At 39.5% G+C, this 121,896-nt stretch overlaps 1 protein-coding gene and 1 long non-coding RNA gene across 5 annotated transcripts; one reads left to right on the top strand and one right to left on the bottom strand.

Annotated features, from left to right (window-relative positions):
* Positions 1 to 850: 850 nt before the first annotated feature.
* On the bottom strand, positions 851 to 105,341 carry HYCC1 (hyccin PI4KA lipid kinase complex subunit 1). Of its 3 annotated transcripts, XM_067562079.1 has the most exons (12): positions 105,274 to 105,341; positions 51,960 to 52,047; positions 49,259 to 49,360; positions 36,943 to 37,122; positions 32,267 to 32,347; positions 31,706 to 31,821; positions 29,262 to 29,357; positions 18,026 to 18,142; positions 17,095 to 17,182; positions 16,353 to 16,512; positions 6,650 to 6,945; positions 5,591 to 5,722 (listed from the first exon to the last, which is right to left on the bottom strand). In XM_067562079.1, the coding sequence occupies exons 2-11, from the start codon at positions 52,008 to 52,010 to the stop codon at positions 6,677 to 6,679; spliced, it is 1,260 nt and encodes a 419-aa protein (XP_067418180.1). In that variant the 5' UTR covers positions 52,011 to 52,047; positions 105,274 to 105,341; the 3' UTR covers positions 5,591 to 5,722; positions 6,650 to 6,676. The 3 variants fall into 3 exon arrangements, with proteins under 3 accessions (XP_067418178.1, XP_067418179.1, XP_067418180.1); XM_067562077.1 differs by lacking the exon at positions 6,650 to 6,945 and having other exon boundaries at positions 851 to 5,722; XM_067562078.1 differs by lacking the exons at positions 6,650 to 6,945; positions 105,274 to 105,341 and adding an exon at positions 53,022 to 53,149 and having other exon boundaries at positions 851 to 5,722.
* A 2,264-nt stretch (positions 105,342 to 107,605) lies between these two features.
* Positions 107,606 to 109,088, top strand: LOC137162094 (uncharacterized). 2 transcript variants are annotated; one of them, XR_010922275.1, is made up of 3 exons: positions 107,606 to 107,695; positions 108,083 to 108,166; positions 108,666 to 109,088. It is a non-coding gene; the product is annotated as an uncharacterized lncRNA (long non-coding RNA). The 2 variants fall into 2 exon arrangements; XR_010922274.1 differs by lacking the exon at positions 107,606 to 107,695 and adding an exon at positions 107,801 to 107,882.
* The last annotated feature ends 12,808 nt before the right edge of the window (positions 109,089 to 121,896 follow it).

The raw sequence follows: 121,896 nt of genomic DNA, 5'->3' as shown, positions 1-121,896 counted from the left end.
CCTGAACACAAAATTTTCTTCCTAAAGATGCTTTTTACATCTTGCTTCCTATTCCCAGAAGGAAGGAGAGAGGAGTTCAGGTATTTATTTAAAAGTTTAATAATGGACATCATTAAATGGCATTAGTTTGATATTAGCTCACTGCCACCTTAAGTCCTACTGCATACCTTCTTTTCCATGCAGCATAACCATCTGGTAGGAGAGAACATGAATGTTACCTGTCTACTCATGCTGCCAACTCAACTTCTCCAGCTTCATCAGAAAGAGAAGTGGGTAAGGAAAGTACACCCAGTACTAAGTCCCATTTACTCTTACCTGCCTGCTTGCTTCTTTACTGCAGCAGTACAGACACTATAGGACTGGAGAGCTAGTGAAGGCACCCTGTATATTATAGCTGTCAGCTCTGGCAAAGTAAGCACCTGAAATTCAGCAGAGTTTCAGCTCTATCAGTTGTGACTGTACTGTAGACATGTAGTGGAGCTGTATTGCTAGTGAAAATAAAATCTAATTTTCCTAGCATAGGCTAGGCTTACAAATCTTTGTCACTGTTGACATGCTTAAAGACGTCTGTTGTCTAGCAAGTGTTTATTTGCAGGGTAGATAGGACAACATGGCCAGTCAGTACCGTATCTAGAGCCTACAGCATGCATGTGTATACCCCAAGCTACCTCATTGTAATAGTTTGATCAGCCTATTGCAATTTTAGGTTTTTTGTTTACATAAAAACATGAGCATGTGTTTTGAGAAGTATATTCTCATCACTTAAGATTTATTTCAACAAAACCTGTCACTAAGGCAAAACTCTGCTATGCAAAGTGCTGAGTACTGAAGTATTATAAATGTATACAACTTGAAAAACAAAACTCCAGTTTGTTTATTCCAATGGCCAAAAATATTAAACACAAAACAACGCAAATTCATGGTTTATACTTTAGGAATATAAACTCTAGAGTACAATGAAAAACATATTTTACTATATAAAAAGTGAAACACTGCATTATCAAACAGAAAACAGAAAAATCATCACACAAACTATGCAAAACATGAAAAATGTGAGAAAGCGTGGCACTTTCATTTAGACTTCGGCTTTCAAGTTAAGACAGATAACATCTGTGAACTGATGCAGTTATTCCATAGACTTGTGTTACTAAAAATACACATCTAGTCCACTGTTGCAGTCTTTTAGAAATGGAGTTACCCAGATACAAAATCCACTATGCTACACATCTATGTACAGCATTTTAAACCTTAAAAATTAAACTTTGACAAAATATTTGACAAAATTACTAAACTATAAACTTGTAAAATCCTTATAGTAATCAAAAGGAGCCTGGTTACCTCTAGAAATTTTTTTTTTTTTTTAAAGTATTACTTTTTCCAGCAGCATGAACTCCAATAACCTTTCATGAATGTCAATAATTCCTCCCCCAAAAAATTGCTACAGAACATATCTACACAAAGTGGTTAGAATGTATACAATCTTTGCACAAAAGTGTCCTAGTTCTAGACAACAGGGAAGTTGTTCACTGTTAATCTTTAGATAATCAAATACTTCGATGTTAGATTTTGTTGTGTTAATGAAGCACTGGAAACATCTCCCTTTGATATAATGAAATGGAGTTCAAACCTAAGTGTGTGCATTAGCTACTTTTTTCCTTAGTACCACTTATTTGGATTTGTTGTTTGTAAGTAAGATCTCTCTCTTTTCTTCTGCAGAATGTTATACTAAATGGTGGTAACATCCGAAACATATTCAGTCAAAATTAACTTACTATTGTACAATGTAAAATGTAATTTCTTAAGAACACAATAACGCTTACTTAAAAAAAAAAAAAAAAAAGAAAGAAAGAAAGAAAAACCTTTATGTTCTCAATGCAAACTTGGTTAGTATAAAATTAAAAAGTTCAAAAATTCTCAAGACTCACTAAGTAACACTGTCTCCAAATACCCACCAAGACTTCCCTTGTATGACAGTCTGAGACATGAAGTTAGACATTGCTTATTTCTAAAACTTTTCTGGAATTGTTTAAATAATACAGTTATAAGTTTAAATACTTATGGTTATAAAAAGGTTGTTCGGATCAGATTTCAGTACTGCCAGGACCTAGGTTGTGGCAGTTACACAAAATGTGCTTAGCCATATAGATAGGCTTATAAAGACTTATGTACATAAAGCTGCATGTGTAAGAAGAAGCACTAGCCCTTTAGTATTAAGAAATCTTCCCTTTAAATCATATTTGCTTGAAAAGCATATAAATTCTATTGTACAAGAGGAATGTGGGATTTATTTTGTTTTAACATTTATTTAAACCCAGGAAGGAAAAATAAAATTTATTTACCCTTTTAACTAAATACCATCTGATCTGTAGTTTGGAGAACTGTCAAGTGACAGCTTTGTAAACATTAAAAGTTACTCATTTGTATCCATGGCATTTAATCACACTTCTAAAAGACAGTTAATTCTGTTAATCTGTAGCTTCAAACTTAAATGGCTGGATCTTCCAGTACAGTACAATCTTTTCTACCAATACTGAAACAAAAAGTTTTTAAGTACTATGGAAACATTTTTTTAAAAAATCAATTTCTCTATAAAAGTTAAGAAACTACTTAAAAATACTAATTTGTTCTGAAAGCTAATCCATGGTTAATACTGTCATGATAAAAAGTTTACTGGAATTATTTATCTAAAATTATTTGAAATGTAAGTTATAAGTCAACTTAAAGGTATAGTTCAAGTAAAAGACTTTTAAAATCATATTACCCTACAGCTAGGAGATCAGAGGAAGGCTGTATGTTCTGTTTAGTGAGAGCTAGGATAGGGTCTTGTGTGAAACTCTAGTGGAATCCCTTCTTGGCCTCCCAGGAGGAATTTTAAGTTATGTTAAATGCAGAATGTCTATTATGTAGACTTTACCTAGTAATATCTTTTACCAGGTCCCCAATGCTCTTCCACTGCCTGTGGTTCAGATGCTATAAATATACAATGTCTGGAAATCAACAAAATTTAACACAACACTGTTACCCACTGTAAGTCTGCCCCCACTCTAAAAGGTGTTCAAGAGGCTACAGACTTGAGTACAGTGAGAGCTTGTTTAAATGTATTTGTACTTTAGTTTTCAGTCAAACCAAGAGCAGATCTCAGGGCAATACTCAACTAAAGAAAGTCTAAAAAAGCTTTAGCCCTTGCTCTCTGTTATGAGGCCCTTTGACATTCTTGGCCTACAAAGGAACCTCACCACAGAGATCTGAATACCCATGAATGGATATGCATTAGACCTCCGTTTTACTTTCTCCTCTTCCCTTAAGAAAAGACCACATGGTTATACTATGTGAAACACACCCTCATTTTCAGGAAGTGGTTATTGCCAGCTTCTCTTCTCCCATTTGTGTGTAGCTTGCAATCAATAAGCATTGTTACAGTTATAATCTCAGCTAATAAGATTTTTTTTTAAACACTACAACCATACCCTTTAAAGCCTGTTGATATTTTGTAGTTTCAAACTAGCAAAATAATGGTGACATGACTTACATGTTACAATATAAATGAACATTACAACATTAAGTTATAACAAATGAAATTAGTTATAAATCGATTATAGTATAATTTCCCTTTGTGCTTGCAAGATTCTTAATTTGTACATCCTTTTGTAATATTCTCCTAGTCTCATTCAAGAACAAACCTAGTCTTTAAAACACATTATTCCATTAAAATGATGTGCTTGATTCAATGCAACAGGTGTCAAAATCAGCATAAACACACTGATATTGTAATTATGAACTCATTCTCCCCAAAGTGATGAAAAATGTTGGAAAGTCATTATCAACAAGTAGCTTTGTTCCTACTCCTGATGATAGATAAGAAACCAAAGTCATTGCATGCTCTGACAGAACACACTGGCTTGGAGTGGGCAGGAGAGCAGTTAGGGAGGAAGACCTGCGCCTTTGTAATTCTGCATCCCACCACACCAAGGAAGAAATGGAAATAAAAATCTATTTATAGTCAGGCTATCAATGATCTTCAAGCCTAGTTATGGGTAAAAAGTGTGACTAAAAAGACTTACACTGCAGTCAATGCAGGAAGGGGTAACAGCTGGAATCTTCTCTAGCTAACTCATCAGAATTGATCACAGATTTCCAATTGCAGAATATTTGTTTTAGTTAAAGTGTGAGCCAGAAAAATGTATTTAAAAATCTCACTTTCTAGACTCCACTTGGGACTGATGGACTTTTTTTTTTTCCTTTTGAACTAAGCACATTTGATAACTCTCAGTCTCAAATATGGAACCCAACTAATGCCATTTTTAGTCATTTTTCAGAGTATTATGACATTTTCATCAGAAAACGCCTGTCCTGAGCAGAAGTTTGCACTGCCATCGTATGTTTTTGGAGCTAAGTTCTCAAACAAATGTTTACGGAGACGTATCAGACACAAAACTCAGTTTGCAAATGCCCATACATTTATAGGAATATGCAACTCAAGCAGTGTTCAAACACACCGACTTTGTGCATTAAGTCAGGCACATGCAAAGATCTGGCCCATTATTAGGAAAGTTTCCATTTAACATGCAACACTGAACTGGTGATTCTAGCTGTAGTCCTATAGCAAAGTACATCACTTATGTTAACACATTTTCTCTGGCATGGTCTGTGATGATGTGATTTTATTCTATGGACCTATTGCAATGTCATCCAGAATTTCATTCCTGAGTTACAAACCCCTGCTAATAGAAAACTTCAGTCACTGATGCAAACTAGTTACTGAAGAGTTACATCCTGAGAAAGAGGATCCCTTTGCTCTGAAGTCTGTATTTTATAACACAGACACACACAATGTCAGCATGGCTAAACAGAGCCTGCTAACATTGGTTAACAATTGCTTTCATAGGGGATGTAAACAATAGGAAGTGTAAGTGTAAAATCAACCATCAAAGAAAAAAACCCTATAGACTATTAACAACAATTTAAACTCAATGCAAAATAGTTAAAAATTGTAATCTAGACAAACTGTCAAATGCAAGCCAAGCCCTAACAATAACACGAATTGGGGGTGGAGGGCTTAGATTTCAAAAAGGGAAGATAGGGAGCACAATGTATAACACCCACATCAACAGAATCTTTAGATTCTTTTCTCAGACTGGGCAATTTGTCAGACATCAATCTGATGACAGTGTTATGCTGATGCTAGGAGGTCGCTGCTGATTTGATTGTTTGTTTGAAATGGGAAGATCTATTCTTTCTGCTCCATATATCAATTTTTCCTCCTGAAGACTACATACTGAAAATCTGTTTGCTTCAGTACCATTTCCACCACTACCACTACGGTTATTTGGAACTGTGATACCACTGACCTGCTCAAAGGATTTACTAAAAACGGTAGTGGTAGTTCTAGCCAAACTATGACTGCCAGGCTTAGGCAGGGATTGGCTAGTAGTTAATGTCAGTCTCTTTAAAGACAGAAGATCTAAATTTTCACTCATGGCTCTCTGTGTTTGTTTTCGAGAGAAGTCTTCTCTGCAGGATTCCCCAGAAGCTTCTTTTTCTTTCCCCCCAGCTTTGCTTCCTCCAGATCTTCGTTGGCTCTTCCCTAAAAGGATCTTGCTGCTGGTATTGTTACTGTTTGATAAGGCAGACTGGCTTGTGCTAGAAGTAGCTCTAGAGTAAAACCCTTCATCAACTTCAGATACTTCTATCAGTTCTTCTGGAATTGCTAGATCAGGATTATCTGTATAAAGGAACAAGAAAAAAGTTAATTAAAAGGTGTTATTCATATTGTGATTAATTCAGAAATATACAGTTAGACTGACATTTTCGAGCATGAAGCCATAAAACAATAGAGTATGGAGCACAATAGAAAAATGTGGAACACTTACCTATTACATTAAATTGTAGAAAATGATTCATTATGATTTAAATTGCATCAAGTAAAGTTGCATTTACTAAATCAAGAGGCATGCCTACAATCTCATTTTGTAGTGATTTAAAAAAAAAAAAAAAAAAAAAAAAAAAAAATTACTGTTATTCATGCAAAAGATTAGGAACAGATCAGAAAGATACCACATAGGATTTATACCTTCTTAGTTTTCTATTATGTGCAAGTGCTTCTACATACTATTTGCAAAGCAAATTAATCATGAAGGTAGATCATCAATGACCCAAAATACCCAATCTGGCCCCTGCAAGTTTAGAAAACCCAACAGTGTTTCAGTTTTACGACTGAAAGGTCACCTTCTGCATTATCTGTTTGCTAATATAACTAGGTTGGAAATCTAACCCTGGATTATGGAAGTCTCAGGATCATGAAGGTATTTTGAATGGTATATTGGGGGAAAAAAACTGTAAAGTGTACTGAAATGCTTTTTTGCATAAATTTGAAATAGTCCACTGTTTCCTTGATAACTGAATTTGTAAATCCAACTAATAATCAAAATAAAATCAAAGTAAAAGAATAGGAAAGTATTTTCTGTCAGTGTTGAGCCTTACAGTGTAGTTTCCCCAAGTTACATCATCATTGTATGTGGCACAGACTCAACAAGAAATTGTGTGTGGAGTGCATGCATTTATGTTTTTATTAAATGACAACATGCAAATACAGTAACTGCATTCTGCAACTCTCCAAACATGCAGCAGTGACCCTTTCAATTAATGGTACCTTAGAGTGCAGCTACAAAGTGCTCTGCTAAAACTGCACTCTGCCAGATGAGTTTATTCCATCCTCCATCATTTTTCTTAGAGATTTTTGTCTCCTGATTTCTGGCAGGCCTTTGCTGTCAGTTCTAGGATCTGTAGCTGTTTCCTGCACACCCTGTATATGCTGAGAATCATTCTCTGCTAGTGCTCTGCTTTTTTCCCCATTCCCGGTTCTCTCTCCAGTCACATTTGTGACACTAATTTCAGGTATGACAAAGTTTCCCAATTCAGAAGCATCATTACCATTCTCTGGTTGTTCTAGAATTGAAGATGGATAAGAAAGAAAGAAAAAAAAAAAGATGTCTGAAACAAAAACATGAAACAACAAAAACACAGAACTGGATGGCTGAAGTGTTATGAATCAAAACAGATGTATGCATATTAACTTTTTGTTAATTAGCAGTATTAGTGAAGATTAAGTAATTCTACCCTTTTTTCAAAAATGAACTTTCTCCCATGCTCTGTGCCATGTCCCCCTCCGATCTCCTTTGTCTTTAAGTATTAAAGTCCTGAAAGATGCTTATGAAACATGTGTTTTTAAAAATTCAAAAGTTACATGTTATTTTAGACATCAAAACTGAGTTCAGCTCCCCCCCACAATTCACTTCTATGGACAGGTCTACACTACAGACCTATATCAGTATAACTACATCACACAGGGGTGTGAAAAATCCACACCTTGAGCAACATAGTTATACTGACCTAACTCTCCATGTAGACAGCGCTAGGTTGATGGGAGAGGCTCTCCTGTCGACATAGCTACTGCCTCTTGGGGAGATAGATTAACTATGCAGACGGGAGAGACACTCCACATCAGCGTATGTCAGCATAGTAGTGTTTTCAAAGAAGTGTTCTAGCGGCTACATGTGAAGACAAGCCCTATGACAATACTGTATCAGCTGTACTAAGGTATAAAGAAAACCTTTGTTTTTAAAGTTACCTTTACAACAATCTCTATGTTAACTTGAAATACTACCACAAAGGAGCAGAGATTATGCCTTCAGTATGCACTGATATAGCACTATCACTGAATGTGGTTGAACTGAAAATCCTACATCTTGAGAGCCAGATCAACTCAGGTACATTGCCACTTTATCTCTGCATTCTTTTAAAAGTTATTTTCAACTGGAATAAATTTGCATACTTAGGAAAACTTTCAAGTACATCAACTGAAAATTCACTTAACCTTTATATAAAATCTGCAAAAAGTAACATCTACCAAAAAGCTATGTAGCTGTAACATGGAATGTTTATTCTATAGAAGTCCTTATATCACACCCATCACCATAGCATTTAGCACCTTCTAGTAGCACAATAAACATGTTGACCTCAGCCCATTTTCTGCTCTTATTTGAGCTTTTAGTGAAGCTTGATTTGTAGTATCCTTATCACTTCTGTGTCAGATTGATCTCAAGTACTAGACTTCCCTACAGGATCAAAACAGGAGAAGATAGGCTACAAGGGAGAAACAGGTCATTGCAATGCTGGAGAAGGATGGAAACAGGTTGAGGCAAAAGTGATGATCTTAGCTTCAAGGTGTACTGTAATTTGACTGCTAGATATAGAGGGAAAGACAGAAAATTCCAGCAAACAGAAGACAGCATTAAACCCACAGCAAAAGAAGAGTGGGCCATCATTTAAAAAGTAGTATGAGCATACTCTGATATTCCTGGATATTTTAAATAATGGTGACAAATAGTGTTTGCTGCAGTTCTTGATACTATAGATAGATGAATATAAGTAGTACCATTTAATTGGAAAAGTGGTATTTTTATATAGTAAAAAGGGATAGGAAGATCTTCAAAACGTAAAGGTAGAGTCGGTCAAGAATTTTGACAGAACAATTTATTCCATGCAGGGCCCAAGCATAATTTTTTTGGGCCCAGTATAAACTTGTAACACAGGCCCCCACCCACCCACATACCACAATCCTTCATCCCAGACAGTCTCATGAGCCATGAAAATGTTTTTTCTCATGATAATGGGGGTTGCAGCCTGGGCTGGTAAAGTGTACCCTTCCTCTCTCCCCCCCCCCGGCAAACATCTACTAAAGAGATGGTCTACTAGATGGTCTACTAGATCACCAGAATCACGCTATCTGCTGGAACGAATGGATTTGGGGAGGTAAGTTAAGTACCTGACAGTTTACTATAAATGGTGAAATGTTTCCAAGGACAGCTTAACAGAAAAGAGTCTCCCCATGCTTTGCATAACCAAATATCCAGTGGCCCTTTCTATAGGTTTAGGGGTTCGCCTATATATCAATGACCAAAACAACAATTTTTCCCTTACTGTTTAACATGATTTTCACCAGCTGGCAGGCTGCCACTCTCCAAGTGAAGTGGCTACTGTAGTTTGTGAAGCTGAAAGATGTATGTTTGTGATTTATATTTTTTAGTATTTATATAGATGTATACGCACGGCTGTTGTCAAAATTTCAGCAGAGAAGACAAGTCTGATTTCAACATTTGTGGAAGGGATTAAGTAGGAAAATTTACTGTTAGGTTTCTTAGGAGTATGAGTGGATGCACAAATATGACATCCAAAGGGTGTCTATTGTATTGTGTCTATTTCAGTTAACAGGAACTTTTTTGGTAGAACTCCACTAGAGCTAGTAGTAAGAGCAGGAAAGAAAGATAACAAATGAACACTACATGATACTAACTAATAACATGACCAACTGCATTTCAGCATGGCCACACGTCTATCTACAGTACTTACCTAAGACAGCAGTCAGTTTTTGCAGTGGCAATACCTATTTTGACCATATAGCTCTTTCACGTTCTTCTTTTATAGCTACAAAACAACTGGCACCTTTAACCCTAATGTACCTAAGGTACCTTAAAACTCTGTTTAAAATTAGCTGAATGCGCATGCCTAAGTGTGTAGCCATTCGGACAATGTATTGAAACTTTCAATCTTAAAAGCTTTACTCAATTACATTTAAACACACAGTTAGAAGCCACTGATAGGCAAGAAATGAAAATACCACATTTTTCAGATTTCAATGTGATTTAAGAACTTGTTTCCTTTCCCTGTCCCATCCCCGCCACCAAAAGCCAATTTTTCACAGCTTGGGTTCAAATCATGCTATTTCGATCTACTCATTTGACGCCAAAGGAATTAATACATCTAATTGCCAAGAACATTGGATGATAGAGAAAACTCTGAAGGGTCACTGTAGTTTTTGGCGTGTTAGATAAACATATTAATTGCTAAGAGTTATAAAACAAAACTATTTAAAGCTACTATAAATTTGTTATTCTGCATCTAACATATACTAGGCAAGTGGTGCCAGGGCTTTTATCCCATTTGCTTTCAATTTTCTTTTCTTTCCTTCCTTAAATAATACATCTCAGTTTAAGCAACTTTTAAATCTTGCATGAGACATGCAATTTTCCTACAGTTTCTCCATTTATAGATGGAGACAGAACAGCCCCTACATACCTGTTTTTAAATAGGAGAACAATGAGAACTGATGATGCAAGAAATTCTTTTGCCATAAGGCTGATTATTTATAGGAAAACTAAGTCAATAGTAACAACAACAGCCTCAATTTGATGAACAGATGGTAGCCTATGTCAGACAAAGATCATGATACCTGTCTCTGAGGGGACAGACTGATTGAAAGAGCCTTAAACTAGGTATTATGGGAAGATGGCTGGGAGACAGAATCAGGCATGGAGGTTACCATATTGAGTGGGAGGAAAGTCAAATAAAAGAAGATAGCAATGGAAAAAAGGAACAGAGAAGAAGAATGGACAACAAGAGGAAATATAATGCCAATACCACTGACAATAAAAGTCAGGCAATACTGGCAGTAAAATGACTACCTAATCAGGCGAGGAATCTGGGTGAAGGCAAACAGGAACAACTGAGGTGACTACATCACTGCAAGGAGCCTACATAAAAAATGGAGGAACTAGACCTACTGGTGTAGGAAGTGGGACCAGCTATTATAGGGATAACAAAAATATGGTGGAATAGTAGTCATGACTGGAATAAAGGTATTGAGAGGCATGTGCTATTCAGGAAGGACATCTAAGAACAATGACTTTTCTTCAAAAGTAGTTACAAAAAATGTGACAATTTTAATGAAAACTATTCACTAGTTTCTCTGTGTCAATACAGAGATGAGAATGTATTTCCAATTCTCAAACAATACATAGATCTTCCTCACAATATAGATTTTATTTACAGCATAGCAGTAAGTTATATTTTATACTGAGATTGGTGTAAACAGGCTTACTTCTTCAATGCAAATCTTCCACATTAGGCAACAATGCATTTTATCAAGAGACTGATTGCTCCTGAAAAGCATATTTTAAAATTAGATTAAAAGATTATAAATTTTAAGATTCCAGGCCATTAAGAAATGATAAAAATATAAAATTAAATAAATTCTTCTCTTTTCTATACATACTCTATACAATTACCATTTACACATCCTGATTTTTTTCAAATATTGGAAAAACTGATTTAAAAAAAATTTAAAAAATGCTACTGAAATGTCAGTGATAAACAGTCAATTATTTTCCCACATGTAAACATACTAAACATGGTGTTTGAATGCATTTTTCTTTTAAATCTACAGCTGTTGCTCTAGGATGTCTCACTCACTCTCCTGCTTTATAGTCTTCCATTTTGTGCATGTATGATGACGAAGAGTGGACGATGGGTGGGCATAGAAGTCACGGTATTAGGAAGTAAGCCAAATTTCAATACTCAGGTTAGTGGCCCATAAATTTAACCATTCCCCATGTGAGATCAAAGTATCAACCTAATAAAAGGCAGTAGCTACCTGTTGTCAGGAGTAAGCAAAGTACTTTCCAGTCCTTTCTGCCATGAAATCAGAATTTACACAGCAGTATCACCAGACCCATAGGGAGCAAATCTATTCCTGAGCCAGTTCATGGATTTTAACTTCAGGCTTTGTGCTGTCAATAGTCTCTCCAATTGCAAATACTTTCTACAATTATAGAAGATCCTTTTTGAAATGTCATCCTGAGCTAGCTGATTTATGTGGCATAATTATTTTAAACTACACAGTTTTTCAGATGTCCTTGTATATCTCCATATGGATTTCCCAGTTTTAGGGATTAAGTGGTTTAACACATTTTTCCCCACTACTTTCCTCTTGTCTTAGCTTTGCAGTTGAGTCTAATTCCAATAAGACTGATTATTATTTTTTTATGTAATGACTTCTGTTTTTTTTGTTTTTTTGTGTGTCAAAAGTCCACAATTATCCAACTAAATTACTGTACTTGGATGCTCACATAAGTTTGTGAAGACTAGTCTGTACTGGAATACATCACAATACTTTACTTCTGTTCTAAAAGTTCAAATTATTCCAAAATGTCTCCAGAGAACAGATCCTTCAGATTTTAGTGCATTTTCTTTTCAGCTTGTATGATGGCAAGTTTTCCCTATAACTATTCCAAAAACTGAAAGTTCTCATAAAAGGGTCTCCTATCCCCACTACTTAACTATTAGTATTAGGAAGTTTGAGAGGTCAGAAGTCAGCGAAATTCACCCCATTTTCACAGAATCAGGGTCTGTGCTTTTCAGTGTAAAGTGTTCTTTGTGTAATGTAATGGACATCAGCAGCGAATAGTTGTAAACATCAATAAATCCCAGGCCTCTTGGATTTTTGCACAGAGGAAATTTTGCATATTAGTCAAAGCCATTTTCCTCAAACAAAGATAATTGTAATTCACCGAAGTTCTTAGAACTATTTATCAGCTTGTATATGATGCAGCCACCAGGAAGAACAAGATTTTGGGTAATAAGCACATTTTGATTAACTTATTCCTGTCCTCCACTCCTCTACACCCACATAGAGCAACAAGCCCATAAACTCATCTAATGATCGATAGCAAAGGAATTTTCTTGAAATAGCTTGTTGGAGCGTGTCATTTGTACTCCAAATACTTTTATACCATGCAGCCCACTGAAATTCCTATTTTCTGCACCAATACAGCTAATTTGCCAATGTTTCTACTAAACAAACTAGTCCCAAAACTCTTAATTTTTAAAAACTGATATCAAGTTTCAGCTGAGACTAACTGTATTCATGTCATGAACATTGATTCTCTGCATATTCTAGAAAGAGCCCTCAGACTAAGATGAACAAAACAAGAGATGATGAATTTTAATAGCAGTAGTCAGATCAGTAGCCTTCTTCACAAGCCTTCCCCCTTCTTGCCATCAACTCTGATGTCCACCCTAGTTCAGATCATCCTCTCCCCACAATACACATGTCCCTAAAGGCCATTCCCATCTTCTCTCCCAACCTCCAATGTCTGGCCCTCTTGTCATTCGCACCTTCAGGATCTCTGCTGACTTACCACATCTGCAGGTGGTTCATAAAATGGCAACCTGCTACTCCCATGGAAGGTCAGGTGGCTGCCTCCTCACACATTGCTTCAATGGATGATCATCATTGACAGATAGATGGATAGGTGGTTTCAAAGCAGCTGCTAGCCATTCTCCCCACCCTCCATCTCCTCTGAACACAACATACACACATTTCATGATAGTAAAGGGAGTGTCCTGTAGCAAGGTAGATCTGGCACATCCAACCCCTGCTGATGTTCTTGTTTTTATCTTCTACCCACAGGCCAGAAAAAAAATGAGGCAGCCCTTTGGAGCCCAACTATTCCAAGTGTGATAACTATCTTTTTCAGGATTCTCTGGACTATGAGCTCCTAATCACTGCAGGAGCTGTTGGCTCAAGATTTATGTCCAAGACCCAAACCTTCTTTAGCTCATCAGAAGGAATTCCTCAGGAGTAATAAATCAATTCCCAGTGGAACACTAGAGTTATTTCACAGTATTTTGATCGATATCATGAGTTTGTCTATGTCAAATTTGGAGAATGGTTCACCCTCCTAAATACAGTCCCCAACTCCTCAGAAAAAGCAGCAGTTGTAACCTTGAGGATATTTTCCACTCTATAGATTACATTTAACGGCCAGTTAAGAAACCTTATCTGGTCTGGATTTATGATTCAGGATTTATGAGTCAGGGTTTTTGCTAGAATTTTTATAAATAAAATTTTGGAAGCGAGGCTTATTGGAAATGGTATAATGCACAGAGTCTTTCATTTATAAACCCTCAAAAGCCCTTGTTAGTCATTGAGCAGATATTGCAGATTCATTTTTGGTATACTGGAATGAGAGATGTCTCTAACAGGATATTAGGGACATTTTTGGCTGAAACAAATTTTGACTACACAAATTTTTTCCTGGAGTGCAATTTTTCCTATTAAACCATTTAGTGCCACCATCCAAGGTCTTAGATTGTAGTTCCTTTCCTGAATCAAATGGAATCTTGACAAGAACTTATTTTTGTAAAAGAGCCCTTATTTTTCTCCCAAAGATTATCATCATTCCTTGCTTAGGTCACACTAATTGCTTAGAATGAGATTGGCATTAGGCGTCTCTCTAACTGTCAAACCATCTCTCTTCATAAGTGAATAGTTATTTCAATGTTTTATGGGAGTCTGTTTCTCTACTAACACTAATAAACCTCTTGCCTTACTGTTATCTGCTGCAGCAAACACTTGTCCCACCCAATGTCTCCTGAACTTCGCCATCTGCATCAAGTATGATCCCTGCAAGAAGGCAATATCAAAGCATGATTTTTGTAAAGACTGCAAGACTTTGTATTTTTGCTGTATAACCAGCACCTTTAAAAAAAAAAAAGCATGAAATAAGACTCATTAGGATTGGCCCCATTATAATCCTTTCCCCCCTCCGTATTATCAAAAGTGATAAAGTAGAAGACAATCCGAGAGAGTTAAATTTGCTTTCAATTTCTCTCAGAAAGAAGCAACAGATCCACTGGCTTTGATCTATGCTTCCCTGTATTAGTGAGTTTCAATTACCAACACCAAAGCCATGCAAAAGAGAAAGATTAAAGACAGAGTGACAACTGGCATAATTGTATTCAGAGATAGTTTCTTGATTAAAAAAGATGAGCCACCATTTGCTCAACGAAGCTCAACTCCTTGACAAAGCTCAAAGAAGCTCAACTCAAGGACCTCAACAGTTACTGGCTCCTTTCTAATTTCAAGGAGATTCTGATAAGTCTTAACCAGCAACAAATCCTATCTTATTTTCTTCTGATAATTAGGAGGGGCAAGTATCTATTTTGCACACTATAGACTGAAATGCTCCCTTGCACTCCCTAATAATTTCAGTTAGAAATACTATTGAAATTTATGCAGGCACTTGTACCCTGCAGCACTGGCTCTGACCCATAAACAGCCATCACTTAGGACCACTGCACTCAACCTGCTTTCATTGATACTTTTATACTTTTCATGAAGAGTTTGCTGTAAATATTACCACACTGGGCATTACTGTACATCAAGGCAAATAAGCAAGAGTTTTGTAGATTTTATCTTGCTTTAAAAATTTTAAGACACCTATACATTTGGATATTATAATTTAAAAAAAAAAAAAAAATCAGCACTTATCCAAGATTTGTAGGTCCTTTACAATTTTTTAAATAGTCTTGTAGTAATTTTGTTGCTAAATATACTGCCTATATAATAATGATGCCTCTCATAGTAATACCCACTCTGAGCCCAACCCAAAACAGTCAAAATACCAATTAAAGATGAAGAGTGACCACATTATATAATAGCCTGTATTAATGATCTTCACTGCTCTCAACCCAAGCTGGGAGCCACCAGGCCTTAGGCACAGCAAGTGGTCAAGGGCGCCAATCTGTGCTCAATTTGCTCTTCCTTCTCAGACATGAAGTGCAGATTATTGACTACTGCAAAAACAGAAGACAATGTGCCGTTTTCTGGCAGCCCAGTCTGGGCCTGATTAAAGACTTCTGATGAAGTTTTTTTAGTCTCTATTGTTTAATAATGATAATTACTCGTACAATTGTATATGACAGTCTTCTCCCACGCCACACCCTGTCTAGTGTTCATTGAATATTTTGTGTAAGGTCCCATGAGGAGAACATTACCTGCCTTAACTTACTTTGGTTATTGCAACTAATAATTGTTTCCATTTGGACACAAATCTGGGACATAACAGATATTTAATATATTAATGCTTCCTGTTAAACATAATGTGTATATGTAACTTCTCTAGCCACAGATTCAAGAATTTTGTACAATCCTACATTTTAAAACAAAAAAGAATTTTAAAGAGCTGAACAGCTGAGGAGAGAAACTGAAAATGTTCACTCAGAGCTACAGCAAGGAGATATTCATTCCCCAGTTAGGAAAAAAGATTCAACAATTGAATCTGTTACTGGAAGTTGTCTCAGTATATAATAGCTAGGCATAAATGAAATCAAAAGCACAATGGCTCAGACATCCAACTGTGCAATCCTTGGTACCTAGTCAAATTCACAGCACAAACCCAAATGAGCTACTAAGACTGCTCTATTCATACTCTTCAGAGAAAGATTAAACACCCATGATATTGGGGTTTTTTGTTTTTTTTTTTTAAAAGAGACTAGTGTGTAGCAGCTTTCACCTCCCTAACCAGATGCATTTTGGTTAACATTACAATTAAATTGAAGATATGTGGTGGCTAAATCCCCTAGACTGCTCTAAAAACATCAACCTTTTAAAAAAATTAAACATAGCTCTAATAAAAAAAGCAAATATTTAATGTTTACAGTGTGTTTCTTACCATGTCTCTTCCATCTATGCCCCCGGATGGACATGCTAGTCACAGCATTTCTTGATATTCTAGATGAAGTAGGTGTAATTTCAACCTGAATGCATCTTGTACCTTCTTTGCTAGATTTCATGGCACCTTGAGGCAGTGAGGCCTTTATTGCATTAGCAACCTAGAAAGGAAAAATGTGGGTCAAGTTCTTATCAAGATTTGAATTCCAACAGAAATATTATTTACAGTAATTAGAATATTTTTACTATTCTGGGAAAAATATAATACCTCATGCAATTTAAGATCAGATATGATCATATGGTTCAAAGTAAGTATCAAAGATTAGACTACAATTTGTTTTCAATTTAGACTTCAAGAAATAAAGGCATATTAAATTCAAGCAACCAGCAAAATACTTTAAACAGCTGCTTTGATGGTAGTCCCCATTTAAAATCATGGTTACTTACCACATCCTTCATGAAGCTCTTGTGCTTCCACCAAGGCTTTAAATTCTATTTTTCCACTGTTTGAGTGCCCAAAGAAACACTACTTTTGGGAGGGGGGGGATGGAGGGTGAAGGAGGAGGAGAGCAGAGAGGGAGTGTTAAAAAATGCATGCTTCCAAACATCTTTAGCATAGGTAGGAGAGTCAGATGATTCCTTATGGGCCTATGGTCCATTAAAAAGCTGCATCATCAGCATGAATTTACAGTTTAGTAACTCTATCTAGATTTTTATAGAAAAATCCCAGACATAATACCTACCAGCAGTGGTTCTGGATATAATTCCAGCTGAGCTCTATACAAAATGTCATCCATTGCTTTACGAGCTAGATCCCATTCTCCATTGTAACTAGAAAATTATAATAAGTATTATTACCAAGTTTTAGAAACTGAACCCTCATTTTTATCTCAAGTAATAGCTGAGTTTCTCTCCTTGGTCTCATTATCTTCAAGCATTAATAATAACCTTATTCAGAAATTAATTCAGCTGAGTCACTGAACTTACTGTTAATAAGAACAAAAAGTATAGGGAGACAATTTTGACTTTTTAATCAAAGAAAAAAATGCAAGTTTAAAAGCAGTTTGTTTATAACCAATAACTTACATTCCTGAGTGGTTTAATTTTAGGTAAACATTCAACAAGTTGCTGCATTTTAGTTATGGAATTGCAACAAAAGTTGCACAGTAGTATGCTGTTCCACATCTTGAATATCTACTTATGTTGTGAACAAGACTACAGGAGCAGTCATTTCAGTTAATACAACAATATCAAAATTCAATTAGTTTATCTGTGACCATCAGTGGATGATAAGAGCATTGAAGACAAGAGAAGCAATAACATAGATGCGGCAAGAAAAATTTAAGACTGAAATAAGTTTTCCAAAACTGAATCCACATTTGTCACTTCTAAGCACAAACACACGTGAGTAAGAATCGATGTAGGATGAGTAGATACACTAGTTGTAAATCATTATTCTAAAATATTCTGATATTGGTTAAATATATCAAATGATATTTTCCCCAAGTTGCATGCTTCATTGCAGCTAATAGGATATAGAATTATACACATGTATCAAGAAGGGAATATACTCCTAATTTATGATTGGCAGAATTATGTTTAACAGATATGAAAGGACATATGCAGTAAAAAGAATATACAAATTAAGCTGTCATATGTGTATGGTAAACTTACAAGGCATAATAAATCCCAGTTAGCATTTGCACCATGAATTCAGAAGAAACTGGAATCCTGCTATTTACTCCTTTGTATTTTCTTACTTGTTGTCGAGGATATCCACAGACACAGATTCTAGAGAAACCATGCATTTGGCATTAGGACAACTAGTAATTCAGATTAATCCATATCTAACACATTACAAAGTTAAGAAGAGTTTACTATATGCCACAGCCAGAAGTGACAATCACAAAGCGAATCCATCCATCAGCCACTTTTTCTGAACCAGATGACTCTTATTTATCCATTTTGAAAAATACGTGCAAGAGTGTTCAAAATGCCCTCTATTGGGAGAGCACGAGTCCTTCATACTTCATTACACACTAAAGAAACTTAAGTCACTCATGTTACAAGCACATGGCAGGTGGATGGAGGAATAAACCCAGTTTGTCAATGCTAATCAATCTGAATTAAAAAAATTTTGCTGTCCAATGGAAAAAGTAACAGTGCATGAAATACACTATGTGATCTCAACATTAACAAAATACATAAGTATCAGATTACTCATGATGCTACTTCTCAGACACTAGTGAATCTGCTAGGGTTGGAGATTCCCAAGGCAGGAGTGTATATGTTGCTCCATAAAATGAGATTACCTTTGCCAATATTGAAGTATATTATCTGCACATGCTCCAAATTCACAAAGTTATTCTAAAAATGATAAAAATCTTTTCTGTTTTGGTGCTAGTTTTCAATCGTATTCCATCAGGGATTGTAATTTGTGTGGCTTTTGTAAATCAAAAATGGCAAAAAAAACTTGACACCTACAATAAATCACTGAATATACATTAATAGACTTTTCAAAGGGAAGTCTTTTTTCAAAGTCTAAAGGAATTTAATGTAATTTAATTGTAGTATTTTAATCAAGTTTTTTTATGTCGTCTTCCTCAAGGTGGAGCCTGGAAGATATTGATGATCAGAAATTAATTTTGAATTGTCATAATGAAATACTCTATTAGCAGATACTTTATCCCTGTAACACTCCCCTTGTTTCTGTTTGCAGTTTACAGTAACTAGTATATGCATCTGACCTTTTCTGCCACAAACATTAAAGTGAATATGAGACTGAGTCCCAAGATCTTTTATTGAACAATGTCTTCAGGTGCCAATAGTTCTCCATAGTTAGAAGATCCTATGCTTTAATTCTGGCTCTGCTATTAACTTTCTGTGCATTCTTGGACATATCACTTCACTCTCTGTGCCTCATTCTGCCACCCAGCCTTTGTCATGCCTATTTGAAATAGTAAATTCTTTGGACGAAGGATTTCTCCCCCTCTGTATGTGATTGGGTTTTTAGGCACTACGGTCATACAACTATTAACTGAATGTTTCCCCTCAATCCTTTGGATCTTTTTACTATCTTTTTCTTGTAATGTCACACCACCTTTACAAATCCCTGTTTTTCAATCAATATTTTCCTCATGTTAAGAGTTTTTTCGATGTTTACATAAAAAGAAACCTGACATCATGCTCCCAAACATTTTCAAAGAAATTTTTTTTAACCATTTTATAATGGACTACATGTTCCCTCAGCAGATGAAGTCCATTAGGCTTGATTTTCCTCCCAACTATGCGTATCTACAGTATGCAAGCTCTAGTACTACAAAGGTTAAATTCATTAACTCCAGTCCCACTACCTGCATATAGAGCCAGAAAGCAATTCTGTGCACTTTCAATATTCTCTCTCATTCCTAAAGATAAAATTTCAATCTTTGCACCCCCGATAGTCAGCATTGTATGGCTAGTAAGTGTGAAACTGATTAAGAATGGAAAGATTATCAGGGGTTTGGAAGCAGGATTTCAGAGCACTATGAAACTATGTGTTTTTGATTAAGTCAATACTTATTCTTCCATTGCATTCTTCCATTGCTGTAGTAAATCCACTTCCCTGAGAGGGAGTAGCTGGATTGACGGAAGAATTCTTTTATTGACTTAGCACTGTCTACACTGGAGATTAGGTCAGCAGAGTTATGTTTCTTGGTGGTGTGGATTTTTCACACTCTTAAGAGAAGTAGCTATGCCGATGTAAGTTTTCAGTGTACACCAGCCCTGAGTTAATTTACCAACCAATAAATAAAGCAGCAAAATAGATCCCATTCAAATCCACTCACAAGCCCATAACTTTAGTCCTCCCCATAAACTCTAACAAATGCATTTTGCAGCATTCCCTGAATGAAAGTCAACAGATTTGGGCTACCACACAGAAGAGTAATTTCCAGAGCCAAGGAGTCAAAGTCAGATGCTCTACCAGCAGCATCCTCTATAATAGGACTCCAGCTTGAGCATCTTTGCTGACTTCGTATGTGGCCGTATGGACAGAGAGAGAGGCAGTCTTAGGTCAGCCACCCGCTAAAGGTTAAAACCAACACACAATCTATGTGGAGATCAACAAGCAGCAAGTACAATATCTCAGATCTGTTATGTGCTCATTCAAACACCCCCTTGGAAAGCAAATTCTATGCCAAATTCTGTGCCAGCTTCAGACTCTGAATGGATTTAACATGTGCTCTGTTCAGGTTACATTCCAATAGTCTAACTGAGACAACAAAGCTCTGAGTGGCAGTATCAAGATTTGCATCTGAAAGTAAGGTTGAAACCTTCCAGAGAGATGTAGATGAAAAAAGCATCCTTCATAACCACTGAAGTCAATATATGTGTTTGCACAACTGGGGCCTAACTTGCAAACTTGACTAACCAATGGCAGAGAAACTCCCTCCCCCTTTGAGGTGTAGACATTAGGGATCTGCAGGAAAACAGCGTGATTTTGTTAGGTACTATATTTATTGCTACTTGGCTGTGTAGCCACCCTAGGAGTCTCATTTTTTAATCCTCCACCCCTATCTTTATACTCCATCTTGGACCTTTATGTAGTATTCTAATAATTTGGATTCCAGTAAGACAACTTCTAGTCTGGCTGTTTCCAACATTTTTACATTTTGTGGAGCTTGGGGTACTAAGTATTTTGCTCCAGTTCTAGTAAATCAGTGATTCAGATGTCAAAGATAAAGGGTAACTCTACTCTTCAAGAGATGTGTTTTTAGCTTGGATTAACTTTAGGTAACTCAGGTAAAAATAGCAGTGAAGACATGGCAACTCTGCTTTTAACTTAGGTTAGCAACTCAAGTTCAACCCCAGGTTCCTTACACTTGAGCTGCCAAGCAGAATTGGTGAGTCTTCACTGCTATTTTAACCCAAGTTAACGAACCTAGGTGAGCTAACCTGCGTTAAAAACATACTTCTTTCCAGTGTAGACATACCCAAAGTTTTTTTGATTATGTGGTGGGAGTAATGACATGCTACATGAATTCTTATAGGCCTTCTACCTGATGTTTGAATAGGTTTTTTTGGATGATTTTGTTGAAATCATGATTTAGTTGGAGAATGAAGCTAGTTATACATTTAGTTATCCTTATGTGGTCTTATGCCCCAAGTCTGCCTTAAGAGTGGTGATTATGAACATTCATTTTGATCTATAAGTGATCTGAGCAGTCTCTGTATCCACAGAGTTTATATTTGGATTTTGAGGTTTAATAAATAGTCAATGAAGAGAAACACTCAGAATGTGAACCCATAAATTAAACTGCATTTCTGAGTTCAGCAAACATCTGAGGTTTATTTCATGCTTCATAAAATAAAAGATAGAGTCTTCTCATTTGAAGGGCATTGTAAAGAAGGTTAGATCCACAGGCTATGTTTTCCTGCATGTGTTCATTACTAGTAAACTTGACCCAACCAAGGTCTACAATCCAATCGCAATTAAACTAGTACACTGTAATACACATAAATTGAATCAACATTACTGGTAATGACGCATAAGTAGCAAAGCACACAACTTAGCCTTTAGATCCAGAGTGAATTAGCAAATAGAAAAAAAAAAAATCAAATGTTTAAGGAAAAAAGTGCTCAGCCATGGTGAAAAAACAGTGCCAGGTTTAGTTGTTTACTCCTAGACATTCTACTTTTGGACAACTGCTGACTGGAAGAATTCCAAGAGGCAGAAATATAAGTGTTGTTAAAAGGTGTTAATGGATCCTGTAAAAAATTATGTCTTTACAGTTATTTCTATTTCCATCTTTGCAGGGCATAACCTAGAGTATTTTTCTGGTAACCTAAAAGTTTTCTTAACCAAGAAATTCTTGCCTCTTGCTGAACATCTAGACAGATGGCAATCATGATAAGAGATGCAAAATTAGGAAAAATGAACTTATTGTATATTTAAGGAAGTTTTCCTGGTTTCTATAGTTTATTAAATGAAAGAAGTTGAAAGCTATAAGATAACCAGGGATTGGAGAAAAGATTTGTGAAGTTGTTTTGTGGACTCAGTCATAGGCACATGCTAGCCAGATTTTGCACATTAGCACAGTCGGTCACTATACCAGAGACATTTGTCATTTCTTCTGGCCCATTTTCCACATCCTTTTTTCCCCCAGAAACTGAGTTTCCTTGGTAACTATGCCTTGGTAACTATGTTCTGTATCTGCCAGGCACTTCTCCGCTTCTCACTCTGGCTTTCCACGTTCTTTTAAGGTTGCAAAAATCAAGCACTCAAGTTAGGAAATGACAGAATTTAGGCTGCCCTGAAACTTAAATTTGACCTCTTTGTATGTATACATTCAAAACAGTCTAATTACACAACCCTGCTTCATTCTGTGCACAGGGAATGAAGCAGTTGTTCAACATTCCTATCCTCATTATCCAGTTAATAGTTCCTCTCCTCCTTACTGCATACTATCCAAAGCCTGCAAAGAATGGTAAATACATAAAGAAAAAAATGTGCTATTGTAAGAATATTGCTGCACCATGCATCAGTATGGTTTGAACCCTGAACCTTCAGCAGAGCTTGAGCTACAGGACTAAACCATCTACATTAACTATCAGCAGGAGAAGGCTGTTATCCCAGGAGGGATGGGAATGAACCACTGGGATCAGGTGCTAGCTCCAGGTGTGGTCTGGGGAAGCCTGTCCTAGCTTGGCACTCTCTCACTGCTTGTGCCCCAGAGGGTGGGGGAAGATGGGCTACTGAGATTATGATGGGCCTGGGAGAGGGGTTTGTCAGGAGAGCCTGATCCAGCTTCTCTCCCCTTCTGCTCCTGGAGTTCTATATGCAGTGTGTTTTGCAGCTGCCCAGGAGAAACATGGGCCTGGCCTTAGCTGAGAACACATTCAGTTATTTTGGCATAGTGCCAAAATTTTGTAACCACCGCCAGTGACAGAAGGGGAAAATGATTTTCAAAAGTTAGTCTCAGCTAAACCTGAAAGGAATTAAATAGGACAAAGTAGCAGCACTTTTCTGGTCTTGGTTTATCCCTGCCAAAATTTATAAGGCTTGCTGCAAACAATGCTATTTGAGCTTCTCAAACAAATGTTGCAATCATTTATTATAGAATATGTTAGGCACCCCCAGGGGAGGCACTACCAACTCCCCCTATAATTAAGAGTTATGATTAAAGCAGCCTTTAGCCATCAACTCTTGTTTGTTAAACCTTGTATAAATTTTAGTTTCCAGAGAACTAGATTCTGGTGATGGGTTAAAAAATAACTTCACCAGAGCATTGAAATAGCTGTGAAATGTGCTTTAATTAAACAAGACTCAAACCCAAAGCCATCAATTCCAAAATGTCTGTAACTCTAGATTCAGAGAGGTCTATTTTCACTCTCCTGCATAAGGATGAGTAAGATCTCTAACTTACTCCAGGGTATCGAGAGGTACAGTAAGTTGTTTTCAGTAGAGTATCCATAACCTGCCTGACAGTTTCCTCTTTCTTAAAATTTGATTGCCTCATGCCCAGAGAAAAGCCTGAAGCAAGAGGGACTCGGAGGATGACTGTAAATCCTGTGATGTATAGTTTGTTCAGTCCATGGTCTAATCATGAACAGCTTTATTAGATATGGACACAATGGCCTTAGATCAGTCTGTAGCTAGAAGGATTTACTTCCATGAAAATATGGGAATGTTTTGCCAGACTGCCTAGAAAAAACCTATATCAAGTCAGAACATCTGTTTGCCCCAGACTTCTTAAACCTTCCTGAATTACTGCCTTGCTTTTGTATTTGTCTTGGAGGTCCATACAGTCTTGAAGTCAGATGCACAGAAAATGAGACTCCTTGTTGACCACAACAATTTCACATTTCCCCAGGCACACCAGCAGCCTACTTTAATCAAATCACTGTACTTTTGATGCTTCCTGCTCTCCGATCTTTCAGTAAATGACTTAAGTTGTTTATTGCTGCCCCCTTTATCAAAACCCACAAAGGCTTCACACTTGAATAGGTTGGAGCAGTGCAACAAATAAAGTTCGTTAAAAATTAATTCCTCTGTCAGATTCTTGACTGCCACAGCATACAATCACCAGTGGATTGCTGTTGAAGCTCATGCATGGAATAGGTTTTAAATGTTCTGCTTTTGACTGCATTCTGTGAATGGTCTGTATCTTCATGTCAACGTTCCTTTGAACAAAAACAAACAGTTATTCCAGTCAAGTCTGCTTCTCTTGAGCTCCAATTTTGATACTGATGCCTTATCAACAAACTAGTATTTTTGGATGTTCCTATGTATTGGAACTTAAGACATACTGAATATCTCACCAACGAGGAGGATCTTTTTAATCAATGACTAAAACTTTTTAAATTCCACACCAAATATTTTTTCTTGAAATGAGAGAGCTGACAGCTTGGTTTTGAAAGTTCTGTGGAATTTTGATTTGGTTGGTAGGCAGGAACACTCCCCTCCACGGGTACCATGCTCATTAGTATAGCATCTCCATGCTTAATTCACATCTTCTCCTCGTAGCAAAGGCTTATGAAGTTATAGAACATTAAGACATACTGGTAATATTTTATGTGGCATCACAGAAGAGGCAGATGAACCAAGACAGATTTGGCTAAGATCTTGCTCTACCTGCTTGTTTCTGTTGCTGCAGAAACCAGACTAATTTCCAGCTGTCAAATTAAGCCTGCAGAGAAAATCCCAAAGATCACCATTCATTTCAGAGAAAAGTCTCAAGTTTTCTGTGCTAGGGGACTTTCAGTGTTGCCAAAGCTTCTTGGGTATGACAGCTTCATTTCTTTGTGATCTTTCCATAATTTTGCATCTCTCTCAAAAGCACATATCGGGACACTAATAAGTGCTAATTTTCCACCATGACACACTCTCTGCTCAACTCCATATGGTACAGGGACTGCACTAGCATCTGTGAGTGACTGCTGAAAAATCACTATGTATAATCACCACCTACTTCTGAGGAGGATATAGGAGCCCAACGACTACACATGATAGCACCAGAGTGGCATTTTAGTTCCCTGATGGTGCTTTTCTGCAGGAACATGGATAATGGCTGGAGTAGTCCCACTTGAAGGCAGTTGTGGGGGAGGCAATACCTTCACATCACGTTGTATGCATTATGGACACTATGATGGAGCAAGAGAAATACAGCTTGTTGCTTTACTCAGTAGCTCTCCTTGTCTGAAGGTACAATCTTTTAGTGGAGGCCTTTTTTTTTCTCCTCCACAATCCCTCTTTTCCACCAAGATACATTGGAGTCTGCTCCTCCCCTTATAGTTCAGGTAGAAAGGACCTATAATATCTGGCTGAATGAAATCCTGGTTGCATGGGCAAATACTGGCCAGGGTCTCTCACAGGTGTCAGCCATGCAATATGCCTACAGAGACTAGACAACTACACACGAGACCATGAGTCCCACAGGCTGAAATTTCAAGAGGTGCCATCAATCCTTCAAGGCCCATGGCCTATTTTCTCTTTGCTCAGGTCTCTCTCTGCCATCAAGTGTACTGATATTCCACTTAAAGAGATAGAGTTGAGAACCAGCAAGTCCCTTGTAAAGAAAAATGATGTCTCAAAACTTACACTATCTGATCGGGAAACTTATGCTTGTTTGTTTTCCATCAGTGCTTTTCCTAGATCAAGGCCTAGGGACTTAAGACATACTTAAAAAGCAATCAGCTAAAGACCATATGGTCCAATAAATGGTTTTAGGGCATATGTGACTAGGGTCGAAGGCTGTGAAATTAGATCATAAACTCTTTAGGGCAGGAACTACATCCAGTTTTATTTGTACAGCAGAGAAAATGAGGTCATGATCCCATAGGGGCCTCTGAGCACCACTGTAGCCTCAGTGTGCATTCTGTAGCATATCCATAACTAATTTTGAATGGATAGATGGTGACAAAGTCATAGACAAGATTGACATCCATAGTGAGGACAAAGATGGAAACAGTTTCCTGTTCTGAAGCACAACCAATAGGATTGAGATATATTAACAGGTTACTGGGGGAAGTCTGAATTGTAATCATCCATCTTTCATTTTTCTTGATCTAAAAAGGGATATTTTGAGACAAATAGACACAATATACGATAACTGCAATGGTTATCATTTGCATTCTGCCTGACCCTTTATATGTTGATTTCAGTATACATCCAACAAGAAAGAAACCCCAAAGAGATTTTATCTTTGGATCATCAGAGCAAAAATGTCATGCTGAGGCACATGTACTCCTAATAGCACCAGCAACTGAGACAGGGAAAGATTATGAAATAAGCTTCATTGAACAATATGCTTATTTACCACTCAATAGCAGATGGCTGCTTGGTAAGTCTAGAGTAGCAGACTGAGTCTGGGCATATAGAAAGCTAATCAACTGTGCTTAAAAGCAAAGGTATTTTGCTATAATGATTGTGATAATTAGCTTTATTGTATCGCCAACTACCTACTTTTTTAAACTGGGCTTAGATTCCTTAGTATGCAAAATGTCCTTATTTTACAGAATAGTTACTGATAATACATGAATAAGCATAATGCCCTTATTACAGTGGGAAAATAGCCAGAATTTTGCTCTGATTTTCAGTTGCACCCATTTCTTTATTTTTTTTAAAAGTGTATTAGACTGAAAACAGAAATCTGTGATGTACTGTAACTGCTAAAATCATGAAAGGCTTCCTAATCTAGCCACCCAAATTATGCCAATAGCACTTAGAACTCAAAATAGGTACCCTAGCCCAAGTTATTTTCTACAGAAAATAATCTAAAAGAGAAAGAGGGGAGCAGTATTCCTCTGCTACTCAGCACCAAAGCAGGATAAAGATAATGAAAACAGAGGCATTCATTTCTGCTGCCACTATTATTGAAGTGGAATTGTTATCTAAACAGAGAATTTTGTATTTACATAATAAAATTAAAGATCAGGTAAATTCACATAATTGATGTACTGCCAACGTTCTCTCTAATCTTGAGTTTGACCTTTGTAAACTGATATTGTTATAGGTTTGTAATGATTAATAGCAACAGTGTTACATTTTCAAAGCTCTGTTTGATAAAAATAATTAGCCATTCTAGAAAGGCTGTTCAGTGTAACTCAGACTTTTACCTTTATATGGGCAAATCCTTCAGCTGAACCATATGAAACTGGGAATGCCTAAAACATCTTGCTGATTCACTTAAATTAAGGGAAAAAGGAAAATTATTTAGGGGGGAAATCCCACAATCTGCTCCACAGATCCTCCTCAGACCTAGCTCATCACCAGATCCACATCCACAGTCTTAAATGCAGAGATACACCCTGGTTCTCTTGTGCATACCTTTTCCATTCCCATGGATTCCTAAATTGCTTTCAGCCAGGAGACCTTTAGAAAGGCTTATGGACTTGAAGGCAGAATGTATGAGGGACAGAGGGAGTTGAAGTCCTGCTATTACACAGTTCATGTTTATAGTTTTATAAGAATCAAAATGGACCACCATTCAGTACCCACACTCAGATTTTATTTAGAAATGAACTTCTATTTGCACCTTGCACCTGTAGCCACTCTTATTTGGCTAACCTCAATAGAACTTAATGAAACAGGATAATCAATGCCTCACTTTTCTATGCAACCCTTAACCGCTACACATTTCTGGAACCTCCTCCTCAGGTCTCCAAGATACCACTACTATCTAGCAAGATGTCAGGCACATCTCCTATTATAAAAGGATTCTTCACAGTAGTAAGACTTTTTTTTGTAAGTAATCTTATTCCCTCAGAATCAAAACAAAACACAGACACAAACTCAAACCTGACAGCAATAGCTGCCCTTTTGAAGTTTGTGTGATGGAGCTTGGGATCTTTGAGTTAGTGACTAGTGGAAAACTGCTATGTGTTATCGTTTATGGAATTTCAAGGTTCTGGTTCTTGTTTTTATCTCTACAAGGAAGTCACTCTATCCTTAACATTAACTCACTTCAAAATTAGCTACAAGACAAATTTGCAAGATTTGTGACCGGACCCTTGGATTATATGAGAGTCATGTTCTTCATTGCATCTTCTTCACTGAGTTTTATATTTCTTGTGGAAAAAATGCAGATCATTTCTTCCATTGAGCAAATACATCAAGAGTTTTCAAGTGAATGATTAATTTAAGGTAAATATTAGAAAAACAAATTTATGAAACAGGTTATCATTAAACTTAGAAGTAAGATATACTACATTCATTCATAAAATGAGAGACTAGAAACAAAAATTTTCAAAGCACTAATACATGTTTGTCACATTTATTGCCAGTTTCAATTTCTTGACAATTATAAGTTCTTTAGACTTCTCTAGTAAAATATTAAGTCAGTCAAATTCCCAGCTGTATAAGCAACATTGTAAAGCAGTGGTCCCCAAACTATGGGATGCGCTCCTCCCAGGGAGTGCAGAGGAACACTCGGAGGGGGCGTGGCGGGGTCCAGCCCCCACAGGGAGTGGGGAGGGAGCACCACCCAATCCTGCTCTGTCCCCAGCTCCACTTTGGCCCCAGCCTCAGCCCTGCCCCCAGCCATAGCTGGAGCCTCATTCTAGGCCCCAGCTCCTGACTGTGGCTCCTGGGAGAGTGCAGAAACATTCCATTATGGGTTGGGGGGGTGGGAAGGGAGGAAAGGGGGAGTGGGCCACCACAGAAAAAGTTTGGGGACCACTGCTATAAAGCATCAAAAGTTTATTGATGAGTTTCATGTGGTAAGAAGGGAAAGAAAACCATTTTAAAGTATAGACAACGTGACTGTAAACCAAAACAACTTACAGGATGTTTCAGGGACAACAGGTGTACTACATAACTGTAATATTTTCAGGTATACTACATGACTGTTTTAACTCCTTGTTTAAAAAAATGTTTAGACTTCACATTGCCCGTGTCCCTTTAAGTATATTCAGCCTAAAGGAAGGTTACCTTGAGCAAATTTGACACAATGATTGAAGAGAAACTGCAGGCATGTAGCTTAAGGCAGCATTATAACACAGCAGGAGGAATGTCAGCACTTCAAACCTAAAGAAGAAAATATTCAAAATTATCAAAAATGTAACAGTTTAAAGTATCAAAAAAATTTAGTACTTTTCCCTTTTTAAAAGTGAATGTAGAGAATAAGTTAACAAAATATGCCATGCATAGAAACCATTCAAATAGCAAATTTACAGCATCATAGAATCACAAAAAGGTAGGGCTGGAAGGGACCTCAAGAAATCATCTAGTCCAGCCCCCTGTGCTGAGGCTGAATCAAGGAAACCTAGACCAACACTGGCAGGCGTTTGTCCAAACTGTTCTTAAAAGCCTCCAATGATGGGGATTACACAACCTTCCTTGGTAGCCTATTCCAGATCCTTACTATCCATATAGTTTGAAAGTTTTTCCTAATATCTAATCTAAATCATCCTTGCTGCATGTTAAGCCCATTATTACTTGTCCTATCCACAGTGGACGTAGAGAACAATTAATCGCTGTCCTCTTTATAACAGCCCTAAATATATTTGAAGACTTATCAGGTCTCCCTTCAGTCTTCTATTCTCAAGAGTAAACATGACCAGTGTTTTTTAATCTTTCCTCAGAAGTCAGGTTTTCTAAACCTTTTTTTTTTTTAAATAATTTTTGTTGCTCCCCTTTGAGGTCTCTTCAATTTGTCTACATCTTTCCTAAAGCATGGCACCCAGAATTGGACATTATATTCCAGCTGAAGCCTCACCAGTGCCAAGTAGAGGGGACAATTACCTCCTGTTTCTTACAGATGACACTCCTGTTAATACATCCCAGAACGATTAGTTTTTTTCACAACTACATCATAATGTTGACTCATCGAATTTGGGATCTATTATAACCCTCAAATCCTTTTCAGCAGTACTATCAGCTAGCCAATTATTCCTCATTGTGTAGATTGCATTTGATTTTTCTTTAAGTACTTTGCACTTATATTAACCTAATTTCATCTTCATATTAGTTAAATTCAGACTAATTCTCCCATTTGTCAAGGTTGCTTTGAATTCTAATACTGTGCTCTGAAGTGCTTGTAAACCCTCCCAGCTTGGTGTCATCTACAAATTTTAGAAGCCTACTCATACCTCCATTATCCAAGTCATTAACAAAAATATTGACTAGTACCAGACACAGGACTGAACCCTGAAGGACCCCACTAGATATGTCCTCCCACTTTGACAGCAATCCATTGATAACTACTCTGAGTATAGTCCTTCAACCAGTTATACACCCACTTATTGTCATTTAATTTAGACTACATTGCCCTAGTTTGCTTATGAGAATGTCATGTGGGACTGTGACAAAAGCCTTACTAAAAATCAAGATTTATCACATTTACTACTTCCTCCCATCCACTAGGCCAGCAATGCTGTCAAAGAAGGAAATTAGTTCCTTCGGAAATTGGTTCGGCATGATTTGTTCATGACAAATCCATGCTGGTGCCTTCTAACCCTATTATTCCTCTAAATGGTTACTAACTGATTTTCTCAAATTTGTTCCAGTATATTTCCAGGTATTAAAATCAGGTAACTGGTCTATACTTCCCCAGGCTCTCTCTGCTCCCGTTTTTAAAGACAGGGACTATGTTTGCCCTTCTCCAGTCCTCTGGGACCTCAACTGTCTTCCATGAGTTTTCAAAGTAATTGTTAACAGTTCTGAGATTGCTTCAGCTACTTCCTTAAGTACCCTAGAATGAATTTCATCTGGCCCTGCTGACTTGAATACTTCTAAATTATCTAAATATTCTTTAACCTGTCCTTTCATTATTTTGTTTTCGTTCCTGTCCCATCAAGTGTGTTGACTATATGGTCATCATTAAACTTTTTTAAGACTGAAGCAAAATAAATACCTCAGCCTTCTTGATGTCATCAGCTATTAGCTCTCCTTCCCTACTAAAGTAGAGGACTTAAACTTTACTTCATCTTTCTTGTGCTCCCAAATGTATTTAAAGAACCTCTTCTTATTGCCTTTTTATGTCCCTTGCGAGGCGTAACTGATTTTGTGCCTTACCCTTTCTGATTTCGTCACATAGTGACTTGGTATCATATCATTAAAGCTGTAGACAGAAGCAGTTCAATGGTTTAAAGCTGCAAGTCAATGTTTTCTTCATGTAGCAAAATGTAATACAATTAGTTACATGAAAATCTATATTGAGATGAAATTTTAAAAATATGCCTCATGGAATTATTTTTAAACATGTGTAGCAACGAATTCTTAAGATTCTAACTTACCAAGATACCTACTTACAACTGCAAAGTTAGAAAACAACAGATGAAACAAAAGATGGCAGGACAACACAAAGCCAAAAATAATGAAGCTACTTTAAGCATTTTTATGGATTTTCATGAAAGATCTTACTTCAGTTTTACCTGTTTTGTGCTGTTAACATCTCTCTCTGAGGATGAGGTCCACTGTACACAACCCTGGACAAACCATGCTGGGATAAAGCTCCCTCTGTTAGAGCCATGGAACCAATGCTGGAAGGCTAAAATAAACAGGTATTTGAATAAAGACTTCAAAACATTTGTCCTCTTGAAATCTCATTAGAAAGTGGAGTTAAAAGAAAGATAAAGATATATCTTTATCTATCTGTGCATACATTTTGAACCCACAAAAATATCTGGCTGCTTTTTGTGTTATGTAATGTAGCAAGTGCCTTGAAATTAGGAGTAAAGGCTAGGAAAAGACCTAGGAAAAAGCTGGCACTTAAAATAAGCATAAAATTCTTTTAAAAACATGTCAAGCTTAAATGGCCTCATTAGTAGACAACAGCCATGAAAGGTATTGTTTAAAAGTCAAGTTTGTCGTTTCATCATTATGCATAACATTACACTTTTCACATTGTCTTCTTTAACTGGTCTCCTCATAAAGGGAAGCTACGCAGTCCATGTGGTAACAACCGTGCATTAAAGTAAAGTAATGTCACTCACTTCATGATACACTGAAGGTTTGGATAAGGATGGAATTGTGAAACTCAGCACTTTACTATGTCCCTGTTTGTCAACTATTTCCTGTGAAACACACAAAGAGACATCAAGGGTTACATTATTAAATTACTTATTGTGAAAAAATCAAAAAAGTTCACTGTTAACATGAAAGTAATTTTATATTCTAGGGGAAACTGAATTACTTAATTATCCCTATCTACTCTAGAATGCAAATAGCTAGAAGCTTAACGCACTCTTGATACTTCCCCCAAAACTTAGTGTTTTTTCCTATTTATGAATGTTCACTTAAAATAAAGGTATTTGGTATTTGTTAATTGGTATATACTAATCATTTTGAATGGTGTACAAGAGAAATATACTTTTCTATAGAGGCTGTTGCAAAATATTTTTGCCTTGAAATAGATATATAATCTCTTGATTTAACAGTATTACCCATTATTTTTAAAAACAATATTGTACCTATTCTTTACTACTACTACTGAATTAGTAAAGGCTGAAGGTGGATAAATCTGGTAAGAAAGCTATTATGCTGTGGAGGAGGGGTTAACTGGATATTTAAAAAACAAAGTTTTAATTACATTTTAAATCCAATATTATCTGATAAACTATATCTCAGAACATTTGCACAAGAAATCCAAAGTCTAATAGTACACAGGAAATCACCAGGACCAGATGGTATTCACCCAAGAGTTCTGAAGAACTCAAATGTGAAATTGTAGAACTACTAACTGTGGTATATTAGTACCACCTATCATTTAAATCAGCTTCTGTACCAGATGACTGGAAGACTGCTAATCTGACTCAAATTTTTAAAAAAAGCTCTAGAGGCAACTCTGGCAATTACAGGCCAGTAAGCCTAACTTCAGTACCAAACAAACTGGTTGAAACTACAGTAAACAGAATTATCAGACGCATAGATGAACACGATTTGTTGGGGGAAGAGTCAATATGGTTTTTGTAAAGGAAATCATGCCTCACCAACCTACTAGAATTCTTTGAGGGAGTCAACAAGGGTGATCCAGTGGATCTAGTGTATTTAGATTTTTAGAAAGCCTTTGACAAGGTCCCTCACCAAAGGCTCTTAAGCAAAGTAAGCAGTGATGGGATAAGAGGGAAGGTCCTCTCCAGGATGAGTAACTGGTTAAAGATAGGAAACAAAGGATAGGAATAAATGCTCAGTTTTCAGAATGGAGGGATGTAAATAGTGGTGTCCTTCAGGGACACCAGTATTGTTCAACATATTGATCATGATCTGGAAAAAGTGAGGTGGCAGATGATACAAAACTACTCAAGATATCTTTGAGTAGATGTTTTCAGAGAACTATCAAAATGACTATGTGCAGTGGCAGTCAAAAAAGCTAACAATGTTAGGAGTCATTAGGAAAAGGATAGATAATAAGACAGAAAATATCATATTGTCTCTTTATAAATCCATGGTATGCCCACATCTTCAATACCGAGTGCAGATCTGGTCGCCCCATCTCAAAAAAGATTTATTGGAATTGGAAAAGGCACAGAAAAGGGCAACAAAATTATTAGGGGTATGGGAAAGCTTCCATATGAGGAGAGATTAATAAGACTGGAACCTTTCAGCTTGGAAAACAGACAACTAAGGGGGGGAATATATAATAGAGCTCTATAAAACCATGACTGGGTGTGGAGAAAGTAAATAAGGAAGTGTTATTTACTCCTTCTCATAACACAAGAGCTAGGGGTCAACAAATGAAATTAATAGGCAGCAGGTTTAAAACAAAAGGAAGTTTCTTTACACAAAGCACAGTCAACTATGGAACTCTTGCCAGAGGATGATGTGAAGACTATAAAGGGATTCAAAAAAGAACTAGATAAGTTCATGTAGGATAGGTCCATCAATGGCTTTTAGCCAGATGGGCATGGATTGCTGTTTGCCAGAAGCTGGGAATTGCTTGATGATTACCTGTTCTGTTCATTCCCTCTGAAGCACCTGGCATTGTCCACTGTCAGATGACAGGATACTAGGCTAGATGGACCATGGGTCTGACACAGTATGGTCATCCTCCTTGTGTGTCAAACACATCTAAGAGCTAGGGGATTTCAGCCAGTTTCATGTTAAGGTGCTAAAACCAAGGAGTTAAAATTCTGCATAAATAGTATGCTTAGAAAAAAATGTTTTCAGTTATGAACAATTTACCCATCTTTTAGTTTTGTATCTACAGATTCAGCTAATAAGATTCAGGACACAGAAGGCTGTGTACTCTAAATATTTGTTATCTAACGTATGGAACATTTTCTAGATAACTGAGCCCTTCAACACCAGAATGTACACCACCAAAGATATGATCACAGAGGCAGCTTAAGGAGAATTGGATTTTCAGAGGAACGTTATGACAATGAGATCACTATGTTAGAAAGCTAATCCTGTGCTAATAATTATGGCACAGGTATTAATGTGGAATGAAGGAGTGGGAATACAGGACATATGGTTAGATTTGAGCAGATGAAATCTCACAGGTATGCTGTTCTTTGGTCAGAATATAGCTACATGCCCCATCATTCTCCATGGATCTTCCAACTGTTAGCATTCCCTCCTTCCCTAGCCAGGAGGCAAGGGTAATAAGGGACTAGAGGTCTCCACAGACTCCTAATTGACCAATAATCACCTCCAGAGAGAGGCAGATGATTGCTGCTCCCATAGTCAATCTGGTCCAGACATAATCTGTGGCCAGAATAAGTAAAGCACCCTCTGCCAGACAGGTGTCACCAGAATAGTCTCCAAGTTCCCTACTGAGACTTATTAGGGAAAGAGTTAAGAAAAGAGAACAAACAAGAGAAGAACAGACTGTTTGGGGGAATGCCTAGTACTTTTCTGTGCTCTCTGGCTGTTGAGCATTACAAGACCAAACTGCTTCTTCTAAAAGAACACAGATTGTGGTGCAATGCCAGGCTATGATGTATGGTAGCCTTTTGGTGCCAAAACTTTCCTAGTGAACTGTTTCCATGAATGCTAGTGAGTATGGTTATCCAATTGTCTATTTCTAGATTAATTTTTTCTGTCTGAGAAAAAGTTACCAGAACAACTGAGATACTCCACTGAAGCATTTCCCTCCTCGTTGCCCCAGAGATTTAGAAGACAGACAAAGCCAGAAAGGAGTAACTATGAAAAGATACAGTTTGACTATAGGAGCTGCAAAGGATTCTTATAGCCCTTCACCCTAGCAGCTGCTAAATCATACACCACTGATCTACTCAAGAGCATGAATCACTTTTATAAACCCAGAGTGTTCTCATCTACTCAACTATAGAACCTCGTTCTTTTCAATGAGAGATGCTATCAGCTTATTTCTCAGATAAGGTCACCTGCATTTAAGACTATATTTCAGGCTAACAGGCACCATACGGACGTAGGCCTGGTAACAGAATAATTTCCCTCTCTGAATTTGGCCCATTGACACCAGAGAAAGGACCAGAAGCACGGCAGGAAAACAAAACAGTCAGCTAAAACTCTGATCCGTGTACTTCTTAACAAATGAGGGACGTGCACTCCTCTACTAACAGACAGTCACTAATTCCTTTAGGAAGGAAATCAACTTCTACGGGTATGTTTGCATGAAAAAGCTCTTGGGCAGAACTTGTTTCACTACTTTGTCACAAAAGGGGCACATCTGTTCTTCCTTTTAGCCTCCCCTAATTTCTCAGCATTTTAAATAAGCCCCTTTCCCAAAGTTGTCCTCTCCCTCATTGCCCCTGCTCTCTCTCCTTGAAAGTACAAGAAATTAGACTAGAGAAAATCCTGAAAGAGAAAATACTAAGCTTTTGGACTATGCACTCAGTGCAAAGCAGAGCTAACTTGGAAATACGAAAAGAATGGAGAAGCAACCAGTGTCTGTGCTCCAAGTTTTGGGTGTGACGAGCACATGCACGCACACACACAAAAGCCACTTAGATAGAGATGGGAATTGTTAGTTGATAAAATAGGTTACTATTCTCTTATCTAATATGAATAAAATCTCCACATAAAGATTTTACAGCATGAAAGAAGATCAATTTAAGTGTCTAAGTTTCAACAATTTGACAACAAATTCTAGGTCCTTTATTTTTAAGAGAAACAGCACATCCCCCCAAAGTAGTCAGACCATCTTTAGAAACAAAAAACTAACTCACATGCAGTACCTCTGAAATACTACCTGCTAAAAGACCTGGCTAAACATGTTCTTTATTTGAACGTAAGGAAATTAGTTCTTTTAGCTTATCCTATCAATTATGGTTTAAAGTGTGAAGAGGAGACTGCTGGCAATTCCAGCTACTGGAGAGATCTCTCCAGGAGAGAGACAGACAGACCAGGACGTGATGACAAAACCAGAGCTGATACTGAGCAGATTAAAGAAGGCATCTTCAGAGTAGATCTCAGGCTAGCCTCCTTTGCCCTATGATGCCAAATGGATAGGGTGCAGCTTATATAATTATAGGACTGGATTTACAAATAAAATATAAAGTCGCATTTTCAGCAGCATATAAGCAACATAAACTGGATTCCTAGAATAGAAATACACAAGCTCTTCATTTTTGTCTTGAAGGAAACCTTAGCATGTTAAACTGTCTTATTGGAGTGGGGAGTAATCTGCTTCCAAAAAAGCAGACTAACATTTTAGCTATTTGACTAATTAGATGCATATACAAACCAAGTTGTAAACTCCTAGGAGAAGAGCTTCTATGCAGCCACTGCTCTGCAGATCTCTGCTGGCTGAGACAGCAAGGTAACACCACAGCAATTCCGGCAGAAATTGCAGAGTGAATCGTAGCAGTCGTTCCTCTCCACTGCGATAGAACTCAAAAAGCTGGTGGCAAACTGGCTCTAGCAGCTGGAACAATATAAAAATGTGACTGTCAATAGAATAAAACCTAATCACAATATATTGAGCAGGACAAGAGACTAAGTATGGAGGCAAAAATGTTAATTTTCAAAGCAGAAGTAACTGAACGTGTAACAAATTATACATTAATTTAATTTGTTATGAAGTGACTGATAGAGGCTGCCAAAATCTCCTTTGTACCTGCCTTCAGCCTCCGCCATTGCCTAGTGGTTAGGACAGAAGATACCTGCAGGAGGAATTCCACTGGCTCCTTTCCTTTTTCCTTTGTCACTCTCCAACCTCATAAAGGGGTTGGATGAAGGAGGATCTTGGTGATTATCTCCTGTTCGTGATTGGGCCATAGCAGTAATAGTACTACAACTGGTAAAAACTTTCAAAACAATAAAAACCTAAGTGTGAATATGGTACAGGATTTTCAAAGAGTCAACAATACAGCTTTACTGAGCAATCTAAGGACAAGACTGCAAAGAACTGCAAAATATTTCCTCCTCTGTCTCCAAAATGAATAAAGTTGGCACCATAGGAAACAAGCAGGGACTAGATTTTAAGAGAGCCGAGTCCTACACATAAGACAAAAAAGATTCTGAATCTCCTATCTATAAGTAGTGAGAGGAGAGGCTCTTGTCCTGGCTATAAAATAAGGATATATGTCCACCCTAAGGAAACTGACTGATTAGAAAATAGATTCTGATGCACCAAAATTAGCAGGCTTTGCACAACAAACTCTCCATGCAATTTTTAACTCATTTTACCAATTCCAGTTAGTACATATAACTACACCATGACAATCGCCATGATCATATTTTAGCAAGTTACACATTTCTTAACTCATGTAGGCCAGGACAACTGCTGAGGAAATACTGCTCAGAGGTATGGAGTACTGTATATCCTCCTACTTGGAGGATTAGTATTTTCTCTGCCTCATGGGACCTGGCCTTTGGTGTATCTTATTGCAATAGAATGCATTCAATATTGTATATAAACTACACTACACACGCACAACCCAACAATATGGGCTTTAGATAGCCATATGTGTTGGGAAAGAGTAGAGTTCAAGTTGTTCCATGTTCTAGTCCTGCTTGCCCAGTGGTGTAAATTCTGTCTGTAAGTTACTTGCAAACTTTTTACTGCATATGATACTATTCCACTTTCTATTTTCAGAACATGGTCTCATATGGAAAGATTATCTGCCACAGAAAGGAGATTTTTGCACAGTTACTTCTATGGGCTAAATCCAGACCCAGAACAAAAAGTAGTGAGTATTAATGAGTTGCATGTTTCCTATACCACTATTCTATTCAGTGTTGAGATTGTTAGCCATATCAAGCATTACTTCTTCAATCATCAAAATTTAAATCAAAGACGATTCCATATCCAGAAGCTGGCAATTATTGCAGGTTTCATTTTTCAGTGAATACATAACACAGTATGCAAGCTTCATAGCAGAATCAATTCCTTTAATGGCAAAATTTCCAAGCCTCTATTTTTAAAAAGACTCACTGCAGAGCACAAAATAACTACTGAGGATAAAAACAAATTTACATAAATCATGCAATGCAAAAAAACCAAAAAATTGCAAAATACCATAGTTTTGTTTTACAGGGTGAGATTTCCAAAATCTTAAGTGAGTAAAGACCCCCCAGTTCCTACTGGATGTCAATGGAAGCTAATTTCCTTGGGCAATTTTGAAAACCTAACCACCCATAATAGTTTGACTGATTTGTTCCTGTGCACAAAAATGGATGATTTCATTGGAAACAAGCAGACCTAATGCTGATAAAAACCAGGTAACTAGGACACAGTATTCTGAAATGACGACCAATACGTTGGACATTTGCTCTCAGGAAAATGTTGAAGATGGAGACTGATGCTGGTAGACCAGGTGACAGCTCTTGCCAAGGCTGCAGGCATCAGCTCAGCACTGACAAATTCATAGCTGGAAACCAGACCTGCTCATCTGTGTGTTAAAATTGTTCAAGGTAGGGGATAAGACTAGCTAAATTGCACTTAATGTTTAGACTTTATGAAATGCTTGTAAGATTAATGAATGCAGCAAATTACTTGAAATGTCTGTATCCCTTGCTATAAGGTAATATATAAGTTTTGCTGTGGAATTATAAAAATGCCTGCTTTGAATTTGTGAACCCAGACAGGAGAAATGTTCCCCCACCCATCAGGAAGGGCTATCAAAACCAAGTGGACCACTCTGAAGCATCACAATACAAAAAGTGGGCTAATAGCCCTCTTACACTCAAAGATAGTACATGCAAGGAAGCTCATCCCATCATCTTGAATTCTGGAAGAAGGATATAAAGCTAGTTGATGTAAAAAGTATTAATCTCTTTCCTGTTTGGACTCTCAGAAGGCTGGAACTAGAAAACAAAAGCAGAGATCCCCAGAGTCAACTTGAGATAGCCCTAAAAAGACATTCAGTGCTGACAGATTATTACATCGGTCACTTTTTGGAACTTTAGACTGTAACTCATTAGTGTATATATGTTGTCTGCTTTAACCTGTAAATAACTCATTTCTTCTTCCTAGTTAATAAAGCCTTAGTTTACAATAGGATTGCCTACAGGCATGGTCTTTGGTGTGAGATCTGATGTACTAATTGATTGGTCTCTTGGGACTGGAAGCAATCAGAGTAATTTTGGAGTAAAGCAAGAAAAGGTTACTCACCTAGTGCAGTAACTGACGTTCTTCGAGATGTGTCCCCCTGGGAGTGTTCCACTTTAGGTGTCACGTCCCGCACCCTTGATCGGAGGAGATCTTCTCAGCAGCATTCGACTGGGTCGCACGTGTGCGGCTCCCATCTTGTGGCACCGTTGGTGCATCTTCTAGCCCACGCATGACCCAACCCCCTCAGTTCCTTCTCTACCATACAGTCCATAGTTAGAACTTTGAAGTAAAGGGGAGGAAGGTGGTAGTGGAGCACCCACAGGGACACACATCTTGAAGAACATCAGTTACTGCACTAGGTGAGCAACCTTTTCTTCTTCGAGTGATGTACCTGTGGGTGCTTCACTTCAGGTGACTATAGAGCAGTGCCCAGTATTGGAGGGGGGACTTCGGTGTTAGTTGTTTTGTACAGTTTTCAATACAGTTAGGCCTAGTGAGGCATCCCTGGCAGATGCCTAATCAATATCAGAATGTTTTACAAAAATATGTGCTGATGGACATATGCAAAGCTGTGACATGGGCATCATAGGAACATTGTTCAGGAATGCTATGGAAGTGGATATTGCTCTCATGGAATGAGCTTGTAAACCTTTTTGTTCGTAACATATGTGGATACATGTTGATATCCATTTGGATAGTCTATGGCTGGAGATGGCTTTGCCTCTCATCCATTCTGCTATTGATATGAAAAGTTTATTTGATTTTTCTAAATGTTTTTGTTCTCTCTAGGTAAAAGGCTATGGCCTGTCTGATGTCCAGAGTGTGGACTGCTGCTTCCTGTGGATTGATATGCAGTTTCAGATAAAAAAAGGTAGGTAAATGAATAGGTTGGTTAATATGGAAGTCTGACACTACCTTTGGTAAGACCTTAGGGTGTGGCCTAAGGATGATTTTATTTTTGTGAAAAATCATGTAAGGAGGATAGGCCATGAACGCACAAATCTCTACTTGCTGGGCTGATGTAATGGCAACTAGAAATGTTGCTTTCATGGACATGTGGAGGAGTGAACATGTTGCTAAAGGGACTTGGAATGGTTCTCTCATTACAAGAAGTAATTGAGTAGATCTTCCTGCCTAATAAATCAAGTCTTTTCCAATCCTTGTTGTGTGGTGAGGCTTTATAATTTGTCTGTTTTCCTCTTTGGTTGGCAGCATCTACGACTAGCGAATTTGGAGGTGGATGGGTAAATAAGAATTCCATCCCCTTGGCTGGAATGTAACATTTCCTATCGTTCCTCTTGTTGGTAGGCGGAATAGTTGCTGGTGTCAGCCATATGTTATTGGCTGGTTCCATTAAAGCCCCATCCATCGGGAGTGCGATTTTTTGACGATGTTGCTGTATGCAATATTTTCAGCAACTTGCGGTATGATTCTGTCCTTTAGTGGTGTGATCACACCTTGTGGTGTGATCCTCTAGAAGGATCTCCATTAAACTGTTTAGGGTAATCTACAATGGTAAGTGCAGGGGGAATCATGACTTCATCTGGTGAAGACGATGATTCGTTTGTGGGAGGAGATGTATCCTGCTCCACAGTGGAGTCCTCTGTCTGAGCTCCCTTCCCCGCTTCAACTAATGTATTCGAAGTTGATGGTCTCACCGATTTCATCCTACTCATATGGGAACTAGTAGGCCTGTCATATGCCCTGGAGTGGGAGGACCATGCATCCCAGTTATGCTATTGCATGTAGTGTGGCATAGAAGGAGCAAACCATGATGGGCCATAATATGGATATGGTTTGTGTCCTCTATGATGGCCATATTCAATCTATTCTAGTGAAGGTCTGGTGGGGGAGGAGTGCGCAAATGAAAATTGAGCTTCATCTGCATCACTATCATCAGCACCGAGGTAGGGTACTGGTGAAAACGCCTCATCACGTGCAAAATGTACCCAGAGACTCCACGGTCCCTTCTGATTGTGGTGATGAAGTCTGGATGGGCTGTATATATTGTTGTTTGCACCTTCTTTTGCCTAATGGTGCCGAAGTTGGTGCTGTGCTCCCTGTCGGATCCATAATGGTGGTCAGTGCCAAGATTGGTACCATATCGGAAGTTGGTGCTACAAGCGGTGCGTCACTAGCTAACAGTGCTGCTGTCTTATCGGTCATCGATGTCGTGGCCAGCAGTTTTTCTATTGCCAGTGCTGCGATCGGTCTCTGTGCCGAAGTGGGTGCTGTCATTTCTGTCAGCACAGTACTTTCCTTTGGCACCACTGAATCTAGCGGTGCCATAGTTGCCACTGACCGTTGGTCAGGTGGTTTCTGCACTGTATTTTTATGCAGTGCCATGCTGGAGAACAATAGTTTTTGTAAGTTGCTCAACTCCTCACCCGGAGGTTTCAGGTCCTTAGGTGGCACTGACAGTGTTGTACCTGAGGATCCTTTTGCCTCTTTGGTATTATGTTTGGGGGACAGCCTCTTAGGCGAATGCTTTCTTTTTGTTGCAGTACTAGGAGTAGGAGACTATGATCTTTTCTTTGGTGTGCGTTCTGAGTCAGGCTGGTCCAGTCCTGGATCAGATGAGGGTCTGAGGGATCTTTCCATTAAAATTAGCTTCAACCTCAGATCTCTGGCCCTCCTGGCCCTTGCCTTGAGATTTTTGCAGTGTGTATACTTTTGTGGTACATGGGTTTCACACAAGCACCATACACAGAATGAGTGTCTGTCTGACACTGGCATAGCCTCTCTACAAGAGATACATCTCTTAAAACCAGACACTCCAAACTGGTGATGCGTTCTATAATTAGATTTCACCAACTCAGTAACAAATATGAACTCCTGAAGCATTCTGACAGTCTTACTATGGAGTCCCAGTCAGTCCAGTCTATACTGCCTCCCAGGCAAGCTGGACTCAGTGATAAATGGTTCTTCACGTGATGTCCCTGTGGGTGCTCCACTTTAGATGTCGTCACATCCTGCACCCTTGATCGGAGATCTTCTCAGTAGTGTTTGCCCAGGTCGTGCGTGCACAGCTCCCGTCTTGCGGTGCTGTTGGCATGTCTTCTAGTGTGCATGTGACCCGATCCCCCTCAGTTCCTTCTCAACTGTCCACGGTCTGAGACAGAGCGTTATCAGCAGTTAAACTTTACTTGTATTTATCAGTTTGAGTTTAGTTTTGTTTAGTCATAGTTAAGTCTGTTTGTTAGTTACTTACCTGTTCAAAAATATGAGCTCTGAATAATTATAGAACGCATCACCAGTTTGGAGTGTCTGCCTTGCTTTTTGACAGTCTGCCTTGAGGTTGGCACTCAAAATTGTGAACCACTCCAGACAGTGTAACAGAGACCTTCTATTAATAATGTTGCACACAACTTAAAATGTTCATCTGACTGACTCACAGAAATAGATTTCAAGTTCTGATTCTCTTCCAGATTTGGCCACTACTTCAGCTTTGCTGGAATTCATTCACATACGATATCCAAAAGTTATAACCCTAGAAAATGATGGGACCAAAAATAATGCTGGATATGAGAGAGGGTATTAGATTTCAACTGAGAAAGTAAATTAATCAGTAAAGTCATCACTGCATTACCCACAAGATAAGTCTTATGAATTCAGGTAGCTGACTCATGATGAGAAAGTACTATTGAACATTTTTGAACTCCCTGAAATACGGCGATAGAGATTCAGGGTTACTGTAACTGTAATTGATGTGTAAATTGTATATAGTACACTGAAAATTGTTTCCAAACTGTACCACTTAATTTCCCTGTGCTCTTCCTTATTTATAACCTCAGTTATAAGGCAGTGTGTGCTTGCAGAAGAGATTATTGAAGAACCAGACAATATTTCTTCTCCACTTAACTATAACCAAGGAAGGAGATGACACCACTGGGCAAGCAATGCTTTGCTTGAAACATCTGGACTTTCCTCCTGAAAGTCTAAGTATGCTGATAATAGTTGAACACTTATTTGTGTACTGACATTTAAGATCGCAATAGGGGAATATTCTATGTTGGCATTTTTTTTTTTCCCCAAAAAATATCATTGGGAGAAATCTGATCCATTCTAAAAAAGAAACAAAGTAGTATTTTTATGTGCTCCAGACACAGATCACCTCTGGTACAGAAGATTGATCAGAATCTATAGTAGAGTGAGAAACATCAGATACTAGGCGATCAGGCCAAACTTCCAATCACTTTGGAAGCAGAATATTGATCCAAAGCTCCTGGAAACCTTATTTTCCTCTCCAGCACATTAGTGCTTGGTAAACCCCACTGTGTTAGGTGAATAATGGAGGGGAAAAGAATTTACCTTACAGTAACTGTGGTTTGAGATGTTCTGTAACACACGGATCCCATTCTGTGCACATGCACCCAATGCACACGAGATCAAAGTTTATTCAGCCAGCAATATCCGTTGGGGCCATATATGCTCCCTGCATGCCCTCATGCTATCCCTTCCAAGGGCATAAATGGCAGAGCATTCAACTGCCACTCAATTGCTTTGCCAGAATCTCAATAAGATTCAAGTGCTGCAGGAAAAGAGAGTGGGTATGGGATCCATGTATACAGAACATAGAAGAATCACAGTCATTGCATAGTAAGTAACAGTCCTCTGAGTATCTGTACACGTGGAACCCATCTTGGTGATTACCCAGCAATTAACTCTTCAAGGAGGTGGAAGCTAGGAGTTCATATAAACAATGACAGGAGTACTGCTTAACCAAGTTGAGCATCAGACCTGGTGCCTGACACCAAGGAATAGTGGTAAGTGAATGTCTGAACGGATTCCATGTAACTGCTCGGCAAATTGCAGCTAAGCATGCTAAGCATGCTGCTGAGGCCACTTGAGCTCTAGTAGAATGGTGAGAGTGCCCCAGGGGTCGGTCCTGGGGTCGGTTTTGTTCAACGTCTTCCTTAATGATCTAGAGGACGGGGTAGATTGCACCCTCAGCAAGTTTATAGATGACACTAAGCTAGGGGGAGTGGTAGATACCCTGGAAGATAAGGATAGGATACAGAAGGACCTTAACAAACTGGAGGATTGGGCCAAAAGAAATCTGATGAGGTTCAACAAGGACAAGTGCAGAGTCCTGCACTTTGGACAGAAGAATCCCATACACAGTTACAGACTGGGGACTGATGAGCTAGGCAGCAGTTCTGCAGAAAAGGACCTGGGGGTAACAGTGGATAAGAAGCTGGATATGAGTCAACAGTGTGCCCTGGTTGCCAAGAAGGCTAATAGCATATTGGGCTGCATTAGTAGGAGCACTGCCAGCAGATCGCTGGAAGTGATTATTCCCCTCTATTCGACATTGGTGAGGCCGCATTTGGAGTATTGTGTCCAGTTTTGGGCCTCCCATTACAAAAAGGATGTGGAGAAGTTGGAGAGAGTCCAGCAGAGGGCAACAATAATGATTAGGGGGCTGGAGCACAAGACTTATGAGGAGAGGCTGAGGGAACTAGGCTTGTTTAGTCTGCAGAAGAGAAGAATGAGGGGAGATTTGATAGCAGCCTTTAACTATCTGAAAGGGGGTTCCAGGGAGGATGGAGCTAGGCTGTTCTCAGTGGTGGCAGATGACAGAACAAGGAGCAACAGTCTCAAATTGCAGTGGGGGAGATCTAGGTTGGACATTAGGAAAAAGATTTTCACTAGGAGGGTGGTGAAGCACTGGAATGGGTTACTTGGAGAGGTGGTGGAATCTCCATCTTTAGAGGTTTTTAAGATGCGGCTTGACAAAACCCTCGCTGGGATTATTTAGCTGAGGTTAGTCCTGTTTTGAGCAGGGGGTTGGACTAGATGACCTCCTGAGGTCCCTTCCAACTCGATGATTCTATAAATGGCCTGGATGAAGGACTAGACAGTGGACTTGTGAGATAGCGACCAGAACAAAAAGGATTATGAAGTGAAGTGTTAATCTGAGAGAAGCTGTAGATCCAAGAACCAAAACTGACGCAGCCATACAAGAGCTACGTCAATCAGCAATGCTTTGTTCAAAGATCTCTTGAATTAATGGAAATAGTGGGAAGGCATACATTAAGTGATCAATTCACGACATTAAGAAGAGTTGGATGGAACCTGGACTCATTCCTCCAAAGCAAGAGTTGCAATATTCTTGTTCTCAATCACAAAAAGATCTACTTGAGAAACTCTTCATTTTTGAAAGATCTGAGCCAGGATCGAGTCTTTCAGAGACCACTTGTGCATTGATACTCTCCTGATTAGGAGGTTTGCCAAATCATTGTGCTTTCCTGGCAGATGTAACCACACAAGGTTGATGCAATTCTGGATACACCATTCTCATAGAAGAAAGTTTTCTTGAAAAGGGAGTTTTGATGTTGCTTCTCCCTGTCTGTTTATATAATACATTACTGTAGTATTGACTGTAAAGTCTTGAGTTGTGCCCTCAGTAGAGGAATAATCTGCATGTATTCCAGCTCACAGCAATACAGCTGGCAATTACATAAGATGGGGAGTCTAAAAGAGATCATAGGCTGTACATCTGATAATAGTCAAGATAAGTCCCCGCAGCCCTTTGAGGCATCCATTATCAGAATTTAGATAGGTGATAGAGTAACAAAGGGCACTTCCCCAATATACAGTTGTGTTAGGATTTGAATGGGAACCCTTATCTGGGAGTTCATGCTTTGTCTTCTTGATTGATAGACCAACTTCAGCTATCCATGAAAGAGTCTGAGGTGAAGGCTGATGAGCAGTACTACAAAGATGCATGAGGCCATATGTCTGAGCAATCCATGACATACATAATGGATGAAAGTTGAAGATCTGTTAAGATAGGAAGGATTTCATACCATCCAACATGTGACAAGGCAGCTTTTGCCACCCTGAGTCAAAACTGGCTCCTATGAATTCTGCTGACTGGGCCACGATGAGAACTGATTTGCTGTGGCTGAGCAGGAGGTCCGAGTAACCTCACTGTACAGACAGTGAGGATGATGAAAATGCTGAAGGATCTTTATGTTCCATGTCATTAACTTCAATCAGCAATTCCTGCTCCGCTGCTGTAATATCTTCTCTGTGAGGAGAGTTTATGACCCTCTGAAGTTCTGCAGATGGAAATATGTCCCTGGATCTCAAATGAAGAGTGTTAAATGGGGTCATTGCGGTATTGAGACTGTGGAATCCAGGAAGGCCAGTATGGCCACATTTGGAACTCATAAGGAACTAAGTACAGTAACTACATTAACAACTACTTAACAACAGAGAGACAATACAGTAGTTAAGAAGACACTGATGTTTTTCCATTTCACTGCCACAGGCAGTAAGAAGGAACTTAGTGGCAGTTGAGGATGCTCCACTCTATGCCCTTTGGAGGGGTAGCATGATGGTATGCAGGGGTGTTTGGGTTCTCATCTCAGTTGATCAAACTTAGTATCAGCAATGCTGATACACCTCAGTACATAAGAAACTTTGCTGGCTCAAAGCACCACAGAGTGCTAAAATTCTAATGTTACATGAACCACAAAGATGTGTGTGTCTCATACAGAGACCCAAGAAATTGATATATTGGTATGCAAATTGCATTAAAGCACCTATACACAGGGTGACAGTCTCTCTTGCCTCAAGGTACTGCCTTGCATTAGAGCAGCCCTAAAGGTACCAATTCAAGCTGGACGGAGATGCAAATTCAACAACCAGAACGAAAGGGTCCATATGAGTTGATCACTCATTCTTCCAAATTATATCCAGGGATACAGCTAATGACCCCTCCAGCACCAGAGGCTATTTGTGACTTTATCTATGCTTGTACCACTATCAACTAGAAGCATGTTACTTTTTAGGACTCGGGACTCCTAACTCCCTCGGGACTTCAGTTTTTTTCAAGAAGTCCGATGAGGAGTTTCCATCTGAATTACAAACTGCTCGAGATCTTCACACCTATTACAGAGTCCTTTCCTATTGGAACATCATGCTTTCCCTACCCTTTCCCCAATGCCTAGTGAGTACCACAGAATAAACTATAATTTTAGAGACTGCCATGCATTTAGGGCCTTGCAGTTAGATATATGTCAAGATCAATATTCAAAACTTTTGGTAACAGAAACTTAAGGTCATATTAAAAAAGTAAACTGACCAGAAGGAAGCTGCATAAGCCTAAATACAAATACAAACATTTTGTTTCTTCTCCAAACACTTGCCTTTCCTTTTTATTTTTTGTTTAAGTCAATCACTGATGTTCTCAGCAAAAGAAAAAACTATAAACAAAGTAATAAAACATTTATAGCAAAAACCTCAAGAGGAAACACTGATCATGGTCTCCTCTCATGGATACACCACAGCCAGTCACAGGCTCTACAGTGAGGCAGTGTGGCCTCCCTTTGAGCCAGAGGGGGAGAGGCCACTCTCCATGCCAAGGTGGACAGAGCCCTCGAACTGGAAGATGAGAGGCGGGACAGGAAGCATAACAGACCAAGCCTCCAGCTCAGTTGAGGGAGAAACAAACATGTCTCCCTGGCTGCAGGCTCTCTCTGACTGCGGGCCTCCATCTGCTACCAAGACGGATGGCATCCTGACTTAAAAAGGAGACAAGTCTGGAGAGGAGCTGCTGAAGCTGCTGGTGGCTGAATATCCCAACGAGACAGAGGACCTCTGGATGACAGAGCCCCACCCTGGATTGTGATAGGAAGTAGCCCAGGAAAACCAGACTTTAATCTGGTTCTTACTGTGGGTGCTTGTGTCAGCATGTTTCATTGGGATCCACACTGACCCAGTGGTGGAGCCCTCTGCCACTGTTAGGGTCCTGGACTGAAGCTGGTGGAGTAGGATGGGCCTGGATCCACCTATCTCCTCCTACCACCCTGCTCCTGGGGCGGCAACCTTCCCATCTGCAGCCGAATGGCCTGTTTGTGCTAGCTCTGCCCTGCCAGAGGGCCAGCGCCCCCTAGACTGCCAGCTCGCTCTGCCTTGCCTGAAGGCCAGAACCTACAGATGGCTTATTTGCGCTGCCCTATATTAGACCCTGAGCCCACAGATTGCTTATTTCCTGATTGAAATCCCAAGCTGCTCATGCCTGATTCGCTAATTCCTCTGATACTAGGCAGTGATCCCAGTGGTAATGAGACAGTGTGGCCTCCCTCAGACCCAGGGGGGGATGGACAACCACCAATCCACTACAGGCTCCAATATTCAATTGGCCTGGAGTCATACTGTCAGAGTCTCAGAAGTTATACAATACTTGCCAATTCACTTCTTAATTCTATGCCCGAGTCCTGAAGCCCAGACATGTGAATTATAAGATGATAGATGGTTTGTAAATAATGAAACTGAAACTAATTGCATGGTGCTATATCACTGCCAAAGAATGGATCAGACCTTAACATTTCATTAGGAGAAAACAGAGCCCTACTCAGATTCTAATCTTAACTATTTGTATCATAAACAATGTTTGAACTATAAACAGGGCTTTTTATTTTTTTTTGGTCTTCCACACATTCATGGGCTGCTGCCATACCAAACTAAAAATCTTAGAGATCTGTGCACCTACCTCACTCTGTGGCTCCCGGATAACTTTGTATAAAGATGAAACCAGAGAACTCTTGTCTTTTAAATTTGTAGCATAGCTAGATACAGATGCTTCTGGAAGGGTCTGAAAACAACAAAGAATATTTTTTCCTTTTATGCTGTTACTCCAATAATTATTGCCTGTGCATTGAAAGAAGGCCATTTCATTGTGTCAGATGGCTTTTACTGATCCATTTACTGGTGTTTACTCTAGGAGAGAATATGTTCCATGTAAAGAAACATTTCTATATCATCTTTACAATTTAATAAATCCCAATACTTCTAAGACAAGGAAACTGCTGAAAAACAAGTTATTTAAAAAAACATTTTACTGTTCCATAGACAGTTTTGTACAGAATTTAATTAAACTGGGTGGAAGATACAGCTAAAGGGCAACAATTTCATCACACATTCACCCATCCTGAACAATGCGTAAAAAAAATAACCTGTTTAAAAGATCAACAGGAACCGCAACGTTGAGAATAGGGTAAGCAGAGTGTGCATGCATGCACGCACCTAATATGAGGCTTGGGTTTTTTGAGGGGATTTTTTGTTTTTAATTTGTCTGCAAGCAGCTAAGGGCCCTCTGTTCCTGAGGATCTGAACATCTGCAGCCAAATCTAAGATATAGGTGCTCCACTCCTCCAAAAACAAAACATCCCAAAACAAAAACACACCAAATATGTCAGTTGGTCAAGCATTTCACCTTTTTTCCAGCACCCACCAGGGATCTGAATAGCAGTGTTTCCCATTACGTTTCCAATAGTTTACAAGGCTTTTCAGATAGAGCTGTTACACTTACAATCATCATCCCTAGCTCTCATATAGTGCTTTTCATCCAGAGTCCGAAGTGCTTCACAAAGCAGGCAATCATAATCCTCATTTTACAGATGGGGAAACTGAGGCACAGTAATTACGTGATTTGCCCAAGGTTGCCCAGCAGGTCAATGGAAGAACCAGGAAAAAAACCCAAATCTACCAACTTCCAGTCTATTTCTCTGCCCACTAGGACACACTGTCTCTCCATACTCCAAAATAAGGAGTGTTATAGAAAAAGGAATATTACAAATGAGACCAAAACTACTAATCTCTACATCTGAAACCATTTCCAGAAAAATACAGCAAAGCCAAGGTTTTCAAAAATAGGAGTCAACAACTACTCTCCTAAAAGCCAAATACCATTTTTTCCCCCCATGATACATAATATATACATAGTCTCATGGCAGATGGTGGGAATAATTGTGAACCTTCTAGACTACATCTGGAAGAGAGTCTCCATGCCATGACTTGACCTAGGCCAGAAGATCAGGTTTGGTCTAGTCTGAAGAGAGAGGTAGTTGCCAACTGTAGGTTTTGGTTTTGATAATGGTGTTCCTTGTTATACAAATCTATTTCCTGATCCCCCTTTCTTTGGGCTCCCCACGAAGCTAGAGTCTTGAGAGCAAGGCTCAGAGTACCTCTTAGTAAGGTGGTGCCATTCAGTTCCCCCACTGAAGCTGGAGCTTTTGTGGCAACTGCAATTTTGGTCCTGAGTCATGTTGCATCACCTCATCAGAATAATTTGACCCACTTACTACTTTTAATTTGTCTTGTATGCACGGTGTCTATACTGTCTGAAACTGAACAGCTAGGTAGCATGCTATGGGGGTTTGCCCTGAAATTCTGACTACAGGAATTCTGCTGGCTTCCATGATGTGCCCACACAGCTTACCCATTTGATGCAGTACCTGCTGAACAATGGTCTGAATGTGGTGCTCTCATATGGGAGTGGTAAAATGGAGCTCTTTGGTTAGCCATAAGCTTGCAATGACTGGCAGCAAAGCTGATGAGGAAATAGTTGGCTTTAAGGGAATCCCATGGCTGCCATTGTTCCCTTCAAAGTCATATCCTCCATAGTAAGGTCAGGTGGAGAAAGCGAAAATACATGTAGGGAAGAAACATTCAGAAAAACAGTACAAGAGGAAACTGCTGCTCCCCCCAGATACAGCACTGGGTCTGACACAAGATACTGCAATATACCAACAGGCAGAGCAGGAAACAGCAAAGAAATGGAGAGAAATTAGCAGCTGCCTCTAAGCCAGTAATTTGAACAAAAAAACCTGAAGGTCACCCCAGAACAGGAGACCCCACATACAAGGAGATAGCACTCATTCAGTAAGTAAAGTTACACTGCTAGCACACAACATTAAAGATCTACTTCACATTCCAAACAGTAAGTGTTATTGGTACAGTCAAGAAGAAAGAAGTGAAAATAAAATGCCAGGTACAGTAAGAACTTAATAAAAATACCATTTTTGGCGTAACATGAAAGCCTAGAGATCTCTTCAGCTAAGAGTATTTAATTATTGGTACACTAACGTGTAAAGATTTGTTTTTAAATCAGATTTTATCTATTTTATTTTATCTTAGTTCATTGAAAGTTTGTTCCTTTTTCCAAGCATGAATTTTATTGGGTTGCCGTGTGCCAAATATACATACAACCTGAATATGGAAAGAAAAGAAATTCAAGTACATACTTGACAATGTATTTCATCTCACAGACTGAAATTCAACTGTTTTACATTTATCTTGGGATTTTCTACAGCACCCATCTCAGCAGCAAGCAAGAGCTCATCAATTACTACTACTGAATAATATACTGCTTAAAATCTAAGTTTATTTCTAAGGATCACACGATATATTACCTTGAACTCTGATAACCACTCTTCCACAAGCCCTGTATCCACAGCCAACATCTTCCCTCATCTGTTCTGAAACCTTCAACCTTTAAACCTGAAGAAGAGAGAAGTTGTTAAAAATGATAGAATTTGTGTGTAACATATATATCACGATGGAGTTATTGCATTATACATACCTGAAAAGCATTTATTCAGCTATTATAAAAATGTGAATCTATGTACTCTATTACTTGGTTTTTTTAGCTCAGTAACCTATCATATAGGTCAACATAGGCTCCAAAATGTTTACTTTGCCTCACAGATGCTGGCTTCTGGAAACATAAAAACGGGAATAATCACCAGCAGCAGTTTAATAAATTCTAAAAAATTATGCACTGAATAAGGCAGTTTAATGAGTTGATGAAAATCATTTAGAAATTGGATTTCTGATTTAAATCAGATTTAAATTAAATATACTTTTTTTTAAATAGACCTATTTAAAACAATTTTAAATTGACAACCTATGTTAAGGCCTACAGTTACAGTAATCTAATTATAAAAATAAGATTAAGAGATTCCAAGGCCAGAAGTGATCATCTAGTCTGATCTCCTATATAATACAGGCCATAGATCTTCCCCCAAATAATTTCTAGAGCATACCTTTCAGAAAAACACAATTCTGATTTAAAATTTGTCGGTGAGTGAGAATCCCCCATGATCTTTGGTAAATTATTAATAATTTACACCTTATTTCCAGTCTAAATTTGTCTAGCTTCAACTTACAACACAATCCAATGGCTGGAGCCTTCTCTGCTAATTTGAAGAGCCCATTAAATATTTGTTCCGCATGTAAGCAATAAGGGGTGACTTGATTACAGTCTAAATCTTCTCTTTGTTAAACATACACAGATTGAGCTCTTTGAGTCTATCACTAAAGCAATGTTTTCTAATCTTTAAATCATTCTCGTGGCTCTTCTCTGAAACCTCTCCAATTTAACAACATTCTTCTTAAACTGTGGACATCAAAACTGGGCACAGTATTCTAGCAGCAAACACACCAGTGCCAAATACTGAGGTAAAATAACCTACCTACTTTTACTTGATATTCTCCTGTTTATGTATCCAAGAATTGCATTAGATCTTTTGGCCACATCATCACACTGGGAGCTCATATTCAGCTGATTATCCACCATGACCCCCAAGTCTTTTTCAGAGTCATTGCTTCCCAGGATAGAGCCCCCATCTTGTAACTATGGCCTACATTCTTTATTCCTAGAGTATACATTTAGCTGTATTAAAATGCATATTGTTTGCATGTTTTCTGCCAAGATTTAAAGAAAGTGAAGCCACTGAGGTGATGGAAATCACTGGCTAAGCACCTGGAACCAGAGTTTGCTGACATGCTGAAACAGTTTTTGACCGCACTAGCCCTCTTCTGCAGGCAAAGAGAATATTTTCTTAATTTCAGTTTATTCAACAAGTTCAGTTCAATGACTAGTTCATTCAAAGTTAAGAAACCAACTGGGAGTTGAAAAAGTAAGAAAACATTCTCTTTCTATCTATGAATAAAAAGTAGGTGAGAGCATGAGATAGGGAAATTACTTGTTGTAACTGGAGTTCTTTGAGATGTGTGGTCCTTATCTGTATTTCACTCGGGGTACACACGTGCTCCAGGCACTTGAGATTGGAGAATTGCAACCCTGCTCTCCATGCTCTGCAAAAAGGGTTGTTGTTTTTTGCCAGGGGGGGGGAGGGGAAGAGAAGAGAGGAGAAGGGGGAGGGAGGGAGAGACATGGAGCAGACTGATCAACTCTCTAGTTCCTTCTCTACCACAGACCTGGTTGTGTGGAAGGGCAGCGGGTAGTTGAATACACATCTCAAAGAATTCCAGTAACAAGATAGCTAAGTTCCCTTTCTTCTTCAAGCTCTGGTCCTCATGTGTATTTCACTGTGGGTGACTGACAAGCAGTATTCAGAGAAGAAAAGGATACAGGTAGTATAGCTGCTTGTAGATCTGCTATCCCAAAGGATGTATCAGTGGTGGAATCCTGAACCAAGGCATAATGTCTCATGAACATGTGGATGGAGCTCCACGTATCTGCCCTGCAACTATCAAGTAAGGATACCTTGAAGTGAGGCTTCCAAGGCTGCTTGTACCCTTCTAGAGTGAGTCCTTACCCTGTGGGGAGGGGGAGAGGATGTTGTGCCTAATAAGAGTAGGATACAGCTAAAGATCCATTTAGAGATCCCCTCAGAAGAGGCAGCTTGCCCTTGTACTTGTCCTGCTATGGCAATGAACAGTCTAGGTGACTTTCTGATCTGTTTCAGTCTCTGAAGGTAGAATGCCAATGTTAATAGATGGAATGAAGACTTCGTTCCTCCTAGAGGTATGGGGCTTTGCAGAAAAACACAGGCAAGCGAATTGAGTGGTTGATGTGACATTCCAAAATGATCTTAAGAATGAATTTTGGATATACCCATAGAGAGACTTCATCCTTATGGAATATCATGTATGATGGATCAGCATTGTTCAAAGGTTCAAAGCATTGTTCAAAAGGGTGGCTTAGTGAGTGCTGAAAGCCCTAAACTAACATTCCAGTGAGGGGTTGATTTCTTTACTGGTGGAAAGATTTGATGAGGTCCTTCAAGAACCTAGCTGCTACTGGGTGGTAAAGACTGAGTAACCATCCATTGGTGGGTAACATTCTAATTGCAGTCAGCAGAACCCATAACAAGCTAGGGAATGGCCCACCATCTTGAGGGTAAGAAGATCATCCAAAATAGTGGGAATATCCACTGTGACAGATATGGCAATTTCCTACAATCTCTTTGTGAGAACTTATTGTATTAAAATCTGAGTTGCAAACAGATCAAGTGGGGGTTCCCCACTGAGTGAAGATTCTGTTTGCTACTGAATCATGATAGGTGGCACTCATGATAGGTGGCAAAATGCCTGCTGTCCACCAGTGATTTATGAGTGCCCTATAGGTACACTGCCAATAGAGAATGATGCAGTTCTTTATATACTGCTCCTTAAATTGACCTACTATACAGAGGGGAACAGAGCATATCCCTCCAGACTTGTTGATATAGAAAATGGAACTTATGTTGTTCAACATTAGCAGGACATGCTGGGATTGTATGAATGGTAGGAATGCTTTGCAAGCTTCTTATACTTTCAGTTCCAGAAAATGTGTGTGTATGCTGGCTTCCAAAAGCGTTCAAGTTCCTTGCGCTGCATGATCGTCCATTAGGGCTCCCCAGCCTATAAGAGGCGTTTGTAACAGTCTTGTTGGGCATCGGGGATAAAAAGGGAACTCCCATGCATACAATCCAGGGCTCCTCCACCATGCAAGAAAGGCAGTCACCTCAGAGGGTCACTATGGTATTATGCTGTGTTTGCTCAGTGTACATATCCTTTGAAGCCACGCTTGCAGGTAACAGAAGTGGAGTCTGGCAAATGGAATCATGTGAGTACAGCTGATGTTCAAGAACTACGCATAACTAGATCTATCAGAGTGCCTGTGGCATGAAATCTGTGGAAAGTAGGCATACGTCCTGATTGAATCCATGGTTGCGCCTATACATTTTATAGTCTGCATTAGAGTCACGGTAGATTTCTCCACATTCACACAGATTCCTGGGGATGCTAAAAGGTGAAGCAGCAACAAGGTTGATATTAAAATCTTACAGGCAACACCTGCCAGTCAGAATCTAGTTGTCTAAGTACAGAAAGATGGTGGAACTGCCTTGTCTGAGCTGAGCTGCTACTACTACTACTGAGAACACTTTTGTGAAGAGTGGGAGCTTTACCTAACCAGTACAGGAAGACCCTCTATTAAGGGTGGTGGGGGTCCAACACAAATCTGAGGAATCTGTGAGAAGGGTGAATATCCATATGAAAGCATGAATCTTTCATATTGAGAGTCATGTGCCCTTTCTATGGATGGTATTATCGATGCCAATGGAACCATGTGGCATTTCTGCTTGCAAATAAAAATGTTGAGTTGACGAGTAGAAAATGAGTCTCCAGCCTCCTTTCTTCTTGGGGTCTAGGAAATATTTTGAATAGAACCCCTTTCCCTAATGTTGAGAGGGTAACATGCTGTATTACTTCCTGTTGTTGACAAGATTGTACCTCCTGAAAGAGGATCCTCTCATGAGAATGGTCTCTGAAATGAGACAGGGAAAGAGATTTTTCAAGGACGTGAGTAGATAACACCCATACTGGCTATGCCATCAAGTTTATCCAGCACTAGTTCTCTGTTATCACTGCACAAACGTGAGAAAACTTTGCTAAGTATGCTCCAAAATAGATCTCTGAATTGGGTGGAAATGGCAACAACATACTGGTTTGCAACTCTCTAGCATTATATAAAAGTCTTTTGGTGGGAAGTTGGGTAGCAGCAGCTGAAGAAAGGCAGCACAGGGTATTGGGCCTGTGTTTTCTGTCATTTGTGAGGCGGCTTGTAGGAATTCAGGTGACAGGAAGATTTTGGTAAAGGCCTTCGGTTCAAAGGGCTATTTATGATACACCTGCCCTGATGATGATAGAAGTACGTAAACCAGAGTGGATAATCAATTTTTTTTTTAAATCAAAAAATTGGATTTTTATTTAAATCAGATTTTTTTTTTAAATCAATAAAACACCAAATTTTTCTCTTGTTTAAAAACAGTTACAATTAAATCTCATCACAAACAGGCTAAACCTACATTTACAGTCTCATAAAAATGAATTATGGCTCTAGCCATCCAGCCTAACTACCAGCTCTTGCCTCTTGAAAGGTCTGGACTTTCAGTTTCTGTTTCTCAGCAAATTAAAGTCACATGTGCAAAGAAAGACACAGGCTAGATAGGATTGTTTTTATTCTGTGCTTATGTGGTGGTGGGCCAAGCAAGGCAGAGGAGTTACTTAAGACACTGTCTTAATGACAGAGAGTCAAAGGACGAAGGCAGAGTAGAAAGGAAAGTGGAATGGACTGGAAAGAAAAAGGGAAGACATTATTCAGTGGATCAACTGGTTAGTAACTTAAATAATTCACTTTGCAATGTATCATTCTTCAAGATTCTATGCCGTTTAGTATAAGTGTGATTTAACAAGTAAATTCCCAAGCTGTTTGCTATGTTGGATGTTCCTAGAAAAAAAAAGTTTAGCATAGCTAATCCTTATGGCTTGTTTAATTAGGTTTAGAATCTATCACCCAAGTATACAGTACAGAAAGCTGCAGTAAGAGAAATCTAGAGTTGCCAGTTGCCACTGGGTATCATTTTCTTATTTTATATTACATAATACATGCCCCTTGTTTTGGAACATCATGGCCACAGACCATAATGGTGATACCATAAGTCTATTCACTATTTCACTTCAGCATAACTCAGCTTTCGGGACATGCATGAATTACGGCTACAGGTCCAAGCAAATAGAACCTGTTTACCCACATGCATCCATTGTAATAAAATCAGGGTTTCATTCAGCTGAGACAGACACGGCTTTACCCACATGCACAGACCCACAAAGTTAATAGGAAAAGAATCCTTTATTCAGCTGAAGACTTGCAAACAAAGGATTGCAAGCCCCTCCTGCTTCTCTTAGTTACATATATATACCCTTTACCTAAAGGAGGAGGTCTCCCTTAGATATTAAAACCAGATGGTACACATCTCCTGTTTCTCCCTAGTATTTCTGCTTACACTGCAGTTTTATATATACGTTCCATCTTTTCCTTTGTTTCCCTGTTAAATTCTGCTTACAAAGGACATTCCTATCCTATAGCTTCATGACACTTTTATGTATAATATCTTTTCTTATCGATCCCCACTCTCACATTTCCAGCTAATGATTTCCACATGTATAATTTCCTTTACAGTCCCCCCTTTCGGCCACGGCTCATATTAATATAGCTGTGGACGATAACTACATTCTGACCATGATTGAATCAAACCCATAACACACTTAGGTTTGTCTGTGCCACGAATCCATTTTCTGTAGTTCAGGTTCCAATACCTGTCCTGCTATATACTTCTCCACACACCCTCACTCTCCTCCAACGAGAGGTCCAGGCACCTACTCTTCCCGCACACTGACCAGTGGGGCATAGGTCCAGGAGGCCCTGGCTCCAAGTTGGTCCGGTGCCTTATCCACTGGGCATGCTACGGGGAAGCAAGGGAGATGGTTATCTGTTGTCTGCTTGGACAATAATACCCAAAACTACAGGCATGGTCTTCGAGGAGAGACTAGGATAGAGCATGATTACCCATTTTTACAAGGCACAACATTAAGAACTTGTGCAAATGTTCAGGTTACATTACATCAAACGAGATTGACAGGCAGTTAGAATCTAAGCTCTTCTTGGAGGGTTTTGAACCTTCACAGTAAAACAGAAATGTTCATTAGTTCCTGGATTTCTTGGTTGTTTTCTTCTTTTGGCGGTAGAGTCTTTTTACAATGCAAAGCATGAATCCAGTTAGGGTATCTGACCTCACACGGCAGTATTATTGGTTAGCAGCGCTAAATAGGGTCCTTCCCACCGAGGTTGCAACACATTTTGTTGTTGGTGGACTTTTACACAAACTCAATTTCACAGTTCTGTTACAGGTGCTGGAAGGGCTTCTTGAACCTGTGAGTAGATAGACTTAACACACAATAATTTACAATAGTTTTGTATCACATAAGTTATTTGGCCACATCAATTGCACATAGGTTTTGAATTACTTGTTCAGTGAAATGGGACCCTTTATCACTGTTCAAGATAAGGGGTTACCCAAACCTAGGTATAAATACTTCCAATAATTTCTTGGCGACAGTTACTACATCTGCTTGCTTATGCTATGATATGCTTTTACCCATACTTAAAACATATCAATGATGACTGGGGACTGCTTTTTTTTCTTCTCCCCATTAGCAAAAATCATGTTTATCTAAAACAGGCTTTCTCCTTGCAAGGTTTACTAAGGAGTTAACAATGTTATACAATTTTTACAAACAGTTGTAAGGGTTTAGTTAACTCAATGGTGACATCTACTTTATCACTGGTTGTTCCGTTACCTCTGCTTTACCCTTCTGCTAGGGCTAGGCTTTGGACCTACACTCTGGCCCCCTCTAAAGAAACATTACTTTGTTGAGCCCTGACACACTCATTTTGCATGTGACTCCAAGTCAGAGTCATTCCAGGCATGCCCAACTCACTTTCAGTACTAAAAGCTGCTGCAGCTACAGGGTAAAGGCAAGGGGGGAAAGACAGACTGCTTGCTGTAACATGATCTCCGAGAACTCAGCGTGGGCAAACCCCCCTTTTTGCAGCAAAACTCAAAGTAAAGAGATCTTGGTAAAATAGATGACAAACTGGTAGCCAGATTAGGGATGACAAAAAAAAAACATAACACAGTAGCTCCATGGTTTTGTTCTTTAGCTGTTTCACTGGTACCAGTTTTTTATAGTTCTGAAAGATAAAAAACACTTGTCTACCCCCTGGGGGGGGGCAGCGGCGACAAATCATTGCTTAGAATACATTTCTGTACACAAATTACATTTCCTTTTATGCATTTGGAGGCAGTTAAGTTCCAATGAAAACCTCACTTTTCAGTTAATGATTTAAACTAAATCATTCATATTTAAACAATTTCAGTCAGGTTTATTTACAGACCATTCCTTTAGGAGAAGGGCCCATTTTCCTTCAGAATGGCTGCAAAGAAACCAATAATTTATTTTCCTATAACAATTTTGTACAACTTTTAATTGTTCAATTTTCTCCAGCTTCTATAGGGTTAATCCTTTTTTTTTTTTTTTTTAACCATCTCCTCAATTTCGCTCACAGCCCACTATCAGTTTCTAGTCAAGATACAGAGATTCATAAGAAGTAAAATGTTAAGTTTGGGTCTTTGGGCTTTATATTTAGGAGATTCTTTAATAAGACCCACATTTCCTCTGTACTGAGAGGAGTATACTTATGAACATGCTGAGCTGTTCCCAGTTGCAGAATAGTTACACTCCTTTAGTTTAACCCTTAAATTACACTCCTTCAGTTTAACTCTTAAAGCACTATTCTGGGTTTGGAGTTTCTTCAGTTATGGTTTAGACTTGCCTTTAATTTTTTATCTTTTCTCTTGTCTGACCAGACCATCACAACAAACTATCTTTTTACACATCCCCATTTACCCTTTTTACCATAGGCTTTTGAATCTTTGCATATTTTCTTTTCTTTAGAAATTTAATTATATATATATTTTTTTCCTATGGAGGACATTCCCGAAGCACCCTGGGGCAATCTGTAAAACATTGTCACCCCGCTTCCCAGAACCCATTCAAATGTGAAAACTCTGGCAGTTCTGCCTTGAGAGTTTATTCCTGAGGCGGCAAGAATACTTTGTTAATTGCACAGCGGATTTCTAATGTGCTTTTGGGCTGAAACAGTTACCAAGCCCAGTTTTAAGTTTTGTTTTGTTTTTTTTTTTTCAATAGGCAGGCATGCCCCTGCATTGTTAAAATTTACAAGTTGTGGATTTAACAGGGAAGCCCTCTTGCTGGTTCCCTTGAAATCAACAAACAGGGATTCAACAGAAACAGTACACAGACTTCTTGCGTTGCTGAAACTGACAAAGTTTTCCTCCAGTGTGCACCTCCGATATTCACAACAACAATGGCATGCTTACTGTTCTTCCCTTGAATTTCTAATGTTGCCCAAAGAGCAAATATCACAAGATTATTTTCTAGGGGATAAGGCACAAGTCACTCCTATTGAGAATACAGAAGCTAGTATTCATAGGAAAAGTATCAATCCTGTAACAACATCAATATAGTTCTTTACTTACGGAAACAATATTAACAATGTAACAGTTAAGAAAACAGTATTAATACTACAATTACAGAGACACATATTTCAATCGGTACCTTCATTCACACTCACACATGCTGACAGGCATACAGAGAGAGACAGAGATTCACAGGGGTCTTACAGATGTTAGACCCAAACCTCCTTTTATTTCCTGTTTTAATGGGAGGCTTTGAGATTTCAAGTAGGTGACCCTTTTTTAAGCTTCAATATACTAATAAAAATGCATCCCATAACTGGGATACCCTGGATCCATGAGATTCTAGCGCTTTTCTTAAAATGCATTATTTTATTCAAATCCATGTTTTTACACTTGCCTAGGTTGTTATTTGCCTTATCACACACACACACACAGGGATGGCTTATTGAGGAATCCACACCACTTCAGTTCAGCCTGCAATGCTGCTGGGGTGAAATGAATCTGATGATGGAACACTTATTTAGCAGGAAAGGGATAGGGAAAGGAGACAAGACACAGAAGGGGTCCCCCAAAAGTCACAGGAGTCCAATTTGGACAACGGATCTATTGGAGGCTCATGATTTGGAGGGAGAAGGGACAGCCTTTTGGCTACAAACACTCCTCCTGTCCGTTGGGTCACTAGGTTCAGGCAAGTTCCCCTTGCTATTAACTCTCACCAGTCACAGCCAACAAGGCTTGCGGTGAAATAAGGGCGGCTAGAACTTTGCCTTAGTCCAAGACCTGGTCAACGGCTCATATAGCTAAACACAAATCATCATACACACATATTACTTTCTCACCCCTGGATGTTGTTGAGTGTAAATGCTTGAACTTGCTGGAATGAGGATTTTAGTCCTTAACCTTGCAGTAACTCTGCCAGGGGAGAACCAACATCCTCAGCCTGCTGTACCTGTGGGGGAGCGTCCTCAACCCACAGTACATGCTGGGGTGAAGGCTGGTACCTTCAGTCCAGAGTAAAACCTGTCGAGGTGAGGACTTACGTCCTCAGCCCACAGTAAACTAGGTGATCACAAAAAAAACACAGGTGGGGAAGACCTAATGTCTGCAGCCCACAATAAAACAACATAATGAGTACTCTTCAATTGATCCCAATTACCCAAAAGTCTTCCCAAGGGGCTACTGCCTGGAATGGATCTACCTTGACCCATTATTAATACCCCAAGGGCGGGCGCCCCTTTTCCAGTCCTCCTTTATAAGAGAAAGGAGGCTACACCTCTGAGGAATTATCCAGACACCTCTGAGGAATTTACCATTTCAGAACAAAAGTTACAGAGCAGGATAGAGTTACGGTCTCTTTGCGGGAATGGAAAACATAAACTCCGCCACACAGCATTTCCGGCCACAGAGGACTTGCCTCGGACCGGCTGGACTGCCTGCAGATAGGTCAGCCTGTGTGCCCAGTATTTCAGAGAGACCAGGGAGAGGGACCTGATAAAATGGTCCTTAGACAAACCAGATAGAAAGAGTAAGGAGATTCCGTGCACGAAAGGACCTGATGCCACCCATAAATTTTATGTTCATGATCTCAAGGGATCAACATATGGCCACCATCAGAGACAGTGCTAGGGTGCCCTTTTTGGAATCTCAGAGAGAGAGAAAAAGCCTACCAGACAACACAGAGACAGACAACAAACAGAGACAAAGACAAAGACAAAGATTGTTTTCTTACCAACAGTCCGGGTCTGTCCGCCTGTCTCCTTATCGACGTTTTCAGGTTTCCTATGCTTGTTCCTGATGTTCAGACCGAAGGCTCCCAGAGAGAAAAACCACTCTCTTGCCGGCTTTTAGGGAGCTGTTCGGATCTGGACTCAAGACAGCAAGGAATAGTTATAAGTTGAGCTGATGTCCCTTCGTGGTCGCCAATTTGTTAGGGACATGCATGAATTACGGCTACAGGTCCAAGCAAATAGAACCTGTTTACCCACATGCAAGTAATAAAATCAGGGTTTCATTCAGCTGAGACAGACACGGCTTTACACAGACCCACAAAGTTAATAGGAAAAGAATCCTTTATTCAGCTGAAGACTTGCAAACAAAGGATTGCAAGCCCCTCCTGCTTCTCTTAGTTACATATATATACCCTTTACCTAAAGGAGGAGGTCTCCCTTAGATATTAAAACCAGATGGTACACATCTCCTGTTTCTTCCTAGTATTTCTGCTTACACTGCAGTTTTATATATACGTTCCATCTTTTCCTTTGTTTCCCTGTTAAATTCTGCTTACAAAGGACATTCCTACCCTATAGCTTCATGACACTTTTATGTATAATATCTTTTCTTATCGATCCCCACTCTCACATTTCCAGCTAATGATTTCCACATGCATAATTTCCTTTACAGTTTGTAGTAAGGATCAATAAATACCAACAAGACACCATAGATTAAAAGATTGCTCGGTTCATTTATGCCACAAATTCTCCTTTTCACATTGTTAACAAACACTTCATTGACATGGTTGAGTTCTTACCACCAGACTACACTCCATCTAGTAGAGCAGACATTAGTGGAAGGTTGCTAGATACAGTCTATGAGAAGGAACTTTAACGGTGTGCAAGAAATACTGAGGGGAAGTTTGCCAGTTTAATCCTTGAGGGGTGTAAACTGTAATAAACTGAATAAACTTGTAAGCTGTAATAAACTAAATAAAAATTTAACTGTCACATGCATAGTTTCGTCACAGACAACACTGCAAACGTGGCAAAGATGAGAAGATACTTAGAAGAAATGGAAGGATGCTCCTTAACAACATATGGCTGCAGTGCCCATTTAATGCATCTTTTAGCCAAAACTCCAGGAATAAAAGAAAATGTTGTTGAAGTCACAAAATACTTCCATAACAACCATTTTGCTTCAGCTTCACTGAAGAGAGCAGGAGGATCCAAACTAATTCTCCCTCAAGATGTTCGATGGAATTCTGTGGTTGATTGTTTTGAACAATGTATTAAGAACAGGCCTATTCTCATAAAACTTTGTGACGAAAACCGTGATACTTCCATCTATTTTATCTCATCCAAAGCATCTAACATTGGATTAAAGAGGAATGTAGAGGATATGCTCAGTATACTGAAGCCTTATTTCAGAGAAATTTCAGAGAAATTTCAGAGAAATTGTTGCTGCATTGCTGATGCTGCTGAAATTTGGAAGGCACTTCAAGAGACATTGAAAAAAGAAATACCTCACCAGAAAGTTAAACTGCAGGCAGTAAAGAAGCAAATGGATCAAGCACTAACTCCACCTCATTTTCTTGTGAGCATTCTCGACCTCAGATATAAAGGTAGATGCCTAACTTCTGAAGAGGATGATGCTGCCATGGCATGGGCATCTCACAATCAGTCCTCAGTTATGCCAGTCATAATAAGTTTCAGGGCTGGAGAAGAACCATTTAAACAGTAGATGTTTACTGATGATGTTTTGAACAAAGTCACTCCCCTGAATTGGTGGAAATCACTAGCCAGGCACCTTGCAACAGTGTTCCTTCACTTACTAAGCCAACTTTTCACAGCAGTACCTTCCTCTGCAGGCACAGAGAATATTTTCATTGTTCGGTATTATTCACTCAAAGCTAAGAAATTGACTGGGAGTTGAAAAAGCAGGAAAACTCATTTCTGTTTCAGTCTATGAATAAAAATGACAGCGGGAGTGGGGAAGATGAGAACTAGTTGTAAAAGTTTTAAGGCCAGTGTACATTTAGTGTTGTGATGACTTGTCTGTTAGAGTTAATAAAATCTTAAATTTTTTTTTTTTTTTTTTTTTTTTTTTTTAAAGTTTAGGGACAGCTGTCAGCCAGCAACTCAAGAAACTGCCGCAATTGCAAATGTGAAACATTTATGTAACATTTAAGATTTAGTTTAATAAAATATAAATGCTGTTGTGTTTGTGTGTGTGATTTAGTTCTTACCATTCCTAATGTACTGCTGCTGCATCTGCAGCTTGACACAGGTAATGAATATTACGTGCTATTTCCTAAATTAATAAAAATCAAGTTATCTAAAAATTACACAAATTATACCCTCCTAATTGTTGTAAAATGCCGTATTGAGTTGTAAATTAACTGAAGTGCAACACTATAAACCTAGGAGATTACTTCCAATGCTGAAACCACTGTAAACTAGTAGAAAGTTTTAATGAAACCACTGTAGACTACAAAAATTACCAGAATGGTACAGCTTCTATAAAATTAAGTTTATCAGGAACATTTTGTTGTATAAGCTCTGTCCAGAGTAGTGGATGGCCTCCATTATAAAAAATAAAGATTAGGCAAGGAAACTGTTCTGTCACATAGGTGTTAATTAATCTCGACAGGCCTGCCGACAGGAATTCCAGACCCCAGAGCAGAACAATCCCATCCCACCTCTTCCGCCCACAGCCCCACCCACAGTCTGTCAAAGGCTCTGCCCCATCCCAGGCCCTGCGGACCCTGCCCCCTCTCACCCCCCCATTGCTCAGTCTCTCTCCTCTCTTCCACACTTCCCCTTCCCCCAGGCAGCGAGCAACAGCAGGGGGACTGAGCAGGGGAGTAAAGGAGGGATGCATGTGATAAGCGACGGAGGAGGGGCTGAGCAGGAAGGTAGAGAAGGATGTGGTGGGCAACAGCAGGGGGGGGGGAGGTGGAGCAAGGAGGAAGGATGCAGCAGTAGGCAGGCCAAGTAGGCAGGGGGGTGTGGAAGAGAGGAGGGGGCCAAGCAGGGAGGTGGTCTAGTGGGAAGGGACATGGCAGCACGGCGAGTGATGTGGACTGTGTGGCCAAGTATGGAAGAGGCAGGATGGGGTGTTAGCTTCCCCAAGGGGAGGTTTTCACCTACCACCCATTGCCCAGGCGCTTTTAAAATCACCAGGCCCCTGAGCAATTGCCCCCTTTGCCTCCCACCTCCAATCGGCAGGCCCGGATCTCAATATTGTAATTTTAACTTTATTTCCTGCTTTGGTTAGATACAGGGAAGCTGGAAGGACCTAAGGCTGCAAAACCCAAGGAAAGTATCAGTTTTTTAGTGCTTGGTAAAAAAAAACTGCTAAACTCAGGTGACCAGATTTGCACATCTCTATACAAAGTTCTATGCATCTCATCCAAAACCTTTGAGGAGCTCCTTTCAGAATATTCTTCAATGCCCTCAGGAGTAGCCTTGAATATTTTACATGCCTTTTTTTATTTCATCCAGAGAGGGACTGAATATTATCCCCTAACGGGGAATTTATTGCTTGAAGATATGATGTACTCCATTCTGTGTACCAGAGTAAATAGATGTGAAATGGGACTTCAAAGTTTTTAAAGTATAAAGCTGTTTTCCTAACAACATTTAGATTTAGGGGGGAAAAGAGAGGAGATTGGTTTAAGTTGTATACTATTTTTGTTTTGGATTTGTACAAAGTCATGACCTACACTAAAGAACAATCTTTTTAAAGTTGTCTGGTTGACAGAGGTCCAAAGTAGTTTACTCTTCAAGATAATTACTACACAAAGAAAACTTATTCAGTGAAGCCCATAGTAGAGGATGGGAGGTGAGAAAACAAAAAGGGTTTTGCAAAGATCTGTAGAATCAGATTCTATCTTGCATGACAACTATGTGCAAAAAAAGAGATATGAGAAGGCTGGTACCAGATCTCTTAAATTAATAACCCAGAGGAAAATTATCTTTAGGTAACTAAGGCCATATCTACACTAGAAATCTTACAGCAGCATAATTAAACCACCCCCAATAAGCAATGGTAGCCTACCTATGTCAGTGGGACCAGCTCTCCCACCGAAAGCACAGTCCACACCGGCACTTCTGTAGGTGTAATTTATGTCACTCAGGTATGGTTTTTTCACACCCGAGTGACATAAGTGATACTGACAAAAGTGGTAATGTAAACATAGCCTAGGACTTAATCCTAATGGAGGTCACCCATGAGAAAATGAAGATTTGATAGACATTTGAAGCCAATTTTGGCAGAGGTAATAAACAAGTTCCCTAAAACCTTAGAAACCATCATAATAGAGTACATAAAACAGATGAGAATTGGTTGAATTTCTAAGAACATCCACATTGTTGCAGGTTCAGACTCTAGTTTCAGACTGTAAACCCAAAACTGTGACTTAGAAAGTCATTGGGAATAAAGCAGATGGTTAAAAAACGGGAAGCCTCCAGGCCTTGCAGTCTGCCATTTTTAATCAAAGAAAATAGTTGTCTATGATGCCAATATGGCATGACAACATTCCAGATGTTCTGTCTAGTCTTATTTTCTCAACTATTTTAGAAAATAGAGGACACTAAACAAACAACATATTAGCGCAGTGGTCTGTCTTCTACAGTCAGGGACGATATTGTTGAGTGAGATACTTTTGCCTTCCAGGTCTAAATTAAAATCTTAACGAAAGAAAGCCATCTGGTGGACAGATTATCCTATTTGTCTGCTGCCTGCACATGACAACTGAACCACCTGAGATTTGCCTTGAACCAAGTACATTCCTTCCCCCAAACAGACAGGTCCTGCTTCTCTATGAATGAAGATTCTAAGAACTTGTTGCTCATATTCATGTTTTGTTACTTCCGGGAAGTTTATGTACATTTTGTTGTCCACCTCTCACTATCATTGTTGAATACAAGAAGTTGTTGGAGAATGTTGTGAAGCAGTGTTTCAATGACATTACCGACTGCTTTGGAAGAAATAAGAATCTCAAATTATCACCAATTGTTCAGGATAAAAAGCTATGGAGTGCTACATTTCTCACTAGATCAAAACATGCATAATACCAACAGAGTAGCATGGACTACAAATATATGAAGGAGACCACCTAAAACAAAAAGATTAAAACTAGAATTTTAGAAATTAGAACAATGGAAGAATTACCAGATTATGTATCTCAAAGTGAGCTCCAAGATGGACAATACCAAAGATTTATTCAGTAAATTAATAAAATGTGGTTGATGCAGCTAATGGACTCTATGGAGAGAGAAATATTTTTAGAGGACATATTCATCAGAAGGTCATCCAATTAAAAAAAAAAGAAATGTAAAAGCCCAGATGGAGGAAGGGCAATTAAAGTTACAACACCTGGGACAACACTACAGGAAGTGATGTGCCAAATACCAATATGAATAGGCCATATTTCCCATTAACTGCAGCGCAATTTCCCTTAGGAGAAGATTTCTGACTCCCATTGACGGTGGCAGGACAAGTTTAGAAGAGAACCCAATTTGCCCTGTCTCAGAGGAAGAGGCTGTTAGGTAATGACAGCAATAATCTTTCAGGTCCACATCAGATTACAACATTCTAAAAGGGTATTACTTCAGGATTCCTAAGGCTTTGAAGGAGCAGGGTGTTAGTAAACTCCCTTTCTACACCATGGTGCTGGAACAATTTGTATAGTGGGGGGGCTGAGAGCCATTGAACCAAACTGTAAACCCTGTATATGATGGAAACCACTTCAAGCAAGGGGGTACCATAGCACCCGCAGCACCAGCACTTTTGTTTCTACAGCTACTCCTTGAGGAGACAGAGGGCTGCTATGGCCTACATGAAACACCTGAGAAGAGAAAAAATTCAGGCTCACTTTTTCCTGCAGATGCCAGCTATATGGATGGTCTGCTGGCTAACCATCCGCTGGCTGCTAAAGATAGCTGACAATGTGGTAGAGTGGTAAGCTAAGGTAGGCCACACCTTACCACATCCAACACACAGGTGTCTCAGATTGCCCTAAAGGGAAGATGAACAGGTTCCAGTTATTCATTTGAAGTTTCCAGAGACAAAGAGTGAGAATTTCCTCTTACAAAGCTTTGTGTTGGATGTATAAAATTCACTAGTTAAAGTAACTTAAAGCTTAGTCCGAAATTACAGTGTTCCTTTAATATTTTTTTTTTTGAAAAATTATTTACAGTTCTGGTAAATGTACATGTCTCTATTTCCCCTACAGCTTCAATCACATGGATCCAACTGCAGGATATAAACTATAGAAAATATTTGATGTTCTAAATGCCTTATAATACAAGAAATATCAAGTGGATAAGAAATTATATACTACATTAAAACTCAGAATACTTTATCAAACTGAGCAAATTCTTAGCTATGACAGTTGGTTTAAACCAATTATTTAGAACTGTATGTATATTTTGGCCAATCTGGCAGAGCACTAGACAGCATTTCCAGAAGAAAAGGATGATTTCAAGTTCAACATGCTTCTTGTCATCAATATTCAGGAGCTACAGGAGTCTGAAAGTCCTCCAAGAGAAAGGAGTTTGAGAATTACCTTGAGAATTTAATAAACTATGTGCTCTGCCCACTTAATGCTTCACAAGTCAAACCTCACTTTGATTAGATCCTTTCAATGAGAGTGTGCAGGATTGGGGGGATAGGGAGGAGAGACATTTCTTTGTGCCAGACCTATTTTAGTTAAAGAGATAAGTTAGGTGGGGTAATATCTTTTACTGGGCCAGCGCCTGTTGGTGACAGAAACGTGCTTTTGAGCTTACCTAGAAATCTTCTTACAGTCTAGGAAACTTACTCAATGTCACAGCTAAATACAAGGGGGAACATATTGTTTGGCATAAGTAGTTAACTACTTATTCCCTTGAAATACATGTTCACCTTGAATGATCCCTTGAAATATATGTTAAGTGACCTTTTAACACCCCTCCAGTCATAGGGAAGAAAGGAAGGGAGGAGAAAAAAGCAGCGGGGGTGGGTTGTTAGTGGGTTATAGATTGTTGTAATGAACCATAAATCCAGTGTCTCTACTCAGTCCATGATTTTTTAGCATCTAGCAAAATTATGAATTTAAGGACATCTTTGAAAGTGTTGGGGAGGTTTCCTTTGAGGATGAAGACTGCTAAGTCAGATATAGAGTGCTCACATTGTGAAAAGCGGTCACTCATAGGTGATACAGTGTTTTTGGTTTTTATCATTTTTCTCTGAGTTCATTTGCAAGCATAGTGATTGTATGGTTTCACCACATAGTTGCTATTGGAGCATTTAGTGCACTGGATGAGGTGCACCACATGCTGTGACTGGCATGTATAGAACCCTCGATCTTGAAAGGTGTGTTGTCAGGGATGTTGGTCATTGCAGTACATGTCTGCAGATTTTGCATCTGTTGCTCTGGCAGGGTCTGTTTACTGTTTAAGTTTACTAGGAGAAAAGCATGAACTATACCAACCCTTCAAAATTCTTTGAGTTATTTATTATTAATTATCATCGTTATATGTAGTTCTTAAAATGTTCATCCTGATCCTTGGCTCCAGACAAGGAGCACATTTGCACACCTGAGGAGGAGCTTTAAAATCATAGGAGTTGGAAGGGACCTCAGGTGGTCATCTAATCCAACCCCCTGCTCAAAGCAAGGATAACTAGGACTAACCTCAGCTAAATAATCCTAGCCAGGGCTTTGTCAAGCTGCAGCTTAAAAACCTCCAAAGATGGAGATTCCACCACCTCCCTAGGTAACTCATTCCATCCAGTGCTTCACCACCCTCCTAGTGAAAATCTTTTTCCTAATGTCCAACCTAGACCTCCTCCCCTGAAACTTGAGACCGTTGCTCCTTGTTCTGTCATCTGCCACCACTGAGAACAGCCTAGCTCCATCCTCCCTGGAACCCCCTTTTAGGTAGTTAAAGGCTGCTATCAAATCCCCCCTCATTCTTCTCTTCTGTACACTAAACAAGCCTAGTTCCCCTCAGCCTCTCCTCATAAGTCTTGTGCTCCAGCCCCCTAATCATTTTTGTTGCCCTCTGCTGGACTCTCTCCAACTTCTCCACATCCTTTTTGTAATAGGGGGCCCAAAACTGGACACAATACTCCAAATGCGGCCTCACCAATGCCAAATAGAGGGGAATAATCACTTCCCGCGATCTGCTGGCAGTGCTCCTATTAATGCAGCCCAAAATGCTATTAGCCTTCTTGGCAACTAGGGCATACTGAGGACTCTCATCCAGCTTCTTATCCACTGTTACCCCCAGGTCCTTTTCTGCAGAACTGCTGCCTAGCTCATCAGTCCCCAGTCTGTAACTGTGCATGGGATTCTTCCATCCTAAGTGCAGGACTCTGCACTTGTCCTTGTTGAACCTCATCAGATTTCTTTTGACCCAATCCTCCAGTTTGTTTAGGTCCTTCTGTATCCTATCCCTACCTTCCAGGGTATCTACCACTCCCCCTAGCTTAGTGTCATCTGCAAACTTGCTGAGGGTGCAATCTACCCCATCCTCCAGATCATTAATGAAGATGTTGAACAAAACTGAACCCAGGACCGACCCCTGGGGCACTCCGCTTGTGACTGGCTGCCAGCTAGACATGGAGCCATTGATCACTACTTGTTGAGCCCTATGCTTTAGCCAGTTTTCTATCCATTTTGTAGTCCATTCATCCAACCCATACTTCTTTAACTTGCTGATAAGAATACTGTGAGACCCCGTATCAAAAGCTTTCCTAAAGTCAAGGTATGTCACGTCCACCGCTTTCCCCACATCCACAGAGCCAGTCACTTCTTCATAGAAAGCAATCAGATTGGTCAGGCATGACTTTCCCTTGGTGAATCCATATTGACTGTTACTGATCACCTTCCTCTCTTCTAAGTGCCTTAAAATGGATTCCTTGAGGACCTGCTCCATGATTTTTCCAGGGATTGAGGTGAGGCTGACCAGTCTGTAGTTCCCTGGATTCTCTTTCCTCCCTTTCTTGAAGATGGGCACTACATTTGCTTTTTTCCAATTGCCACAAGCTTTCAAAGATAATAGCTAATGGCTCTGAAATCACATAAGCCACTCTTGCACTCCCCCAATCCTAGGGTTACTCTGTACCAGTCCACAAACTGTTCTAATTTTCAGTGGCTGTCAACAACCCCAATAGACCAACCCAGTTATGCCACTTGCAAGGATGGGGAAAGCAACAGACCCACATAGTGGCTTCTCCACCATCTGAGGACTTCCCTAATGTTAATGTGATACTTATTTGACTAGTAAGCCAGCCTTGCATTGTTGGAACAGCACAAGACTGCCTTATTGCAGGAGGAAATCTGGCCAAGTCCCAAATAGAAATAAAGGTATTACTGTAATAGTTTTGAATAATTCATTATTTGCCCTCACAATCCATTTGTAGATATATTCTCACTTTGCCCTTGTTATCACCTTATCTTTGCTGCTTTTTCTTGTTTTGTAAGTGGGACCATGATATTTGGTGGCTACAAGCTCAGTTAGAGCTTGCTACTTACAATTCCACTTAGCCTGATCATATCCCACAGATCAACAGCCTCCATCTCAGTGGCCTTACTCCATTAAAATGTGCTGATGCTGAGCCATTCCGGTTGCAATGAGTCTTATAGTTTTTAAGATGTCCAATGCAGTGAAAATGTTTGAATATTATACAGAACAGCTGTTTGAGGAATCTGTAATTTTAAATACTTCAAAACATTGAGTTTTGTTTGTTTTTTGTGTTTAGTGAAGTTCATTGGCTTTCTTTAGGCTCCATTCTCTATGCCAGCTTTAAAAAAAACAAAAACAAAAAACAAAAAAAGAAAAAAAAACCCCACAAAAACTTCTTTCTGCTTGTTGCTCCTCTTAAAAAAAAAAAAAGGGGAGGGGGGTGCAGAGGGGGAATTTCTCTCTTTACAAATATTGATCAAAGCCATATATGTTGGCTCATCCTTTTAAGGAATGATGTAAGTGCCAAAAGTGAACAAAACTCTAGATAAACACTATTTTTAACAATGTTAAAAAGAGATGATTACTCACAGTGCTAAAGTTGCCAACTGAAGGGACACTTCTCTGGTCTCTACCTCTGATTTTCATTCCTAGGCATGTGGATTCAACGTAACTTGTTCCATAAAGCTCCTTTCTAGTAAGCCAATGCTCTTAAGAGAAAGTTTATGAGAGCTGTGGTTAAAAATTGTGTCCATTTTACATGTATTAGCTCTCCTCTTGGCTAAAATCTGTCTAGAGCTGCCAACCACACCCCCATGTGACTCATCTAACAATGCTTTTAACCCTTTTTTCATATAAGGAAACTTGTAACCACTGGAGCCCCTGAAGTTTAGCAATCTGGAGCCTGTATGTTTTCAAGCAGTTTTCTATTCTTTGAGATACTTTAAGCAATTTATATTAGTCCTCATCATATTCTGTAATTCCCCGTGGCACCAATGTATTTCAGTTCCAGTCAAAGCCAAACGAATTTGGAACAGACACCCGGGGGGAGGGGGGGGGGGGGGGAGGAGGAGGAGGAGAGGATGTGATATGTTCTCATGCACAAAATAAGTAAGATGAGGGAAAGGATACTGTTCTACACAACAACTTTGAAACCGAGGCTGTAAAAAGCTTGAATCACAAAAAGGCCTTTTTAAAAGCAAAAACTAAATATTTTTGCTGTAGTACTGTGAACTCTAGCTCTTCATCCTGAGTCCCTCAGCTTCTCAATACCACAGAAAAGATAGCATTATCAACTGCTGTTCAGACAGAAACGTTATTTAACCTATTTGTTAGTGAATTTAGTTTGCGATAAGGCTAATTTTAAAGACAGGTTCTCCAGTTTGACTAAGGTCAAAGAAATTTAATAATCGTCTTATCACCAGATTTGGCCTGCCACAACCTTCAATGACCTATCCCAAAAAGGAAGGCGTAAATAGGTGAGTAATTGGCAAAGACTTAGCAGTGTCAAGGGAGTGTTTCTTAAGGAGAGGTTACACAATAGCTTTAAGATCAGCTGACACTTTCCTCTAAGGGGAAACCTTAAAGGTGAACAGACAGTACTTCTCCATTGGCCTTCATCAACCAAGGATGTATGTCAGAGATCTCAACACATCCCATTACCACAGTAAGCAACACTGGCTAAAACACTGAGAGGGGGTTTCTTTGGGCATGTCTACAGTATTTTGGAGTGGTTAATCGATTCAGGTCAATGGATTCAGGCTAGTGAGGCTCATAATAGTGCTCTAAAAATAGCTGTTTAGACAGCACTTTGGGGATGCAGCTTGCACCAAAGCTCAGGCTCTGAAGCCTAAAAGCCCACTTGTCTTCCATTTTTAGACCACTAGTGTGAGCCCCGCTAGCGCAAGTCTGTCAACCCAGGCTGGGAAGTTCATTTAAAAATGTTGTATAGACATATATACACAGGTTTATTCCTCAGGAGACTTGCCACCATGGAAGTAGTCGGCTCAGTAACAAGTCTTACAGCAAGAAAAACACCCAACTAACCAGACACAATGCAGTTTAACTAGCCTGTCCACCACCCAAACAGTTCTGTTGATAAGACTAAGGATACCACAGCGCAGCCAAAAAAAATCAGTAAATCTCCCACACAACCAAAGGATAAGACTTCAAGAAAATTGTCTCAGACTGCAGATTTCCACTGCCATCTCACTTCTTATTTCATATTTAAAGCAGCACAACCTGGCAGTTAGAGGCCACTATCATTACTGAATGACAAAAAGTAAAAAAAGTTATATGATCAAATGGCAGAGCAGGATCCTCCCTCAGAGCCTGCTACAATCAATCCTCTGCTACTTACTGAATTCTGCAGAATTAGTTGTGACTTCAATTCCCATCCTTGGACAATGGGTACTTAAAGTGTTCCAATATAAATATTTTCTAGCACCACACAAAAAGATTTCTCAGAAGCACATATTAAACATTGTTTAAGTAGTTTATTGCACACATTTATTGATCATCAAGGACAATGTATTTAAAAATGCTACCCTCCATTCCCAAATACAGTTAAAAAAAATCTCTATGTAAAAATTAACATTTCTCCACTAACCGGAGACACAAGTTAAAGGCATCAGCTAGTGATAAGTTTTTGTACATTTGCAAATATGAACTACTGCATCTGAAGTAATTCTGCCCATTCTATTCCTTCAGCCTTCTAAATGTAATCCCCACCTCCACCCCCTTACCATAAAGGGGGCTGTGAATCTTACCTGGGCCCAGCAAGGGCCAAAGATTGCACTCCAGAAGCATTGCTACACACTACCAGGCAACCCTCTCTTGAGCAGAGAGGAGGCAACAGGGTTCTAAAGCAGCAGTCCCACATGTCCTGAAAGAGGGGAGCTCTGATGGATTCTTTACCCTAGAGATCAGCTTCCTGGGAGAAAAAAAGGTGGCTCCGCCCTCTAGGTAGAGAGTTAAGACCTGAAGAAGAGCTCTGTGTACCTCAAAAGCTCGTCTCTTTCACTAACAGAAATTGGTCCAATAAAAGTTATTACCTCACCCACCTGGTCTCTCTAGTTGAGAAAGAGACAGAAAGGAGGTAGCCCCTCCTTCCTGCGTGACCGCTGAAAGAGGCAAGAGCCAGAGAGCATCCAGCTCCCTGAACAATGACTCCCCCCCGCCCAAACATTCCAATCCTCATTTGGGAAACTCAAGTTAGACTCTGTGGGAACCTACTATACCATTGCAAAGGAAGTGACTGCCCAGTTAGTCAGTTCAGCCGGATACCTCAAATGCCTCAGATTACAGCCTGATCATTGACAACTACCTTAGCCAGGAGGAAAAGCAGAAAACTTGTATCTAAGTTTGTTCCCCCAGTTTGAAGAGGATTTAGACCACCCTTGGAGCTAAAGAGCTATTTGAGACCCTGACTGCTCTGCAGATTATTGGATCCCTCAGACAAGACACACTGGACCACAATGCATGCAATGTTTTTTAAATTTAAGAAGTTTTAACAAGCTTACAAATCATTACCATGTAAATATCAGAAACTAAACAAAATCATTAAAACAGTTAGCTTTTGTTTAAAGAGACATTATAAAGGAACATAGTCATCAGATCTTTCTATTTAACAGGGTGTTACAATACTACCGAGTGAGTATCATTGCAACACCTATGTCAATTCTAGTGATTTTATTAATTAAATTGAGAGAAATATCTACACACAGTTAATCAATCAGGCATGTCTATCAAATGTTCATATTCAAACAACTGGACAAGTGTGCTGGGGGTTTTTTGTTGTGTGTGTTTTTAAACATATGAATGTATAACTGTAGAGACAGTGTGGCCTCCCTCCAAGGCCAACACTGAGGGGCCAACCCATGCAACCTGGTGGTCAGGCCCAGGTACAGCACCACCCACCCACCAGAAGTGCAGGGGCGGGACAGAAAGGGGAAGTATAAAAGCAGAGAGCCGCTGCAGGAAAAGGACCTCTCTCCCCCGGGGACTGGGACATGAGCCCAACCGCCGCACCACTGAGGAGCTGCCTGGCTCCTGTGACCTTCTGGGGTGACCTGACCCCTGCAAACTGTAGGAGCTGCTTGACACCAGAGCTGCTGAGGACCTCTTGGGGCTACTCCTCACGGTTTATCCCGAAGAGGCGGACGACGGGCACAGGAGTGGAGGAAGTAGCCCAGACTGATTTCAGTCTGGCTGTGCTCAAGCCCGAGCACTACTCAGCAAGTTTCGGCTGGAGTCCCGTTGACCCTGTGGCAGAATGCTTCACCACTGTTAGAGCCCTTGGCTGGGATGCAGTGGAGTCGGGAGGGCCCGCATCCCCCTCTCCCTTGCCAACCCAACCCTGGGGTGACAGCCTCAACAGGCCTGAGAAGCCTCACAGGGCTCCAGACTGTTTGCTTGTCCCACCCTGCCAGAGGGTTTGGGGCTTTTAGAGGTTTACTGCCCTGCCCCGCCAAGGACCTGGACGTATAGACCTTTGTGGGGCTGTGGAGTGAAGCAATGCAGCCTCTATCTAAGGCAGACACCGAGGGTCAACCCCAATCTGTTACAGTAACCAAATATCCAAGTATCTATCTGTCCTCTGTCTATTTTGCTCAGTACAGAAGTGGTGTGAATTTTTCCATAACCTCCAATTTTTTGAAGCATTCTTTGAAGGTTGGGCTATTTTTCTTTTTCCAATCAGAGGCTACCAATAGCTGAGCAGTTACTAGCAAAGGAAATGAATTAATCTTTCATTTTCTGTGACCATTTCCAGGAGGAGATCCCAGGATTACCAAAAGATGATTTGGGAATAAATATCCAACAATTTGTGCCATTTGGTTACAGACTACAACCCAATATTCTCTAACGACTGGAAATGTCCACCACATATGCACCAAAAAGTCTCTACTTTCACTACAATTTCTCCAACATTTTTCCCCATTCAGTCCATATATATTTTTAACCTGACTGTTGTGAGCTACCATTGAAACAATAGTTTAAAGAAATTATTTTTTGTGCTAGATTGAGGTTGCTGGTCCTCTTTTCCAGATCAAACCCCACTCACTCCTCTGGGGTAATTTGTCTATCCACATCCTTTTCCCAGCATGTCATATATGGACATTTTTTGTTAGGAAAGCGGTCTGTGAAGATTGATATAAATTAGTTATAATTTTACTTCCTAATTGAACAGATAGCATCACTTTTATTAAAGTTAGCTTTCTGTATAACACAGATTTTCTAGAAAGTTGAGAAACAGTGCCTGACTTGAAAGTACTGGTACCAGAGAACAGCGGGCCAGTTAAGTTTTATTTAGATATCAAAACTGTTAGAAAAGTTTCTTTATTGAATAGCTCACTAACCATGTGTATTCCATGGCTCTCAATCTTTGAAGCTCTCTGGTTTGTGATTTAGGTTAAGATCTAGATTGTTTGCAATAAGTGTCATTGGTGAGGGAAAAAGAACTAATCTTATCTCTAGATCTATCCCAAACCCATAAGCAGCCTTTACTAAAAGATGTGAGTAAATTTCTAGCAGGTGTGTTTTTTTTTTTAATTAATCCATGATAGCCTAGCAATGTTTACAGTGCTGCTATTTTCTTGTTCAATAAAGATCCAGTGTTTGGCTGGGCTAGAGCGCCACCAATCCACTACTGCTTTGAGTTGACTGGCTTGATAGTACCAAAGAATGTTTGGAACGGCTAGTCCACCATGTTTAATGGCTCTGTACTGCACTCAGTTTTGGTCTTTTCTTATTCCATATACTTTCAAACAGCAGCCTTTCTATTTCTGTCAGGATTTTTCTGGGGTGATCAAAGAAGATTTTGAAATAAAATGAATATTCTGCCAAGGATATGTATTTTGACTGGATATTCTTCCCACTAAAGAAATTGCAGACTTCTAACACTTCAGATCTTTTTTCATTTGCTGAAGTAGTGGTTTGACATTTATATCACAGAGCTCTTCTAGGTTGTTTATTTTACCCAATTTGTTGCCCATTTGTACCCAAATGGTTTCCAGAAGAGTGACTTTTCTAAGTTTGGCAATTTTATAGCCAACATTTCAGATTTAGTAAAATTTATTTTAAATCCAAACACTTTCCCTAAATCCTGGATTCCTTTAAAAACTAATTTTAGGGACTTGGTTTAGATTAAAAGTAATATTACATCAGCTGCATATGATGCAATTTTCTTGTGTGTTCCTGCAAGCTTGATTCTTGTGATGAATCCATTGTTCCTTATCTATCCTCTGTGCAAAAGGCTCCACAGCCTGTGCAAAAAGTAAAGGACACAATGGAAATCTCTGCCTAATCCCTCTGTGAAATTAAAAAATGGGAAATTTAACCCCCTTAACTCACACAGCTGCTTTTGGACTGGTGTGAAGAGCAGTTATCCATTTAAGGAACTGGGAGCCAAACTCCATATGGGACAGAACGTGAAACAGAAAGTTCCATTTGATTCCATCAAAGTCTTTTTCTGAATCTAGTGATGAGAAATTGATTTTTTTTTTAATCTGGCATTATGGATGATTCCAAGTACTCTCTGAATATTGTCTGACATGTCTATCCTGAATCCATTTTGATGTAGATCTACATAAACTGAGAGCATGCCACAGACTATACTTTCGCTAGTCTTATGCTAATTAGTATTTTTGCTAAAATCTTTGTCATGATTCAACAGAGATACAGGCCTACAGGAATAACACATCTCTTTCTGTCTTTAGAGCGAACCCCTGTAGCTTCTTTCATAGGTTGTAGAAGTTCCTTCTGTAACAGAGTGGTACTTAAGGTACCCACTAATACCTCCTTAAATACCTGGTAAAATCCAGCTGGAAAGCCATCAGGTCCTGGAATTTTATCTTTTTTCATACTTGCTATTGCTTCTAGGATTTTTTCTTCCGTGATTTCTTTATCTAAAGTTTATCCATTTTGCTTCTCTTTGGCAAGCCTGCCTTTGATAATTTTAAATAACTTTGGATCTTGGTGTATCTGAGGTACAGAGATTCTTATGTGCTGCTTATATTTCATTAAGGTGTGTAACTATCTTTTGTTGATTGTTCTGAACTGGTGGAATAATACACTGTTCTTGAATCCCTTTAAGTTTTTGAGCCAATACACTCCCACTTTTATTTCCTTTTTCATGATGCTTCTGCTTTGTATACCCAATGGCTATTTCAGTGGCATCTATCATCACCATATTCAATTTCTCCCTAATATTAGTTCATTGTTAATGTTTTTCTGAACCTGGGTTTTTCCAAATGTCTTGTAATCTCTCTCCTGTTATAGTTTTATTTTTTCTTTAGTTCTTTTTCAATTGAGAGGCTCTGCTTATTAATCAACCCCCTAAATACCACTTGACTTGCCTCCCAGAGGAGACCTCATTTTATACTGTCTATATTATTTATTTGGAAGCATTGAACAAGGCCCTCTAATTGCTGCAACCCCATCTTTGTCCTGGAGAAGCAAGCAGTTCACTTTCCAATATAGCTATCTTTAGGACCCAACCCAGCCATCAAATATTACTGCCATTGGTTCATGATCTGACCATGTAATGTTGCCAATTTCTGCAGATCCGATCTGCTTCATTAAGGACTTAGTCCAGTGATGGGCAAAACATGGCCCACGGGCCGGATCCGACCTATTTAACATTTCAGTCCAGCCTGCCATGCAGGAGCAAAAGCAGGCCCACCTAATCCGTTGCTTCTGCTGCTGACACTCTGCTTAAGCTACTCTGGGAGCGTCAGGCAGCTTTTGGCTGGTCGCTACCCAAACCTCCGGCTTCCGTAGCCCAGGCCCATGATGACTTACTAAAATGCGTAGAGTGGCCCCTCCGCGAAAATTGCCCACCCCTGATTTAGTCACTAACATTACATCTATTCTAGAATATAACTGATGAGCATGTGAATAAAACATGTAATCTCTTTCAACTGTATACAATTCTCTCCCACAATCTGAAACACTGAATTTTTGGCCCATTGATGTCAATGCTGTACCTGATTCCCTATCCCCGACGTCTTTTTTAAAATCATATCTGTAACGGACATCTCCAAGTATAATTTCCCCTTCCCCAAAATGTTGCAATGTATTAAAAGCAAAAAACTTTATGGTCTTCTTTGAGTAGGAGCATACATTGAGCACACTGTTAACCCAGTGATTTTGATCTTCAACAGTATAAATCGCCCCCTCCTTATCCTTAAATTGATCTTTAATGTGAAAAGGTACATGTTTAGCAAATATTATGCTCATTCCTCCTCTTCTTTATCTGAAGCAAAAATGTCTGTTGAAATCAGTTACCTTTCATGCCCATAACTTGCCCCTACTGAAAATGATTTTCTTGAAGTAGAATAATGTGAAAGTGGGTTTTTTAAGTTCTGCCATGGCTTTTTTCCCTTTTAAGGTGTTAGCTTTTTGACACTCAAAAATACTACTTTAAAAAGGAAGAGACACAGAGAGAGTAACTATATACCTATTGAGAAACTTGAAATAGTGATCCTTTAGCTGTTTGATGACATGAACCCTTGTGTTGCCAATGTGTCTTGTTTCTAATTAAGTATTAGTATTGTGTGTCTGAACACGGCTTGGTTTCTGTTTGGAAACTTCCGTATCCATTTCTTGTATTAATTCCCTGTCTTCCCAGTTCCCTCCCCTCTTCTGCATTCCTCTTACTCTAAATCCACAAACGAAATACCAACACGTAAGAACTCAAACAACTGTGCTTTGTTGAACCCTAAACCCCTGTACTTTCCCCATCAGCACTTAAACTACTTCTTTTGCAATCCAAAGGAGGAACATTCTCCATCTATGGGACCTTGACCTGCACCTTTAGGGATAGACTGCCATCTGATCATTTGAGTTATATGGAGGGTTTACACTAAATCCCTAATGGCTCCTTCCCGTCCCCTTTCTGTTTTGTCCAGTCTTCTCCAACCTTGAAATCCACTCCCTTCTTATTGTCCTTTATTTCCTCTACATTTTAAAATACAAAACACAGCTATTACCGATCATCCAAATTAAAATTAATTTTGTTAACTGAGTTACTGTTCAGCTGTTCAATCCTGGCGACTCCAAAGTTGTCCCTTCTGATTAATTTTTGGATTACTACTCAGTAATTTTTGGATTACTACTCAGACTTCTCTTGTTCAGCTTCACTTCTTCCATTGCCAGTATGGTGTCTAGAATCTTCTGTCTTTTCTTTTCCTGTCTTCTTTTTCCTGTGTTTCACCATTTTCCAAGAGTTTTTAGCAGCTTATCTGTAGTTATGACCCCTGGAGAGTTATCTCATACATGAGAGATTTGGATTTCTACCCCAAGTGACTAAAGGATTGCAAACAAGGAAATAATACACTCTATTCTATTATGCTGATTATGAATTGCAATATAAATAGGAATCCCCATCTGTAGCAGATATCTGCCCTCGACTGCTTCTTTTTAAGTTAGGGGCAGAAAGGTCATGAAAAATTTGCAGCTTGTGGCCTTTGAGTATGAGCTCTGAATGCTCTCTGCCTTTTTGCATAATTAAATTTTTCTGCTGATAATCTTGACGTTTCAAAAACTAAACCCAGAGGCCTAATTGTATCAGTTATTATTGTTTGAGGCCCAGGTGAGGGAAGCACTGCTCCAAGTGCTCTCATCATTTTTACTTCTTTTAGAGAGCTCAGATGTAACAATTGAAGTTTTTACATACCAGATTAGGTTTCCTCCTTCACCATTTTCAAGCAGTCCCTTAATTCTGATTTTGTTCCTTGTTGATCTGTTGTCTGTATTGTCCAATTTAAACTGCATCTTTCTCTTCAATTCATCACTGCCATGAAGCTATGTCTCTCTCTCTCACCTGCTTCTCTTAAGCTAGTCTCTAGGCACAGAGTATGTCTACACTGCAATTAAAAACCCACAGCTGGCCCATGGCAGCTGGCTCGGGCTATGCGGCTCAGGCTAAGGGGCTGTTTAACTGCAACGCAGATGTTCAGGCATAGGGCAACATGGGAGGGTACCAGACCTCAGGCTGCAGCCCGAGCTCAAACTTCCACAATACAATTAGACAGCTTGTGGGGTTCAGGGTGAATCAGTTGGCACAGGCCAGCTGCAGGTGTCTAACTGCATCATAGGCATACACACTGTGACTCTCCCTCCCAAGTTAGCAACTTCTTCCTTTACCAAGAGAAGCTTGGTTGTCAGATCATCTCCAGAACGTTGCCTTGGGTAGACATTTGATCTTCTTCAGCTCAGGCATTTCTGTCTGATTTGGCTGTCATGAGTTCAGTTGTAGTCTGAGAGGTTTCTCCATGCTGTCAGCCAGAAGCATTCTTAGTGAGTTATCTTTAAAAACTTTCAGATTTTCTTAGAGAATCCATCCTCTGCAACTGTGTGCTCTGTTTTGTTTTTGTTTTGTTGTTGTTGTTTTTTTTTTTTTTTGGGGGGGGGGGGGGTGTCAAAGGCAGGTTGCTTTACTATCTGCTCAGGCTTCAGGCAGCCATATTATTCTGGACCTCTGCTGGTCCCTGTGTCAGCAACATCTACAAGTACACCACCAACAGGTACCTGGACTAGGGACCTACATGTTAGAGGGCTGACTTAACCACTAGAGTCAGGGAGACTGAGTGGTTATGTTAAGTGACCAAAAAAAGAAGAACTTTATGACATCCTCTATTGATGTCGGTGTGTCTATCTATATATTTTAAATCTAGCCATAGACATATATATTTATGTAGTATAATTGGGGGTTTTTTTGCATTTTTTGTTTATATAAAATAGAAATTATAAAGTTTGACATTTTGGTCATTTGAAAACTATCTACTTATTTATGAAGAGAGCACAGTATCCACTGTTATGGTGAATTATCCATTATTTCCCAGCATGCACCATCACAAGAATCAGAGTTGAAAGGGACCTCAGGAGGTCATCTAGTTCAACCTCCTGCTCAAAGCAGGACTAACCAGGACTATCCTCCGCTAAATAATCCCAGCCAGAGCTTTGTCAAGCTGCATCTTAAAAGCCTCCAAAGATGGAGATTCTACCACCTTCCTAGGTAACCCATTCCATCCAGTGCTTCACCACCCTCCTAGTGAAAAACTTTTTCCTAATGTCCAACCTAGACCTCCCCCACTGCAACTAGAGACGGTTGCTCCTTGTTCTGTCATCTGCCACCACTGAGAACAGCCTAGCTTCATCCTCCCTGGAACCCCCTTTCAGGTAGTTAAAGGCTGCTATCAAATCCTCCCTCATTCTTCTCTTCTGCAGACTAAACAAGCCTAGTTCCCTCAGCCTCTCCTCATAAGTCTTGTGCACCAGCTCCCTAATCATTTTTGTTGCCCTCCGCTGGACTCTCTCCAACTTCTCCACATCCTTTTTGTAGTGGGGAGCCCAAAACTGGACACAATACTCCAAATGCAGCCTCACCAATGCCAAATAGAGGGGAATAATTACTTCCCGTGATCTGCTGGCAATGCTCCTATTAATGCAGCTCAATATGCTATTAGCCTTCTTGGCAACTAGGGCATACTGAGGACTCTCATCCAGCTTCTTATCCACTGTTACCCCCAGGTCCTTTTCTGCAGAACTGCTGCCTAGCTCATCAGTCCCCAGTCTGTAGCTGTGCATGGGATTCTTCCGTCCTAGGAGCAGGACTCTGCATTTGTCCTTGTTGAACCTCATCAGATTTCTTTTGGCCCAATCCTCCAGTTTGTTAAGGTCCTTCTGTATCTTATCCCTACCTTCCATGGTATCTACCACTCCCCCTAGCTTAGTGTCATCTGCAAACTTGCTGAGGGTGCAATCTACCCCATCCTCCAGATCATTAATGAAGATGTTGAACAAAACTGGCCCAGGACCGACCCCTGGGGCACTCCGCTTGTGACTGGCTGCCAGCTAGACATGGAGCCATTGATCACTACTTGTTGAGCCCTATGCTCTAGCCAGTTCTCTATCCATTTTATAGTCCATTCATCCAACCCATACTTCTTTAACTTGCTGATAAGAATACTGAGACACAACGTATCAAAAGCTTTGCTAAAGTCAAGGTATATCATATCCACCGCTTTCCCCACATCCACAAAGCCAGTCACTTCTTCATAGAAAGCAATCAGATTCATCAGGCATGACTTTCCCTTGGTGAATCCATGTTGACTGTTACTGATCACCTTCCTCTCTTCTAAGTGCCTTAAAATGGATTCCTTGAGGACCTGCTCCATGATTTTTCCAGGGATTGAGGTGAGGCTGACCGGTCTGTAGTTCCCTGGATCCTCTTTCCTCCCTTTCTTGAAGATGGGCACTATATTTGCTTTTTTCCAGTCATCAGGGACCTCCCCCAATTGCCACGAGCTTTCAAAGATAATAGCTAATGGCTCTGAAGTCACATCAGCCAACTCCCTCAGCACCCTCGGGTGCATTGCATCTGGCCCCATGGACTTGTGTATGTCCAATCTTTCTGAATAGTCTTGGACCTGTTCCTTCAGCACTATGGGATGTTCACCTCCTTCCCATTCTGTGTCGCCCAGTGCAGTTCAAGAGTAGCAGTTCAAGTAATCCAGATCACCAGTGGAAGGAGTATTGAGTTCAGCAGGGGGATCCACATTGGCAGAATGACCCAGTACCTCAGGAAGTAAAATACGCTGCAGACCTCCTGAGTTTATGCCCTCAAAGGCACCAGGAGGGTTACAAAAGCAATCAACTTTTATTAACCTGAAACAAACATCCTGGACATGAGATTATGCCAGGAACACGACTCAGGTCTTGTCTACACTTAAAATGCTACAGCGGCACAGCTACGCCACTACAGTGTTTCAGAGTAGACCCTCACTACTTATGCCAACAGGGGATTTTCCTGTCAGTGTACATAATCCACTTCCCCGAGAGGGAGTAGCTAGGTCAATGGGAAAATTTTTCCATCAGCCTAGCATCTACACAAGGATTTAGGTCGGCTTAACTATGCCACTGTGGGATGTGGATTTTTCAAACCCCTGAGCAACAGTTATGCTGAGCTAATTTTCTAGTGCAGAACAGGCCTTAGTCATCAAGATGTCACTATAATTAGTATGTGATCAAAAATGATCATCATGAAGCAATTAATGTGGTAGTACTGCATAAATACAAGCAGTGGATACAGTTTTAGAAACTAGTGGAAAAAGTTGTAGCTGAGGTTTAATAAAATGGAGGGGAGGAGACAGAGAATGATCAAGGAAAAAAAAGACGACTCACATTAGATGGCATGTGAATCCAAATCACTAAGAAGATAGGTCATTACTCTTGTGCCTAGGCTCACTTTTTCCCTTTGAATTCAGACAGACACATTAGTCCTTTTCCCAAACATTTTTAGGCAATGATTTTCATTTTGACCCTTATTTTTTCACAGCCATATTTCTAAAATGAACATTCTGCTCTTTCCTTGCAGCCAACTCCATATAACCAAATGTCTGCTGCTTATTCACAGAAATTGTTCTCCTTGAATAATTTTACATATGAGCAAGGCAATCTTCCAATTTTAGCACTTCTCCAAAAGCACATATGTGAAGAGTACAGAGATAATAGAGATGTTCCCAATAGGAGTATTTGTGAACACTGTCGTTGGAGAGGCCACACAGATTACAGTTTACCTGCTCCATTCTTTGCTCAATAAGGGCAATCTCCAAAACTAGTGGTTATTCTAATAACTAGATTCACCAATTCAGCAACAACTCAGCTTCTACAATTCCTTACTGGTTACCCAGAAGCTAAAAACATTCAGCTCCCCTAAAGCAATCCAGCCTTGGGCTTCCAACCAAACTACCAAATCAAATATGATGGGGATTACTGAAAATCTTGTTCACCATATATAACTAGGGCCCTACCAATTTCACACCTGTGAAAAACGTGTCACAGACTGAGTTTTTCACGGGGAGGGGTGGATTTATCTCCCCCCTGCTAGGAGCTCCCACCACCACAACTCCCACCCTCCAGGGCTCCCATTTTTCCAGGAACTCCCAAATTGGCTGGGGCCCCTGGGCACTGACTGGGACTAGCAACTAGGAGCAATCCCCTCCCCCCCGCCATGATCCCATTTTGGATCAGTACCCTCCTGTCCCCAGTTACAACACCATGAAATTTCAGATGTAAACATTTGAAATCGTGAAACTGACCAATTTTAAAACCCTCTGGCCATGAAATGAACCGTGAATTTTGTAGGGCCTTATTTATAAAATTCTACCAATCCCAAGAGATTGGCCACATTTCCGACCAGATCAATGAATAATTCAGATCTTACGCAAATACGTGATTACAGCCAATTCTTATTAACTAATCTAAGATTTATTAAAAAACAAAAGAGTATTAGTTAAAAGATCATTATACATACAAACATGAATAAAGTTCTTAGGTCAATTACATAGTAGAGATGTTAAGCTGCAGAGTTGCAAAAGTTTTCAGAATCAGCTCCCTAGGTTATAATCCAATAAGCAATCCCTATATAGTTTGTTCAAATTCTTCCATGAGAATTAGCAAGGTAATCAAGACTGGAGCTAGAGACCTGAATCTTGCGACTCAAGCTTCCCCTGACCAAGCTTAAGCAGATCTGAGCCTGCCAGAGATCTATAAAAGGACTGTTATCTATCAAAAGCCTCTTGACAGCAGGCATTCCTTGAGTGAATAACAGGTAATCTCTGAAGTAAAACCTCTTATTTCCTATGCATACACAGGTAATCAGCTGCATTGATTAGCATAAGATAACTACCCATCTTAAACCATCCACAGAGAGTTTACCATAAACTTCAAAGAGAAATAAAGACAATTATATAAAATTACACCCAAATTTAATCTAAATGTTAATATTCTCTTTTAATCTCTGAATCAGACTATAGACACAGACAGGAACTGTTTGGTTACATTTTTAACCTCTAACAATATATATGTAGACAAATACAATCACTGTGTTTATCTTCTTTCAATTTTCTAACAATCCAAGTCTACATTTCAAAGCCCTAGTCTATTTAACATGGTTTTGTTACCTATTTATAAGGAATGACCCCAATTACCATGTATATATTCTTCTAATATGTTTAAGGTTGAATTTGGGTCATTTAGCCTGCTAGTGCTTAACCCTTTCTGACTAAGTGTCACAGTATATTCTACAGCTTTTGCCAACCTAGAAAGTTTCAAGGAGATCCACCACAAAGCCTGTGTTTTGGTAGCCCAGTACAATGACATACCAAACTAAACTTCTTCTACATTAGACAGAAATGAGCTTTGTCAACGCAGGAGATCAGCTATATATATTCTGCTGGGGAATCCTTCACCTTCTCAGTATTTCTGATTGCTCTTTGCACTAAGTTGACAGAACTTACCACCAGCTTCTCAAAGTGAAGGAGGAGATGAACATTGCCACTTTACCTACTGATACATAAATTATGACAAATTTTCTCAAAAAAAGTGGCTAAACAACCCCCTTATCGCCTTTATGGAGCCTTTCTAACAGCTTCTTCACAAGTCTAGAGACTGAGGCTTACTCACATGACTGGGTTCCCACCAATACAAAAAGCATTTCCAAAAATGAACAACCATCTCTATAGATGAGCAAGACTGTGATACCCACACATTTGAAAACTCTTCTCTTCCGTCTCATGAACAACTATATTTAAAGAGAGCTATTTTTAAAGAGACTGCACAGAAAGATCATTTATAGTTGTTAGTGTCTCCCTTTCAAATTTTAACAGAATCTGTATACCTAGGGATATGACATTTAATATAGTATAGTTCAGTAATCTATTCTGGAAGCCATCAAGAATAACTTGGACAAAGCCTTAAACGAGAAAATTACAATCCCACATTTCTTGCTATCCACTTCACACTAATTTCAATGAGGCTCAAAACACCAACTCTTGACATCTGGAAATAAAATCCCTGTAGAGGCACAAAAGAGTTGTAAATTGCTATCTGGACCACAGGATACTTGAACTTGAAGCTGAATTTAACATTCATATATTTCACAAAAAGTTCCTGAGGTGCAATAGAAAACCCTATTCACCTTAGGGAGTACACTGCTCTTGCTCAACTCTTCAAATAATTATATAAATACATACTTATGCAACCTGAAGTTGCATTAATTATCACTCCCTCTATGAGAGCTCATCTTTTTTATCTGGACAAGTCAGATACACTTTTACACAAGAGGATGCAGTGAGGTTGTCACTTGGGAGATCTGTATTTCATCGACCACAAAGTCTATGCCAGTTTAGTGAATTTACCAGGAATATTCACATTATAAAATTATGCTATTGGTAAAGATTGCTAGAACCGGAAGCCTTTTTAAGGTTCAAAAGCATGTGTAAGTTAGAAAATGAAATATGGGTATCTTGTCTTGTTTGTCCTTTAATAGCTGTATTGGTTCTCAACATTTCCTGCTCCCTTTCTAGATTATACTCTTAGCATAAGCATGAATTTGTAGGCATTTGATTCTCAATTCTCTATATTTCAGACAATGCAAGCTATGTTCCAAAATATTAAAATATTTTGGTAAAAAAATTAGTTATTGTTAAAATTGCACTTCTTGTTACAAAGTCCACTGAGGACATTTGGAGAATAACAAATTCTTTCCGATTAATACAATATGCAAGTTATATACAGGTAACATGCCTGCTCTAAGGACGGTAGCAGGTGGCATATCTTATAATGATCTTTATTAGAAGAAATTACTCAGTCAAAAATGAGCTGCTACACCTGAACGGTAAAGGAGATTCTACGTATCTCATCACTAGCATATAATGCCAAATTAGTGCAAGGAATGGTGAAGTGCCCAATTTTCAGTCTTGTGTGTAAGTAGTAAAGGTGGAAAGATGACCCATTATCCTCTCTCCCTCTCCATGCTCCTCAATCCCCTAATCCCAGCTCAGAATGTTTGATGTTGCAGCCTAACCGTATCACCTACTGTATTGTCTTTCTGTTAAACTATTACTAAGCAAGAAGTGTTACTAAGAAGTTACCAGAAAAGTTCTTGTATTTAAAAAAAATAAATAAAAAAAAAAAATCTACTTTTACAAGAGACATTTCACTGCCCAAGGACTATATAAGTAAAGCATAACCATTGTGCCTTCTGAGATTCACTGATGTTTGAAAATATCCGTGGATCTTCAATAATTCAGATCCCCTTTCCTCTCCACACATCCAGAGTAGATCATTTTCATATTAAAGTAGAATTAAAATCTGAAATGCTTCAAGTTTCCAGTTTCCTTTATATTGGAAGTATTTCAGAACCATGCTTTATTACGTCAATTTAAAACTAAAAAGTTAAACTGATTTTTAAAGTTTTGAATGCCAAATTATTACTCTACCAGTTCTCTTTTGAAATTGTGAAAACAAGAAGAAGTCAAAATGAAGAAAGGGAAGTTTTGCATTACTCTGCCATATGAGTTAGAGTTTCATTTAACTCTGAACTGTGTTTGTTACTTTAAATGGTTAAGTTGTTTGAGTAGTGCAAAATTTTTAAATAAATTAATTACAGGATACTTGTAAGGTTTAAGGAATTTTATACCACTGCTGTAAGTTAAATTCTCTAGTAGGAAGATTATAGTTTCTACTTTGCATACTTTGAAATAAAATAAAAGTAATTAAGTGGTTTTGTGCTAAAATGGAACTTGTAGCAACATATCCTAAAGGCTTCCTGTTTTGTATAATAATCCTAAATGCCACTATTAATTTTTTACAAGGTGAAGTTGTTTTTTATGCACAATCCATCAAGCTAAAATTTATGCTTCAACAAGGCATTAACATTTATCCAGGGCAAACAGCTGGAAGCCATAAAAGACAGCATGGTTTTAACACTGAAGTGAATTAATTAGTACTGTTCAATGCTTCAAACCATACTGTGCTGTTTTAATTAAAAGGTTAACTTCTAACTTTAAAGAAAAAAAAGTCACCTTACCTCTTATGAAGAATGAATGCATGTCCATAAAAAACAATGGCAGCTAGTAAGAATATACAAAAATCCCTTCACTAGTGTAGCTGTTTAGCTAATATTTTTAATTGCTCTGCTATGCTTCCAATGCAGCATTGTTCAGGGGTCAGAAAGGGAGAAAAATGTCTTCTTGAGAGAGAACCAACTCTCAATCTTCCTCTCCCTACCTGCTCTCCTCCATAAAAGTGGCCATTTAGTTTTCTCTTTATAGTACCCATTCATGCCTTCACTCATCACGGTATTCTCAATACATAACACCATTACATCTTAAGAGATTGTCTACTTTCCATGTGCTACCTTGGGGATTCCACCTTTGGTAGACTGTTACTATGAGTAAATTTGTGCATCCACTAACTTAGTAGTTCCCAACCTTTTTGGCTCGAGGGCCAGAGATACCATTTTTACAACCCTAAAGGGCCACCTGTCTGTCTCTGCCAGCAGGTCCCTCCCACCCACAGCCAGATGGAAGACTTCAACAAGGAAGAAGCCTCCTTGCTGGTCTCCCTGGCTGTAGCAGGGAAACCACACACATCCTATAGCCCTGTGTGCTCCACCTGGGTCTTTAGGCAGTAGCTCCCTTCTACAGCCAGGGGGATGGAGGATTGGTGCTCTCCTCCCTCTCGCTCCAGCAGGGATTCCAACACCCATGGACCCAGGCAGAGCACTTTGCCCTGCTCCTTGCTACAGCCAGGGGGAGAGGAGCACTGATCTCCCGTCCCCTTGGCTGCAGCAAGGAGCCTGCACTGGTCTTTTAGCCCTGCGGAAATGCGTTCCGCCTAGGTCCTTAGGCGGCGGCTCCCTTCTGCAGCCAGCAGGAGAGGAGCCGTGGGCCACTTTGAAAACCTCCACGGGCCACTTTTGGCCCCCAGGCCACAGGTTGGGAACCACTGCACTAACTTGACCAACTACCCTATCTTATAGTCATATATAAACCACACAAAGTCACTGAAACAGAACCCATCGTTAGGCATGGTGAAATGCATGTATCAGAATCTACCTATTCCTTGCCACTACTATGATGACTAAAATAAACTGTGTCCCAGATGTTAACACTTGCTTCCTTGTAATATTCATGTGCAATCCAAGATGCACTATTTTTGTTCACTCTATCCCATTGTAATGCCTCAGGCAACCAAGTGCACATTAGTTAACATAGTGATGAACGAAAAGAAATGCTGTAAAACCAAAACTAAACACACCAACTTTACCAGACTTTAAGATTGCCTACTATTTTTAAGCCTTTGGTTCTGACTGCAATTTCAATTAGGGCAGAGACTGCACAGCGGATTTGCAAAAATGCAAGAAAATTTAGTCCTAGTAGAGCAGTGTCCAGGACATTAACATGATATAAACTGAAAGTTTAATGTAATTGATAGAGTACACCAAGAAGTTTTAACTCGTTTTTAATATTGCCCAGTAGATGCTTAAGTTTTTGTTGATGTTTTTAAGTCACACACAACCAGTCTAATTAGGCATGAGGCAATTCTCCAAAAAGGGCCATATTTTTGGAGTTTAATATTCTCTCTCTCATACACACACACACACACACACACACACACACACAAAGTTTTTACATACATTTCAATCAGGTCTTATATGGAGCTGTCAAGTAGTGATATAAGCCTATAAGTGAGATGAAACAATGGTACCCAAAATGAGAATATCATTTTTGCACAGTTCCAGAAATACTGCAACATGTCTATGACTACAGTTAACGTTTAAACTAATTTCAAAACCTTAATGTGGTATTTATTGGTCAAAGCTAACAAAATGACAATATGTTAAAAGATTTTTATTGGTTTTGCATGGGCAAGTATGGTTTTCCAGAAATGAAGCTCTTTGCTATTTTTGCCACATTTTAAATATCAACGTTTTGGACTACACTAACATGAAATATTTTCACATCACATATTCTTAATTGTCAAAGTAGCTCACAAGAGACTATAATTTATATTTTCAGTTGAAATTTGCTGACCATATCAGTCCCATGCTGAAGGTTGTGCAACAGTAGTAGTAGTAGATTGTATGCCCATAGTTTGTACTGCACAATGGGTAGATACAAATGTGTGAATTCTTAATGTAATGCTTCTCCATTTATATGCTGTTGTACATACAAATGTAACATCTAGTCTGGCGAGTAGAACATTTTCATTTGCAATTTCTATTCATGCAGTACTAGCCTTTGAAATATTCTAAACTTAGCTCTTTAATTCAGTGACTCTTATGAACAGGTCATTATTAGTGTCAGATGACAATACACAGCTTCATATTATGAATATTCAAACGTTATGAGAGAAAGACTTAAAAGAAGTTTGTAGAGTTTATCTTCATTACAAGTCCTTGCATCTGCACAAAAGAGGGGCAAAGTGCACGTTACTGCTCTTATCAACCATGCCATCACCATATGACAAACTCATCTCAGCCTGAATCTCATCCAGACATTAACATCAATATATTTACTGGACTGCATGTAACATCAGATGCACAAAAGCCTCAATTGAAAATAGCAGATATTGGTGAAGAATAAAATGGAGAGATTTGGGAGAGGTGTACTTGATTCTGATGGGACATACAGCTTCTATAGTCGTCAAGAAATCTGGCATCAAAACATCGCTGACACAACCAAGACAACTTCACAGATGCGATCAGTCCAAAAATAGTTTCTTGCAGAGCCCTGTCCCTAGCAAGATGCGTAAAAAAATTTTCAATGGCAACTGTTCTTAGTCATCCAATAGGACCGGTGCCTATGGCCCTCTTCCATGTTTATTGATCAATGAGAAGAATAGACAAGGCTGAATTAGGGCATCAGCTGGAAGATCAAGCTGAAAGAATCTATGAGCTAACAGCATGCAACAAAGAAATCACAGTGTACATCAGAGATGCCCTGGCTATCATACAAATGGTGACTGGAGATAAAATCCTCCCATTTGATGAGTTGGCTGCTGAGTTCTTGAGACAGGTCCTAAAAGGATTTGGCAAAGCTAATTCTGTAATCAAAGTCTTTGACAGGTATGACAAACAGTAACTCTGTGAAAACTGCAGAAGGACAGCACCAGGCAGCTCTAAGGATGAATGCAAAATACACTGGGTGACTGGTGAACACCAATGCCTGTGCCTCCGTGGAAAAAATTTCTAAATGTGGCATCCAACAAGCAGTCGTTTGTAAAATTCTTCTGAATATATGGTGCAAAAATGCATCAAGTGTAGGAGCACACCCAACACAAACAATCTTCCTTGCTAGAGGCTTTTCCAACGGTGAAGTAGTAATTGCCAGTAGAGGTGTTGAAAAAGCCTGAGACTTGTACAGTACTCAAGAGGAAGCAGATACAAAGAAGCTTCTGCATGTTATCTGTGCTAGTATGGCTTTTGGGTGTCTCAATGTCAAAGGAACCATGGTAGTTATGGCACCACATAGAGATGTTTTGCCTTGCTATTCACTACTTTCCAAAAATGGAACATAGACATGCAGATTGAAACAGGCACCATTACCAGCACAACTGACAAGTGTCACTACATACATGCAACATGACTTCTGCAACATGCTTCCAGCTGTACATGTATTAACAGAATGTGACTGTTATCCCTATTTGGTATTGGAAAAACCATGTTTAATATTGTCAAAACAAAGGGAATTTACAACTCAGATTTTGCCAACTTGGTAGAGAGTGATGGAGAAGCTGCCATTTCTACTGCAAGGAAGTTGGTTCCAATGTATGACCAGAGCAAGAAAGAAAAGGAGACACAGAGATCCGAGTTGCTTGCACCTCAATCTAGCCATCAAAAAGGTAAAGTCACTGGCCAAACTCCCACCACAAGGACAGTTCTGAACAGCAAGTCAAAAGAGCATCTTGGCAAACAAAGATTTGAGTCTTTGCACACCATTGCAACACGGATGGAAAAACGTGAATGATGAACTATTTCCTGTATTCAAAAGCCTGATGGCATCTGAGCTTCTATAAGATTTTATTTGTGCTTGAACCAGTAATGATTGCTGCACAATCAACTGCATCTGTAATCAGAACAATCTTCCCGGTACAGAACAGGGCATATGCCAACACAGTGAAGACTGTGGTTACCCACACATTCTCAACAGAGATCATAAATGATGAACAAGACTATGATAATGATACTGACTACAAGTGTCAGAGCAATTACATTTCAATGATACCTGTACAAATGTATTATAGATTTTGCTTTACCCTTTAGATTGTGATCTCAAAGCAATGCAAAAACAAAAGTCCAATTTTATGTCTTGAGAGAATACATAGTTTAATGACTAACAGCAATAAAGGCAAATATTTCAAAGTAGTCATTTTAAAGTGTTGATGGTGTCATTGTTTATCCATTTCTAAAGTAACGACACCCACTTGACAGCTTCACATCATACCTGATGTTAAAATAGACTTAAGTTTTCGTGTGTGTGTGTAAAAAGAGGGCACATTAAGTCAACCAAATCAATGGTGTGGATGTGTGTATACAGAGGGTACATTAAATCAACCAAATTAATGGTGTCTGCCACTCACCTAAATGAAAGTAATCAGATATTCTTAGGCACTGATCACATCAGAATTCATTAGATAAACAAAGTTAGACCTAGACAGCATTAAGGTGAAGACCCCCATGAAAACTCCAGATGCTGCAGGAAATACTGTTGCTGATTCTTTAGGTGAATATTCTTTCCAAGTGAGCACGGACAATGCCTCAGCATGGTAATAAAAGGTGACATTGATTAAAGTGGAATCAGATGAAATGTAAAACTGACACTGACCACTTCTAACCATATATCCAAATGGCACTTTTTATAAGAATAAGGGTGTGTCATAGGGCATCACCACCTGGAGAGCCCCACTTCAGAAGACTGCAGCACAAGTATGCCTGTTTTAGTTACTGCTTTCTATGGTCCATGCAAAGAAACACTGTATCAGGCACTGAATAAGAGACTAAGCCCATCTATGGGCTTAATTTATTCACATGCACCACTGGAATACTTCTCCAAAAACCTTGTAGCAAAACCATTTTCAACAAACCCCACTAAACATACAGCAGGATTTCCCATTTCTCTCTCCAGGGACATCAGCAAATAGTCACCCACGCAAAAGTCAACAGTGGCACTTTCTCAGTTCCTTTGGCCCCTGATTCAGAGGCCCACTCTCCAGGTCTCATTGCCTGGGATCAACCAGACTTCCCACAGCCCTTCACTCAATTCTTTGCCCGAAGGGCGACCCCTCTTGCTGATTTCACTTCCTCTAGGCCTCTTTGCCTCTAGGCCTCCCCTGCGCAGGGGATCCACCCTTATGCAATAAATCTCTTCATTCTGGGCTTGGCTTCCCCAGTCCAAGCTGAATCTTCCCCTTTTTCTTAGCGGCCATTGCTCGAGCCTTCTGCTAATCAAGTGTCCCCAGCTTTGATCAACTCCCACCAACAACTTTGTTCCAGTTCTCTCTACTGGGTCTGCTGAAGTTCTCGCCCAAGGAACACCTCCCAGCTCTTCCTTGCTGCTTCCTGTCTCTCTCAAGTCTCAAGCAACTCTTACCTGCACCACCTGTGCCTAACTCCTCTAACTTTCCAGGTCTCCTCAGAGAGCTGTGACCTGCTACTCTCCCTCTCTAGGGCCCAGGTACCTTCTGACCTGTCACAGGCCTCTTCTCTCAAAGAGCTAGTGTCACCCTGTGACAAGGTGTCAGCCAACATCTAGTTCTAGCTTGATACTAGTGAAACTCCATCAGAAAGGGCCAAGGCTCAGCTAGTGTAAATTGTTATAGCTCTATAGATTTCAATGGAGCTATGACACTTGACACCAGTTGAAGATTTGTGCTTATATGTTCACATTCTGCTATTTTTAATCAGACCCTGGCTTGTCAACAAAGACTTCAAAAGGGAACAATAAGAGAACCATAAAATTGCTTAGAATAGCTTTACAAGTGCTATACAATGAAGACTAACTTCTATAAATTAAGTTTTTCATTTTACAGATACCATAAAAAAAATCATATTAAGATTAAATTAAAGTTGAGAGAACATAGCAATACTTTAGGGTGAAATGCTTTACAGGGGATATTTTTCCAATATCCCAAAATCAAGTATTATAAAACCCAGGAAATTCATAGTTGAAGTTAAACTTTAAAGAACTCCAAACGTTACGGTATGCATAATTGGGACACTATAGCAGCTTTAATTCTGCCCTATAATGACAAAATGCAATAGCTATCTGATTATTATGGCATTTCAGTGCTTGTGCTCCCAGATTAGATCAAATTGATTTTTAAGGACAGATTTGACTTCACATGCCAACTGCATCACTTCAAGGCAGAGAACCCTAAACAGAAGTCTTCATAGTTGTGGATTTAAAAAAAAAAAAAAAAAAAAAAAAAAAAGATTTTTTTTTTTTTTTTTAAACAAAAAAAATGGGTTTGTTTTTTTTTTTTATTTAAAATCAGATTTCTGATTTTTTTTAAAATCAATACTAAATTTCTCTCATTTAAAAAACAGTTACAATTAAATCTCATCACAAACATGCTAAATCTACAATTACAGTCCCATAAAAATGAATTAATGGCTCTAGTCTGTCCAGCCTAATTACCAGCTCTTGCCTCTTCAAAGTTCTGGGCTTTCAGTTTCTGTTTCTAAGGAGACTAAAGTCATATGTGCAAAGAAAGGCACAGGCTGGATAGGACTGTTGTTCTGTGCTTATGTGGTGGTGGAGCTGGGCCAAGCAAGGCAGAGGAGTTAGTTAAGACACTGTCTTAAAGACAGAGAGACAAAGGACGGAGGAAGAATAGAAAGTAACAGTGGAGTGGACTGGAAAGAAAAAGGGAAGACATTATTCAGTACACACACAGCTTCCTATATTCCCCCAAACTTTTGCCACAGAAAAACTGTCATGCTTCTGGGCGTAAGAGAGACCCTCTCTGGGAATATTTTGAAGAAATTCCTTCCCTGGGTAAAAGAGGAAAACGTGTCAAGTGTAAGCAGTGCAAGAAGGAGATGCAGGGCCTAGTTGCAAGAATGAATAATCATAAAGAAAACTGCTTATTGAGAGAAAATGATGTGGATATGTCTGAAGAACAATGTGGATCAACTGGTTAGTAACTTAAATAAATTCACTTTGCAATGCATCATTCTTCAAGACTCTGTCTATGCCTTCTAGTATAAATGTGATTTAACAAGTAAATGCCCAAGTGGTTTGCTATGTTGGATGTTGCTTTAAAAAAAAAAAAAAGTTTAGCTATGCTAATCTTTATGGCTTGTTTAATTAGGTTTAGAATCTATCGCCCAAGTATACGGTACAGAAAGCTGCAGTAAGAGAAATCTAGAGTTGACAGTTGCCACTGGGTGTCATTTTCTTATTTTATATTACATAATACATGCCCCTTATTTTGGAACATCAAGGCCACAGACCATAACGGTGATGCCATGTCTATTCCCTGTTTAACTTCAGCATAACCCCGCTTTCCCAAGGGAACCCCAACCTAAACTTGTTTTTTCAAAAAACACAAGTGCCAGTGAGTTCTATGGGGCTTACTCCAAAATAAAGTGCACTGTAAGTGCAGTCAGTCTTAACTTTTTTGGTAATTTGGAATTGGATCTGCATCCTTGCTGAAAAAAAGTAAATGATTAACTGAATAATAGAATGACTATTCAAAATCATTTTCAATTTTTGTTTCAGGATCCCATTTAAGCATAAGACACTGTGACTGACTATCTACAACAACTTCAGCATCATCCGTTGGCACATTTAGCAGCAATGCTGCAACTAAACGTATTTCAGACAACAAAGTATCAGTAGCAAGCAAAAGATTTCAATCATCCAGTAAAACCACCACCATGGATGGGTTTGCAGTAAGGACCAGAAAATACCAACAAGACACCATAGATGAAAAGATTGCTCAGTTCATTTATGCCACAAATTCTCCTTTTCACATTGTTAACAAAAAACACTTCATTGACATGGTTGAGTTCTTACCACCAGGCTACACTCAACCTGGGAGAGCAGACATTGGTGGAAGGTTGCTAGATAGTGTATGAGAAGGAACTTGAACGGTGTGCAAGAAATATTTAGGGGAAATTTGCCAGTATAAGCCTTGACAGGTGGAGTAATGTACACAATGATCTAGTAATACGTGCCTGTGTGACAACAGAAGATGGGGTTGCAGATCTTTCAGAAACAATAGATACATCTGGAAATGCCCACACAACACAATATTTAAAAGAAGTGGCAGTGAAAGCTGTAATAATCTGAACAAAAATTCAACTGTCACATGCATAGTTTCATCTCAGACAACGCTGTAAACGTGGCAAAGATGAGAAGATACTTAGAAGAAGAAACAGAAGGATGCTCCTTAATAACATATGGCTGCAGTGCCCATTTAATGCATCTTTTAGCCAAAGACTTAAGTAAGTCTTCTCCAGGAATAAAAGAAAATGTTGTTGAAGACACAAAATACTTCTGTAATAACCATTTTGTTTCAGCTTCACTGAAGAGAGCAGGAGGATCCAAACTAATTCTCCCTCAAGATGTTCGATGGAATTCCATGGTTGATTGTTTTGAACAATTTATTAGGAACGGGCCTATTCTCATAAAACTTTGTGAAGAAAACCATGATAATAGATGGACGTATCTCATCCAAAGTATCTAACATTGGATTGAAGAGGAATGTAGAGGATATGCTCAGTATACTGAAGCCTATCTCCATAGCCTTAAACAAATTTCAGAGAAATTGTTGCTGCATTACTGATGCTGTTGAAATTTGGAAGGCACTTCAAGAGACACTGAAAAAAGAAATACCTCACCAGAAAGTTAAACTGCAGGCAATAAAGAAGCAAATGGATCAAGCACTAACTCCACCTCATTTTCTTGTGAGCATTCTCGACCTCAGATATAAAGGTAAATGCCTAACTTCTGAAGAGGATGATGCTGCCATGGCATGGGCATCTCACAATCAGTCCTCAGTTATGCCAGTCATAATAAGTTTCAGGGCTGGAGAAGAACCATTTAAACAGTAGATGTTTACTGATGATGTTTTGAACAAAGTCACTCCCCTGAATTGGTGGAAATCACTAGCCAGGCACCTTGCAACAGTGTTCCTTCACTTACTAAGCCAACTTTTCACAGCAGTACCTTCCTCTGCAGGCACAGAATATTTTCATTGTTTGGTATTATTCACTCAAAGCTAAGAAATTGACTGGGAGATGAAAAAGCAGGAAAACTCATATTTCTGTTTCAGTCTATGAATAAAAATGACAGTGGGAGTGGGAAAGATGAGAGCTAGTTGTAAAATTTTAAGGACAGAGTACATTTAGTGTTGCGATGACTTGTCTGTTAGAGTTAATAAAATTTAAATTTTTTTTTAAAAAAAGTCTAAGGACAGGCATCAGCCAGCAAATCAGGAGACCACTGCAATTGTAAATGTGAAACATTTATGTAACATTTAAGATCTAGTTTAGTAAAATATAAATGCTATTGTGTGTCTGTGTGTGAGATTTAGTTCTTACCGTTCTAATGTACTGCTGTTGCATCTGCAGCTTGACACAGGTATGAGTATTATGTACTATTCCCTAAATTAATAAAAATCAAGTTAACACAAAGTATACCCTCCTAGATGTTGTAAAATGCTGTATTGAGTTGTAAATTAACATGTTTTAGTGACCAGATTTGCACTATTGTTTAAGAAATGTGAAGAAGTAGTATCAGTGAGAAACTTGATTTAAATCAATGATTCTCTCGGTAATTTAAATCATGATTTAAATGAATGATTTTAATCTCCTTGATTTAAATCAATCCACCCTGTCCCCTTCTGACATATTTGCTGTAACTGAGGCAGCAGATCCAGTTCAAATTGATCACATTTAATAAAGTCATAATCCAGTGGGGGAAACTGACCGACCTTAAATTTTGATGACACTGAAATCCAGACTAAGTCATTATACTGCTAAACATTTAAGTTTGTTTCCCTATAAACAGCCAGTGCATACCTGTTATCCTTTACTGAAGTCTTAAAAATGGCTTTACACCAGTCTGTACCCCCTTGCCCAGAAAAAAAAAAAGTACATAATCTTTAAAAAAAAAATCTTTCTGATATTAGATAAATTAAGGCAGAAACAATGGATTATGAGGTTTAAAAACACAAATCACTACCCAATCACAGTCATTTTACAATGCCGGCCTAGCGTCACCAGTTACATCTTGCCCTTATTTTAGCAGTCCCTGCTTAAAACAGACCATAGTCTTTTACATATGTTTGTACATCACTGAGCACAAGAGAACCCTGATTTTAAATAGGGCCTCTGGACACCACCAGAGTGTAATATTATATTAGTAATAAGTAAGTGCAATGACATTAACAAGTCAAAAACCACAATTTAGCTAAGCAGTTAAAGATGGTATCAGATTTCAATATGCTAAGAAATTATTTTCCAATACACAGCAGGAGGATCAAGTCAAAATTTGCTTTTCATTCACATCCTCATGATATATTGGAAATAGTATTTTATATAATGTCACTTAAATCATTTCAGAGGGGTAGCCATGTTAGTCTGTATACAGCAAAACTTAAATCATTGTAAATTACTATGGCTCAGTCAGTGAGAATAGTTTTCCAAATTTAAGGGGCAAAACCAGAAGAAAATTTGAACCCTGCCTTCTAAATTCCAATAAAATGTTAGAGGAAACATGCACAGTATGAAGATATATATGATAGTATCATAATAATTCATACTGATACAATTTGATAATCTCACTTGTTTAAACTTTATGCATATTACTTCCCAAAGATTGAATGCTTGGCAGCTAATGCTAATCTTTGAATTATTCTCAGTGATTCACACATTATCTGCATAAACTCCCACAGCACATAAACAAACATATCTTTGGGCCCAATCTTGTGGTCCTGAGACTGACAAAATTCCACACTGACTCCATTATAGCAGGTGCAGGGTTTTGAGAAATTGCATGAATTGTAACAGGAAGAACAATACTTTCAAAGTAAAGCTTTTCTTTAAAAGTTAAGACCTTGGGAGCACACTTGATACTTGAGCTTTTAAAATGAAATCTAAATTTTTAATTGAGACTTAGGTGTCTGAATTCTAGTGTACTTAATATACCCAGCAACTTTAACATTTATCAGGATTACACTAGATGCTCTATAAAAACATGAAGACACAGCTTGTCCTGAACAATTTACCATTTAAAATTAACTGATTAGCTGACGATCATTAAAGACTTTGGAATCAATCCATTATACAGACTTCAAGACCAGAAGGGATCATCATGATCATCTAGTTTGACCTCCTCCACATTGCAGGCCACAGAACCTCATCCACCCACTCCTATAATACACCCATAGCTTCCGGCTGAGTTACTGAAGTCCTCAAATCATAATTTAAAGACTTCAAGTGACAGAGAATCCACTATTTACATTAGTTTAAACCTGCAAATGACCTGTGATCCAGGCTGCAGAGGAAGGTGGAAACCCCCCTCCCTCAGGGTATCTGCCAATCTGACCCAGGAAATTCCTTCTCAAGACCAAATATGCTGATCAGTTAGACCCTGAGCACACAGGTAGAACCCAGCAGCCAGACACCCAGGAAATAATTCTCTGTAATAACTCAGATCCCTCCCCATCTAGTGTTCCATCATCGTTGGAAATATTTGCTACTAGCAGTTGCACATTGCCTACAATGGCATGTAGGCAGTCATAATACCATCCCCTCCATGAATTTATCAAGCTCAATTTTGAAGCCAGTTAGAGAGGAGGTGAGGGCAAAAAAACCTAACTGTGTGGACAACACAACTGAAATTTTATCATGTGCTAGCAGGTCAAAGTAAACACTAAGCTCTCTCCTAACCCATTAGCCAACATTGTAAAAGTAGGCTTTTTTCCCCTAGTGTGGCCACTCTTATAGGGTTCAGACCACTGCTCTTGGCAAGACACTGAATTAAAGTGCGATTTTTAGTAGCCAATTCTGATGCTTCCTAGGGGTACCCAAGGTTCTGAAGCACCTCACTACCACATGCCCTTAGCGTGAGGAAACTTTGTGCCTTCAGTGGGTCAGCTCTCCAACTGCAACAGACAACACAAGCACTCCTCTCTAGGCCTCACCAGCCCCGGTTACTTCTAAAAGTTAGCAATCGGCATACTCCAACCCTTCCGGGAGATGCTCAGAGTCCAGCCCCTGTTCCAGTGGATACTCTCAGTATTCACCAATTTGCTGCTTCTAAAGAAACAGTACACCACAGTTTACCAGTTCCATCTCAGATTCTCTCTCCACTTAACACACAGCACTTAAGATACGTTTATAGTGCAATCAAGTATAAGTTTATTTAACAACGCATAGAGACTCAAGAAATAGCAAGTAGTAGTATTGGAAGCAAATGGTTACCTATAAAACAAAATCCTAACACACATTCTAGAGCCTAGACTTAACTAACTAAATACTCCAATGTTTTGTAAAGTAATGCTCACCCAAAGGTCTTGCAGCATTTTACAGCCATGGTAGGCTGTGATCCTCCTTTCATGAGGCAGGCATGCTGTCAATTTATCTCCCAATATATACAGATCACATCCTTTGACTTCATTTATAAACAGGAGACTCCCACCCCCCTGCTGTTTTTATTCTTCCTGTAGATTTTCTCTCTTGTAGATTTTGGAACTTTTCGATTGGCACCTGGCTCAGTATCCAAATAGCCCTCCATTGTGATGTAGACAACATACAATACACAAATGACCAGACACAGATATAAGTATTTGTTATCTCCTGCCTGAAAAGAACATGTCTGAAGCACAAGAATCACAAAATACTGTTCAATTTTGTACATGACGAAGAAAACAGTTCTATTATTAATTCATATTGCAGTAGCAATGAGGAGTCCCCAGTCATCAGCCCTGTCCAGCCCCATTGGGCTAAGCATAGTACAAACAAGAAGTCAGTCTAAGGCTATGTCTACACTGCCGGCGGCACAGCCGGCAGTGCAGGATCGATTTTGTGGGGTCGAATGAGCGGCAGTAAAGACTCGCTCAATCGAACCCAAAAGTCAACTCCGTAAATCCACCCCGGCAAGTAGCATAGCACTGCATCAATGGGAGAGCATTTCCCATCAGCGCAGCAGAGACACCGTGGTAAGTAGACATCAGGAAGTCTATGGGAGATACGCAAGCTACATACAGTAAAATAAAAAGAACTACTACACTTAGAAATACATCCAATAAAACATTATACTTCAACATTGCCATTTACTTGGTTAAAAACTTATCTTGTGACTTGTATTTTTGGTACCACACACAAAAAAAGAGCTAGATAAAGTCTTCATTTTAGAAGAAAAATTTATGCGTTGTTTTCTTATACTGAAGGAAAGTATGCCAAGGAAATTAAGACAGAGATTCTGTGTCTCTCAAATTGTATTTTACTGTTCATGTAATTTCATTTTAGGAATTTGTTATAAATACCTAGAAATTAAACCAAGCTTTATCGTGGTATTCCCCACCCCTATAGCAAGAAAATTCAAGAAAGATTTCTCTTGAAAAACAATGAGAACTAAAACTTGATATGTTAGAGAAAAGATATTATATGAAGAGTGGACTAAAGCATATTCCAAATGTATTAATTCATTAAAATCAGCTTGTACCCCAAAAACAGACCACTGATCTGTAAAAGAAAAACCTTTTGAAAGGGGTCAGTTTCTAATTTCATAATGGAGATGTTTATCAGATTTCACTAAAATAACCACCAACATTACAACACAGTCTGCTTCACAAACATTATTTGCTATACCATTTGTGTGAACCTATTTTGAAGTCTGAATTTATAGCTATCAAGACTGCCCAACAATAGCCATTAAAAGGATACCTGCATCTTTTACTCACCCATTTCCTTCTTCTCAAAGGACAAACTCCAAAACATTGATTTAATTATGAACGATCTAAACTGCAAACGTTAGTATCAAATCAAAGTAGTAACACAAACCCTCCAATATGTGAGAACACAGCAGCCATCTGACACTTCTGAATGGAAAATCCTTCCAAAGGTTTTTCAAGGAAGAGATAAAATTAGATTATAAATGGGGCAAGTGCAATGGTTTTCAGAGTTAGAGACTTAAAATAAAAAAGGCTATAGACATTGACATCTGCCTTTAAAAAATTAAGTACACAGCCCAAAATTTAAGCTACTTGAATTTAATGTGCAAGCAGCTGGAGGGAAATCTGCGTGGAGACAAACTCCCACAGACTTCAACACTTACTACCTGTCAAACTCCGCCACCAACTACCCAACAACTAGACCTTTTCTGCTACCTTGACATACCTGCCTAAGTGGATTGAATTCAATGCAGAAGAGAATATGTGCCGGAGAGATTATGAACATTAATCTGCTTTCATTAATTTAACTAGCACAGCACCAGATTGGTTTTTAAATCTTTCCATAATAAGTTATTACAAATGCTTAAACAAAAACACAACAGAAGTGACAGAGGAAGTAGAAACTGAGCATAAGAAGCATAAACTCTACAGGTCACACACATCACAAGTGACATTTGAAACACTCCTCCAAGTGTAATAGAAGGATAAACAGAAGCAGCTTCTTTGTCTTGCCTATAGCAAATTGCAAGCACTTCAAGGCACAAGCTGTCTCTTCTACGCTAATATGTGAAGCAACATAGATAGGTACAGCTAGTGATTAATAAGCACTCCCAGCAAGACCATCCCTTTATCTTTCCAATTTCTGTGTGAAAGGAGACCAAGAGACTCTGGGATTTTCAACCTGCGAAGGTGTGAACAGGAGATCAAAGAGTCACCGGTGCTAACCAACATGCCACAAGGAAACACACACACACATACACACCACAAGCCTTCTCCTAAAGCGGAACACGCGCAGGCCGCTACGCCAGACTCCCTGCCCTGTGAGATGATGGACAAGTGGCTTAGCCTGCTTGTGCCTCCGCTTTGCCATCTGTCAGGCTGGGGTCCCCAGCTGCCTGTCGGGGCGCGGTGCGGGCGGGCACATCGCGGGGGCAGCGCTCCCAGACCCGCCGGCCCCAGGTGCGCGGCAAGCCCCTTGGGCCAGAGACCCTCTGGCTGCGAGGGCGCAGGGCACACACGGCCCCGCGCCCGGCACGAGTGACCTGGTCACTCCTCGCTGCTCTGCCCGCGGCCAGCCGGGCGCGGGAGGCTCCGGAGACCGAGCGCTGCTGCCGCCGGTTTAGAGCCAGGGCAGTTTCCCCGCCGCCTCGCCAAGACTGCCTCGGGTCAGGGCGCCCCAGCCCGGCCAACCCAGGACGCTACACCGGGGCAGCAGCAGCCGCACTCCGGAGCCCGTCGGGCAATGTCACTCCCCGCCGCAGGCGCTGTGCCGGGGAAGAGAGGGGCCTCCGCTGCAGGGAGCGGCTGGGGACAGCTCTCGGAGCCGGGAGCCCGGCACCCCCACCACTCAGCTGCCGTTACCCAGCGGTTCCAACCGTCCCAACGGCCAAACTCTCCCATCCTCGCCAGGAAAAGTTCCCTCCGCCCGAACAGCCGCTAGTCAGACTTACCCCTCCCGCCCAGCCAGAGTCACCGCCTCGTCGCTCCGCTCTGCTCCCTGACTTACTAGCCTTAGGGGCAAAGAGGGGGGAAATTGAGGGGCCGACCACGCCCAGCCTGTCTTGCGCCGTCAGCCAATCCTGACGCGACGAGCAGTCACGCTAGCCTATGGGATTGCACAGAAGGCGGGATTTAGAACAGGCTTCTCCCTCTTGTTTCCAACGGTTGGGGCTGTCCTGTTGGGGGGAGGGAGCCGGGGCAGAAGAGGGAGGAGGCGGGGTGTGTGGGCGGGGATAAAGAATGTGGGCGTGGTTTCCGGACTCCTCTCGACATCTGATTGACAGCAGCAGAGGGAGGGTTTATTAAGCTCCCAGTCTTCTGGGGCCAGATGTGGGTGAGTGAGAGTCTCATTCTCATCCAGCTGTCCTCTTAGGGCACAGGTGCTGTGAGACTGACATAGGACAGGAGCCCGAGGCTGACCTTGCCTGGATGGCTAGTGCAGAGGATGGGAGTGGTCAGCGTTGGGTGTTCAGCATTTTGCAGTAGTGGCTCTGCACTTCACATGATCAAGCCCAGAAACATTAGAGGCCTTGAAAGTCTCAATACAGGGGAACTAATATAAGCAAATCCATTATTTTAACCTCACTCTTAATCAGAGATAGGCCTGAACCACAAAGTGGGATCCAAACCATGCTGAGGATCCTGCTCTGTACAATATCCACCAGCTCCTCCTTCAATAACTCTTAAAGTTAGCTAGTCTATGTAGTATAGCAACTGTAATGGCCACACACCAATCCCTGTATGTTCTATTTTGTCTAGTGCTGTTGCTTTGGTTGTGCCTTTAAATCAGGGCAAAAGCACTAACTACAAATAGTGTGAACCATGTACACTTAAGTTGTAACATAAATAATTAATAATAATCATTTAGTGCTACACTCCCTGATTCCATTCACCACAAGTCAGGAAACATTTCTTACTCAGACAAAAAATCGTTATGAAACTTCAGGAAGAAATTAGTATACTGAAAGAGCTTGATCCACTTGATGCTTTCATTTTAGGATTCAGCTTGGCAAAAACAAAATCTTAACTCAAAGATAAAAAAATTGTCTCATATTTGGAGCTCAAAACTGGATGGAAATCTTCCATGAATTAAAAAACCTCACTAAGAACCAATAGGCCTGAAATGTGTGCATTTAAAGTTCAGGCAAGTTAGTTGGGCAGCATGAACATCTACATATACTTGTTTTACTGCTCTCTAAATAAAAAATATCTCAGCCAATTCTGATAACTGTTCAGAAGTAAAAATGGGGATGACAATGTAGGAAAATTATTACCTAAAGTGATCTGAAGTAAGAGTTACACAGTCCTGACAAATAGGTGCTTATAATGGAAGTGGTGCATTCAGAAGCCTTAATGAGATCACCTGACCTTTAATCTCTTCCATTTATAAAGAATAAATGTTTAATATTGATCAGTGTTGTCAGCTTATTTATGTACATATGTAATGTCTTCTTACCAACCCCCCTGGAAATGAAACAACTGTGACGGATTATTGCAATTTTGCATCAATCATAAATAAGGCTTTCTTCTATCACAGACATTCTGTAATTCCAGAACTTACACTGCAAAAAGAAAAGATAATTCACTTTTTTTAAAGGAAAGATAAAGTAATATGGTCAATTTGTGCTGTTACACTGAGGAGAAACAAGACTAAATTAATTTTTTGCACAGTCATTTCTTTTCACTGAGTAACCATTTGGATTCTCATGAAGAATTAATTTAAAATAAAATGGAAGGCATTTTAATTACCATTTGTAAAAATGCTATGAGGATTAAGTATTAATCTTGAAAATACATCTACATGGTAATTTTGAGGATTAATAAGGATTAAATGAGTCAATTATTAGTGCAATTTTACACATGGTGAACTTGAGACATAGAGGATTTGACTTGCCACAAGTTAAATGATAATCAATGTCAGAGTCAACACTAAAACTCAGGATTGGGCCCTTTGACACTTACTCCATAATGTTGTTTTCTCAAACAATTATTCTTTTAAAACCTTGCCATTATATATCATACGTGCAATATTAACAGGTGAAGTTCACCATATGGTCCTGTACAAGTGGATACCTATGTTCACACAAAGCTCTATTGATTTCAAAATATGTGTGTGATGTGTGGATCTCATTGCATTATTGGGGTCTTAGCGAGGTTCAGGTCTCTCTGTATTTATCTATTTATGTTTTACTTGCTGAACTGGATGTATATTTGGGTGTCTTGACATAAATACATGTAGAAATATATGGTCCAATGTGTATATCAGATTATTTTATTTGTTTCCAGTAAAATCTATGATTACTTTTAAAGAACTGTCTTTTTATAATTACTCATGCCTCCTTTGCTCAGTTATTCATCTCTACTGCATGTGAGGTATTCCCCTTCCTATCACTTGGTGCACAATGAACTTCTGATAATTACTTATGCCTCCTTTGCTCAATTATTCATCCCTAATGCATGTGTTACCATTGAAAGTCTTAATTCAACAGGGTGGTGGTTTCTGTGACATGGGATAAAAATGCAAAGCAGGGTTGCTTATTCAAGCTAGCAGCTTGAAGAGGTGGGTCCTATCAACCACAGCACTTTATAGTAAAAGGAATGGGGGCTGTTACAAAGAATAATTTTAGGAACAACCAAGTGGTGGTTTATGTTTATTTAAGTTAAAAATAAAGGCTAATCTTAGGAAGAGGATAAATTTGGACTACTCTCACAGGGCTTGATTCTTCTCTCACCCTATGATAATGGTTACTTCTGATTTAGATCTACTTCATGTAAATGAGAGGAGATTCAGACTGTGTGTACTAGCCTAGGAGCAGCGTGTGGACTTCACCTGTATACAGTGAGGTAAGAGAGTTTTTTTTGGTTTATTTTTAATTCTATATCTTGAAAGTGACTTAGAAGGATCAGCCATCCTGATTGCACCTATTATTTGCAAAAGTGGTGTAGCATGACCATAATCTTAAATGTTGCTAACCAATTATTAGTTTTATTGTTACTGAAGAGTTATGATTCAAATAGTTAGTACAAGTAATGGTATTATGAATCCTATACAAATGATATTTGAGATATTCCCCCTCCTACAGTACAATACATCCATTGACAAAGCTCAGATTTTAGGTTGTATTATCAAAATAAAATAATTTGCCTTTTACTATCTCAATAGTTCTTAACACTGTTTAAACTATTTTGGTTCTTCAACCATTCTCTAGCTATAGTGGCTGTGTAATATTATTAACTGTCTGTGCAGCTTTCCCATGTGTGTGGATTCTTATTTCAGTAATCATTTTTATTGCTGTGTGAAGACGTGAACCAAATTTATTACCTTTTCTTTTATTCATTGCAGCTTTCTTATCTCTAGCAAAAGTCCACTTCAAATTACCCAGCAAGAGTTCCTTTCAGGCTGATGAGGACTACAAAGAACAAAAACTTCAGTTACACTTCCTCCGACAATTGGTAAAGCTCAGTGCTGCCTTTAAAATTATTGTTCCAGAAAGTTGTTTCATTGTAGATTTCAGAAAATATTTTTGTTCTCCAGGAAAATAATTTCTAACCCTCAACTTTCACTTGTTTTTATTAGCAGTTCATTGTGCACTAAGGTTTTAATTTTAATTTCTTATATTTCGATTGCAAACTACTGTGCATTTGTAAGCTTCTTTAAAAAGCATAAATCCTTGACAACTAAATACTTAACTGTAATCTGGGGTCATATGACTTGTACCCAGAGTTCAATTCAACTAGCAGCACATTATTAAAATAATAAATCTGAGCCTTTGCAATGGAAAATCTGAAGTTATTACAGGTTATATTATCTTATATCAAATCTATAGCATAAAAGACATCATAGAAGACATTGTTTAGAGAGCATAACTGAAATTGGGATTCCAAGACTTCTTGTTCCTGGGTTACAGTTCAAATCTAGGTCAGGTCAGTTGCAGCTGGAAGTCATTACCATCTGATAGCCATTGGTGGCCTGTGTGAATTAAGTAGTCATTCTTCAATTCCCAGCAGAAATGTATTCACATCTCAGAACCATAATCAAGGCTAACACCAACCTTGGTCAGCAATCACAGAGAGACTAAGGACTGAGGCCCCAATCATGCAGACACTTAAATCTGTAAGTAGTTCCATTAAATGGAACTATTCACATGTGAAGTTACTTGCATGTTAAGCAACTGACTGAAGGACCACTGACTTTCATTGAATTCAATTAACTTTGGATTAGGACCCTAAAAGTCTACCAGGCTAGAACCTGAATGAACTACATTCTGATCCTTCAGAATAGTCCTTCTAGGATGGGACAAGGCATGCTAATGGAAGATTGTGTGAAAGCTTTTAATTGCCCTACCCATACTGTGTTCCCTTATGGCTATATAGAAGACTTCGGTCTTCAGGGCTATCAGTTTAGCATCTTTCACAAGGAATAAATTCAACAACAAAAATGAGACTTTGTCAGGAAAAAAGTCATCAGAAAATAGAGCTGATTGGGAAATAGGATTTCCATTTCAAAGAAAATTCTGACATTTAAAAATTTCCTTTTTGTCCTGAACTGGAATGAAAAGTCAAAATTCCCCACAAAATGAATATCCCAAATATGTCATTTTTGGACACTGAAAACAAATGATCAAAACAAAACATTTCAATAAGATCAAAACATTTTGTTTCAGCCTTATCATTTTGAATGTTAATCTAATTAATGAATATAAATATTTCAACTACAAATTAATTTTTTTTAAATAAAATCAGCATGTTCCCACAAAACATCTTGATTTTTGTCACATCAGCATCTTCACATAAAACTCTTCTGGAAAAATTTTTACCAGCTTTGCAAGAAAGGTGGAGACTATCTCTTTATAGCAGTTGCTTGGTTATCAAACTAATAGATCAAAGCTCATAGGGTACTAGTTTTATTTTTTATAGTGTCATAAAACATTTTAAATTACGAAAGCAGTTACAAATGTTTTATTGCGCATTTGATTCTGATTATGGTCCTCTTAAAGGAACCTTGTCAGGTTTAAAATCATATATTGGTACAGCAATTTTAAAAATGTCCTTAACTTTATAACAAATAACTTGTTGTATTATCAAATCTGAAAGAATTTTTCAGACAACGTAACTTTAATTTTTAGCACAGGCTTCTTGTCTAGTTTTTTCCAGTTCACTTGACTCTGACAATGAAAATATATAAATCTGTTTTGCATTTCTCTCTATTCAGTTTCTCTTTCCAGGTCTCAGGTACTATAGTTCCATAATACTGCAATATCTGAGTTGCAAATGCTGCAGAGGAATATGTTCTTATTTCAAAAACACTCCAATGGAATTCAGAATAAAATAATGGAAGCTTTTCTACTGGTCTTAGATTTTGTAAATGCTAATTTTCACAAAACCCAGATTTAGGGTCAAATTTAAATCAAGAGTGTATCTTTAAAGGCCAGGTCTCTAAACAAGATGCTCAATGTCAGAGTCTTACATGAGTATGATTCACCAAGGTTATGAACATTATCTATTAAGAAGCAATAACACTGATTTTGATTAAATACTGAAGGGAAGCAACTGTAAGGTATCTGATAACAGCAAAAGTTATTAATTCCAATGCCTCAAATGTTACTATTATACTGTATGACCAGATTAAACAAAATGCAGCAACCAAATCACAACAAATGCAAATGAAGAATAACATGCTCTTACCTGCAGAGGGCTAGAAAGTCGCTTGCTGTCTCTTTCTGAGATTTTTTTTTTTTTTTTTTTTTAAAAGAGAACACATTGGAGTGTGGTTGGTATGAATAATAGAGCCAGAATGAGGTTAAAAATGAATTCTTACTTTTGCAAGGATAGTTTTACGAAGTAAGTTGTGACTAGTATGGGTTGTGCAATTGGATGGATATATATATAGGCCTGAATCTTGTCCTTTGATGAACAGCTACACTGGCGGGGAAGTGGTGGACAAGATTGCATAGAGATGTCTCTCTTCCAACCTTGTGTCTATGCAGCAGTGGAACAGAATGTATAGCACTCAAGAGCGCACTACAGCGTAAGGCTGGATTAAGGCAATCTTAGTCCCTAGGCACACCATGACACAGGGCCCCTTGTGATTCCCATCCCTGAACTGTGGCTCTGCCTACCATTTGGAGCATCAAGAGCAGGGCTACCAAGCATCCCACATTGTGCAACACTCCGGCATTTGTCAGCCCTGTTATGCCTGTGTTAGTCAGTTGAAATATCATACATCCACCTAAACTGTAGGCAGGGACTGCAGTTCCTCCTGATGGACTCTACATAGTTACCAAGTGGCAGCAGCAGAACAGCAGCAAGTAGGGAGCAGTGGGGTCTGGATGGGGGGAGTAGAGAAGGCATGAGTGAAGAATGCAAAAAGCTGATCTGGAGAAAGGAAATATGACAGAAGCAGTGCCAGCTCCCAAACTCTCAAGAATCCTTGGGCTCCCATTGCTTTCCGGACCTCAGGATTCTCACTACCCTCTGACTCTTACAGTAGGGGAGTTTTCCCCCCCAAGATATGGGTGGAGCATGCTGGCAGGGCACAATGTGTGTGGTGCACATGAAGCTTGTCTTGTTGCTGACCTGTAGAAAAACAGAAGGCTTCATTTACCAGAGATATCAACCAGGCCAATGACTTCACAAGCCCTACAGCCACACATTTTTAAGGTGAAGTTTATGGTTATGTGCCCATTAATTTCAAATATGCAAATTAGCTCATTAAATGTTATCCAGCGATCTGCACAAAATTTGGCAGTTATGTGGGAGTACCCTGCCATTCCAGGGAAGTGGGAGCTGTAGCAGGGGCCCCCCTTTTCCTCATCTCCAGGTGCTCAGAGGTGGCTCTGCAGTACTTACACCAGCATCTGGGATGTATGTAATTGAATGGGTGAATCAGGTCTCCTGCACCTTTTTCTCTTTGGTGAAGGACAAAGGTTAACAGAGTACCCTACTATTAGAGTTCATGCCTCTCAGAGCTATTGTTTCAGACTCTCTGCTGACTCAGACAGACCTCTCTGCATCTGTTATGCTTTCAAGCTTTTATTTGTAATCCCCATCAACCTACTTCTTTGTGTTTAAAAGCTAAGATTTTATTGTAGTGACATGACTCCAGGAGCCAGGACACTAGACACAGGCCTATAATGCCTACTCCTTAATCTGGCCTGGGTAGGAAGAAGTCGCAACTAGTGCACTTACTAGAACGCCATGGCTCCAAATGTGCATGTCTAGGCCCCCAGATGGCTAGCATATATGCTGCAGTTGGCTCCATATTCTAATCGGAGTGGAAGCTGCTTCAAAAAGGAGTAGCAGTAAGATGCACCCAGAGGTGTCTTTCCACCTGCCCTTAGCCATTCCAATCTTATTAATAACACTGACTCCATACAGGGGCCAACTCTGGTCCACAGTCCCCACCTTCCGTGCAACTCCCATCAATAAGGCCAAGGACTCATTCATAGCATTAATAAAGGTTGTGTCATTTGAGAGACAGTGGTTGATATTTCTGGGCAGTGATTGGCCATATTTTTTCTCTTGCCATAATATAAATGGTAATCTTTTCTCACAACGTGTATAAGATGTTAAAGTTTGAATATTTTAAGACTAAGTGAAACCAAAAGTACCAAATTACTGTGATATGAAATGCTTTTAGGATAATTATGGGAACAATCTGAATGGGTTTATAAGTATTCTGAAATGGGATTGTTGTTTCTTAAAAGAAAATAGATACTCAACATTTAAAAAAATACACACTTGAAACAAAGCAAAATTGACACTTTAGGTAGTCAATTAATTTTGTAACCTTTTCTGGTAGATTACTATCAAATTTGTCACTTGCTTTTATGACATTTGAGCTGACAGTGTATCTTTAAAGGCCAGTTCTCTAAAGAAGATATTTAATGTCAGAAAAATACTCAGTATGTCTTTCCAGCTCTTACAATATATTACTAATGATATGTACTACATTATGTCTTATTTTCTTGAAATTATTAACTATGGTAATCCATTATAAAATTCCCTGGATGCAGAAGCACTTTTTATTGCTATGTAGGTCTGAGATACTTTGAGAGTTCAACTAAGTAACAAGTGAGTGTCTTCCACCTGTAAGAAATACCTTTGACTAAAAAGGTTTTAATAAAAGAACATCGGATACGGGTAAAGAGTAAAACAAGAAAAGTACTTTTTATTTCTTTAACAGGTTTGCAAAGCTGGGCACAACTCCAGAAAAATATCTGAAAGGAGCGCGCCCCTCCTTTATTATTCAACAGTATATATTTCCTATCCCGGCCGAAAGAATCCCTCCCTTCGTTCCCCATTGGCTGGGTACTAAAAGGTTTACACCTTTCCCGACCGCCTACTACATACATGGGTTTTTTTATACAAACATCATTCCATGTTCATGCTAATGAACCAATTTTCTATGCAGGGTGTGCGATAATATTCTAATACCTTATTACGCATGCGTCTTTAAGGTGCCTTTTTGACCTTTTTTCTAACGGGATCGTTTGTTGGCACATAGCCTTAGCAAAAGCGGGTAGACCTTGGTTTCTTTGTCTTGTGGTTTGCCCCTTATCTGTATCCAGGCGCTTGATGTCTGTTCGGCCTTCAAAACTTCTTCTTTATCTATTAACCCCCCTTTCTTTTCTTTCTCACGCATTTCTTAGGCTTGAAGCTGATTAAGTAACTTTCTAAGTTAATATATGCATATAGCAAAAGTATTACTTTTCTATACCTACAACTATTTTATTTCTTTTAACACTTAACTTTTTTACACCCACCCCAATTCATCTCTCCATTTAATCAAATAATGCTTATGTAGCTATAGTAAAAGAATAAGTCCATCCAGCTCTGAGATCGATTAACTGATCCAGAGCAGTCTGACAGTCAGAAAGGTATCTCTGTTTCTCTATCAGGAGCACTGGCTGCTTTGTTTTGATTAAATAATTGTTTTCATTCTAGCAGAAGCTCTTTTCCCTTCGGTCAAGGACAAAACTTGAGCTGCTGTTTTTTTGTTTATATTTTATATTAAGACTTGCCTTTAAGGCTTTCCTCTTGGTGAGGAAGGCCATGGAGCTGATATAATCACTTGGCCATCTTCCACACAGTTTATCTTGTTGAGCATAGGGACTGACTTCAGCCTCCAACACCATGCGAAGGAGGAGAAGCAGACTCTTAAGTTAATCAGGCCAGCTGCCTTCTCTACTTTCCCTTCCCCCAAAGCCTGACATTTTAAAGAAGAGATTTATTATTCACAGGGCTGTAATCTACAAAATAGAAAACATTTAAATTATGGATTTATTGTTTGATAATAGTGGACATTCTATTGATTTTTACAAAAAGCCACTTACATATAGCTCATCAGCTTATTTGCCTTACACAGCTTACTTCGTTACATTCCATCTGATTGTATGCTGCCTTGATTCATTCTGTCATGAAGAACATATAAGTGGCATTGTCTGAAAATTAAAGGAGATAATTCCCATAATAACTATCAATATCGGTATCAACTATTGAATCAGAAGTTTTGGAAGATCAGTGGAGGAAAAAGTTTGAGATTCTTACTTGCTCAGGTATTGTTCTCTATTTGATACATTAAAGTTATTACTACACATTTTTATAAGGCTGTAAATTTACATACAAATTTAATAACCAGAGGAAGATACTTTCCCTATTCTTAACAGTTTGTACTCTAAGATTAACAAGATATATGACAACAGTTCAGGTGATGGAGGGTGCAAAGGGGTAGTTTATGATGTAAAAGAGATCAGAGGATTTTCTGAAAGAAATTAGTTTTAAAGACTAATTTGAAGGAGGAGAGAGGGTTACAAACAAAGCGTAGGAGGCCACTAGAATGAAAGTGCACACCTGAGAAGGCAAGAAGGTTACATAGGAAATACACACATACATATATAAAAACATATTATACATATTCATACACACATTGCAAAAATTCCATTGCCAGTAACTGGTTATATGCATATTGAGGGAAGATTAGACCTTTTAATATTCACCATAATTAGTTAACGTTTTTGAAGAGTTGTAAAAATGGAAAGTACTATATAAATGCTAAGCATAGTGTTAACGACCTTGTTTGAATAAAAGCCATGCATATTGTAAGAAAGAACATTCTTTTTTGTTTGCTAGGCAAATGATATTTCTAGAATCTGTAGCCCCTGTTATATTTTCCATTGTCACAATGACATCTACTGGTGGGGACAGGTTTAAACACCTGGAGAATTCTTTGTCCACACACATTTAAAATTGTCATCAATATGTCTATAGCAGCTTACTTAATAACAATCTCACTACAGAGTGATAAAATTTATAGTAAGCAAGAGAATATCATTTTTCAAAGATATTGCGTAAGCTATAAAATATAGCAAACCCTTTGAAAGCTACTTGATAAGGGAGTGGAAAAATTGATCTATATTCCATGTATCAAGTCAAAATACCAAACATCCAGTAAGGCCTTTTAAAATGATTAGCTGATAAAGAAATATAGTAGAAGTTTATCTAAAATTATAATACAACAAAAAAACTGAACTTACAAAATTATTATTGTGGCACTGTAAAGTTGTGTAGATCCAAAACTGTGGTTTTGTCAAAATAAATGAGATTTTATAAATTGGTTATACAAAGCCTAATATGAATAGAAATAAATGGAGACTTTGATGGGTATTTTTACTTGTTTCATATTTCAATGAGAACAGTTTCCTTTTATTTGCAATTAAAATATTTTACATTTGTATGGAAAAATGTTGCAGATATAAAAATGTACTTTTGGAAGGCAAATGAAAATGTATCCTCATGTTTGTTCTTAACAGGAGCTTAAAATGTATTTGTTTGCTCATGTATTTACTCCAGATCTTACTGTTTTGATGGGTTTGGAGATTAGTGTTTGCAGTTTGTTCTGAGTAAAAGTGGGGTATCCAACCATATGTCTGTCTATTCTGAGCGTAACTGGAAAGTATTTGCTTACCAGATCTCTGGAAATAAACTTCCAGAGAGAAGGATTGTTCTGCTTTTTAAATAAATTTTCCTTTTAATTCTTTTGCCATTGCAGGATCATGGCTCTATCTTGGCAGCAGTTTTAATAGAATGTCCTTTTTTATTTATAGAATACACAGTTGTACATGGGTGCGCCATAGAGAAGATACTACAGCCCTAGGCATGTATGGTCCACTAACCAATGGAGGGATGAGGTATGCCCAGACGCCCCAACTATTCTCTTCTCTCTCCCTCTACACACATCCATGGAAGGGCCTTGTTAAGTCTAAAGGAGGAGAAGGGGGTAGTATAATGGAAGCAACTGGCACATAATGGGAAGGTGGAATCTGTATGCAGAGGGGACTCTCAGCACCTGGACCTGGCAGCTGAAGGGGGAACCATGTGGATCTTGGTTGCTGCTACAGAGTCCGCTTATGCAGTCCCCTTTTTGGGGAAAAGTAGTGGATGCACTGGGTCAAATTCTGCCGCTGTACAAAGCGTAAAAGCAAAGACAGACTCTGTCCAAGAAGCTTATGTCCAATGACAGATAAAGCAAGACTCACTCAGAAACCCAGATGAAGGATTTAACCTTAGAATAATTATTTGTTTGTTTCCTGTAATCTCCTTTTTCTATAATATTGGAACAGAATGAGTAATAAGTGAATGCAGATTGGTTCAGAGACCTCAGATGAATCCTGTGGAGAAGTTACATTGAGAAGAGAGCAGGGCTTAGTGTACAAGGACAGGGAGGTTATTCCATACATAGGAAACCCATTGAAAGAAGGCATAGATCTGAGAGTAGGAGAACAACATGAAGAAGTAGTAAAGCTATCATCACTGGCCAAGCAAAGGAGATGAGGGGGCAAAAGGAAATAAGACTGGCAATGTAGGCTGGAGTAGAGTTATGCAGGGCCTTGCCGGAAAAGCCATGAAGTTTAATATTGATAGGGCAAGCAATGGGGGGCCAATGAGAGATTCAAAGAGAGAAGTTCATGGTCTGACTGACAGAAAGGGAAGATAATTTTGGACAAACAGGAGGGAAACGATGGGGATGGCAGGAAGGCTAGAGAGGAGGAAGTTATAATAATCCTCATCTGGACGAGGACTGAAAGGAAAAATTAAATTCATATTTTATGGAGGAAAAAGAGATAGGACTTGGTGACAGGCTAGACATCAGGAAAGAGAAGGAATCAAAGATGACTCAAGGAGTTGTGATTGAAGAATGATGGTGGATGTAACCAATCCATGGGCTAGCACTGTTGTTCCTTAAAATAAATATACGACTTATGTGACCCGTCCGTGCCCAGGGCAGCCAACTGATAATGCCAAGGTTAGGGCAGGCTGTAAAAGGAGAGCAGATTCTCCCAGCACCGGTGGATGGCACTGAAGTCAGACTTCCCAACCAGCCACAAACTGCACTTCTGAATCCCAGAGAAGCCAGTACACAAATGCACACAGCCTCCTTTACTGCATTTCAGCTCCAAGCTTCCAAACCAGCACCAGGTCCAGTACAGAGACCAGTTACTAGAACTCTATGCTCTTTAATAAAAAGGTTCCCTCTGACCCCAAAGAGTCAGCCACAGTACCAGATCAATATAAGTTTGGATCTTACCCAAAATATCACGCTGCCAGCCAATCCTTTAGTATCTAAAACTAAAGGTTTATTGTAAAAAGAAGGAAATAAACCATGAGAGAAATGTTAAAGGGTTAAAGTAAATCACAGATATACAAATGATTAAATGTCCATATACATCAGGTTTCTGGAAGAAATGTGGAGTTGCAGGCTTGTATAGTTCCCTCTGGTTCACATCCAGTACTTGGATGGATCTAGGTCCTTCGGTTCAGTTGCAAGATTAATTGATCCAGAGGTCGCTGTGTGGCTGCAGACTGGACAGGAGCAAAGACAAAATGGATCCTGGGGTTTGATCTTATAAACCCCCTCCCCTGGCCATGTGGCCTGTGGACAGTCACAATACCCAAACTGGAGTCCAGAGTCACATGGGCCAGTCCTGGTGCCTCTTCAGGTGTGCCTGGGGTCCATAGTCACATGGGTCGATCCTGATGACTCTTCAGGTGTGCTTGGGCCCCTCCCATCTGTGAGTGCCTCAATGGGCCATTAAGCAGGCTATTGTCTTGCCGCCTCTCTGTCTGGGGTGTGTCCCAGCCATCCCAAATTGATATACAGAAATAGCAATACCTCCATAACTTTCATTTTACATATAATACATGAACATAAGCATTAGTATCTTACTCAGCATATATTCTTTCTAAAGGTACCTGACATGATGTATCTCACACGCATTATCATGATTCTGCCATCCTGATGTCACACAATATACAAAATGCCCCCCCACTCAAGCCAGCCTGCGTGACACCCTATTATCCCATAGATGAGACACATGCTGATGCCCTCCAAAAGAAAGGAAAGGTAGGTAAAGCTACAAAGCACTTTTATTAATTACAGACCCAGTAAATGTTATATTAGAAAATAGCAGTGGTCCAACTGCAAAAAGAATAAAAACGGTTACTAACCTTCTGTAACTGTTGTTCTTCAAGAAGTGTTGCTCATTTCCATTCCATGTCAAGTGTGTGTGTGCGCCACATGCACCAGTGCCAGAGACTTTTCCCTCAGTGGTATCCATATGGCTGGCTCTACTGCCGTCTGCAATAGCGCACCCATGAGTTGGTATAAGGGCACTACCAGCTCCCCCTCCCTCTCAGTTCCTTCTTGCAAGAACTCTGACAGAAGGGAAGGAGAATGAGTATATCTCGAAGATCAATAGTTATGGAAGGTTAGTGACTGTTTTTTCTTCTTCAAGGGCTTGCTCATGTCCATTCTATGTCAGGTGACTCACAAGCAGTACCTCTGGAGGTGGGCCAGGAGTTCACAGATGTGCCAATTGCAAATACCACTCTGCCAAAGCCTGCATCATCCCGGGCCTCTTGCATAATGGCATAGTGGGACATAAAGGTGTGAACAGAAGACCAAGTCGTGGTCCTGCAAATGTCCTATATTGAAACCTGAGCTAAGAAAGCTGCTGACGAAGCCAGTGCTCTTGTTGAATGGGCTGTCAGAGTGGCAGGAGGTGTGACCTTTGCCTACTCCTAAAAAGTTCGGACGCAGGTGGTGATCCAGGAGGAAATCCTCGGTGATGAGACTGTCAAACCCTTCATTCATTTAGTGACCGTGATGAAGATCTGCATGGATTTTTGGAAGGACTTAGTTCTTCCAATGTAGAAAGCCCATGCTTGCTGACGTCCAAGGTGTCTCCCTTTTCTAGAACTGTGTGGCTTTGGAAAAAAGACTGGCAGGAAGATGTCTTCGTTGACATGAAACTGCAATACCACCTATGGTAGAAATGCGGGATGAGGGCATAGCTGAACTTTATCTTTGTAAAACACCGTATAGGGAGGTTCTGATGTTAGAAACGTGATTTTGGAGACTCGTCTCGCTGATGTAATTGCCACCAGAAAGGCAACTTGCCACAAAAAGTGAAGCAAAGAGAACCCCATGGGCTCAAATGGAGGTCCAGTGACTCTGGACTAAAGTAGACTGAGATCCTATGAGGGGTTCAGGGCTCTGACCGGTGGAAAGAGCCTTTCAGGAATCTGGCCATCATCTCATGGGATAAGACTGATCTACCCTGGATATGTGGGCAGAAGACTGAGATGGCCACCACGTGTACCCTGATTGACAATAATGCCAAGCCTTGATGTTTCAAGTGGAGTAAATACTCCAGAATAGAGTGTAACAATACCTGGGTTGGGGAGATGTTTCATTCCATTGCCCAGCAGGAGAAGCGTTTTTTCGCCAAGTAAGTCACTCTAGTAGAGGGTTTTCTACTTTCCAGAAGGACTTTCTGAATCTGAGTGGAGCAAGCCTGCTCCTTAGGGCTTAACCATGCAGCATGCATAGCGTCAGATGTAAGGAGGCAAGGTCTGGATGTAACAGCCGACCGTGATCCTGTGAAATCAAGTCCAGGGAGTGTCCAAGGGGCTGCCATGGCCAGGTCCAGCAACGTAGAATCATAGAATATGAGGGTTGGAAGGGACCTCAGGAGGTCACCTAGTCCAATCTCCTGTTCAAAGCAGGATCAACCCCAACTAAATCAACCCAGCCAGAGCTATATCAAGCCAGGCTTTAAAGACCTCCAAAGATGGAGATTCCACCACCTCCCCAGGTAACTCATTCCAGTGCTTCACCACCCTCCTAGTGAAAACATTTTTCCTAATATCCAGCCTAAACCTCCCCCACTGCAACTTGAGACCATTGCTCCTTGTTCTGTCATCTGCCATCACTGAGAACAGCCTAGCTCCATTCCCCCTAGAAATCCCCTTCAGATAGTTGAAGACTGCTATCAAATCTCCCCCTCACACTTCTCTTCTGCAGACTAAACAAGCTAGTTCCCTCAGCCTCTCCTCATACGTCATGTACTCCAGCTCCAATTTGTCCACCTCCTTCCTATAGTGGGGAGCCCAAAACTGGACACAATACTCCAACATTCCGAAACAGTGTTTGCGGGGACATGCTGGAGCGATCATTATAACCCGTGCTTTGTCCCTCTTGATCCTTATGAGGACTTTGTGGATGAGAGAGATTGGTGGAAAGGCATACATCAGGCCTCCTGACCACTGTAGGAGGAATGCATCAGGAAGTAAGCTGCTGTCGGGTCCTTGCAGGGAACAGAAACGGTGACATTTCCTGTTCTGTTTGACAGAGTATTCCACCCAGGGAGTTCCAAACCTCTGGAAGATAACCTTGACTATCTCCAGGTTCAAGGACCACTCAAGGACCTGCTGAGGTGATTTGCCAACATGTTCTTGACCCCGAGAGGGGTGAGGCTTCAAGGTGGATCGCATGTTCCACACAGAAGTCCCACAGACGGAGTGCCTCTTGGCAGATGGCAGAGAATCTCACTTCCCTTGCTTGTGGACATAAAACATTGACGCCGTATTGTCTGGCAACATTCGTATTACTTTTCCCAACATTTGGGGAAGGAACATTTCATAGGCTAGATGGATTGCTCTGAGCTTTCTGACATTTATGTGTAATGCCAGCTCCTCTGCGAACCACAGGTCTTGGGTCCTGAGGGAGCCAAGGCAGGTTCCCCACCCTAGGTCCAAGGCATCCAATACCAAGGAGAGCATCGGGCAGGGGGACACAAAGGGAACCTCTCTTGCTACATGGGTAGGGTTTGTCCACCATACCAATGACACAAGAGCTCAAAGCAGGATCATAAGGATCATGTCCAGGCTATGTCTTGTTGAGGAGTAAACTGACGCTAGCCACATTTGAAGGGGTTTGAAGTGCAGTCTTGCATATTGTACCATGTAGGTACATGCTGCCATGTGACTCAGCAGTCTGAGGCAAACTCTTGCTCTTGTGAGGGGATGAGCTGTGAGCTGGGTGATCAGGTCTGACATGGTTTAAAGTCTTGCTTGAGGTAAGAAATGCTCTGTCCCGGATAGAGTTGAAGGCAGCCCTGATGAACTCCATCCTTTGCACTGGTACTAATGTAGATTTCTGTTCATTCATCAACAGGCCCAGTTCTTGGCAAGTGACCCATAGTACTGTGATGCTGTGCCGGACCTGAGCTTCC

The sequence above is a fragment of the Emydura macquarii genome, unplaced genomic scaffold, assembly GCF_026122565.2.
Source record: "Emydura macquarii macquarii isolate MOO-44397 ecotype Brisbane River unplaced genomic scaffold, CSIRO-AGI_Emac_v2 contig_2422, whole genome shotgun sequence".
NCBI classification, from domain to species: Eukaryota; Metazoa; Chordata; order Testudines; family Chelidae; genus Emydura; species Emydura macquarii.
Note: the sequence above shows the minus strand (reverse complement) of the source record. Positions and strands in the feature narration are given on the sequence as shown.

Bases quoted from the DNA above. Each gene is read 5' to 3' on its own strand.
- HYCC1 (XM_067562077.1), bottom strand. From the start codon at position 52,010: ATGTTGGCTGTGGATACAGGGCTTGTGGAAGAGTGGTTATCAGAGTTC. The intron at 17,183-18,025 runs GTAAGTTTACCA...ATAATTTTCTAG, and splicing joins ACTGGGATTTATTATGCCTT to TTACAATGGAGAATGGGATC. The intron at 16,513-17,094 runs GTAGGTATTATG...TTTCCTTTCTAG, and splicing joins TATATCCAGAACCACTGCTG to GTTGCTAATGCAATAAAGGC.